Consider the following 144,179-nt stretch of genomic DNA (forward strand, 5'->3'; position numbering starts at 1 on the left):
GGTATTCATACTTTTCCTGTACACAGTACTATCTTTCACCCCTTCTATTGTTTCATGCACACCCCCTGCTAGTTATATTCTCACATCACTGTTTTTTTGGATTTTTAATTTTTTAGTCACATTTACACTTACGATTTCTCAGAATATTATTTTTTCACATAGGGGTGTGCTCAGACTATTTTCTTCCTTGTCCCACTAGTCATCTCTTCTCTTGAGTATTTTCTTTCAACACAATTATGTCATTAAAGTGTAATCGAGCCTGTTTGGATCAAATTTAGAATAAAGAGATATTAGAACAAAGGGTATTAGTCTAGTTATGTGTTTTTTCCAAGAATAGGTCTAAGAGCACAACATGGGTTAACTAGGGGTCATGCACAGCTAGGTATAAACAATGGAAAAGAGCTTGGCTACAAAAAAATGACTTCATCATGTCCACAAGTTTAAAACTAAGTTCAATATTTCACACACAACAAGCCAAGTTCCAGATTTTAACATGCAAGAAACAAGGTAAATACTCACCTCACATGGCACATAATTCACAACACTGGTAAACTTAAGCTCTGCCTATTCAATACAACTAAATTGAGTGACAAGAATAATTAAGTCTCCTTTCATTATTTTTCTAAGTCACATTTTAAAGATCATACAATTCCAGTAGGTTTGTTTCTGATTCATTCTTTATCTCAAATGAACATCTCATGAAGTCTAGCATATCATTTGGTGAAGTGATTTTTGTTCACTTTGAACTTAGTTTAATTCATACTCACACTCTACGATTAATTTTTCCTTAAGACGGTCACCATCCATCCATCATAGAGAAAAGTACTTAACTATGATGGTTAGCATACTTCAAAATAATCCTATGTTACTCGATTAAAAAGGACTATCCTCAAGAAAAGCACCAAAAAGAGCCAAGGAACCTAAAATAAAAACTGCACACATAACAATGCTCAAGCTAATAAGGAAACAAACTTAACTGGAGAACTAACCCACCAATTACTAACTATTACAAATCTATAAGTTCTATTGCTTGTTTGTTACAAATCGAATCTGAAACAAAACAACTAGATAAATGTCTTCAAACCAAAAACATCACAAATAGCAAACAAAACATAAGAAAAATTATCCCACGTCACACTTAAAATTTAGCTCTATCCCAGTGCTTACAAAAGCAAAAACAAGTGAAGAAGTAAGGTGTTCAAAAACTCTCTGGTCAAGTATCCATGCCATTATCCACATTAGGACGAAAGGCCTCATCACCCAAGTCTGGATCAGCCTCCTTATCACTATCAGACTTAATATTCGAGTTTTATTGAAATATATCCTCATCTACTTATTCCACAAAACCTAGCTTGGCATGGTTACACAATGTGTACTCTGCTTCATTTATCATTTTTCCACTTTAATAGCTAGTCTAGATCTAATAGATGGATGCCACATACTTCATCAAAACATATGGGCTATTGATCTTAGGTGTATTTATGCACCTAAATGTCATTATCTATATGTATTTAGCCTAGCTTTGTGGACTTCATGTATGCATACTGAGTTTTTAATGATATAATTGAAAATCTATGTTAAAGTACATGTTTATAGTTCTTAAGGTGTGTTTAAAACAAGTTAAGAATAAAAATGAAAACATTGAGTTTAGAAAAGAAAATTTGTGTTACTATTTTGAGCTATGTGTTGCTCTAGTGTATCTTGGTGAATTCTATTATGTCATGTCAACTAATTAATGGTATTTAATGATATAGGAGACCATATGAGATAATAAGAGCCATGATTAGGAGCATAAAAAGGTCAAATAAGGTTGGAAAAACATCTACAAAGTTCAGAACTTCAAGGTAAAATAAGGAGTTAAATATTGGAAAATCTAGAATTTTTTAGCACAAGGGCATGCCATACCCTCAAACCTCTAAGATAAGGGTGTGAAACACCCCAATACACAAAGTAACATGGATTAAATAGTGTGAATCAATGTTAAGGGAATGACATACCCTAAAATGTGCCAAAACATGGTCGTTCCACGCTCAAGGCATAAAATAGACAAGACTCTCTTATATTATAAATAGGACACTTGGCTCTTTTTATAAACACCTTGGACGGCTTTTGGGGATGGAAAACACAAAAGGCCAAAATTATGGTTCTTTATCTTTACTTTAGTTCTCTTTTTGTTTTTACGTATGAATTTCATTCTTGTGATTCATTGTAAAACCATGAATGGCGAAACATTGTCACTTTAGGGATGAGGCAAAGAACATGAATACTAATGGTTTCAATAGAGTTTGTATAACTTTATTATCATGTTTTGTTTTTCATATATCCTTGTTATTTCTATTGTACATATTCACAATCCTTAGGATAAACCTTTTTTTTATATTGTGAGTCTGAAATGAGGAATAATAGATTATATTGTGGGATATATTGCATGGGATCTTATACTTAGGGAAATCAAAGTTAGGATTTGTGTTTAGGATAGGAATATACCTAATTCACCCCAATTGATTCACATATAGGATGAAATATAATTGTATTTACCTTAGTTCTCACATCCCTCCTCTACGATAAAGTTGTATGTCTAAGTTATATAGATGATTAAGGGATTGTCATTCCCTAATCATGTTATCAACCCCATGAATCAAAAACCAAGATAATTAACTAAACTAACAAGATTTTATAGCTTAGTAAGATTGTTCAAAGTGCCTTAACCTTGGATTTTTCCCCATTATTGTCTCTAATACTTAATAATTTAGAATTTTTTATGATTACATTGAGTTCTCACATCTCTAACGTTATTGTTAGTCCCCATAAAACATCAATGAATTTATTTTTAACCCTCCCGCATGTGTAATATTGAACTTCTAAGTAATTGCCCCATAGATCCTATATCTATCTATATGTAGAAGAAATCATGTAACGAAGGGGATTCTTATTTGTACATATGGTACTTTGATCTTGGAAAAAGAATGAAGAGATTAACGATACTTTTTTATCTTATAAGTTGTTCTGTCAGGTCAATCATTTGAGATCTTTGGTCTTTATCTGAACCCAATGAAAAAAATGGGATCACTTCTTATGGACTTATTGAGAATGATTCTGATCTATTTTAGTTTGATAATGATTGAGTGGCATGGCTTCTTTAGCCCAAACCAAGGAGTCCCTTAGATATGATGCAAAAGAGCTCTTTTTTTGTCCTTAATCAGAGATTTCTCTATGAAAAATATCAATCGGAGATTGAAGAAGGGGATGGTGAGTTGAATTATGTTAAGGAGTGTTAAAAGGGTGTTTTGGGAATATTTCAAAATTTTCAAGAGGGTTTCAGAGTTAATTTGGGACCCCAAGGTAGTAAACGTCTGGGATCGTGGCATTCCATAAAGGATAACCTCCGCAATAAGAGTGTGGCATGGAGGCTACCCTCTGAGAAAGCGTCATGCCATACTGCTATGTTAATTTCATCCAGTCTTATTTTCCTTCACTTGGGATGAGGGTGTTTTGGTGTTTTTACTCCTTGTATGACCTATAAACACTTGGGTGACCCTTTTCCTTCAGTTTTCAAAGATCAAATTTGTTTATTTTACTCTTCAACTCAAAACCAAGAAAAATTAATGCTTTTGATATTCAATCTCTAAACTTTGAATTCTTTTCAAATTGTTTAATATTTCAGGCATGTTTCTCATCCCTAACATGTATTTTTACCATATGGAATATATTTAATCATTATTCATGTGATTTAAACTGTGGGTTTGACATTGTGTTGAAGGTTTTTTATTGGGTTTACTTGAATTACTTGTAACATGTTTGAAATAGATTATTTATGTTTTAATTAATAGTTTTGGGATAGAATTGGTGTATTATTTTAATGATTGAAATGAGGGAACATGGGTTTCCCTAAATTGATGGAATTTTGGCTTGATAATTGCATTAACCTCAACCCACTTTATAATCTTTGTTTTGAATATAGATAATTGCATGGTTTAACTTGTTTTTGAATACATCTTATCACATTAAAGGATAAATAAATTAATATTGTTTTGGATTGCCTTGGTGTTCTTGGTTTTGGATTTTAAATGGAACTTGGGAGTAAGTGTGATTATATGGATTGGTTTGGCATAATTATATAAGATTGTAAGTATATTGGTATTACGATACCATGTTGGTAAATGCCTTAATGAATTACTCCTAGGTAAATGGTTGGTTTATGTGTAACTATTTTAATTTGGGCTTAAAGGGAATTGTATATGTTATAGTAAAGGTGTAGGTCCCAGTGGGATCAACACTAAAAACCATGTTTTCTCAACATTAGGGGTCCATATGATCGCCTGTTTGGTGCACACATTATATATATTTTTTGGGATGGCTATAGCCGTGTGTCCTTAGCCTTTCCTTGGTTTGTACGAATAATATGCAATGGGGCCCTTCTAGTTGAGGGAGTTGTACCATATAGCTCATGGGTGCCTTTAGGACAGAGCGAGCTACATAGTTCAGGTTAATACTTTAAAATCTCATGTTCATAGTGTGGTGCATATTTTTTATGACTGGATTTTGATAATTGCACTATGTTCTCCCTGTAAGCCTGAGTTACATGCTAGTTCTCGCCCCACTGGCCGTCTGTAGATGCTGCATTGTTTAATGATGTAGGGTTTGAGGGCTTTTTTGTAGCTTCTATGCAACTTTAGGTGATTTGGTACTCATGTGGATTTGTTCTTAAAGGATGAGCCTCCTTCCTTCGAAAGGCCATGCCATTTCACTAGTTTCTTTATTATCCTAGTGCTTTGGATTTCTTTTGTCATAGTCGAGGGGATGTCCCAACTTAGTTGGTATTTCTTGGTTTAGAGGCTTTTGTGGACAATTGTTGGGTTGGATTGTTTGTTTTGACCCCTAAAAACATTCATTTGGGTTATATATTTTATTTATTACTCTTTGGGTTGGCTCCTGATGTATTCATTATTTATATGCTCTTGAGGTAAGGCTAAGGGGTGGTCTCAGGCCCATATTTATTGGTTAATTTGAACTTGTTTAATCCTAGTTGTAAAGCTAAAATTTGATTATTTTTAAACTAAGTCCCTGTGGGCTCAACACCCATCTCAAAGAGCTACTTTATTACTTTCTCGAGCACGTACACTTGCACATACACTGGGATCGCAAAAAGTTTTTGGCTCCATTGTGTTAGACTTGAAAATTGGCTTTGGAATTTAAAGGTATAGGCCTAAAATTTAAGTAAGCTATTAAAGGAAAGGGATTAGGTTGATCCTTATCCTGAACCCGAGCAATGCTTACAATAGTTAAGGAAAGAATCAGTATTTCACTATCATATACTGTAAGTTCCACAAAAAAAAAGCAATTATTGCAGCCATTGGTGAAGAACAACCATCCCATAGGATAGTATACAAAGTGGGAATCCCAATAGCAACCAATGTTACCTGCACTATCTGCAGACCGAATCTTATATGTAGATTTGAGCTCAAATAAGATATAGTCCAGTTGTTGCACAATAGTAGGCAATTCATAGGCCAATCACATAAGGATCCATAGGTCTATCTACAGAATATTTTAGAGATCAGTGACACCTTTATTCTCACTAGAGTGTCCAAAGACTACATGAGGCTTATTTCTCCCCCTTCTCACTATTGGGGAAATGATGAAATAGTTGAAGGTAGAACATTCAAGCTGTATCACTACATGGGATGACCTGGCAAAGAATTTCCTCATCTAATTCTTCTTGTCTAGCAAGACGACAAGGTTAACTAGTGAGATTTTGAGTTTTAAGAAAAAGATAGATAATAACTTATATCCTGTAGGAGAGAAGTTCAAATCTCTTCATAAGGACTACCCATACTATTACTAGATGAATAATGGAATAACTCATACTTTTGTTGAAGCTCTTGACCATACAACAAAAATTTGTTAGATTTGGCTATAGTTGGCTAAGAATTAGAGAAAGCTTATGATGAGCTATACACTTTGCGGAACTGAATTGCAAAAGGTAATCTTCAATAGTAGGGTGGCATGTGCAGAAGAGTAGTGAAGAAGCCTACTAGGATGTTTGAAGTGGATGGTGTCACAACTTTGGCCGCCCGATTGGCATCTCTTCAGAATAAAATGATGACATGGTTTAGTGAACCAACCTCAAGTTTAAGTAAATACAGTCCAATAGACCTCATCTTAGTGGGTGATTTGTGGTATTAATGGTCGCTCTGCAGACTCATATGAAGAAAATCTAGAGTCGATTAGCTTTGTCTAGAATGCACAAAAAGGTAACAACAATTATGGGAATGCCTACCACCGTCATTGGCAGAGTCAACCCAACTACTCATAAGAAAGTAATATGGCTCAGACTCAACAGTTTCGATAGCAGCTAAACAAGTAGGCCAATAATATTAAAGAGACCTTGAAAGAGATCCAGGAAAATCAAGAATAGATGGTTGTAGTGATTAAAAATAAACAACTTGCTCAAAAGAATGTAAAGACATAGTTGGGTCAGTTATCTTAGGCCCTATTCATAATACCTCAAGGAGGTTTGCCAAGTGACACAGAATATCCAATGCAAGTAATAATAATCACCTTGAGTAGTGGTAGAGATTTGTTTGATAGAACTCTAAGTAAAAATAAGAAGGTAAAGGCAAAGTTAGCCTCACAGTCAAAAGAGAAAAAGCAAGTGGCAGCCAAAGATGCTAAAAAATTAAGAAAGTCTGAGTAACTGAAAATAATGGCAGTTGAGTGTGTACAAGAGAGATCACCACCACCATTCTCCCAAAATTTCAAAAAGTATGAAGAGGATGCATGCTTTAAGAAGTCTTTTGACACGTTTAGACAACTTCATATTAACCTTTCTTTGTTAGATGTTTATTGAGATGATAGCACTAATAGAGGAATTTAGATCTGTGGTGATGAGTAAGATGCAAAAACAAGCTTAAGGACAATAGAGCTTCACCTTCTTATACAAAATTGGTGAAAAGTGATGTGGTCCATGCTTTAAGTGACTTGGGGCGACCATAAATTTCATGCCCCTATCTTTGTTCAACACTCTTGGTTTGGGGAAGTGGAGGCCAAATTTTATGGTGCTTCAAATAGTGGATAAAACCTGAGTAGTGCCTAAAAGAAATATTGAAGACATCCTCATTAAGGTTGGTAAGTTCATTATTCTTATTGACTTTATTTGCTTGATTTTGATGTAGAAGATAGGGTACTGATCATACTGGGGCATCCATTCTTGGTGATGGGAGGAACACTAATTGATTTTACAGAGGGCACTCTAACAATGAGACTGAATGATGAATAACTAGTTTTCAAGGTATACAAAATGCTCAACCTAACCTCACACTATAAGGATTTATGTATGATCATGGTCATGGAAGTGGATGAGTATGGGGTGAAGGAATTCAAACCTCTATTTACCTCTTTAGAGTATCTTATAGAGTTGCCCAAGTCACCTAGGATGCTCAAAGTTATGAAAATAAATAAAGAGTCTGAAAAGAAAAGCATGGAGAAAGATACAAACCTTGAGAGTAGATACTCAAGAGGTTCAAAAATATTAAGAAGATGGCCTCCGAGTAAGAGGAAAAGGTTGAAGGAATATGAATAAAGAATAGTGATGCGGGTCGTGCCGTGACACTAAATCTGGCACTACTTAGAAGACAACCCAAGTTAAGGTAGGTATTTTATTTTCTTGTTTTTGTTTATATCCAATTTGTTTTTTTTAGTCACAGGTTGATGAGACGTCAGAGTACCAAAAATCCAAGTTGCAAATCATATAAAGGACTAGGCGTGGTATCCATCGAACCTCATTAATGATTAAAGATGCTACTAGCTAGGCTTAGAGGCCTCGAAAAGTATTTCAATCATTGTTTTTATGTTGTACTTTGGGGACAAAGTGTTATTTCAAGTGTTGGATGGGGAATCTTTCAAAGGTTTAGGGTGAACTATTGCTATAGAAATTTTATTTTAGTTATGTTCTAGCTTTGACAAAATTTTAAAAATTACAAAAAGATTTTCTCTTTGTTTGCTTGGTATTTTTTTGTTTCAATTTATTAGGGGCATACTTCACATACCCATTGGTTTTTCTTTTTGGTTCTTTATCGAGGAAGAACCTTTTGAACCTAGTATCGCTTTTTCATTTATAGGAGTAAATTTTAATCTTTTGTATTAAGAATAAGTAAGATGTTCTTGCTAGTTGCTATGTGTGATTACATGATTCAAGTGGTTTTGAATGTAAAAGCATGTTGAATGAGTTGAATGACTATTTTTAGACAACTAGGCTTAGTTATGTCACTCTTGTGCGATGTTGACTTAATTGTGAATTCTTGCTATTACTTGATTTAGATTCCATAATGATCCTAGTTGATTTGAGCATGTTCCATGTGTGTTGTGAGCTTCCTTGTATATTCCTTAATGCATATTGATGTATAGAACTTGCGTGGTGTGTGTGCAATGCTAAATAAATAATGTGGCGTTTAGAAGATGATATAGGAATTTCTTTGATAGCCACATTTACACCTTCTTTGTCTAACCTTGTTGCATGATCTTAGTTAGCCCCCTTGAGCCTTTAGCCTATTCTTTGTAGCCTTATGTGTAGCCTATTCTTCTTCTTTGATAGACATAAATTTGATCCAAAGCTCCTAAGCACTTTCGTTGAAAATTTTATTTGGTTAAGGAGTGTAAAATTAAAGAGGGAAGAACTGAAAGTGAAGCCCCAAAATAGTAGCGATTGGTATATTAAAAGGTTTATGTAATATGGTTGGATGTTGTGTAATAAAAAGAGATAATCTGGAAAACATTGAATCTTGTGTTGGTTAAGAATACTCCCACCTTACTATATTTGAACTACTTTTAAGAGGTGAAAAGCAATAGAGATGTAGGGAGATAGAAGGGGTGAAAAGTTGTTTTTTCATAAAAGAGTTCAATGTATAATGTGATGTATAAAATCACTAAGGGAAGATAGTCACTATTACTAGCCTAAATAGTTCCTACCCATCCCTTAGCCTACATTACAGCCCCTTAAGTCCTATTTGATCTTTAACCTTGATATTCTAGTATTAATGGAGTACTACACTAAGGGCAAGCCTATGGTTCATCATATATGGAATGTAAATTCGTTGTGAGGGTGAGAGAAATTTAACTCCTTTACCCATTCTTATAATAATTTTGAAACCTACGAGGGAATATGGGTAAAACTCTTGTGGTGAGGGCACATGTTTGATAATAGTTAGGTTAATTGTATGATTCTTTAATTGAGTAATATGCATGAGTTTTCTATCTTGGTAGATAAAATTATTGAGGTTAGACTTTTTTGAAGTAGTGTTCATGAGATTTCAATGGTAATATAACATGCTTAGCGTGAAACTTACCTTTCATGTGGTTAGTGTAGTTATATATTAAGTCTCTTACTTGTAGTAGTAATATTGGAGTCTCCCATGTATGGTGCTGAATGTAAATAGTTGTTCGAGTACGAACAATTCTTTAAGTGTGGGGTGGTGATCTTAGGTGTATTTATACACCTAAATGTCATTATCTATATGTATTTAGCCTAGTTTTGAGGTCATCTTGTGCGCGTAATGAGTTGTTAATGATATAATTGAGCATCTAAGTATTAAAGTCCATGTTTATAGTGTTTAGGGTTTGTTTAAAACAAGTTAAGAATCAAAATGAATACATTGAGTTTAGACGAGAAAACTAGTGTTACTAGTTTTAGCTATGTGTTGTTCTAGCGTATCTTGGTGAATTCTATTGCGTTGTGTGTACTAATTCATGGTATTTGATGATATAGGAGATCATGTGAGATTTTAGGAATCATTCTTTGGGGAATAACAAAGTTAAATGAGGATGGAAAGACATCCACAAAATGCGGAACTTCAAGGCAAAAGGAAGGAGTTAACTATTGTAAAATCTGGAAATTTTGAGCACAAGGTTGTGCCACACCCTCAAACCTCCGAGATAAGGGCGTGCCACACCCCAATGAAAAAAGTAACATGGATAAAATAGTGTGCATCCGTATTAATTTCATGAAATTCCCTAAATGCGCCAAAACATGGGTATGCCACGCTTAAGGCACAAAATCTGCCAAACTCTCTCTTATTATAAATGGGACCCTTGGCTCTTGTTATAAACACCTTGGAAGACTTTTGGGGCTGGAAAACACACGATGAAGGCTTCAATTAGGGTTCTTTATCTTTACTTTAGTTTAATTTTTGTTTTAACATATGAACTTCATTCTTGTGATTCGTTGTATGACTATGCATGGCTAAACACCCTCGTTTCTAGTATTGAGGCCAAGAACATGAACAATTATACTTTCAATTGAGTTTGTTTATATTTATTATCATGTTTGGTTGTTCATATATCCTTTTTATTACTATTCTATAGATTCACAACCCTTAGGATAAACCTATATTTCTATTGTAAGTCGAGAAGGTTGAACAATAAATTAGATCATGGGATATATGGAGTGGGATCTTGTACTTAGAGAACTAAAAATTAGGATTTGCATTTTATCATGACCTGAATTAGGGCCTCACCATAATGGGTATCTCAAGTCCCACATGGACCATAGATCACCCCTACACCTGACCGAACCAAACACATCATACTCCAATGACGGATGAATTTCAAACATATAACAAGATAGCGTGCAATAGATTAAGAAAAATTTAATAATGCATACTATAATCGATAATCGAAAACCGGCCAAACAACTGACCGACACCTCCCAATAACCACAGTAGTCCAAACAAAGCCTTTGAAACAATGATGCAAAACTAAAAATTGATAAATTGTCGGGACATTCCCTTGACTATAGACAAAAATAAGTCCATGACATAAGAGAACAAAACATGAAATGTAGACTTTCGATGTATGGAAGCTCACCACTTCAATGTCAACTCACGAGTTGATCTCGAATCCTGATCACTGAGAAGGAGGAGTAAAAGTAAGGCTAATTCCTGCATTGCATGGGGATACAATATCGAAAGACAATTAGTGGGGTAAACACTGATATATAACTCGGGTATAAGGATAACACAATGGCATGATCAACAGTTTAACATCATTCAAACCAATGCACATAATCAAATGTATATACATATATATTTCACATACTGGGATAAGGAGCAAGGCTTAACATACTTTTCAAAACTTTATCTTGGATTGTTTAAATCAACCGTTATAACATGTACCCACGGGCTATATGGTCCCCAACTCCTTGGTTTGGCTCTAGTGCATGGAGCCACACGAATTAGAGAATAATCTCATATATATACATAGGGGACTTGAACCTCCCAAACACATACTAAGGTGACTTAAGCACCCAGTGATATAATGATTTATGGGGGACTGGAACCTCCCTAATCATGAAATAACAATAATAAGGGGACTCGAACTTCCTTGGTCACTTTGACCCTGTGTCAACAAATGCGATTTCGAGTATCGGTCACTTGGACCTCCACTTTCACGACTCAGCCACGCAAACCTTATTAAAGCCTAGTTAAAAAATTTATCACACAATCCCATTCATTGAACCATATTTCTCATTAAGACATACACTATTGGTATTGTCATACCAACTGCACCTGCAAGGTATAATAACATGCCCAAAATAGTTACACCACTTGGGGGGAAACAACTCCTTTTGTTCATTAATACATGGTGGGGGAACACAGACTCCCTTTATTCACTAAATTAGTCCATTGAGTTTCAAATACCTCCTTTTATCATGAGAGTGTTCAAGACTAGTTCAATTTTACAAGTTCCCACATTTCTCATAATTAAAAACAAATTTCTCAACATAGGGTTGGGGTTATAACCACTTCAAAAGTCATAAGTTTAGGAGAATTACCGTTACGTAGTTCATTAATCATACCCATGCACCCATAAGTTCAAAACCATAATTAAAGCATAGAAATCATTTGTAAATAATGAGAAAAATTATTCAATTCATAAACATTGAAAAACCCCAACCTTTTTTTCAAAACCAACATAACATCTCCTGAAAAAATACTTTAAAACATATGCTTTTTACAAAGAACAAAGAGCGAAGAGTAACATTCCATAAAGAAATTTCGAGAGAAATTGACCCTTGAGCCCTTAGATGACCTACTTGATAAAACCCTAGCTTGACTTGCTTGAGGGACTTTAGAGAGCCTTTGGAGTGTTTTAGAAGTTACTTAGATTAGCTTCTGAGTTCAAATGACACCCTAAAAAGGTTATAAGTTGTGGGTTTCAAATTTGATAAGAGGGGAACTGTCCAGAATGCCCTTAACTTAATAGCTAAAAAAGTGCCGCCTTTGACTATGGGCCAACCCTTGAGTCATCGCCACTCCTTACTACTTGTCAGCATGAGTTGTAACCAGGATAGTCTCTAGGACCCGAACATATCATGTACCCTATGACTCAACCACAGGAGTGTAATAGGACCTCACGACTCATAGGGTCCAGTCGTAGTCAACATTGAGCCCAAATTTGGACTTACACTTGACACCTACGATTACACATAACGACTCGTAAAATATCCTTATGGCTCTTAGTGAGACACTCATACTCAGAGAAGAATCAATCCACAAACTTACTCATTTGGTTATGACTCATCCCTACGACTCATCAGGACTTCATACAGCTCATAGGGTCTAGTCGTAGTTAAGGAAATGAACTCAAACCTCAAGAATTTTTCAAGGGCCAAAATTTAGGGTGTTTCAATTCTCCCCCACTTTGTTCATTTATCCTCAAATGATAATTCAAGGCAATTGCTAGCATGATTTGACTGCATATACCTAAACTCTTACCTTTAACAAATATAGAAAACAAAGATGCCAAGGAAATCACTCTTTTCTTTAATGAAGTCAGAAAACAAAGATGTTAACGAATACACATACCTTAAGCACGATTATCCGAAGTGGAAAACAAGAATGAATAGTTTGACTTTATGTCCTCTTCGACTTCCCACATAGCTTTTGCCACCTTTTTACTCCTCCAAAGAACCTTTAGCAAAGCCACATATTTTGTTCGCAGCCGATGAACTTGCCGATCCAATATTTTCACTAGGACTTCCTCATAAGATAAGGAATCTGAAGGATTACCCATGCACTTTCTCAATATCAAAACGTGAAACACCGGATGAATGGAGCTTAAGCTAGAGGGAAATTCTAATTTATATGCAACTTTACTAATCCTTTTCAACACTAAGTATGGATGGACATAACAGTGACTGAGTTTTCCCTTCTTAACAAACCAGATCACTCCCTTCATAGGAGACACCTTTAAGAATACAAAATCACCAACACTAACTCCAAATCCCTTTGTCTCACATTCGTGTAGGACTTTTGGAAACTTTGGGAAGCTTTAAGTTTATCCCAAATCATATTCACCATCACCATTGCTTGGTGAACTAAGTCTGGGCCAAACATCTCAGCCTTACCAACTTCAAACCACCCGATAGGAAACCTACACCTCCTACCATACAAGGCATTAAAAGGATCCATACTAATACTAGAGTGATAAATGTTGTTATAAGCAAACTCTATGCATGGAAATTGGTCGAACCAACTACCAGCATAGTCAATTAAACAAGCTCTAACCATGTCTTCGAATGTTTGGATAGTCCTTTCTGCTTGCCCATCTGACTGTGAGAGGAAAGCAGTACTAAGGCTTACCTTAGTTCCCAAACCTCTCTTGAAACGAATGCTAAAAGTGTGATGAGATCTCCCATAATCTTTATTAAGATAGGATGGGAAAGCAGTATCTGTTTCTTCTTTATTTAAGTACCAAGAGATGACTGCACCACCTTTCGCATAAACACACCCCCATTCTCAAAGTCTAAGAGACAAACTCCAAGGTGAGCCAAATGGTGAATATCTTTCACCAATTTCTGGTTATCCTCATCCATATGAGATAGACTTCATATGGATAACCTACTAAGAGCATCAACAACAACATTAGCTTTACCTGGGTAGTAGTGGAGACTTATGTTGTAGTCTTTGAGCAGCTCAATCCATCTCTTTTGTATGAGTTTAGCTCTTGCTAAGTGAACATGTACTGCAGGCTTGTATGATTAGAAAAGATTTCTGAATGAACTCCATACAAATAGTGACGCCACATCTTTAATGCAAATACCACAACCAATATTTCTAAGTCATGAGCCGAATAATTCTTTTCATGAACTTTCAACTACCTAGAAGCATAATCCACCACCCTACCATGTTGCATCAACACATAAATAAGTCCCACACGGGATGCATAACAATAAACTATGAATCCATTATTACCCTTGGGTGGGGTCAAAAGTCGATCTAAAGTCAACTTATCTTTAAGCTTCTCAAAACAACCCTCACTAGCATTAGACCGCAAGAATTTCACCTTTTTTTATGTCAACTTAGATAATGGGATAGCTATAGTCGAGAAACTATCCATAGATCTCCTATAGTAGCTAGCTAAACCCAAGAAGCTCTGAATATCAATAGGAGTCGTGTTCCTAGGACACTTTTTTACCACTTCGACTTTCTACAGATCCAACATGATGCCTTTAATAGAATTTACATGACCCAAAAAATTAATAGTTTTCAACCATAATTCGCACTTCAAAAACTTAGCATACAAATGCTGCTCTTTCAAGATCTGTAAAGTAATGCAGACATGGTCTACGTGATCCGCCTCACTCTTAGAGTACACTAGAATATCAGTTATAAACACGATCATGAACAAATCTAGAAACTAACAAAAAACCTTATTTATCAAGTCCATAAATATTGTCGGGGCATTAGTCAAGCCAAAAGACATGACTAAGAACTCATAATGACAATACTGGGTCCTAAGGTAGTCTTAGGGATATCCTCCTTAATGTTTAGCTGATGATAACTCGACCAAAGATCAATCTTAGAGAAACATATAGCACCCTGAAGATGGTCAAACAAATCATTAATCCTTAGGAGATGGTGCTTATTCCTTACTGTAACCTTATTCAACTGATGGTAATTGATGCACATTCAAAGGAAACCATCCTTCTTACATAAGAATAAAAAAGGAGCACCCCATGGAGACACACTAGGACAGATAAAACCCTTGTCAAGTAGATCCTTCAACTACTCTTTAAGCTCCCTTAACTCAGTCGGAGCCATTGTATAGGGAGGGATAGAGATAGGACGAGTGTCTGAAATAAGGTCAATCCCAAAGTCAATTTCCCTGCCCAGAGGGACACCATGAAGATTATCAGGGAAAACCTCCAAAAATTTATTTACAACGGGAACATAATACAAGGGAGGACTCTCTAAGCTAGAATCTTTAACTCAGACCAAATGGTAAAGACACCCCTAGGAAATCAACTTTTGGGCCCTCAGATATGATATGAACCTTTCCTTAGGCATTAGAGAACTCCTTTCCGACTCAATGACCCACTTATTTGGGAATTTAAACATGACCTTAAGAGTTTGACAATCTAAAGAGGCATAGCATGAAGGCAACCAATCCATCCCTAATTTGACATCAATATCAACCATGTATAATTCTATTAGATCCACTAGATTTTCTCTACCACCAATCGATAGTACACGACTGCTATAGACACTCATAGTAACCATAAAGTCACCCACCAGGGTATAAATAAAAAAGGGATTAGGGATACACTCAGGACTTAAACCAAAATGTACAACCACAAATAGGGTCACATAAGAAAGAGTAGACCCTAGGTTAAACAAGCAATACACATCACAAGATGAGAGTTGTAAAATACCAGTAACAATATCCGGAGATGCCACAGAGTCCTGGTTGGTAGCAAGAGAATACAGATAGTTTCGACCAATGCCAGAGCCAGAAGAAAAAGTTGCACCCTTTGGTGCAGTAGCGGATGAAGTAGAAATAGGAATCTTATTCACCTCAGAAGCAACCTTAGATGAACAATACCTGTAAAAATAACCAATATAACCATACTTGAAGTACTTGTTCCTCCCTTCTTCACAAAACACATGGTGCATCTAGCCACAAAATCTACAAGAAGGATATGATGGAAATGATGAAGACCCACTAGCCTGCGATTGGGCTCCTGGTGCTCTAAACCTACTATTATGCTAAGAATGATGATTACCCAACGACCTCAAATAAAGGGTACTATTCCTAGATTAAGAACCAAAACTCCCCCACATTTTCTTAGATCATTTTTCACCATTTATACTACCCTGCTGCTGACCTTCACCCTAATCAAAAAAGCAAAATTTCTTATTCTACCTTTTAATTATCTTCGCTTGCTTCTTCTTTTCTTTCTCGATTTGCTGCATATATACCATAAGTCTAGAGATGTCCAAATCCTTGTTCAACAAGGCATCCTTACTTTCCAAGATCAATTCACAGGACAACCTAAAAGAAAACTTCCTTATTCTAGACCTTATGCTAGACACCAATTCAGGTGCATAGTCCTATAGCTAATGAAACTTCAAGAAATACTCTTTTTTTACTGAAATCCTTCCTTACTTTAGATTTCACAAATTCCTCGACCTTTGCCTCCTTCAAATCCTTAGGAAAGAAGCGGTCAAGAAAAGCACTAGAAAAATGATCCCACAAAGTTGACTCAACTTCATCACCCCTTAACTGGTCCTATTCCTCATACCATTGAAATGCTACATCCTTCAACTAATAAATTGTGAACTCTAAACCCTCCACATTATTAGCATGCATCACACGAAAGATATTTTCCATATCATCAATAAAGTTTTAAGGATCTTACTCAAGCTTAGAAATAGTGAACATAGAAGGAATCAACCTCATGAATTGGCCAAATCTAGTGGCCTCATATGATTGAGCAACAAAAGTAGCACACATAATTAAGGAGGCCACCTACTAGGTAAGTAAATGAATCAAATGGCAAAACTCAACATTAGATATATTAGCTCGAGATGCCTGAGGATGGATAGCGAGGACTAGTGGATCTCCTTCAAGGATATTAGAAGCAGCAACCCTCGATCGGGTCTAAACTTCTAGAGTTGGACGAGCTCTATCCACTGTCCACAGATAAGATAGAAGAGTTGCCCATAGACATTAGATATTCTTGGAGGAATTATATGAAAATAAAACACACGAGAATTAGTGGAGATTCAAGACCCTAGAATCTATAGCTCTAAATAAGACAATAAGAAAGGGAAGCATTCTTAGATGCCTTGAAACCTCTCCCTTAAAGTGTGGCACGCTATACACCCATAAATGAGACTCTACATGGAACGGATTTGTTGGACAATCAATGGCACCGAATCTAGGCTCTGATACCATCTTTGTCATGACTCAAATAGGGTATGGCCGTGATGAGTATCTCAAGTCCCATGTGGACCGAAGATCATCCTCTACACCTAACAAAATGAAACACAAAACACTTTAATGATAGATGAATTTTGAATATATAACAAGATAGCATGCAATAGCTTAAGAAAATTTTAATGCATATCTATAACCGATAAATGACGATCGACCAAAAAACCAACGAACACCACCCAATAACCCTAGTAGTCCAAACAAATTCATCAAAATAATGATCCAAAACTAAATATCGATAAAGAGTTAAGACATTCCCCCGACCATAGCCAAAAATAAGTCCAAGATATAAGAGAACAAATCATAAAATATATACTTATGATGTATGAAATCTTACCACTTCAGTGTCAACTCATGAGCTGATCTTGAATACTAATAACTGAGTAGGAGGAGTAGAAGTATGGCAATTTCCTGCATTGCTTGGGGATACAATGTCTGAATAAGGTTAGTGAGGTGAACTCTAGTATGCAACTCTAGGATAAGGATAACATAATAACGTGATCAACAGTTTAAAATGATCTAATCAACAGTTTAACATTATGCAATACAATGAACATAATAAAATGTTTATACATGTATATATATATATCACATATCAGGATAGGGAACAAGGCTTAACATGTTTTTCAAAACTTTAAATTGTGTATCTCAACCGTTATAACATATACCTATGGGCCATATGGGCCTCATCTCTTACCCCCGATATGGCCCTAGTGTATGTAGCCACACGAACTAGCAAATAATATCATATATATGCATGGGGGACTCGAACCTCCCAACTATATACTAAGGTTACTTAAGCACCTAATCATATAATGATTTAAGGGGGACTCAAACCCCCTAATCATGAAATAATAATAATTAGGGGGACACAAACATACCTGGTCACTTTGGCCCCTACGTTGGCAAATTGATTTCTAGGATCGGTCACTTAGACCTTCATTTTCACAACTCAGTTACACAACCCATATTATATCCCAATTAAAACATTTATCATACAATCCCATTCATTCAACCATATTTTAAATTAAGGAATACATTATTATTATCATCATACCAACTACACTTACAAGGTAATAACAACATGCCCAAAACAACTACACCACTTGGGGGAAACAACTCCCTTTGTTCATTAATACACGATTGGGAAACACTGACTTTCTTTTTTCATTAAATTAGACCATTGTGTTTCAAATACCTCCTTATATCATGCAATAGTTCAAGACTAGTTCAATTTAACAAATTCCCATATTTCTCATAATTAAAAACCAAGTTCACAACATGGTGTTGGGGTCATAACCACTTTAAAAGTCATAAGTTTGGGAGTATCATCATTCCTTGGTACATTCACCATACCCATTCACCCACAAGTTCAAAACCATAATTAAAGAATAAAAATCATATGTAAACCATGAGAAACATTACTTAATTCATAAACATTCAAAAACCCCAACCTTTGTTTCAAAACCAACATAACATCTCATGAAATAATACTTTAAAATATATGACTTTTACAAATGAACAATGAGGGAAGAGTTACATACCTTAAACACCAAGAAATTTAGAGAGAAATTGACTCTTGAGCCCTTAAATGACCTACTTAATGAAACCCTAGTTTAACATGCTTGAGGGAATTTAGAGAGCCTTTGGAGTGTTTGAGAAGTTACTTAGATTAGCTTCTGAGCGCTAATGATACCCTAAATAGGTTATAAGTTGTGGGTTTTAATTTTGATAAGTGGGGAAATGTCCAGAATGCACTTAACATAAAAGCTGAAAAAGTATCGTCTTTGCCTACGGGTCAACCCTTGACTCATAGCCACTTCTTACAACTCATCACCATAAGTTGTAACTAGGAGAGCACACACTTTTGACCCTATGACTCAGCCACAGGAATCGCAATGGGACCCTACAGCTTGTAGGATCTAGTCATAGTCAACACATAACCTAAATTAGGACTTACACTAGACACCCTACCATTACACCTACTAACTCGTAACATATCCTTATGGTTGAGCCACTCAAAATCAGAGTAGAATCAAGCCACAAACTTACTAATTTGGTTATGGCTCATCCTTTTGACTCGTCAGGACACCGTACAACTTATAGGGCTTAGGCATAGTCGAGGCAATGAGCTCAAAGCTCAAGAATTTTTGAACGGTCAAAATCTGGATATTTCTTGTTTAGGATATGAATATACCTAATTCGACCCATTTATTTAATATATGAGATGAAATATAAATATGTTTAACTTAGTTCTCGTATCACCACTCATTAATATAGTTGTGGGTCTAAGTTATATAGATGATTAGAGGATAACCATTCCTTAGTTATGTTACCAACCCCATGAATCAACAACCAAGATAATTAACTAAGTTAACAAGTTTATATAGCTTAGTAGGATTGTTTAAAGTGCCTTGACCTTGGATTTCTCCCCATTATTAACTCCAACACTTTCTAATTTTGAATTATTTATGGTTACTTTTGAATTCTTAATTATCAAACATTAGTCACTACAACACTTTCTAATTTTGAATTATTTATGGTTACTTTTGAATTCTTAATTATCAAACATTAGTCACTACACTTGCACTTGTTTAATCTCAGTAGTAAAGCTAGAATTAAATTGTTGTTAAACCAAATCCCTATAGGTTTGAAATCCAGCTCAAAAGGGCTACTTTATTGCTTGCATGACCACATATACTTGTACGTGTGCTAGGATCATAACAATTGTGATCTCATCATCTCAAGTATATCGCACAGCTAGTGTTAGCATGGGTATGTGAGAAATATCAAGTGACTTGGTTCTTTTCATATTAATCGATCGCCTATCCACCTGTGGTTTGTAGTCCAATGCCTCCTCTTTAATACCAGTTCTTCTTAAAAACATTGTCAGCAAACCACTAAATCCATATCTATGACCATGATGATCCCTCTCATTTTTCATAGCTGACTTAATAATATTCCTAACATTTATCTCCACATTATCTTGCATAAAGGCATAGATTAAATAAACTCTATCCTAAGTAACATCAGTCATGTATGGACTTGGTATGAGCCAATGGCAAATAGTTTTCATCCATACATAAGCCTCCTTATTTATATAGTCATAAGGAAATATAAGACGGTAACCATGGTCCTTATGGAAACTCTACCTTACCATTAATATGTTACCACTCATCAGGTATCAAATTGTAACATATGGTTGAACAATGTTTAGCTGCCTTAGTGAAAAAGGTCCAGCCTCTTGAGTGCCTAAGATAGTGTTCAGATTGTGTGCTTCTATCTTAATAACTTGTCCCCTGATCTGAACTTCAAATTCAAGATGTTACGAATCCCAATTTTCTTAAAGCTCTCTAATTAGATACATCTTTCATTATGTTGGCTCATTAAAAACAAAAATCATGCCCAATTGCTCTATCCTTTGCACAATTTGAGGAAATACTTTCTCAAACTAGCCTTATTTATTATTTCATCTAGGAAGTATTTGGATTCAAGATACTTGCTATACTATTTCTTTCCTTCATCCATGACCCATCTAGTCCCAAACCTTTGTTTTTGCACTTTTGGAACTGTTGGGGCCATTGGAACATGAGCACCAACTAAACTTCTCTTCCTTCTCTCATTTGAGGAACCAAATACTTTGTCTTTTGGCTGTCAACCATACATGGTACGTGCCAAAACAATGCAAAATAGCTACGTCAAATTAGGGACAACAATGCTGGCCAATACTAAGTGTGATAGTATTTAGGGATCATCCCATACTTAGTTACTAGCATGGGTGCACTTTTCAAAGTGAGGGTACTCAAACTTCCCCTTTTTGTGAGTATCATCAACTAGTTCCTATTTACAAATAGGAAAACTCAACCTATTTTATCAATTCATAGCTTACCAGAGTGTACAACAACTTTGATTCATCACATTATTATTTACTAGTCAAGTGAAAACGTTAACCACTTATAAGAAAGTTTACATCTAAGAAAATGATGTTTTACTAGACTTCAAGAACAATCAAGCGATTTTACTTTACAACATCCTACAATTTAAAGTACAGAAAATATCGATGACTTTTTTAGGGACAACAAGCAACATGGTATCTCACCCTTTCATTTATCACTCATAGCACAAAGCACAATCCTATTTTGTCTCAACAAGATGTAAATTAAGCTCAAAGTCTCAATCTATATCAACAACACAGATGCATCAGACAGCTAAATCACAGTGTATTCATATTCTCACTGTCTAGTTCTCACATATGTATTAATATTAATATAAACTTGATAAACTATAATGCCAAAATTGCATCAATTATTATGGTAGGGCTTACTTCTATCAATGCACATCGACTTTCACAAGAACATATGGATTTTTACACCAATATACCTATATGTCTCATTCATATCACAAATAGTAGTGCATGAGAGAGAGAAGGTCAAGACAACATACTAGTGGTGTTCCTATAAGCAAGAAGAAGAAGAATGTTGAAATTGGAGCAGTATGGTACATTGATATTAGAGAAAAGTTAGAGAGAGTGGAACATTAGTATTATAAAAATAAAAGATAATTGGGGATTTTTGTTTTTAAAAAAAAGGGTTTTGGGTTTTACCCAACTTCTTTAAAGTTATTTTCCCCAAAAATTGGCTACTCCATGACACACTCCTAACCTAGGATTTAGAATCCATGACACAGAAATCATATAGAGGCTTATTATTTTTAGGTTTTGGGAATTTAATTCCGTCCGTGCCAGGACCATAAAATGGACCCCAGCCTCCATGGCATGTTAACTTTGCATAATCCTACTATTTAAGCTACAAATTAAAAAAATTGAGTATTCTCTTTCATGACATAACAATAAAATGGAACTACCTTATATGGCATGGTGATATAGCACACGCATATTATTTTAGTGCCTTAGAGAACTTTTTGTTCCCTTATCCATCGAGTGCTTATTTCTAACTTACATCGGCACCAACACAAGCACTTAACCTTCCAAAATCATTCTTACACCCTTGTTTCCTTCTTCCAACATCATGGATCATAATTAATCTTCTAAAATCACATCAAAATAATAAAATATGTTAAAAATATGGATTGCCTCCTACCAAACATCATAGTTTTAGTCTAGGCTTGACACATTTTTTTGTTCTTTGGTTTTTATCATTTTTTCCTTTTTATTGACCATAACTATTACAATGCATTCTCGAGTCACCTCTCGAGGATTTGCTAATTTAACATAGCGGTAAGATGCACTCCTGATCATTCTGATACAAATCTGATAGGTGTCTTATGGCTATTCTTGTGCTCATCCTAGTAGTGCTTAACTCTCTACCGATTTAAAAGACACATCGTGCTTTTATCCTCATTCCATAAATCAACTGCCCTGTGAGAGCTCTAAAAAATTTTGACTAATTTATTTTGAATCCTCCCACGTGCGTAATGATAATTTTTTACTTGAATCATGATAAGGGATGTTAAAGGGGTGTCTTGGGTAAGTTTTGAAAATTTTGAAAATCGTTTGAGGTCATTTTGGAATCCCGAACTAGTGAGGGTTCGCGATAACGGCGTGCTAGGCCACCTAAGATCCATCATAGGAGTATGGCACTCTGTCTAGTCACCATGATAGTAGCACTCCACCCTGCTGTTTGTAACTCGCTTAGTTTAATTTTTTAAGCTTGGGATGGGGGCTTTTTCATCCTTTTTCACTTTCAAACAAATTAAAACGTTCCCTAATCCTAGAAAACCCTTAATTCATTGAGTTTTCCATTTCTCTTCTCTTATCCAACTCCTAAGTCATGAAATACAAGAGGTTTCTCAAGGATTCCATTCATTAGGCTCTAAACTTCAATTTCTCTTCAAATTCCTCTAATTCCCAATCATGTTGTACACTTCCTAACTTGAATTTTATATTATTGGATCAATTTATATAATATTTATGTGTTTGGACTGATGGGTTTGAACTAGGGTTGAGGGTCTTTGGATTGTGATAATCTTGCATTAGTTTATCTTGTTTTAAATGGTTTACTCATGGTTTAAATGAAGAATTTGAATTGAATTGGTGCATGGTTATAATGGTTGAGACGGGTGAGTTGGGTTTCTCAAAGTTTGATGAATTTTGGTACGGTGCTGACATTAACCTCAAGCCACATTGACAATTTGAGCTTCAACAAAGATTATGCATTATTTACTTATCTTTTAAAAATATGGTAGTGGATTAAATGGTAAAAGGATAAAAAGGTTTTGAAATTCTTGTGGTGGCTATGGTTTTTAAATTTAAATTAGGAATTATAGTATAAATAGTTAAATGGATTATGGTTATGGTTTGAAATAAAGGAATAGCTTACCACCCTTTTGGTATGATGATACCAAGTTGCAAATGCCTAAATAAAAAACTCCTTGGGTAATAGTTGGTTTATGCGTAAATTATTTTAACTTGGGCTTAAAGGGAATTGTGTAGCTCACCGAGAAGGTGTAGTCCTAGGAGGGACCAACATTGGAAACTATGTTTGTCAACGTTGGGGGTCTATGACCAATGTGTCTGATGCACACATTATATTTGGATGGCTATCATCTTGGTGTCTTTAGCCATTCCTCGGTACATGCAGCTAGCATAGATTGGGGGCCTTCCCGCAAGAGGAACCAGACCCATATAGCCTGTGGGTGTAGGGATGGCAATCATGCGGTACGGTGTGGGTGCAGTGTGGGTTTTTTCTAAATCCACAAATTTTAAAATCGCACCGCACCGCACCGCATTACCTTTAAACCCGCATAAACCTGCCCATATTCATACCCGCGCATAACCAAACCGCACCACCCCATGCATGTTTTTATTTTTTTCTTTTTTTTGAAAAATTGTAACTCCATTGAAAATCATAATATTTTCTAATCTACAACTAGAAAATAATAACTAATTTCTATTGTATCACTTTTCACTAAAAAATTGTCAAAATGTATAACGTATACGAGTAATCATATTTTTATAAAAATAAATAGAGATGTTAAAAAAACTACTATAAAATTATTTATTTGTAGTGTTATACATGTCGTTTTAAATATTATAAAATTTTAAGTAAATAATACATATAATTTTGGGTATATTAAAGAGAACAATACTAAATTTTAGCTTTATTTTAATTTAAACCCACATATACCCATAACCCGCACTGCATCGCACCATTTAAAAAAAACCTTACTTTAACTCGTCCTGCACTCGCACCGCACCGCATAACAAAAACCCACTCTGTCCATAGCTCAAAACCCACACCACACCTAACTATTTCATCCCTACGTGGGTGCATGAAAGGTCAATATGAGCTACATAGTTAAGGACTAATGCTTAAAACGGTCATATTTCATGCCCCTTATCCCTATGATGGCATCCTCTCTCTCTATATATATGTATAGTTGTTGTACATGTGGTTTATGACTGAATTTTTGGTAAATTTATTATTTTATCTTTTCTCTTGGATTGTACTCCAGTACTCATTGTACTGGCCATCCCCGGAAGCTGTATAATTTCATGGTGTAGGTTTCGAAGGATTTTCTCATTCTATTAACTTTCCCTTATTTTCTAGTGCTTATGGATTTCTTTTGTCATAGTCATGGTGCATGTCCCAACATAATATTTTGGATTAAAGGCTTTTGTGGAACGTATTTAGATGTGATTAATGTTTGGCTATGACTCTTTGTCTTCTTTTTGGATTTATATACATCTTTTGTGGCCTTGGTTAGCTTTTACTGTTTACTTTTATTTTATTTTTTTAAGGTAAAGCTAAGGGGGTTATCTCTGGCCCATGGTGGGCTTGAGATACCCGTCACGGCCAGGCCCAGGTTTGGGTCATGATAAGCTCCATGTAATGGTCCTGACCACATCCACCTCAACTTCCTTGGGAAAAGTTTTAACCTGAAAACAATAAATTTTTGTGCAGGCTCAAAGACTCAAGGCATGATATGTTGTTCATGCTACCTTTTCATCGTCTCCTTGTAAAGTTTTGTGTTCTTATAAAAATGCAAGTGAAACTCATCAAGTTCATGTAACTAAAGCAACCATTTTTGCCATGCTATCTTATGGTTGAGATTCAACTTCTTCATCACTCAATAAGCTTAATTCTTAAACTCAATAGGCAAAAGACATGCTTTCTCATATCTCAGTTGATATGATGAGGTCCTAATGTCTATTTTGTAAGATGTCCTATATGTGCAAGCCTAATAGTTGCATTGATCATTTACTATATACTGTAGAATCTACTTGATTTAACAGTTTGGTACTTCAACTTAACCACTCTTCTAGGGATAGTATGTTGTAGCAGCTCTATATCTCATCCTAGACTTTTCTAACAAAGTTTTAAACTAACTATTCACAAAATAGGATCCTTCATCAATAATGATCACTCTTGAGGTTTAAAATATATTGAAAATGTTCTTCTCTAAAAATTTAACCATTACCTTTGCATTATTAGTAAGGAGAGTTGTTGGTTTTACCTACTTGGATGTATAGTCAACTGCGACCAAGATGTACTGATTACCAAGATGGTGGGAATGGACTATGAATCTATTGTTTAATGAAATTTAATGTTATCTGGATATAGTTACCATTTACTAACATTGGTTACACTCTTTAACAAAAGTGTAAGCATTTTTGAACAAAGTTCCCCAACTCGTTCTCCTCTATGATGACCTCCATAAGGTGATAAGTGACAAATACTAAGCATTTGTTTAGCCTGGTACTCAAGAATACTTCTTGTAATAACTCGATTAGCACCATGCTTACAAAAATAAGGCTCATCCCATAGATAAAAGCGAGAATCAAAGTACAACTTCTTCTGCTGGCTAGTTGCTTCATGTGGATACACTTCAATCACCAATAAGTTTTCTATGTCTTCATACCATGGTTGCTCAACAATGTTTAGTGCTAAGATTTATTTATTTGAAAAAACTCTCTAATACTCCCATATTCAACTATATATGAATGATCCTTTAGCATTGACAAATGGTTTATCACCCGATTCTCTGTTCCTTTTCTATCTCAAACCTCAAGATGAAATTCAGAAAGAAACAAAATCCATATAATTAGCATGAGCTTAGAATCTTTCTTATTAAATAAGTACATGATTATAGCATGGTCAGTGTGGGCTATCAATTTAATCCCCTCCAAATAAGATCTAAACTTTTCAAAAGAATAAAGTAGAGCCACATCTCTTTCTTAGTCACCGTGTAATTCTTTTAGCTAGCATTAAGAGTTTTTATTGAATAGTATATAGAGTGGAAAATCTTCTTCTTTCTTTAACCCAACACTATTCTCTCTAAAATATCACTACATCACACATTAACTCAAAAGGGAGCTTCCAATCAGGACCCATTAAGATAGGAGATTCTATCAACTTCTTCTTAAACTTCTCAAATACTTTGAAACAATCAACCCCAAATTCAAATTTCACTTCTTTTTCCAGAAATTTACTCATAGATCTTTATATCTTTAAGAAATATTTAATAAATCTCCTCGAGAATCAGGTATGCTTAAGAAAACCGCATACACCTTTGACTGACAAAGATGATGGTAATTTTTCAATAACCTTCACTTTCACTTGATCTACCTTTAGTCCTCTTTGCAAAACTTTATGGAAAATGATAATGCCTTTTTTGACTAGAAAGTGACATTTCTCCTAGTTTAATACCAAATTAGTCTCTTCACATATCGCTAGGACCTTATCAAGATTTTGTACACACACTGAACATGAGTTACCAAAAATAAAAAATCATCCAAAATACCTTGATAAAATCTTCCACCAAGTTGTAGAATATGGCCATCATGCAATGCTTGAAAGTAGTCAACATATTTCACAGCCTAAATGGCATATGCCTGAAGGCGTATGCCATATAAGAACAGGTGAACATGGTGTTTTCTTGACCTTTTGGTGCTATTTTTATCTGATTATAATTAGAATATCCATAAAAAAAGTGATAATACACTTGTTTAGTAAGTCTGTCCAACATCGGGTCATTGAAATAAATTCGGTAATAATAATCCTTATGAGTGGTATCATTGAGTTTTTGATAGTCCATGCAAGTCCCCTATCCTATCACTGTGTGAGTTAGTGAGCCTCTTATAGTCCATGCAAGTCCCTCATCATGTCATTGTGTGAGTTAGGATGAAATCATCCTTATCATTAGTCACCACTATCATGCCTCTCTTCTTAGGGAAATATTGGATAGGGCTCACCCACTTGCTATTTGAAATAGGTTACACAATGCCTATATCAAGCCACTTGATCACTTTATTTATTACCACTTCTTGCATAATTGGATTTAATCTTCTCCAGTGCTATACATTTTGCTAGTACCCTTTTTTCATGAAAATTTTATCGTGCAAAATCAAGGACCTATACCTAGAATATCTGACATCTTCCACCAAATAGATTTCTTCATCCTTTTAAGAACTTCTAATGCCTCCTTAACCTGTACATCAGATAATCCTACAGATATAATAATATGTATGGTATTATACTCCCCCAAGAAATCATCTTAAGGTGTGGAGGAAATTTCTTCATCTTTAGTTTTGGAGCTTCATCAATAGATGGCTTGGGAGGAGGTCAAGGGGTCTATTTAGAGGTTTGCATTCGCCCATGTGAATTAGGATGCTTAGAACATCTAAAATTTGAATCTTCTCATTAGCGTCTATATCTCCAAATATATTATTCCCCACCAAAGCTCTTTTCAAGGGATCCTTGGAAGTAATAAGTAGGAGCTCTGACTTAAGATCTACTACTTTGATAGCAGATAAATCCTCATAAATTGCTGGAAGTTTTATTGCTTTGTACGTATCAAACACCTTAACTTTATCAAGAGCTCATATAGTTAGCTACTCAGAAGCCATATCTATCAAATGATGTCCAGTTAACAAAAATGGATGCCCTAAAATAAGAATTCTGAATGCACATTAAAGTCTAAGTAGTTAAATTCACAAGGAAAATAAGCAAGCCTACTTACACTAACACATCTTAGAATATTCCATTAGTCCTGTAAGCGAACAATCATCCAAATGTAGAATCACTGTGGAAGGCATTGGACTCCCCAACCCAATCTTTTTGAACAATGAAGTGCACATCAACTAAATGCTATCCCCAAGGTCACACAATCACCGAGCATTTATAGACAGCCCAATGGTGAAACTTCTTATATCTTTGAGCTTAATTGGAAGTGTATTCTAAATTTGAGAAGTATGTTCTTCATTAAGTGCAATGGTAGCATATTCCATTAACCTATTCTTGGTTTCAACAATATCCTTTATGTACTTAACATACTTATTAATTCTCTACAAAACATCAACAAGAAGAAGATTAACGTACACGTGCTTTAATAAATCAATAACTTTGGAAAACATGCTTTCTTCTTTTTATTTTTCATCCTTTATGGGAATAGGGGAGGTGGATTCACACTTGTTAAATTATTCTCACTATTCATTTCTTTCTTAGCCTCTATTTTTTTCTTATCTCATACCACAACCCTATGAGTTGCTTTCTTGGGCTCTAACTCCTTTAATTGGCTACCACTTCTATTGGAAGTTGTATTAACCTTCTTGGGATTAGGTTCTATATCACTTTATAGACCTTTTTGAGATCTAGTGTTCTATTCCCCAGCAAGCAGTCCCATCTAACCCTCTAAGGTCTTTATGGCTAATTGCTAATTTTTTATGTCAGTTGCCATCTGTTCTTGTTAGACATAATCTACTTCAACATATCCTAAATATTGCTAGATTTAACATTAGAGTAACCACTCTGAGCCTGTTGTTGAAGATTTTAATTTCCCACTTGGTTCCTATACTTATTGAATTCTGCCTTTGATTTCCTCCCTATTCTGCCAACTTAGGTTATAAGTGTCCCTAAAATTTTGATTTCCTTGGCATTGAGAATTACCTACAAAGTTTACTGATTTTTTATTTTTGGCAAGCATTTGTTGAGTGATCACTAATACAACATATCTCACATGAATTTTAAGTTTGCTGCACAAATTCACAGAATGATGCTGATGTCCCAAATTCAAGTTGCTGAACTCAGTATTCATTTTACTCTGCAAGGAAAAAATTTCTGCTGCTATGACTATTAATTGATCCACTTCAAGTAACTTTGAAACCTTCTTCATGGTACTTCTCTAAACATCTATATTCCATCTCAAATTTCCTTGTGATATAAGATTCAAAAACATATAAACTCATTATATGTCCTTTCTAAGGATTGTCCACCAACTGCTAAATCCAAAAGAATCTTTATGTTAGGTTTATGACCCTTTATAAAAGTATGTACCAGAACCTCAATAGTCTGATGGTGGTGTGGGTGGTTACAAAGAGTAGACTTAAACCTCTCTAATATTGATACAAATTCTTGCCATCTTTTTATATGATGCCCAAGATCTCACTCCTCTATTTTGTGGTCTTTCTAGATGAAAAGAAATAAATCAAAAACTTTATTCCCAAATCATTCCAAAGTGGTAATAAAATTAGGTGGTTCGGCTTTCAACCACTTCTTAGATTTCGCTAACAGAGAAAAAGAGATGAGTGTGAGTCTGACATAATCAAACAAGACTTCTATAGTTATGTATGTATCACTAATCTCAAGAAAATTCTACAAGTGTTGTAGTGGTTCCTCGTGAGATATCTGAGTAAATTTTCCATTAGTGTACAATAGATGTACCAAATTCTGCTTAAGCTTGAATTGACCTCCTTCTTTTGGTCGACAAATGCTAGAGGTGACATTATTAGCGGGTGGAATTTCTACCTCATGAACCAGCCTCGATCTTGCCATATCTATAGGAACAATTTCTACCTGATCAGCTAACTAAATGTATTTAATAGAATATTTAAGCTCTCACCTTAGACAAAATGCTTATTTAGGATCAAAATACGGTTCAACCAATTCCCTTTCTCTTGCCAGCTTGATGAATAAATTATACCTGGAAACATTGCTGCAATGATCAAGTTGTCAACACGTGTAAAGGTTCAGTAAAAACTAAAATTAGAAAATCACTATTTTCTATGTCCCCGGCGATGATTCCAAAAGCTTATTGCTTTCAAATAAACATGAATGTGTACATGGCTGTACAATAATAAAGGATTAAGAGTTCATATCAAACCCACAGGGACTTCAAATCTAGTAATCTCCTTAACTCAATTTATACTGGTGTCTCAAACAAGGGTGAAAGTATTTGATTAAGATAAGGTTTGTTTGTGATTCTAAGAAAACTAACAATCAATATTTAAAATTGTTACACACTTAGAAAAGTTGTAAACAATATGACATGGAAATTCCATGTTCAAGTCTCTTTTTCCAATCTTGCATATCGTTACTTTCTTATTGATTACGTTGTATATTAGGTTGTTGGTTCACAGGGTTGATAATATAATGGCCTTCTAAATCTTTAATCATCTACTTAAAAGGGTATCACATCTAAATCATTGAGAGGGTATTCTGTAATCTAGTTTAGATGCATTAATATATCCTCTCATATTTGAACCAAATAAGTCATTCTAATTATATTCCTATCCTAAATACGATAAAATCTTTACTTTCTAAAAGATGAGAACTCATCTCTAAACTCCTTGTTCTATCTTAATGACTCTCCTTTCTGGTTCAAAAGAGTAATATGGATGTATCTTAATGTGCCAAGCATTAAAATTATAAGAATGCAATCATGAATTTGGTCGCAGCCCCAGAATAAAGGTTTTTAGCCACTAATGTTCAAAATAAACATCATAAAATTCAAATTGTTCATATGATAATTGAAATAGAAGAGAAGAGTGGAGGAAAAAACCCTAAGTTCAAGTCTTGCATGTGTTTTCTACTCTTAAGGACATATGTAATATTTACAAAACTAAAACAAGTGTCCCATTTATTTTCAAGTGAAAATTGCAAAGGATATCCTTTGTGCCACCCTAATATTGTGCTCCTTTATTGTTTTTTGCTACTTGAATTTATGACATCTCCATGCCATGCCACCACTATAGAATACAACTTTCATGGCATAGAGGGATGTTATGTCCTTATATTTTTCTACCAAGAGCACTCATTTAACTTGTCTTTGTGTCTCATGGTCCATAGTACCCTTCAAACCTCTATTTTCATCCCATCTTGCATCCTAATATCCAATGAAATACATTCATCATCAACAAGCTCTTCATCAACAACTACTCAAGCTTGATCTTGGCAAAATCTGAACCTGACACACTAATCACATCCATTAGTTCATAAGACAATTTAAGCTCAAGAAAATTAATATATATAAAATATAGCTCCCAAAATTAGTAAAAGTAAGGGAAATGAATAGCAATAAGATTTACAATTATGTACAAAATCTTCTCCCAACAAGGGTTACAAGTTGGGCTCCATATACCTCAAATAGAGTATGTACGTTAAGAAAATCTCCTAGAAAGATAGTTTTAACAAGACTTTTAAACTTGAACCACATTTTTAGTTAAATTTAGTTATTTCATAACTTATGTTTTCACCCAAGTGACGCCTTCAAGAAGGTATAAGGAGATTGTTAGTCAAATATAGTACCCAACTAGGTTGGGGTCGAATCCACGAGAAATTGGCCAAAAATCTATCAAGAGCTTGCTAGTGTATTTGGAAATTGCGTAAAGTAAAAGTGGGATTTTATAACAATAAGAGTAAAGATAGTGATGTTAGGAAATTAGGGTTTTGATCAATATGAGACAAGCACTAGAATTGTGTTTCTCCTGACTTCATAACTCCACAAATTGCTCATACTTGTCAATCTATCTTGATGACTTGTATGCAAAAGCTAACAAGTTATGTATCACCTAACCATCTCTTGACCTTGGTTTGGGTCAATTTCACTCATATCCTCTCAATCTTAGTGCATCGCATTACTAACCCTTATTTTATGATCTCATATTAACTATCTTCTCATTGTCTTAAGTTACTTAGATAAAGGTTGATAACTTTAAATTACTATTGTGGTCTTCTTTTCCTAATCTCTACCTATATCTTGAGAAAGTATCGAATATCGGTGAGTTTCTAATATTTGAAACCATTAAGAAATCAATCAAAACAAAGAAAATCCTAATATATGCATGAACACCTAATAACTTCACACTTAACTTGCTTCACTAATTCATCAGGGTTCCCACAACCCTAGTTATGGGATTTACCTATTCATGGTTGTAAGAATAAACATATATTTCATAGATGAAATCATGATGATGAACTTATGAAGACTAAGAATGAAAACCCAAAATATCAAATCAATTATAAACCCTAAAAACCAAGAAAAATATTTCCAATATCAATAATGTATCTTAGAACTCAAAATAATGTCAAAAGTATAAAGAGTGTGTAAACTGATAATAAAACATCCAAGGGGTATTTTTAGATACAAAATATAACCTATCCTAAATAGTATTGGAAACTAGGGACCACATCATCTAACGATTCATGGGATGAGTAGTAGGTATAACCCATGAATTGTCCCTTGGACTCATGCAAATCATAGACACTTTAACCTTTCGAAACTCCAACTCACGACTGGAATGAATAAGTCATAGGTTGTACCTACAAATTGTAGGTAGACTAGTGCAAATCTGATTTAGCTTACATCTTCAGAAATTTAACTCAAAAATTCTACTCACGAATTATAGGCACTACCCACAAGTCATGGGTTGACTCGTGGGCTACCTCTTCAACAACTCTTAGTCCTTTTTATAGTCTTTTCTCTGAACCATACTTTCTTGCAAAATCAATATAAACTCATATCATTTACAACAAGAATACCTAATTTCCTTCACAATTTCCTTCTTTTAAGCATCGAAAGTCCTACGAAATCATGGCATATCAACACCCCAACTTAGAATGTTTGCATTCATGCAACTGAAACATAATTAAAAAACATGATGCTTAACTAAAAGAAACCTAAGAAACCTACGACAGTTAATTTATTCACTTTAGCTTAACTTTCCACCCTCTCCTATTGCACAACTTTCAAAACCACTGTGTTTATTCATGTAACACAATATCATGACACTAAAGGAATAAATCTATGGAATCAGATTAGTAACAAACAACCAAACAAATATGTAACTGACACTATCAAAACAAATAAATAGTTAACAATACAGCTCATGTACCCTTACAGCAAGGAAGTCTACACTCTCACCTTATTATAATACATATTAATATAGGGACTATATCAAAACACTCACACTCATAATTAAGTTCAAACAATGTGCCAAAAGTACTATGGGCTTGCTCTTATTTTCTATACCTTAGTTTTTCAAACAGTTAGACTGGGATAACTATAGGACTTTTCTCGGCTTGTAATTTAGTCTTGGGGATGGTATGATGCATATATAAAATAATGAATCATCCTCCTTGAAACTATATTTATGTTGAGCCCAAGCACACATACAAGTGTAGGTGGTTCACCAAGTAGTACAATGGCCTTAAGAAAGACAAATATCGATCCCAAAAGGACTTTTATTAAGCAACTATTCAGCTCTAGTTCAACTATTAAGTTTTAGCAAGTGCTAAACTAAGTAAATTTGTTTGAGAGTTATCAACTGAAAGTAAAATAAATAATATGGTAAATTAAAGGACATTGAATAAGAACGGAGAGAAACCAGGGTTAAGGCACTATGAAATATCATACTTATCTATACAAGTTCATTGGTTAGGTTAATTATCTAGGTCTTTGGTCCATAGGGTTGATATTATGACTACAACCTTCCGAACCTCTCATCAACTATATAACTTATCCCCACAACTACACCATTGAGTGGGGATGCAAGAACTAAGTTAGATGCATTCATATTTCATACGTAATCAAACTAAATAGGGAACACAGGAATATTCCTATCCTAAATGTAAATCATAACTTCATTCAATTGAAATATTACAATTCTATGCCATTTATCCCACGTTCTATCCTATCGTTCCTTCTTCTGGGTTCATGAAAGAATTAAGCATCTATTCTAAAGGCTGTGAATCTATAAAATAGTGATAGAAGGGATAAATAAAAAACCAACAATGACAAATAACCAAATCCAATTCAATTCATAATAAAAGTAATCATGCTCTTGGCCTTAACCCCGAAAATGGGTGTTTAGACACTCATGGACATACACAAAGTCACAATGGATGAATCCATGTAATAATTCATAAACAAACTAAAGTAAAGAAATAAAAACTCAAAATGAATCCTTCTCAATTGTATTTAAAATTCCCAAGGTCTTCCAAGATGTTTACATAAAAGTTTAAATGTCCTATTTATAGTAGGACCAAAGTTTTCGATTTTTACTTAGTCAACATGCCACGCCCTTATCACGTGGCCTAGGGTCCATCGCATGTTGATATAATGGTGATATACTAGAAATAATATTTTTAAATGCCCTCCATGTAGATTCATAGCCCAAGAGCGATGCCTAAGGTCCGCAGTATGCAATGAGTCCCAAAATTCCAGATTTGGTCTCATTGTACCCCATGCGTTTGGTTCTTTGTTCCTTGCTTTGTGATGATCTTTTATCTTGATTTACATCTTTTATATCAACAATATATCAAATTTATAAACTTAACAATCATAATAAAAAATTTAAACACCCCAAATTAGAGCTCAAAACGCAATCGAATCCTACACGATGAACTAGGAAGGAACATACCTCAAACTAAGAGTACTAGTTTTCGTGTTTGCACTTTAACAAAATGTTTTTTTTCTCTTAGCTTGTTTAAATTGAACCTTAAGCACTATAAACAAGTTTTTACACACATAATTATACAGTTTTACCCTTAGTTACTTATTACACACACTAGAATCCACCGAGATCAACTAGAACAACACATAGCTCAAGCTAGTAACACTAGTTTTCTAGTCTAAACTTTAAGTGAAAAAATTTATTCTAAACTTATTTGAAAAATAAATTAAACATTATAAGAAGTTGTTTGATAATTACATGATAAATTATATAAATATTAATAAAATAATCACAATAGAAATCCTCAGAACCAAGCTAATTAAGGTCGGATAACTACACTTAGGTGCATAAATCCACCAAAGATTATCACCATCACTTAGAGCCTTGTTCGTCTTGGAAAAACTCTCTACTTTAAGAATTAAATCGAAAAAGACTCCATCACTACTACTACAAGCAAGACACTCAAGCTGGTACTACAATTACTTCACAGATATCAAGTTTCTACACTAAGCCTGTTATATACATTTGAAAGCTCAAGAATACCACTTTAAGACATCCCAAACTCAAGAAGTATATCACCAAGTTTGCAAACTCATGCTTATTACTCAATCACTAATATCATATAAATCACCCAACTATCATCAAATATATTTTCTCACAATAAGAGAGTACCCATAATCACTCATATAAATGCAGTTTGTCCCATAAATAGGTATAGTAATCAAATTATGCTCACTCTCCGAAAGAATTCACAAGTCACACAAGATGAACCATAGGCTTTCCCTTAGTATAGTACTCTACTAATATTACAGTGTTAAGGTTTAGGATCAAGTAGGACTTAAAGGGTTGTAATGTAGGCTAAGGTATGGGTAGGAACTATTCTTGATAGTAATTCTGACTATCTCCTTAAGCGCTTTGGTACAATTCATATAACATTAGGATCTTTTCTAAAACCACCTCTACCTCACACTTTCTTTTGTTTTTCCCCATTTATTTAAGCTAGTTCACATATAATGGTAAGAGAGGATTTTACATCAACACATGATTCAATGATTCTCTTTTATTAAATTACTCCCACCCAAATCACATAAACTTTTTAACAACGCTAGCTACTTTTTGGGGCTCACTTTTACCTGTTCTCCCTCTTAATTTCACACTCCTTAACCTTATCATTTTTTTAACTAAAGTGCTTAGGATCTTTGGATCAAATTAAGGTCAACAAAGAAAAGGATACCGGCTACATATGAGGCTACCAAAAACAATACACTAAGGCTCAATGGGGATAATAATGATTATGCATAAGGGTTGGTAAACAAGGGTGTAAACATGGATATCAAAGAAGTTCATGCATCATCTCCTAAACCCACATTCTTTGTTTTGCTTTGCACACATGCCAGAAAAGTTCTAGAAATCAAATGCAATCAGAAATATGCAAAAAACCTCATACACACATGTAACATGTTTAACTCAAGTCAGATCATTGTATTGTAATACCCCATACTTTTCCTAGCCTAAATTTATTCCTAGAATACTAAGGGATTGATTCTAAATTTAATAGTATTTATTTCATATGAAATTTTCCTATTTCAAACCCTCCTATGTATAGGAAATTGAATTAGCTTTCCAACAATATAAGATTCACCTAAATCTGATAACAGAGTAAGAAGTTATGGCAATTTTAAATTTTAGTCATAAAACACCGTGATTTGGGCCCGTAGTGCATCGTGGAGAAGTGTAAAATCACAATTGTCAAATTCTAGTGATACTCTGCAATTCCACCACATCATGGTTATGTCCAATCTTACAATTTTCACTTTTCAATAAAGCTCCGCAATCATGCCGCGTCACAGAAGAGTCCTATTTTAAATTTCGCAAATTTCCAGTGAGCCTCCGCAATAATGGCACATCACAGAGGTGGCCAAAATAGCATTCCAAAGGCTTACCATGATAGCTCCATGTCTCGGTGATTTTCAAGGTCCCAATTGGCAGTTTTCAGTAAGCCACCGTAATAGTTCCGCATCGTGGTGGCCACCCAAATTAGAAAAATGCTACATTTATAATTCCGTCTAGATGTTTAAAGAGGGCATTTTGGTCAATTTCCAAGGCCCCAGTTCATAAAAAACAACTAATTAAACTCATTCTAAGCACTTTATGCCCAATTTCATCCATTCTTTCTCAAAGCAAATTCCTAAAGCTCCAAAGCTTCTTCTCCAAGTAATCTAAATCCTCCATTGATTCTCCAAGAAAGCTTAAAATTGAGGATTTCCAAGGAAAGATAATCAAGAACTCATCCTCAAGAACTTAATTAGGAATCAATAACTCAAGTTTCGTTATCTAATCATCAATCAAGGTATGTGGGGTTATGAACAAGGATCTTCTTCCCTTCTTGTACCCAAAACAAAGTTTTTTATAACGAATTCATATGATTTTGAATGTTTATACATAATTTTAAAGTAGGGTCCATACCCCTTGTTCCCAATTGCAAAATTATGAGCTTTTGAATGATTTTAGAAGTTGAATTGCATATCTATGATGATATTTTCTTACATATTGCAGAAATTTCCAGATTTTAAGTTGATTTATGAATGTTTACATTACCAAGCATAAATATGATGATGTTTTAACATGAGATTAAAGCATGGATTACTATCCCAAGATTGATTATTATGATTTCAAGAAAGATGATGCTTTAAGTATATTATGAGCAGGTTATTTATAGTTTTTCAGTAAATCTTTGATCTTACGATCATTGGTTTAGCTTTGGAATCCACTTTATAGATTATTATAGTTTACAAAACTCAGAATAGCTTTATTTATAGATTTACTTAGATAACTGGTTTAAGCATACAGATTTAAGAGGGAGTAGTATTTAGCACTAAGCAGGAAGTGAGGGATTAGCGTGCCCTATCTTCCATAGAGCTATGAGCCAACGTAGGTACTGATTGAGATTGTTCCCATTTCTATATGGATGTTATATCTAGCTTGTGATCGATCACATGGAAAGTAGGTTATACTCCCTGGAAAGAGTATGACACCTCTCCCTAACATAAGTTTTCTTCCTCAGGAGGACAAGACATTGGAATCTATGTAGCTCACATGATTTATGTTGGTTAAGAAAAACTCCCTGCTATCTAAAATAAAATAAAAGAATAACAGAATAGCTTTTTAAAAACTAAGTGTAAAGGCTCATAAGTTTTACTCAGATTATGCTTTACAAAAAGGTATTGGCTTGAAATTCTAGTTTTTAAATTTGAGATTTATGAGTGAGTCTTTTCTATAATTTGACAACATGATTTAAAGAGAGAATAAAAGTATATTTTTTGAACTAAATGTTATGACTCACTAGACTTATATAGTATGATTTGCTCCTCGTGGCTGTTATTTTTAGTATTTCAAATATTCTAGCTTATGTGAGTGATTTAAATTTAGCATGCATTATTTTATAAATAATGATGATGAGATAATGTTTTATTTATGCACTTCACCCTTATATACTCAGTACATCCTCAAAGTACTGATTTATTTATACGTCTATGTGCTACGTTATCTCAAAATATAGGTTCAGGTTCCCAGTATCTTCAGCGTGAGTAGTTTGAGCATCTTCATCTACACTCAAAAATTGGTGAGTCCTCATAGTTCATGGACTTATTCATTCAGATTTTTCAGCTTATTAGTTTATTTAATTTCAGTTTTCTTTTCAGACAGTTTGAGTTAGCTAGGGGGTTTGTCCTAGTGACTCTCTAGTTATTAGTAGTAGAGGCTTGTCAGACTGCTAGTTTTGATTTAGATTATTTCGTATTGATGTTTTAGACATTATTCTCATATATTTTAGATAGTTTTTGCATTCTAGTATGACTTTTATGCCTATACTTCCATTATTATGAGATTTAGGCTTAGTAGTATGTAGACAGGGTTATATTAAGGCTACTTATAGTCTTGGGGATTGTGTGATGTTCTGAGACTTTGTTTTGAGGAATTACAAACTTGGTATCAGAGCCTAAGGTTTTATAAGATTCTTATGGAGTTAGACAAGCCGCATTATACAGAGTCTTGATCATGGGTGTAAAGCGCAACTTATTTATGGGCAAAAGGATATGGAACATTCTTTGGAAATTATCTCTTTCTTTTATGATCTATCATTCTTATAGTTTCTCTATCTACTTTAAACCCATGCTCTTATGTGACAGTTAAAAATGTCTGTTCGTCGAGCTAATGCCTGCAGAAATGGTTACCAGCCCGTAGACCCTTTGTATGAGAATTATCCCATCCTAAGTTTAGGGCTGCCTTTCAGGCATTGGCCTAAGCTGTGACTGCTAATGTTCATGGTAACCATCGAAATTAGGCTGCAGTCCTACTCCAGCAGAATGGTGATTTAGCAGTAGCTAGAATTAGAGACTGTATAAGAATGAACTCACCAGAATTCTTTGGGTATAAAGCAGGTAAGGACACATAACTTTATCTAGATAAGGTAAAGAAGATCGCCCATATTTTGTATATTTCTGAGAAAGAGAGTATAGAGTTAGCATTCTATAGATTAAAGGATATAACTGATGATTAGGTGGTTATATAAAAGAATGGTAGAGTTGAGAATGTAGCTCCTATGAGTTAGCAGGTGTTTTAGGATGTTTTTCTAGAAAGGTTCTTCCTGCATGAGATGAGCAAATCTATGATAGAGGAGTTTGTGAATTTGAGGTACGGTTTGATGACAGTGAAAAAGTACTGCTTTAAGTTCAATCAGTTGTCTAAGTATGCCCTAGATATGATGGCTAAGCCTAAGGTAAGTATGAGTAAGTTTGTTAATAGAGTGTTTGGTTTGGTAGTCAAGGAGTGTAGGACCTCTATGCCCATTGAAGACATGGATCTTTCTAGATTGATAAGACCTGCTCAGCAGATTGAAGCAGATAAGTTAAAGGAATGAGAGGGAGGAAATAAGAAGGCTAGAATAGAGAAGTTTGAGTATGGCTAGGCTAGATCTCAGGAAGGAAATTATTCACAATTTTAGAATTGTTTATCTATGCTAGCACTATCTTCAGCTAGTGCTCCCACTCTCAGAGGTAGCAGGAGCAGTGGGGTAAGTCTTCTATGTCCAGATCCCAGAATAGTATGGGTGGTAGGCCCAATTACTCTCTATGTACTAGGTGTGGTAAAATTCATCTTGGTGAGTATTTATCTGGCCAGAGGGGTTGTTTTGGATATGGTAAGTTGGTTCATGGTATTAGAGATTGTCGGCATACTAAGCAAGGAAAAAGAGATATTCATCCTCAGACTCAAGCTATGCGTGCACTAGCTCCTGTAGGTTGCCCAATCTCTCCTTAGGGCACATCATCGAGTACCGGTGATGGTCAGTACCAAAATCAGTTTTATGCCTTACCATCCTGTCAGGAGCAGGAGGATTCACCAAGTGTTGTTACTGGTATGTTTTGTGTCTTTCATCTTGATATTTATGTGTTGTTAGACTCTGGGTCGAGTTTCTCTTATGTGACCCCATTAGTCATAGTGAATTTTGAGATAAGTTCTAAAAATATCCCTGAGCCCTTCTTAGTTTCTACCCCAGTAGGTAAGTCAATTATTGCTAAATAAATTTATAGAAAATGTCGTATTACTGTCCTCCATAAAGTCATATTAGCAAACCTAATAGAGTTAGATATGGTTGACTTTGATATTATTTTTTGCATGGATTGGCTCCATTCTTGGTATGCATCCATAGATTATCGCACCCAAGTGGTGAAGTTTCAGTTTCCAGATGAGCCAGTCTTTGAGTAGTCAAGTAACTCAGTGTGTCCCTAAAGTCATTTCACATCTTATCTTAAATCCAGAAAGTTGATTTCCATCTAGGAGTTTAAAGAAGGCATTTTGGTTAATTCCCAAGGCCCCAATTCGTCCAAAAAAAAGAATTAAAGTCATTCAAAGCACTTTATGCCCAATTTCATCCATTCTCTCCCAAAGCAAAACCCTAAAGTTCCAAAGCTTTTTCTCCAAGAAATCAAAACCCTCCATTGATTCTCCAAGAAAGCTTAAAATTGAGGATTTCCAAGGAAAGATAATCAAGAACTCATCCCCAAGAACTCAATTAGGAATCAATAACTCAAGTTTTTTCATCTAATCATAAATCAAGGCATGTGGGGTTATGAACAAGGATCTTCTTACATCCTTGAACCCAAAACAAAGTTTTTAATTACGAATTCATATGACTTTGAACGTTTATACATGATTTTATATTAGGGTTCATGCCCTTTCTTTCCAATTCCAAAATTATGAGTTTTTGAATGATTTTAGAAGTTGAATTGCATGTCTATGTTCATATTATCTTGCATATTGCAGAATTTTTCAAATTTTAAGTTTATTTATGAATGTTTAAATTACCAAGCATTAATCTTATGATGTTTTAACATGAGATTGAAGTATGGATTATTATCTCAAGACTAATTATTATAATTTCAAGAGAGATGATTCTTTAAGCATCTTATGATCAGGTTATTTATAGTTTTTCAGTAAAGCATTGATGTTTCGATCATTGGATTTTCTTTGAAATCTACTTTACAGATTATTATAGCTTAAAAAACTTAGAACAACTTCATTTACAGATTTACTCAGATAAATGCATAACTGGTTTTTTTTCTTATGAACGCTTATGCTAGTTTTAAAAAGTTGATTTCCAATGGTTTGAGAATACAAATTTAAGAGGGATTAATATTTAGCATCGAGCGAGAAGTATGGTATTAGCGTGCCCTATCTTCCACAAAACTATGAGCGAAAATAGGTACTGATTCAGATTATTCCTATTTCTATAAAGATGACAGATTTAGCTTGTGATCGATAACATAGAAAGTAGGTTATACTCACTGGAAAGAGTATGAAACCTCTCCCCAATGTGAGGTTTCTTCCTCAAGAGGATAAGACGTTGAACTCCATGTAGCTCATATGGTTTGTGTCACTGAAGAGAACCTTCCTTCTTGCTAAAAGAAAAGAAAAGAATAACAAAATAGATTTTAGAAATTAAGTGTAAAGGCTCACAAGTTTTACTTAGATTATGCTTTACAGAAAGGTATTAGCATTAGATTTTAGTTTTCAAATTTCTAGTTTAAGAGTGAGTCCCTTCTACACTTAGACATCATGATTTATACAAGTACAACTTTTAGAAATAAATGTTACGACTCACTAGACTTATAAAGTATGATTTGCTCCTCGTAACTGTTATTTTCAGTATTTCAGATATTCCAGCTTATGTGAGTCATTTACATTTAGCATGCATTGTTTTATAAATGATGATGATGATATAATATTTTTACTCTTGCACTTCACCCCCATATACTCAGTACATCCTTAAAGTACTGATCAACATATACGTCTATGTGTTACATGGCCTCATAATGTAGGTTCAGGTACTCAGTATCATCAATGTGAGTAGTTCAAGCATCTCAATCTACATCCAACAGTTGGTGTCCTCATAATTTAGGGACTTATTTATTCAGATTTTCCTGCTTATTAGTTTATATGATTTTAGTATTCATTCTAGACAGTTCGAGTTAGCTGAGGATTTGTCCCAGTGACTCTCTAGTTATTAGTAGTAGAGGCTTGTCAGACTACTAGTTTTGATTCATATTATTCAGTATTGATGTTTCAGATATTATTCTTAGATATTTCAGATAGTTTCCGCATTCTAGCATGACTTTTATGTCTATAGATGTAGGCTTAGTAGTATGCAGATAGGGTTAGCTTAAGGCTACTCATAGTCTTGGTCACCGTGTGACGTTCTGAGACCAAGTTTTGAGGCATTACATATAAACTCTCAACCAAATAATAACATGAATTTAATATTAAGAAAACAACATACAAGAGTCATCAATATTAAGCAAACAACATACAAGAGTCATAAACATGAGGGTGAAACTCCCTATGTCCTTAAGTTTCTTGGGCATCTTTTTTTCACTATAGAGTTGCACTCCTCAATAAGTGCCAGTGTTTCAATCTCCTACCATTTAATCTTGTTAGTCACCACATCCGTTAAGTACTTAGCGTACTTAGACATAGACATTCCCTATAAAATATCTAACAAAGTCAAATTAATAAGAAGTTCTCTAAATATGTCAAAGAACTTATTAATAAAAGCATCCTCCTTGGACTTCTTAAGCCTCAGTGGGAATGGTAGTGGTATTTTTTCAATCACCTGCTCAATAGCCTTAGCATTTGGGTACTCAAACTTTTTTTAATTTCCAACATCTCTTCCTGCAATCTATTGTGGAACCAACTCTGCCTTTACCTTCGGATTTTCCTTTAGAGACCTATCGTTAAGATCCTTACTACTCCTCAAAGAGATTGTCATAAATTGCTTTAGAGGTTTATTATCACTTAGCAAACCACCTTGAGTCCTAGTATTTATTTTTTGTGATAGTTGCCGCAACTATTGCTCAAACTGCTTTTGAGCCACTTGTTGATTTTTGATTTCAGCAACCATTTCTTCTTGCTTAGCCAGGATCTTCTTTAAATTTTCCTCAATATTACTAGTGATGAGTGATGAATTTAATACTCAATTGCACTCAATAATTGTGCACACTACTATGAATTACAGATATAAGTGAGACAAATTGATAATTCTATACACTAATTTTCATATTTTACAGGCACATAGGTTAGGAGAATTAAAGATGTAGATTTGAGCTAAAATAGAAAAAATAAGGAAAGAAGTGCAGTTGGAGGACCTGGAGTAGAAAAAAGCCTCAGTTACTGTGATTACAGTCTGTGGGCAGCGATCGTGGTCAGTCAAGCAGGTTAAAATATTGCAATCATGGTATCCTTACCACGGCCGCGGTAACTGCAATCGTGAGAAACCTCCTATAATTATGGCTAAGCAAGAATTTTTCCCATGGTCGGTTTTGTCATTTCACCCAGTCGAACCCATTTCTTCTTATAGGCTTTAACCCTTTCTCTTTTGGGTATTGCACACTAGTGCATTTTTTAATTAGAAGTATAAACCCTAAATTGTGCAAGTTTTATTATTAAATTTGGAGACTTTAATTTTATTATTTGTGAAGAATAGATGCTTTGAAAAATATTTACTGTATATGTTTCTTACTTTTATTCATGATTAGTTAAATTATTTAGTCTTGGGATTATGTTGAACTAAGGTGTGATTGTATTTGGGTGCTGATGTTTTTGTATTATACTTAGTTGTTGATTGTGGATTCCACTATTGCTTGGTTTAAATAGTTGGGATTTGTTGGTGAAAACCCCAAATACCCAAAATGGTTTTGTTGAATAAAAACACCAAAGTCTTGAAATCTCTTATCATCCTTGAAAGAGAGATGTATGTGAACTCTTGGGAACCCATACTATCCTTGATAGAGGGTTATATGTGGCCATAGAAATAGTGGACAATTGTGAATATAACTTACTTTATTTTTCTATCGTAGAAATAAGGGTAGATGGAGAGTAGGTTGTGTCATAGGCATCTTCTTAGAAATAGGGATTCCCAATTGAGGTTTTGGGTGGCTTTTATTGACATATTCGTTAGGTACTCAAAAGATTCAAGGGATGACATCCTTGATGCCTTGTTAAAAAAACTAGCCTTAAGGACTTGTAAGCTAACCTACCATGTTATCAACATTTAGGACTTATACCAAATCATCAAGGTACCATACATAACTTGCCATTAGGTAGACATAATCCTAAGATCTCTCCAAAATTGAATTCTAAAACAAAGAGTGTTATCGTAGTGTGCTTCTTGACTTGATATAGATAAGATTCTATTCCAAGCTCCCCCACTTTACATAGGACTCAAAATCTAAATCTAGCTCCTTGTAGATTCAAACTCAACAAAAGTTAAGCTATTGACAATGATCATCCTTTACCAGTTTAGATGGTCTAGGTGAGCGTTATCAAAATGGCACAATTTTTGGGGAGTGAAATATAGATTTCACTTGTGTAGTGTTAATTTTTACTTAGGATACACCTGTAGTGGTTTTTATTTATATTGGTTGTTATTTTTGTTTTTGTGTAGTTAATCGTAGTGTAAATGGAATAATGAGTGACAATTCTAGTCATCCCATGTCATCCAATGGTTCTCTTGATGATAAACAGAAACTCATTGACGTTGGTCATTCAAGTTCCATCCGTATCCGACCTACTCATGGTAATGGTGTCTTTCATGTCACAAGTATCATGTTGCATATGTTACATAAGAAGGGACTTTTGAGGGGGGGAGGCAAGCTTATGAGGACCCCAACCTTTATTTGAAGAATTTTGTAAAGGTATGTGCAGTATTTGATAATGCACACATAACCCAAGAGTCTATCTGTCTATGCCTTTTCTCATTCTCTCTAATAGCTGAGGTGGTATTATTTCTTCATTCTCTTCTAGCCGCTTTAATTATTTCTTGGGATGAACTCACTAAGGCCTTTCTTGACCGGTTTTCCCACATCCCAAAATTCTCCAATTGATGGATGAGATCATTAACTTTAGGAAATTGAATGGAGAACCCTTGTATGAAATGTGGGAAATATTCAACAAAAGACAAATGCAATGTTCAAACCATGAGGTTCCAGAGTAGATACTTCTCAAAATCTTCTACCGAGCCCTTGATCCACTCAATAAAACAATGGTTTGTAATGCGGAGAGAGGCTCTATTGTAAAATTTCATTATCATATAGCAATGAATTTTCCTAAGGAGATTACCATGAAAAATAGGGGGTGGTATACCCGAGATGATGAGGTGCCTAGGAGTTCTCCCACTACATCCTTGGTTGACAAGGAACAAAGGAAACTATATAAAAAAAGAAGAGAAACACAAGGAGAAAATGATGAGGAGGAGGCTTATAGGGATGTCGTGGCATCGAAAGCTTATAAGGATAAGGAGGAGGCTAAAAAGCTCAATTAGGAGATTCGGTACTTGGCAAACTATTTGGGGGGTTCCCTCTCCGCTTATCAAAGAAAAGGTGAGAATGAAGGTTGAATAGATCATTATTGTTATAGGGATTAGAGAGATAGAGAGTGTGACTATGAACGTTATATGGCCCCCATTATTGGGAAATAAAGAAGACCCAAGCTCCGCCGACCCTGAAAAATTCAAAAGCAAAGATTTCTTAGCAAGAATTTTGATGAGATTATAATGTATGGACAAGATGGTTCCTGAGCTAAAAGGAGATTTTTCACAACTTAATCAAATCGTGGTGTCCCATTCTACCTCCATTAAATAATAGGATACATAAATCGAGCAAATTTAACCCAAATAAATGTTAGTCCAAAGGGTGGTCTTCCTAGTAACACTATTGTAAACCCGAAGAATGAGGGTCCAGTTTTATCAATAGTCACTCGGAGCAGGAAAACCCTTGGAGATCACTTGAAAGAAGATTTGGGTGAAAATTTTCCTACGGTTAAGTCAAAATATGAACTACCACAGTCTTAAAAAAAGGAACATGATGAAAAGGAACCAATGGAAATTGATGAAGAAGTGGTTGAAAATGAGAAACTACAAAATGATGTGATGCCTACAATTGAAATCCCTCTCCTATTTCCTCAAAGGCTTCAAAGAAAAGAGGAGGGTGATAAACTCAAGAAATTTATGGCCAAGCTTATCCCCCTCTCAATCAATATCCCATGCTTTAAGAGATCCAAGAAATATCAAGATATGCTAAGCTAATAAATAAGTTTATATCAAAGAAGAAGCTCATCGAAGGTGACACGATTAAAGTCACCCATGGTTGTAGTGCTATCATAAGTAGCAAAATTGTAGAAAAGAAAAAGGACCCCGGGACTTTACTATTCTATGCACCATTGGAACACATAGGTTTGAAGAAGCTCTATGTGACCTTGGTGTGAGTAGTAATCTCATTCCTTTTGCAATATACAAGAGTCTTAACTTGGGCATTCCTGCTCCAACATCAATGAAGCTTTTGATAGCAGAAAAGTCTATCAAGAAACCAATTGGTGTTGTGTTTGATGTGTTGGTAAAAGTGGATAGATTCATCTTCCTGGCAAATTTTATGGTGCTAGATTGTGAAATAGACCAAGAGTTTCTTATTATTCTTTGTCGACCATTCCTTCCTATCGGGAGAGACATTATAATTTGGAGCTTGGGGAAATGAGTTTTAGAGTTCATGATGGTAAAGTGTCCTTTGGGGTGTGCAATAAAAAGAAAAAAACTATGGAACTTCAAGTGATATCAGTGATTGATGTTGACATTGAAGAAATGAATGAGGGGACCTTGAGGATCATACATTAGAAAGAAAGAAGATGTTGTGCCATGATGTAAATTAAGGTGCTATGTGGGAGGCAACCCACAAATGCCACAAAGTGGCTTGTATCCTTTATTTTTATTTTTATAGTATAGATTTTAGTTTTTTCAATTTAGTAACCCATGCATTTATGACATTAAAGAGGGTGTTGGATGAGCTTAAGAAAGGGAAAGTTTGAAATTTTGCATACTAAAATGAACAGGGGAAAACCTATCAAAATGTGAAATACGCCGAACAGGGGAAAATAAGGGAGAAAAAATACCTCCAGTTACAGCGATCGAGGTCACCCATGGGTTCGTGATCTCAGTACTCTGACCGTGATTGCGGTCACATCAGTTATATGACATTCTGAATCTATATTTCCCCCCAAGACTCTATTCTCAACTTTTCTCTCTAATTGGACCCATTTTTGGCCAAATTGTGAGCAATCCAACGACATCCTTATATCCCTCTTGGATCATTTATCTGGTAGGTTCCTCGAATTCATCCCTTGATTATTAAAAATAAACCATAGAATGCATATTATATGGAAGGCCAAAAATTATGATTTTCATGCTTAAATGCTTCGTCAATTGGACTTATGTGGTGTTTAGTTACTAGAATATGGTGTTCACATGAGTGGGGAAGTCTTAAGTACCTCATTTTCTTGTGAAATTGAGAAAAATAAAGAGTGCACACCAAGTTCTTAATAAATTTCCCAAATGTGTATTCACCAATACTTTTTGCATTCTAAGAGCATAATTGAGTACTTAGTAGTCTTGTTAAACGATTTTAGTGTGATTCTTTGTTTAGAACATGCTTTGGGATTCATATTTGAATTTTTGGACATTGAATAATTGGTTGGAAATTGGTTTCAGATACTACGATTGAGGTAATCGAGACCACGTTTTTGACTCAATAGCCCGCAATTACGGTAATCAAGGCTGATTTTCTGCCTGGGTAAAAAATTCCGCACTTCAAATTTTTGTCCAAATGCAAATATGGGTGAGTTGGAAGAAATAAGGTATGAACTAGGAAGTTTGTTGCCATAAAGACTTTTTCTCAAAAAGAAAGTCTCTTGGGCAGCAACTAAGAGAAAATCTCCCTGAATGACTTCACTATCGAGGCTCGAATTCGGTTGAACATCATATGTAGCTGAGTTTCCCCTTGTGCCAATATGATAGCAGTCCCAGATTTATGGGCTCGGATGGTTTCTTGCATTTTAGATGGCGTTCCTTTGAGTGTGGGTCAGTTCGTGGTTCTTGACATAAAATTCTTCAAGAACCTGGGTGGTATATATTTCTACTTTCCCTCTTTGATTACTGAGATTTGCAAGAGAGATAACGTTGAGAAGTACCCTGGAGACACTTGGGTGTACCCTGGCACCTCCATCTATTCTCTGAAAATTTAAGGTGAGGACGCACCAAGCAAAAGTAAGAAGAAGAAGATCGACTTAGGAAAGTCGACGTGTGAGGAGTCTTAGTCTTGTAGTCCATCCACCACCGAGCCTCTTAAGGATATTAGGGCTGATATTGATGTTATAAAGGAGCTTGTATTAGGTTTTCCCTAGGGTCCTGGAGATCCCTCCACCACTTGCCACTCATATGTGTCCTAATCTGATTTTGAGAAGTATAAAAAGGACCAGAAGAAATAGGGAGCTACCATTACTAGGCTTGAGAGAGCCTACTTATCCTTGGTGGCATCACATCGTGATCTCCATGCCTCACATATGAAGATGATAAAAAAAAAGGGATAAGTTCTTTAGCTATATGTGGAAGGGGCTAAAGGGCCTCCGGAAGGTCTTAAAACCCCGCTATAGACTGCCATCATCTCAAGTAAAAAGTAATGATGAGGCCTGATCCAAATGTTTTTTTCTTGGGGATAATGATGATGCAAAGATCGAGAGTGATAGCAGCTCTTAATGCAGTTTTAGGGAGCACCCTTATCTCTCTTTGTACTTGATTCTTTATGCAGTAAAGACACTGGTACTTTTTAAGTTGAGGGTTCCTATCTCCATATTCATTTGATTTGTCATGTATTATTGATATTGCTAGATGTTTTTTTATTTGTTAGGATGATTTTTATTTTTATTTGGGATGTAATATTCGGGCATTCTTATGGTTCCCAACATTTGCATGGATTATTTATTTTTTTCTTAGATTTCTAATTTATCTTTATTTTACCTATGGAAATATTGGATGAGTTTTTCCCTTTGATAGATTAAGTAACTACATTCTTAAGGAAAAAGCATCGTGTTTGGGTTTTGAGCCATAGATGCAGGGGAAGTGTGAGTACCCACGGCATCGAGGTCATAAATTCAAGGAAAATATGAGTACCTGTGGCATTTTGAATTTGGGATCGCACTTATACCTATGGCATAGTCTTAGTAGCATATGGTATGCCTGTCTGCAGGCCAAAATGTTAGACAAAAGCTTGGGTTGGTACAGTAGTTAGCAAATTGTGTGTGATACAAATGCAAAGCAACCCCCCCCCCCCAAATTTTTTTATAAATCAAGGGCATGGACTTGAGCGACCTTGTAAAAAAATTCTCTTTTTGTGACTCAAAAAATTTTGGCTTGTGAAAATTGGTAGATACTCCATTTTTTGTCTCTAGCACGAGGGGAAATTAAGCCTTCTTGACAAATTTGCATGTCATGTGTGGTGAGCTTATTTGGCCAATTATCATGTATACTTGTACCATCTAGAATTTTCTCCATTAGTCTATCAAGGCTAATTTTGATTGTATTTGGTTGGTGAGATGATCCTAGTCCATCTTTGTGACACTGGAACTCCACTTTAGCCTAAAAATCCTATACTTGCATAGATGTTATCCCGAGTCACCCACTTTGTGCCTTTGGACCTTTCTTAGCCAAACACATTGAAAGTTGTGAGCCTTTTAATTCTTATCCCTCTTTTGAACATTATCCTCCTTGAACTAAAAAATACAAATTGAGGCTAAAATCCTAAGTTGGGGGTGGTAAAGATTGGAAGAAGTAACTTTGGGCCACGATGAAGTAAGTGGGTGCCTAAGAGCTTATGCATTGAAAACAAATGAGTAAGAAAATGAAAGGACCCAACAAATAAAAGAAATGCAAGAAATATTCAAGAAAAAGAAATGAAAAGAAAATGGGTAAACCAAGGAAATAAAAAGTAGGCACATTGGTAAATAAAAGAAGTGACCCATGGTCAAAAGTTGGATGGAATAGAATGATGTGAATGTTAAATAAGGGTATAGCCATGCTTTTCCTAAATTATATCCTACCCTACCCCAAACCTACGTTAAAAGCTCAAAAATTCCTTCGTGATTTCTAAACAAGTATATTCATTATAGTGGAGATTGAAAATAGGGTCAATCCTATGGCATGGTACTTGATAGCATCGAGAGTTCTTGAGAGAAAGTGTTCCACAGTTAAATTCCTTGTTGCACATTTGATAACTTGGTATGTGATAGTTTTTTTCTTGTGAGGAGGCATGTAAAAAAGTTGAGGTGGGTGATTTTTTAATCTTCCGAAAAATGAGGAAAAAAGAGTATAATGTAGTTGAGGTCAAAAGTTAGTCATTTCAAGAGTATTAGTGACTCTTGCATGGTTTCTCTTTGGAGTCTCTTGCATCCTTAAAAATTGTATTTTATGTTGAGAGGTGTCATTAAAATAGTTTTACCTATGTGTGAAAAGCTATTTGTCGCATTAATCAAGTTGAAGTCAGTGTGAGCATTATGTAATAAAATATAGGCTTATATGTGCATTGTCTTATGATAATAAGTAGTGTTGCTTGAAGACAAGCAAAATTTTAACTTGGCGTATTGATTTGTGGTGAATTGACCACTCAATTGCACTCAACAATCGTGCACACTACTATGATTTAAAGATATAAATGAGACAAATTGGTGATTAAATGCACTAATTTTCACATTTCACAAGCATACGGGTTAGGAGATTAAAAGGTGTGGATTTGAGCTAAAATAAACCAAAAAAGGAAATGAAGTGCAATAGAAGGACCTAGAGTAGGAACAAGCCTCAGTTACCGCAATCGTGGTCTGTGGGTCGTGATCGTGATAAGTCAAGAAGGTCAAAAGATTACGATCATAGTGTCCTTAAGTAGTTGTGGTAGCTACGATCATGGACAACCTTGTATGATCGTGGCTAAGCCAGAATTTTGCCCATAGGCAGTTTTCTCATTTCACCTAGTTGAACCCAATTCCTCTTATAGGCTTATACACTTTCTCTTTTGGGTATTTCGCACTAGTGAGACATTTTTAGATTGGAAGTACAAACCCTAAATTGGTCATGCTTTTTAATTGGATTTGGAGACTTTGATTTTATTATTTGTGAAAAATGGATGCCATGAACAATCCTTATGGTATATATTTCTTCATTTTGTTTATGTGTAGCAAAATCTTTTAGTCTTGGGATTATTTTGAACTAAGGTGCACTTGTGTTTGGGTGATGATGTGTTTGTATTATACTTAGTTGTTGATTATGGATTCCATTATTGCTTGGCTTAAATAGTTAGGATTTGTGGGTGAAAACCCCAATAACCCAAAATGGGTTTGGTGGGTGAAAACACCAAACTCTTGAAAGCTCTCACTATCCTTGAAAGAGGGATGTGGGTGAACTCTTGGGAATCCATAGTATCCTTGAAAAAGGGCTATAGAAGGCAAAAGCAATAGTGGAAAGTTGAGAATATAGCTTATTTTCTTTTGTCATCTTAGTAATAAGCGTAGATAGAGAGTAGGTTGTGTCATGGGCATCTTCCTAGAAATAGGGATGAGCAATTGAGGTTTTGGGTGGCTTTTATTGTCACACTCGTTAGTTACTCAAAAAATTCAGGGAGTGACATCCTTAGGGACTTGTTGACAAACTAGCCTCAAGGACTCGTAACCTAGCCTACCATTTCATTAACAATTAGGTCTTTTACCTAACCATCATGATCCCATGCACAACTTGCCCTTAAGTATACATAATCCTAAGATCTCTCAAAAATTGAATTATAAAAAAAAAGATTATTATCATAGTGTGTTGCTTGACTTGATATTGATAAGATTCTATTCCAAACCAACCCTTCCCCCCACTTTACATTGTGTGTTTTACCAAGTGTACACTTTGGGTATCTTTTTAGTAATTTTGACACCCAGAGGACTCAAAATCTAAATCTCACTCCTTATGGATTCGACCTCAATGAAAGCTAAGCTATTGACAACGACTTTCCTCTACGACTTTAGATGGTCTAGGTGAGTATTATCAACTTGCCTGTGTATTTTGATACTACTGCTGATTATTTCCCCAAGAGAAATTTGGTTGATTCTGCCACTTATAGTTGTAGGCATTATCATAATTTGTCTTTTGAGCATTACCTACAAAGTTCACAGATTCTTGATTTTTTGTATATAACTCTACTGAATGACACTATTGCCACAAATCTCACACCATGATGGAGCCTGTTTTATGACATTCACCTGAGCCTGAGACTAGTATAGACCCTACTTGCTGAATTAAGTCATTATTTGATTCTTCATAGCTAACCATTAGGTGGTTAAGATTGTGACACCATGCACTTCCAACACACCGACTAACTTTTTCATTATACCTCTAGATATGTCATTTTTCCAGTTAGGATTTCCTTATGTAATGTTGTTTGGTAAATTATACAACTCATTATATGTTTTCTCTTAAACTTGACCACCTACAGCTAAATCTAGAAAATTTTTTGTATTATGGTCAAGAGCTTCTACAAAGGTGTGAGTTAATACCTCATTAGACTACTGTTAATGTAGGAAGTCCCAAAGAAGTGATATAAACAAATCCTATGCATGAATTAGGTTTTCATATCACTTCTTCTTGAAGCTCAAAATCTCAATGCATAATGTCACAGTCTATTAAACCCTGAGGGTTGCACCATACAGTGAGGGAATCGGTCTCTCAAAGTTACAATACCCTGGTTTTTGGACCTTATAAAATTTCCTAGAATTTTGATCTCTGAACCCAATATGACTCATGGGTACGAACCGTATATTAGGGTACAAAAAGTATGGTCCAGTCGTATGCTGACCAGTGTTGGTTGGTGGGATGGATTTTGGTCATTAGAATGGGTACACTTTGTTTGGTACGAGTAGTATGGTCGGATATGAATTTTTTGGTTCCTTCACTTAACCTTAGACTTTGTAACTTAAGTTTGATCTGAGTATGAGTAGCTCACTAGGAGCCATAATCAAGTGTATGAGTCGTACCCAGGACTCATACGGTGGTCAATGTTCAAACCTTCTGTGAATCTATTTTGCCAGGGATACGGGTGAAGGGTATGGATCGTATGTTGCCAATAAAACTTGGGTAGGATGTGTCTTACACTGGAAAGTATTGTCTTAAAGGGTTAAGGTTTATTATACGAGTGGTGGGTACCACTCGTATCATAGCATACCACTCGTGAGGGTTAGTCGTACCCATGTGATGGGATTTTGTACAACTTAAGTGAGGGTACTTTGGATATTTCCCCACTTACACTAATAAGGTCCCATGACTTCTGACTCACTTGTGAGGCCATTTACCCTATTATTCTATTCATTAATACCTAGAAACTCTTACTAAACACTCTAAAATTCTCTCAAGAGCTTTTGGGCAAGAAATCTAGGGTTTTAACTAAAGGACTAAATTGGGATCTTTCTGGTGGTTTCAATCCATATACTTTGTCAATTAAGGCATGTTCTCTTCCCTCATTATTTGTTATAACTAAAGGCATTATTTTATATAATGTTCTTATGATTTGAATTTTGTATGGTTTTGGGTTTTCAAATATGATTTGGGGGTTTTGGCTATAAATGCTTGGTTATGGTTTTCCCATATTTTAATTATACTTTTATGTGTATTAATGGAGGTTTTGGATAGTGGGTTTTATGGGAATGGTTATTTGGTAATGGACTTTGGTTTTTGGAAATACTATGCCCCTAATGTGTTTGATAAAATGTCTTTAAGAATTTTTTCACTATAATATTGGTATTTCAATGGAACTTATGCATGGCTTAAACTTGGTAATAGAACCCTAAATGATATGAATGGTTTAAATAGTTTTAAATGGATTGAAAAGGCCTTGGTTGTCATGGTTCTAGTTAATTGGAAATCATGAAGGGTACATGGAATCCCTTAAACCTATATATGATTGGCTATGGCCAAAATTTGCAAGTATAGTCGGTATGACGATACTACTACTAATGGCCTTAGTTATTAAATGGTAAATGGATTGGTTGGTTGGTAATGATTTTAATTAGGCAATATGGAAGGGTGTGTAGTAAAACTGTGGAAGGTGGAGATCCTAGGGGGACCAAAACTGGAAACTAATATTTACCGATATGAGGTTTGGTCTTGGTGACCGTGTGTATGATGTCACACTTTATATTTGTGGGATGTACTAGTTATCCCAGGTTTTCTTTCCTAGTCATGCGTCTTCACGCATTGGGGCCCTTTCAGCAGGGGGAGCTAAACCTATATAGCCCGTTGGTGGTTTAGGATGGCAAAGCTACACAGCCCAGGTAAAGGTTTTAATGGCATGCTAAACCCAGTTCCCTTTCCCAGCATGGTTATATATATATATGTATATGTGTGTGTGTGTGTATGGATGAGTGAATATGGATGATTTTATTTGGTTTTATAAATGGAATTATTTTATCCTTATCCTACAATCATTCTAGCAATCATTCGCTAACTCATCTTTGGGCGAATTTATACCCACGTTATACAGGAACAGATTGTTCTACTCCTCCTACATAGTGATTGACTTGGAGACAACTGCTGCATTGAAGTATTGATCTTCCATCTTTTTGGAAGGCTCCATTTCAGGTTATGGATATTTTTAGACATTCTAATTTATTTATAGATGTTGGTTTTGGCTATGGTAGGGGGCCTATCCCAATTGGATATTCTTACTCTTTTAGTTAGAGGCTTTGTGGTACTGCTATGGGTTGGAATAAGCGGGATCGGTAATGGTGTTGGCCTTAATATTTGCATTGGAATTGGGGATGATATCATTTGACAGAATTTCTTACTGTTCCATTAAATTTCATTTTTAGATTAATCATATAATATTTTGGATCTCATTTGGTTTTGGCCAGGATTATGGCCCTTGGTTTGGTATTGGTTTGGCTTGGTGGTTTGGTTGGTGCGGTTTGGTTGATAGGATGACTTGGTAGGTTTATTCTAGCAATAGACCTATCCCAAAGTTAGTCCTTGTTCAGTTACGCTATCTTGCTATTTGTTCGGTATTCAGCCGACTCAAGGTATGCTGATGGTGGTTGGGTTGAGTAACCAGGGTGGTCCCTGGTCCTGGTTGGACTTGGGATGCCCATTACAACACGGCTTTGGTTGGGTCATGTCAAAAAATAATCACAAGCAAATTACGAAAAAATACCCAAGAATCAAAACACAGTGCAGGAAGAGTAAAGAACACAAGATTTTTAACGTGGAAACCCCCTTTTCTCAAGGAAGGGGAAAACCAAGAATTGCACTCACAAGCACCTCCAAATTCACAATAATAAAACTCTTGATAATAGTCTTCAATGAGCTTAATTCTATGTTTCTTTTGCTTGTAATAATTCTACTACAAGCTCATCTTGGCAACTCTGCCAAGGACCCTCTACACTGAATAACTCTAATCAGTATCAAACATAGGCAACTCTAACTAAGCACATCTCTCAACAATGAAAACACTAATCTTATAGCATGAGTAGTTCAGTTATAACTCAGTACACACTCAAGAAAAATTTCTATTTAAGTACATATAATCAGCTAAGAACTTGAGCAGTGTTCAAATAGGGTTTTTGTTGCCTCTCTTTACTCTTTGAAATTATCAAAAACCATTTGATGAAGAAGCATCTTTTTATTTGTATAGATGAGTGATGAATAGGGCTGAAATATCATTGGACCAATTATCCTAATCAGTACAAGCAGCACCTGCAAGTTTGTTACATAAGAGGACAAAATTGTGCAGTTACATATGCTAGTTGTACTGTACCATGAAAGTCTAGGGATCTGGTCCTTCCAGTTAGTTGCTCATTATCTAAACTACATATAGAAATTTCCCAACTTTTTGATGATGACAGACCAACCATACATCTTTGAGCATATCCATCACATTTAATTAGTGTGATTACCACTCCGAAGATGAATGTTCCCCCTATCATCATGCAATACAGTAACCTGGTCCCTTATTGTCATTTGTAGCAAAAACTCTGAGGACTGTTTGCTTCCCTCTATTTATTTGATTCCCTTGTCACTGTGCCTTATCATACTTTCCCCATATCAGCATCACCATACTTCCCCTATCAACATCATACACACTACTGGTCCTTACATATAAACTTAACATTCCCCCTTTTGACACTATTGAAAAGGATTAGTAATAAACAATAAGTAAAGAAAAGTATAGGCTAATTAACTCATGGTCACTGGAGCAACACTAACATGTAGAACAACTTTAAAATAAATAAAACAGATGAGATACACAAGTAGAATTAAATAATTTTTAAAACAAGGTCAGTACCAGCACAATCAGACCAAAGTAATACATAAAATAATTTGTCTTCAAGAGCCAACACAAGGAGAAAAATATGAGACTGACATTAGATTGATTTGAGTACATGGATAATAGGACTTATGTAGAGGGAGGTTTGGGGGAAAGGGACTTATGAAACATCTCCATTCTTAAATTTCCAGCATTGTGAGCATCCAACAACTGTTTGATGACATCCTTCACTTCAACATTCAATTCTTGAACTTTACCAATCAGTTCAGCCACTCTTGCCTGGAGTTTTACATTTTCAGTTGCAAGTTCATCAAAGACACCTATTCCATTAGAGGACAACCTTTGATTCAGGTGTACTGTTTCAACATATTTTGTGTAAAACTTGAGATAATGTAGCACATAGATAATTATGTGGATCAGTACTTCTGAAATATACTGAGTATGAAGGGGTGAATACATATGTAAAAGAGTAACTCAATATTCACATAAACTTTTAAATGATGCATGTCAAGTGTAAATGACTCACCTTGAGCTTGAATAACTGAAAGCTGAAAATCATAAATCATGAATACTAAAGCATTTTGTATATATTTGTGAGCCATAACATTTAATTCTAAAAGTTGTACTTTTACTCTTTCTTTTTGGAGGTTCTTCAAACTGACATAAACCATGTGAACTATCATGGAGTCCATATTACCCACGTTGGGGAGAGTTTTTCTACCCTTTCTATTGGAATAGAACCTAAAACCCATGCATATAAACTCATGTCAATTCAGAACAAAACTTTATGTTGAATAACAATCTAGAAATACTTCAATAATAACAAGTCAAGATAGTGAGATCTCATTATAATGTAAATCATGTAAATTAAAAGAATAAACATAAGAAATTCTTGATGTACCAAAACCTTTAAATCTCATGAAAATCTTATGCTTCAGGAAAATGCATACATGGGTATGAACCCTACTTCGAAACAAGTGAATTAAATCTTAAAATCATGTAATTTGGGCACAAGGGTGGAAGAATACCCTTGTTCGTAGCCCAATGAATACCCTTGTTCATAACCCAACATACCTTGTTAGGATTGATTTGATGTAAAAGATTGACTTTGAACTCTTAAAGATGTTCTTGAAGGATTATTCTTGAAGTTCTTCGATTAATGGCCTCAAATTCTTGATTATCTTAAAGAGGATGTAATGGGGTTTTGGAGTTTTTGTAGTTAAGTTAGGTTTCTTAGAGAGAAAATTTATAAAGAATGGGTGTATAATGCTCAAAATATCATTTAATCTTATGTTTTCACGACTTGGGCAATGGTAAATAACCTAATTGCCCCTCTGGAGAATAAAGTTCCAACTGGAATGTCATTTCGGGGCTTGACACGACGTGATGGAATGCTCATCTCTATACCCGGTGCAACGCGTTCAAATCACATTGAGTTGCTGGAATTAAAATCCAAACATGACCCAAACCTCATCCAAGAATTCTAAAACTTACTCGAGGCATGCTCCTTATACCCCTGAACATGAATCAACTCAAAAACCATCATCTCAGAGCCTGAAAGGTCAACTAAAAAATCCTCGAAGTTAAGAAGTCAAAATAAGGCTAAGTCGTCAACACTTAGATAAATTTTTAGGTTCTAAGTCTCTTATGCAAGAATTTGTAGCTGAACTAAACATAGCCTAATACGGGGTATTACAATAGCATAGGTGACATTAGTTATGAGTGGTATTACCACTTCGTGTATGGTCCTGTAGGCTGATTGATCTTTTGCCATGGTTACAGGAATAGCCTTTTCTTGATGAATTAATGGGATTCGGTAGAGAAGTACTGCTTCTCTACTTAGTTCGTATAAGTATTCCTAGGGTTCGGGATATGGTTCAACCAACTCCCTATCCCGTTCTAGCTTACTACCTTTTAAAACTTGTGCCTAAAAATTCCAAGGCTAACATCAATTAAATAGAACTTAAGAAATCTAAAACCAAAACTAAAAATAAGATGGTTTCCAAATTACAAGTCCCCGATAATAGCGCCAAAAACTTGTAGTGCACAAGTGAACATGCTAGTGTACGTGGTCCACCAAGTAGTAAAATGGCCTTAAGAAAGCCAAATATCGATCCCATGGGAACTTGTATTAAGAAAATATCCAATTCTGGTTCAACTATCAAGATTAATCAAGTTCTAAGGTAACTAAATGATTTTGGGAGTTATCAACTGAAACTAAAGTAAATAATACGGCAAATTAAAGGTTCTTGAATAACAATGGAGAGAAAGTAAGGTTTGAGGCACTACGAATAATTATACTCAGCTATATAACTTTTTTGGTTAGGTTAATCATCTTGGTTGTTGGTCCATCGGGTTGATATAATCACTATGGCATTTTAAACCTATAACCAACTATTTAACTTAGCCCCACAACTACATCGTTGAGTGGAGATGCGAAAACTAAGTTAGATGCATGCATATTTAATCATCTAATTGAACCAAATAGGTAAGTTGCATTCTTATCCTAAATGCAAATCATAACTTCATTCAATTGAAAGATTACGATCTTATTCCTTCTTACCCATGCTCTATCCTCTCGTTCCTCCTTCTAGGTTCATAATAGAATTAAGAATCTATTCTAAGGGTCGAAATACTTATAATAATCATAACAAGGATAAATAAATAATCAAAAATGATAAATAACCAAAACCAATTCAATTCATAACAATAGTAATCATGTTCTTGGCCTTAACACCGTAAAAGGATGTTTAGACACTCATGGACATACATGTAATCACAATGGATAAATCCATATTATAATACATATAAAAACTAAAGTAAAGAAATAAAAACCATAATTTAATCCTTATCCAGCATATTCCAAAGCCCCAAAGTCGTTCAAAGTGGTTACCTAAGAGTTTAAGTGTCCTATTTATAGTAGGACCAAAGTTGCCGATTATGACTTAGCCAACGTGCCATGCCCTTATAGCATGTCTTAGGGTCTATGGCATGTTGTTATTGTGGGTTGATACTTAAATAACATTTTTGGATGCCCCCAAGGGTGTTTCACTGACCTCTATTGGTGCCTAAGGTCCGTGGCACGCCAATGAGTCCCAAATTCCAGATTTGATCTCATTGTACCCCATGCATTTGGTTATTTGTTCCTTGCTTTGTGGTGACCTTTTCTCTTGATTTCCAGCTCTTATATCAACAACATATCATATTTATAAAATCACCAAGAACCCTACAACATTAAAATACCCCAAATTAAGGCTCAAAACACAATCGAATCTAACACAATGAACTAGGAAGGAACATAACTCAAGCTAAGAGTACAAATTTTGTGTTTTAACTTTAACTTTATGTTTTTCACTTAGCTTGTTTCAATTGAAACTTAAAAAGTAAAAAAAAAAAGGTATTACACACATAATTATACAATTATACCCATAGTGACTCTTTACACATGCTAGAATCCATTGAGATCAACTAAAACAACACATAGCTCAAGCTAGTAGCACTAGTTTTCTCGTCTATACTCTAAGTGACAAAATTTATTCTAAACATATTTGAAACACAACTTAAACATTATAGTCAAGTAGTTTAATATTTTTATTCTCAATTATACAAATATTAACTCAATAGGCACAAGATAAATCCTCAAAACTAAGGTAATTAAGGTTGAATAACTACACTTAGGTGCATATATCCATCTTAGATCAATTTATATTTTTGGCTGCACTGATGGCCCAACCCGGCCCTGGGCCTTGTCATAATCAGCATCCAAAGTCCAACCAGGATTGGGGACGACCCTCTATTACCCAACCGAACAACCTATATCTAGCCTTAGATGGGCTAAATTTCAAATATATAACAAGATAGCATTATTACTCTCATTAAGACTTTGGGATAGGGTCACAACCATGGCCGACGCAACCAAGTCCAACTGTACCTCACCAACAGCCTAACCGTACCAAACCAAACCATAGACCATAAACAAAAGGGAACACTAAGATATAATATGAAAAATTAATCCCAAAATGTAATAGGATGGAATAACCAACAATATCATCCAATGGTGTCATCCCACTGGCTTAATCTAATGCTAAGGTGAACACCAATACCGATCTCACTGATACCAACCCCCAGAAGTACCATAAATTCTCTATCCAAAAGTGTAAATAAACTAGGTTGGGACATGCCCCTAACCATGGAAAAAACTAATATCCAGAATAAAATAAAATCGTTTAAAGAAATCCATAATATGAAATGATGCCTTCCAAAAGAATGAAAGATCATCACTTTAGTCTGAATGTTGATACCAAATCCGTCTGCTAAACAAGAGAAGTAGAATGGTCGGTTCCTACAGTAGACTAGGTTAGCGAATGACCGTGAACTTGGGTGTATTTCTATTGTGATTTTCATTTTATTCATGAGTAGCTAAGTTTATTAGTGAGGGTTTTGGAAGCCTTGTATCATACAATCTATTACTTTGGGTTTTGAATTCATTATGCATTGATTTGTTTACATCATACTCTCTTTGTTTATCTTGAATTCTCATGGTTGCAAACATAGAGGATATGTCTTAAAACTCAACTTGTTCAAAAGAAAGGTTGTTGTTCAGAAATGAGAGTAGTGATAAGAAAATAGGATTACCAACCCCTATTTCATATGTTAATGCCTTAGAAGGATTAACTACTTGGAGATTTCGTATTGTTTTTGGTAAACGCTTTTGATTCGAGAGAACTAAAGTGAATTACTCCTTGATGGTTGAGAAAACTAGGATTATGTTATTAATTACAATACGTTTCTCTGTAAGCATGATGCATGTATGAATTCATAAAGCCCAGAGTTAGAAAGTATTGAAAACTACAAGGTGGACATAAGCCTAGCCTGCTCTTTCTCTAAATTTGAATACTACTACACTTATTTCATCTTGTTAAACTAAAACCATTAATTTGTGAATTGAATTAAATCCCCCTATTTATTTTACGGAAATGAAAGATTAAAAGTCAACTAATCTGCATACAACTTAATTAGCACCGTATTCCCTATGGGATTCGACCCCAACCTAGTTGGATATATATTTGAAAATGACCGCTTACTCTCTCATAAGAGAAGTGTAGTTCAGGTGTATCAAATTTTGGTACCGTTGTCGGGGAATACGGTTGTCGATTGAGTTTATGTATGTTAATTGATTGCTAGTCAAGTTTCTTAATTTTACGTTTGAGAGAGTTGGTTTGGAATTTTAGCCTGCTTGCTTGAATTCAAACTTGTAAATATTTGATTTTAGTTTTCTTTTATTTCTTGTGTTAGGTAGATTTTTATTTTAGTTTTCTTATTACTATGGAATCGTGGAATGAACATAAGCTTGGTGGTTGGAAATCTTATCTTGATGTTCTATGTCCATATTATGATGGAACTCACTTTTGGGAAGATTGTAGATATGCTCCCTGGAGAGAGATGAGTGCACCATCTCTATCCTACCAGGAGTATGATTGTTCTTTATGTGGTGTTTAAGATGGACATTGGAGTGATTACCCTAATGTACCCTCCCCTCATTGGCCTAACCCAAATTCTAGTTCTTCTTTTGAGTTTAACAGATCTTATGGTCAAGAAAAGGAAAAATGAAACACTGAAAGGAGTGGCATTGAAGCTTTGTTTCAACGAATGTTGTATCTCCAGGAAGAAACATACGATATCGTATGTGATATGGATCAAGGAGTGAGGCCAATCATTCATGAGGAGATAGATATAGAGGTCAATCATTCAAAACACTCTTCTACATTATACTTAGATGATATCTTGTCTCTGGAATCATTTAACATAATGGAAGAGTGTGAATATGAGGAGCTAGAACCCTATATTGATGTTAAGCAACCCTCAGTGACTTCCCAACCAACCAAACCAACCATGAGAGATGATGCTAAGATTGAGGACTTGGTGCTAGAGTCAAAAGAAGAAACCAAGAAAATCTCTAATAAAGACTTTAGCCCAATTCCAAGAGAAGATGTCGAGAAGGTGAGTAAAAGTGAGTGTGTAGTAGATAGTGTGAATTTTGAAGTAGAATTAGTTGGGCCTCACACGAAGCATTTTTCCACATTATGTTTAGATGATATCTTTTTCGTGGAATCATTGAAAATAGTGGAAGAGTGTGAAGATGAGGACCAAGAATCCTATATTCTTTATTTTACACTTGATAAGCAACATAACGACACACCTCACTTTAAGACCATGTTTTTTACCATGCATCATCCATTGCTCCGCTTCTTAATTTCTGCACCGCCCCCATATGAGCGAGGCAAAAAGATGGATGCGATGTTGGGGGTGAAATTCATATCCTCAAGGTGGAGGAAAAAGTTAATTGGGTCGTGCCGCGACACTAAATTAGGTGCTTGGTGGGAGGCAACCCATCCTTCTAATCCTTTTTGTTGTTTTTTATTAAGTGTAGATGCATGAAGTACTAAGGAGATGATTAGTACCAAAGTCGATTTTGAATTGAGCCACAGCAAAGGTGGTAAGTTTAAGAGTAATGGGAACATTATAGGTAAATTGGAATGGTCAATTGTTAAGGCTCGAGTCATGATTTGTCTTAGATTTGTGCCCGAATTATTTTAATTCGGCCCCAATTTTTTTGTAGTGCGACTTATTTTTGTGACTTTCAATGAGATCTATGGTGGTAGCGTAGGGATTGGGTCGATAGGCCTGATCCTAAGCCCACCACTGACCTCGATAGGGGTATGAGGGTGAATCCCCTATGGTATGGACCTTTTCGACCAAGAGTGCGCCGCACATCCCATCATATATGCTCACTGGACCAACTATGCGATGCACAATACGCCGCACATCTTAAGGTGTGCGATTAGATATGCCCGTATTGTAAATCGCCTATGCTCACTGCCTCACTTAGGCGATAGGTTAGGTGCCCCCTATTTCAACATAGGCGATAGCTTAGGCACCGCCTATGTCAACATAGGTGAGAGGTTAGGCACCGCTTATACCATAGCCTATGCTCACTGCCTCACTTAGGAGATAAGTTAGGCGCTGCCTATTTATACTTAGGCGATTCCATGGGCGCCGCCTATCAGTGTAAGTTTTTCCTAATAATCTATATTTTTTATTGGATCAACTCGACAAAAATCTCACCCTTTAATAGAATCCACACCATGAATGCCCAAAGTCATCTTATTTCACCCCTAACCTGCATAAGATTGCTCTCACCATTCTCTTTGTCTTTCAACATTAACTATCTCAAGAATTTTCCTTTTCTTTCACCAAACTTTCATCTTCAAGGTAAGTTTTACTTTCTTAATCATTAGTTATTGTGACTCTATGTTATAGCTAAGTGATTTATTAAGGATTATAAATTAAATTCTTGCCATGGTGATGTTCTGAAAGTGATGGAATTTTGTATATCTTGATATGGTTGAAAATATGGAGCATGATTCTGTTCAAAATATGCTTCATTGAAATAGAAGTGGTGGAATTGAAGTGAATGAATTGTATTATGACTAATGTTGATGCACAATGTCAAAGTGTATGTCGATGAAGTCTGAGTACTCGATAAAAACACTTAATTGGTTTATACTAACAAATTAAGTATGGGGTGGTGACTTCACCATCTCCATATTAATTGAAGTTAACTTGATTATGTGTGAATGACATGGATGATATGGGTGATGTGATAAGTACAGGAAAAATGGTTCCAATGATGATCTCTATGCAGGTGGCACGAATCCTAATATGGATGAGAAGTACTACTAGCCAGGTTCTTTATCTTGTTATTTGCACTGGAGATAATGCTGAGCTTAAGTGTGGGGTGGCTGGGTACTTTGTTACTTGTTTTGTAAGAAAATAGGACCTTCTCCTTAGTATACTTCTAGATAGGATTAGTTATTTTGTTCATTTTGTTAGTTATTTTGTCATAATTAGGTACTTTTCTCGATGATGGATGGATGACAACCGTCTTAAGAGAAAAGTAGTCTTTCAATTACATGTAACTGATCTTGTGGTTCACATGACATAATAACATAAGTATGTGATGGATTATTCTATTTGAAACACCTAGGCTCTAGTTGTGACTCTTGTTGTGATTGTTGATTTTAATTGAATTCTAGTAATTGTTCGATCGAGAATCTATAATGCTCCTAATTGAGTTGACCATGTGCCATGAGTGTGTAAGACTATTGTATATTCCTTATTGCAACTGATGCTAGAACTTTTCTGGTGTGTATGCGAAGCGAAACAAAGATTGTGAGTTTAGGAGATGATTTAGGCATTTCTTTGATAGCCATTATTCATACCTTCTTTTGACCTACCTTTGTACATTATCTTAGCTAGCCCTGTTGAGCCTTTATCTTGTTCTTTTGTTAGCCTTATATGTAGCCTAATCCATTCTTTAATAGACCGTAATTTGATCCAAAAGCTCCTAAGCACTTTAATATAAAATCAATGTGAGTTAGGAGTTTGACAATAAGAGGAAAAAGGTGAAATTGATGCCCCAAAGTCCAGTTATTGGAGTGAGCAATTGACGTGGTTGGGAGTAGCTAAAATTGTTAAGAAAAAAAAATTCAAAATTTTATCCCGGACATGTTACAATGAACCTATTTTGGCCTTGGTCCTTCTTAGACATTGTGCACCTCAACTAAGGCAAATTGCCTAAGTTGAGGGTGGCTGTTATAGCGGTGCATAACGTGAAAAGGGTGAAAAAAAAAGAAAAAAAAGAAAAATACTTGAAAGGGTTGCATACTCCCACCATAGTGTTATTAATTAAGCTTAACGAGTTGGGGTGAAAAGAAAATCTGTGAAGATAGAATAAGTAGAAATTGGTTGTTAAAGATTGATCTTAATTGCATAATGTAGTGTATTAAAGTGCTTAGGGAAGATAGCCACTATTTCTGGCCAAAATAGTTCCTACCTATCCTTTAGCCTGCATTACAACCCGTAAGAGACCTATTTGATCCTAATCTTAGCATTCTGATTTTAGTAGAGTATTACACTAAGGGTAAGCATATGGTCATCAGTTGTAATTTGAGAATTCTTTGTGAGAGTGAGCGCAACTTGATTCTTGCACCCATTTTGTTAGAAATTGCATAATTGTGAGTGATAATGGGAAATTTTCTTGTTGTGAGGGCACATGGTTGGTGAAGGTTGGGTAATTTATATGATTTATAAGCTTAAAATATATGCATGAAATCTCCAACTTAATGAGTCTATTCTTGAGGGTAGTTTGTCTCTAGTAATGATTCTTGAATCTATTTCTTGTTCATAATTGTTGTGTGAGCCTATTTGAGCATCTTGTCTTCCTTTGTGGGTGATAAGGCTTGTGTAGTATGTATAAATGGATATCTTGTTAGAGGATGAAAAAAGCTTTAAGTGTGGGGTGGTGATCTTGGGTGTATTTATACGCCTAAGAACCATAATTTATCCATATTTTAGCTATGTTTAGAGAACAAAGTTCCTAGTTTCTTATGTTTTTACTCTACTTCTATGTAATTGAGCTAACCGATGTGATTAGCATGATTTTAGGCATTAATAAGGTAAATGAAGAAATTATTGGACTATGGAATGCGTATGACATATGACACAAGAGAGAGTAGCAACCTGGACCAAATGTGGCACCTAGAAACTATGTCCAAGACCAGTTTGTCATTTATAATTAGTTTAGGGACCTAGAAGGCAAATATGAGAGAAAGGATTATTAAAAGGCTTAATGCTGAATTTTTATTGGTTATTCAATTACTCTGTATTTGTTTTGGAGAGAGCAGAGAAGGGCGACTTAGCTTGAGAGAGAAAAAAACATTTTTGGCTCTTGCTCTCAGTATTCGCACATCAAGATCGTCTTCTAGTTTTTGGTATGATAAATATTTCTATTTTTATTTTCATTTTATTCATGAGTAGCTAAGTTTATTAGTTAGGGTTATGGAAGCCTTATCGCATACAATCTGTTACTTTGGGTTTTGAATTCATTATGGATTGATTTGTTTACATCATACTCTCTTCGTTTATCTTGAATTGTTGTGGTTGCAAACATAAAGGATATGCCTTAAAACGCAACTTGTTCGAAAGAAAGGTTGTCATTCGGAAAGGAGAGTAGTGACAAGAAAATAGGATTACCAACCCCTATTTCATATATTAATGCCTTAGAAGGATTAACTACTTGGAGATTTTGTATTGTTTTTGGTAAACGCTTTTGATTCGAGAGAACTAAAGTGAATTAGTCCTTGATGGTTGAGAAACACTAGGGTTATGTTATTAAATACAATTCGTTTCTCTGTAAGCATGATGCATGTATGAATTCGTAAAGCCCAGAGTTAGAAAGTATTGAAAACTATAAGGTGGACATAACCCTTGCTTGCTCTTTCTCTGAATTTGAATACTACTACACTTATTTCATCTTGTTAAACTGAAACCATTAATTTGTGAACTGAATCAAATCCCCCCAATTTATTTTACGGAAAACAATGATTAAAAGTTAACTAATCTGCATACAACTTAATTAGCACCATATTCCCTGTGGGATTGGACCCCAACCTAGTTGGGTTATATATTTGACAATGACCGCTTACTCTCTCGTAAGAGAGGTGTAGTTTCGGCGTATCAGACAACTAGCATGAATCTTAGGATAAGGATAAAATAATGCCAGTCATAAAACTATGTAAAAACATTCATAATTAATTCAACCATACATATATAAGTGCTAGGAAAAAGGGATCGGGTTTCACATGCCATTAAAACCTTTACCTGGGTTGTGTAGCCTTGTTGTCCTAACCATATATGGGCCATATAGGTTCATCTCCCCCTTCTAAAAGGGCCCTAGTGTGTATTGCTGCACGGCCAGGGAATATCCCATGGAATGACAAGTACATTCCCCAATATAAAAGGTGATACACGCACATGGTCATCAAGACCCCTCATATCGGCAAATATGAGTTTTATGTTTTGGTTCCCCCGAGACCGCCACCTTCCACAGCTTAGCTACACACCCCACCATTAATATAAAAGAAAAGTGTCTAAAGAAATCCATAACATGAAATGATGCCTTACGAAAGAATGGAAGCTCACAACTTCAGTCCAAATGTTGATACCAAATATGTATGCTAAACAGGAGGAGTAGAATGGTTGGTTCCTGCATAGCATGGGTATACAACTGCTAGGAGACAAGGTTAGAGAATGATCTCTAGCATGAATCTCAGGATAAGAATAAAATAATTCAAGTCATAAAACAAAGTAAAACCATCCATAATGCATCCAACCATACATTTATTAGTACCGGGAAAAAGGGATCGAGTTTAGCATGCCATTAAAACCTTTACCTGGGCAATGTAGCCTTGTTGTCCTAACCACCCATGGCCAATATGGGTTCAGCTACCCCAGCTAAAAGGACCTTAGTGTGTATAGCCACACGGCCAAGGAATATCCCATGGAATAACTAGAACATCCCCCAATATAAAATGCGATACACACACATGGTCATCAAAACCCCTCATATTGAATACTATGAGTTTTTGGTTTTTGTCCCCCCCCCCCCCCCCAAGACCGCCACCTTCCACGGCTTAGCTACACACCCCGCCATTAATGCCCAATTAAAACCATGTCCAAATAATTTCATTTACCATTTAATAACCAAGGCCAATATTAGTGGTATCGTCATACCACCCCTTACTTGCAAGTAATATCCATAGCCAAACCATCTAGGTTAAGGGGACCTTAGGTGCCCTTCCAATTACCGTATTAAATCCACTTGGGAGACTTTCGTGTTCTCCACAATCATAACTATTTAGCCTTTAGCCTTTTCAAACAATTTAAACCATGAATAAATCCTTTGTCCAGTTTAAAACATGCAATAGTTCCATTAAAAGAAGTCAATGCAATGAACATATCTTTATAAGTATTTTATCAAACAGCTTGGGGGCATAATATAACCAAAACCAATTCCAAAGACCATTAATCCATTACCATGATATCCAATTGTCCAAAACCACCATTAATGCATTTAAAAGCATAATTAAAAACATAGGAAACCATAACCAAGCATTCAATATTAAACCCCCCAATAATAGTTAAAAACCATGCCTTAAACCGAAGAATTGATGGAAGAAAATCACAAAAGCAAGCCCCAACATAGTCCCTTAGTTGAAACCCTAGATCCCTTACCCCAAAAGCTCTTCAGAGAATTATTAGGTGTTTAGGAATAGTCTCTAAGTTTTAATGAATAGAATAATAGTGTAAATAACTTTCCAAGTGTATTAGAAGTCATGGGTTTTAACTAGGGTAAGTAGGGAAATGTCCAAAATACCCTTACTTAAATCCCTTAAAAACCTGTCACAGGGATACGACTGACCCATACAAGTCATACCCTTCTATACGATCGGTATCCACTACTCGTATCCAAGCCTCAACCCTTTGATCAAACAATGTTCAGTATATGACTCATCCAACAAAGTTATAATCACAACATACTGTTTGTACCCATTACCCTTATCTTTGGCAGAATGAAATACCAGGAGGATAAAAAACAGCCCACCATACGAGTCACTGATATGACTCATACCAAGCCCTACGACTTGTACTCCTAAGTCATAACCATTTTAGTGACCAAAACCATCCCACCAACTAATACTGGTCAGTAAAAAGACCATACCACTCGTACCCCAACATACGGCTCTTACCCATAGGTCAATTGGGCATGAAGAACGGATTTCCAAGAAATTTTCTAAGGGTCAAAACCCAGGATATTTCAATCTCCCCTACTAGGAACATTTGCATCCAAATGACGTACAAGGTAGGGTAACCACACACAGTGTCATTTGCATTATCAAACATCCCTTTAACAAAGTTAGAAAACAAAGAGGCAAAGATATTAATCTTTCCTTTAACAAACTCAGAAAATAAAGATGTGTTCAAGACACATACCATGCGCACAAAACCTAGGAGAAGAAGAAAGTTGTGGATACATGGACTTCATGTCCTCTTATGCTTCCCTAGTAACTTTTTCTACCTTATGGTTCCTCGATAGAACTTTAACGAAAGCCACATCCTTGGTCTGCAACCGAAAAACTTGCCTATCTAATATCTCAACTGGGACCTCTTCATAAGACAAAGAATCCAAAATACCTAATCTTTTCGATGGAACAACCAAAGAAGGATCACTAAGACACTTTCTGAACATAGAAATATGAAATATTGGATGAACCACACTTAAGCTAGATGGCAACTCCAACTCATGAGCAACATTAGCAACTCGTCATAAAATCACATAAGGACCAATGAATCGAGAACTGAGTTTCCCCATTTTGCCCAACCGCACCACTCCCTTCAAGGGAGACAACTTTAAGAATACCATATCCCCAACTTCAAACACCAAGTCTCTACACCTAACATCTGCATAGGACTTTTGGCGACTTTGGGCAGCTTTAAGCCTATCCCGAATCACCTTCACCTTTTCCATCAACTTATAAACCAAATTCAAACCAAACATGTCTATTTCTCCAAGATCAAACCACCCAATAGGATATCTACATCTCCTACCATACAATACCTCGAAAAGATCCATACTAATACTCGAATGGTAACTATTGTTGTAAGAAAATTCCACGAAAGGTAGATACTCAACCTAATTGCCATCATAGTCAATCACACAGTCCTGAAGCATATCTTCTAATGTCTGAATAGTTCTCTCTGCTTGCCCATCCGACTATGGATAAAAGCAGTAGTAAGACTAACCTTAGTCCTCAACCTTTTCTGGAAAGACTGTTAGAAATGAGACGTAAACTGTGTACCATGATCAGAGACAATTGAAATAGGTACCCCATTCAGCTTCACAATCTCCTTAAGATACAACCACGTATAATTCTCCATCGAAAAGGTAGTCCGCAGCAAAAAAAACTGCACAACTTGGTCATCCTAGACATGATGAACCAAATCAAATCATACTAATTCTGAGACCGAGAAAGATTGGTAATGAAGTCCATACTGATCACTTCCCACTTCTATTCGAGCAAATAAATTTCTTGATACAACCCTCCTGGCCTCATGTACTCAACCTTAACCTATTGATACACCAAGCACTTGTCCATGAAATCTGCCATATCTATCTTCAGGCCATTCCACCAATAGATCTCTTTGAGATCATGAAACATCTTACTTGAGCCAGGATGAACAACATAGAATGACTCATGTGCTTCAGCCAAAACCCTTTGCCATAGCCCATCGATATTAGGAACACACAACCTTTCTTGGTACCATAAAGTACCATCACCACTTCTTGCACCATCACATCACCATCCTTAGAGTCCAAAAGACAAACTCTACGATTAGCCAAGTGGAGAATATCCTTCACTGATTCCGGCTGGCCTTCCACCACATGAGTCAAAATCCCTATAGATAACCTCCTAAGAGCATCAACAACCTCATTAGTATTACCTGGTTGGTAGTAAAAACTCATATAATAATTTTTGAAAAGCTCAATCTACCTCTTCTGCCTGACATTAAGCTCTTTCTGAGTGAACACGTACTGAAGACTTATATGATTAAAAAAGATATCCACGTGAACACCATACAAAAATGCTGCCATATTTTCAAAGAGAAAACAACCACCAATAACTTCAAATCATGAGTAGGATAATTTCTCTCATGTACCTTAACTTCTTGGAAGCATAGGAAATCACCTTCCTATACTACATCAAAACAAAATCAAGCCCTACCTAAGTGCACATAATAAACCGCAAACCCATCATTTCCTTCCAGCTAGGTCAGGATTGGAGCCTAAGTCAACTTATCCTTCAACTTCTCAAAACTCCCCTCACAAGCATCCGACCATGAAAACTTAACCTTTTTCTTATTCAACTTAGTCAAAGGAGCAGCTATCGAAGAAAAACTTTTCGCAAACCACCTATAATACCAGGCCAAACCAAAGAAGCACCAGATATCGGATAGAGTTATAGGCCTAGGCCACCTTTTCACCATAACAACCTTCTGTAAATCTACCATGATCTCTTCTCTAGAAATATCATGACCCAAGAAAGTCACAGCATTCAACCAGCACTCACACTTAGAGAACTTTGCATACAATTGTTGTTTCTTTAAGTTCTTCATACCACGTAGAGGTGATTAGCAAGATCTACCTCTCTCCTCGAATAAACCAGAATGTCATCAATAAACACAATGACAAATAGATCTAAATACTACCTGAACACCCTGTTCATCAGCTTCATAAATGTTGTTGGAGCATTAGTCACCCCAAATGATATCACCAAGAACTTAAAATGCCCATACCGAGTATGAAAAGCTATCTTAGGGATATCCACCCCCTTGCTATTAAGCTGATGGTATCCAGACTAAAGATCTATCTTAGAGAAAAACTTGGTACCCTATAACTGGTCAAACAAGTCATCTATCCGAGAAAGAAAAAACCTGTTCTTAATCGTAACCTTTTTCAACTGTTTGTAGTCAATGCACATTCAAAGGAAACCATCCTTCTTGTGCATAATTAACACTAGTGCACCCCAAGGAGAAGCACTAGGATGAATAAACCCCTTATCCAGAAGATCCTTAAGTTGCTCCTTGTGTTTCATCAACTCAGCCAGAGCTATTCTATATGGTGGAATAGAAATTAGATGAGTGTCTGAAAGCAAATCTACACCAAACTCTATTTCCCTATCAAGAGGAACACCAGGAAGGTCATCTGGAAAGACCTCTGGAAATTTATTAGCCACAAGTCCGAAGACAAAGAAGGACCTTTCAAGATAGAATCTTTAACCTGGACCAAGTGATAAAGACAACCCTTAGATATTAACCTCTGATCTCTAATATAAGAAATAAACCTCCCCCTAGGATCTAAGGAACTATCTTCCCATTTTATAATTGGTTTAGCAAGGAACTTCAAGATAACCTTATGGGTCCGACAATCCATAAACGCATAACAAGAATTCAACTAATCCATACAAAAGATTACATCAAATCTACCATATCTAACTTAAATAGATCCACCAAGGTCTTCTTGCCACCAACAACTACCACACACAACCTATAGACTATCTTTGTAATAACCGAGTCACCTACCGGGGTAGAAATAGATAAAAGATCTGAGATAACCTCCAAATCAAAATCAAAAGACACATCCATATATGGAGTAACATAAGAATGAGTGGACCCCAGAACAAGCAAAAAATATACAGCGTGAGAGAAAATCTATAACATACTAGTAATGACATTGGGTGATGCCTCTGATTCTTGTCGAGATGCCAAATCATACAACCATTCTGACCAACACTAGAGCCAAGAGCAGTAATAGAAATAGATACCACCCTACCAGGTGTAGGAGCAGAAGATAAAGCCACAAGAATCTTATATGCCCCCATAGAAACCTCATTGACCGAACAATACCTGAGCTAATGGCATACCTAGCCACACTTGAAGAACTTGTCCCTTCCTTCCTCATAATAACCTCGGTAGGGATGACCATAGAATCGATAAGAAGGACATAAAAAAACTAACGGACCTCCGCTCGCCTGAGTTTAGGTAACCTGTGCTAGAGAATTGTCACCACCTTGATGAAGTTTGTCTTCCGACTGATAAGGAGCACTAGCAGAAAAGGGGCCAAAACTCCCCCACTTCTTTTCTTACCACTTGCCACCATCTCTACTTCCTTAAGACTGTGCACCTCCCTGGTCAAAAAACCTGCTCTACTTTTCCTGTCTACCCCCAAACTCTATATACTTTCTCTTCTCATTCTCAACCTATTGCATATGAATAGTCAACCTCAAGATATCTATATCTTTAATCAGCAAGGCAGTCTTGCTCTCCAGAATCAAATCTCTATTCAGCCTAAAAGTGAACTTTCTCATTTTTGACCTCATATCATCCACCAAATCAGGAGCATACCTTCATAGCTGATGAACTTCAAAGCATATTCATTGACTAACATCCTCCTCTACCTGAGGTTTAAAAACTCTTCTATATTTGTTTCCCTTAACTCTTAAGGAAAGAACCAATCTAATAAGGCATTATAGAAAGGCTCCCATAACCTTTTCTCTTCCATATCACCTTTATCCCTATCCCACTCCTCATATAATGGATAAGTAATATCCTTAAGATGATAAGCTGTAAAGTTAACCCCCTCTACGTTAGAAGCCTACATCATCTAAAAGATCTTTTCCATCTCATCCAAGAAGCCCTGTGGATCCTTCTCTACCTTCACCCAGTAAAAGTTAGAGGACCCATCTTCATAAAATGACCAACTCTTATAACCTCAGTAGACAAAGTGCCAGTTGCACCCCACTCAACCTAAGCAACAACCTATTGGACAATGACATAAATAGACTGATAAATTTTGCATTCATCATATTCCCCTTAGGGACCTAAGGAGAATTAGCCACAATATGAGAAACTCCAACACCATTAGAAATAGGACCATAAGATCAAAGATATACTCCAGACATAGGACGTACCCCTTCAGTATTATCTCTAGATGGGATGAAAGAATTTCTTTGTGTTCTAGATCTGGGAGGAATGATCTAAAAAACGAACAAACAAGGATTAGAGAAGATTCTAGGATAGAGAACTCAATCTTGAAAATAGAATACCAAGAAAGTGAAACATTCCTAACTGTCTTGTAGCCTCCCTGTTATGAGTGTGGCATGCTACACACCCTTAAAATAGACTCTACTCGCCACAACTTTGTGGACTTTCTAGTTGTCCATTAACCTAAGCTCTGATACCAACTTAACATAACATATCCCCAGGCCTTGTCATAATGGTCATCCCAAATCCAACTAGGACAAGGGATCGCCCTATATTAGCCAACCCAACACCTATATGTAGCCTTAGATGGGCTGAATTTTGAAAATATAATAAGATAGCATTATTGTTCTCATTAAAACTCTAGGAAAGGATCACAACTGTAACAAACCCAATAAAGTCTAATCGTACCTCATCAACTGCCCAATTGTACCAAACCAAACCATTGACCATAAACCAAAGGGAACACTAAAACATAATATGAAAAATTAATCCAAAAATGTAATGGGATGGAACTACCAATAATATCATCCAATGATGTCAGCCTACCAATTTATTCCAATGCCAAGGTCGAAACCAATACCAATCCCACCCATACCAATCTCCAGAGATACCAAAAAACCTCTATCCGAAAGAGTAAACAAATCTTGTTTGGACATGACCCTAACCATAGCAAAAAACAATATCCAAAATAAAAGAAATGTATCTAAATAAACACATACATGAAATGATGCCTTCCAAAAGGATGGAAGATCAGTCCTTCAATACAAATGTTGATACCAAATTCCCGTGCTAAGCAGGAGAAGTAGAATGGTCAATTTTTACATAGCTTGGGTATATAGCCACTAGTAGATAGGGTTAGCAAATGACCGCTAACATGAATCTCAGGATAAGAATAAAATAATGCAATCATAAAATCAAGTAAAACCATCCATAATGCATATAACCATACATATTTAAGTGTCGGGAAAAGGGGACCGAGTTTAGCATGCCATTAATACCTTTACCTAGGCTGTGTAGCGTCATTGTTCTAACCACCCACAGGCCATATGGGTTCAGCTCCCCCTACTGAAAGGGCACTAGTTTGTATAGATGCACTACCAGTGAATATTCCATGGGATTACTAGTACATCCCCCAATATAAAATGTGACACATGTACATAGTTATTAAGACCCCTCATATCGATAAATATAATTTCTGATTTTGGTCCATCGGGGACCACCCCTTTTACGGCTTAGCAATATACCCAACCATTAATGCCCAATTAAAACCATGTCCAAAAAATCCATTTACCATTTATTAACCAAGGCCAATACTAGTGATATTATCATACCACCCTTTAGTTGTAAGTAATATCCATAGCCAAACCGTTTAGGTTAAGGGGACCTTAGGTGCCCTTCCAAGTACCGTATTAAATCCACTTGGGAAACTTCCATATTCTCTACAAGAATAACTATTTCATCTTTAGCCTTTCCAAACCATTTAAACTATGCATAAATCCTTTGTCCAGTTTAAAAGATGCAAAAGTTCCATTAAAAGAAGTCAATGCAATGAGGATATCTTTATAAGCATTTTATCAAACACCTTGGGGTATAATATAACCAAAACCAATTCCAAAGACCATTAAACCATTACCATAAAATACAATTGTAAAACCACCATTAATTCATATAAAGGCATAATTAAAACCATAAGAAACCATAACCAAGCATTCAATATAAAAAATCCCCAATAATAGTTGAAAACAATAATCATGAAATAGTAAAACCATGAAATCAATCATATAAACCATGCCTTTAGTTGAAATTACAATGAGGGAAGAGAATCATGACTTACACTAAAGAATTGATGGAAGAGAATCACCAAAGTAAGCCTCAATGTAGTCCCTTAGTTGAAACCCTTGCTTCTTGCTGCATAAGCTCTTGAGTTAATTAATGGATGTTTAGGAATAGTTTTTAATTGTTAATGAATAGAATAATTGGGTAAATAACCTCCTAAGTGTACTAGAAGTCATGGGACCTAATTAGAGTAAGTAGAGAAATATCCAGAATACCCTTACTTAAATCCCTTAAGAACCCATCACAGGGAACGACTGACCCATACGAGTCGTACCCTCCTATACGATCGGTATCCACCACTCGTATCCAAGCCTCAACCCATGAATCAAACATTATCCAATATATGACTCATCCATCCAAGTCGTAACCATATCATATGATCCATAACAATTGCCTGTATCCCTAGCAGAATGAAATACCAGGAGGATCAAACACTGCTCACCATATGAGTCTCTGATATGACTCATACCAATCCCTACGACTTGTACCCCTTTATCACAACCATTCCAGTAACCATAACCAACCCATTAATAAATACTTGTTAGCATACGACAAGTCCATACCACTCGTATCCCAGCATATTTCTCATACCTATGAGTCGTATTGATCCCGAAGAATAGATTTCTAGAAAAATTTTCAAGTGTCAAAACCCAGGATGTTTCAACTACTTAATCATGCTTCTTTTATTCCCCTTTTTTCTCCTACATTACTATTCAAATTGGGCATGGTTTTCTTTATTCTTTGCATTTATTATTTTTTTTCTTTGATTTTTTTATTTTTCTCTCTCTTTTTTTCTTTTTCACACTTTCTACCATACCCATCCCTATATTTTCTTTCTTTTCAATATCTTCTTCATACCTATCTTTCATTACTCAACCCTATGATAGCCACCCTCAAGTTAGGTGAATTACTTGATTTAAGGTGTAGAATGTCCAAGGAGGGACTAGGGCCAAAAAATGGTTAATTGTAATTAAAATGGAAGGGTGAAAATATAAACAAGAAAATAGGTTACTTTAGGCTCAAATTAGGGATCAATGGATATTTATTCTCATTTGGTTGGTACTTTAGGCTAAGATTCTAGTTTTTCAAATATGGCCTATGAACATTTCCTAACCAACTATTGTATAACCTTGGCAAGATTAACTGGGCATATTCTAAACTACACATACAAAGCAAACTAAGGACCACCTCAGACACACATAGTTCAAGGTTATATTATAAAATACTACCTATTTAGTTCATGCAATGCTTAGCTATGATTATTTTGTCCCTAACACTAAAGCTATAACATTATTCAACAATGGTCACAACATATCTTTTCAAAAAATAGTACACCAAAATTTTAGGAGGGGTACTAATTATTCTCAGATACATAAAAACATAATAATTTGATAGCACTAAGGTTCCACATTTTTCTTCCAGTCAAAAAAAACACAACGCATATCACGAATACAATACATTAACCTAAATATGTTGTCTCTACTATGATAGCACACCCTGGGGAAAAAAGACATAGTAACAAAAACCCTGGGTGGTTGGTATACCCCACTCTAACTATAAGTTGATGCATTATCTATGGTGCATATGATCACGCACAACTATACCATTGTTTTGGTGTAGGACAATCATTGTCAAATACAACAACCCAACTTGAGTTGAGGTTGAATCTATAAGAAGTGTAACTAGTATTTGAATCCTTTGAGTGTTGTAAGTTTTGAACTGTATACCCGCAATGTAAATGTAATGTAAAACATAAATCAAAATTGTGGGATATGGTTTCAAAGATTGCTTAAATGAAAATAATTGAACTACCAAGCTAGAACAACAATTATAGAGAAGATTCAAATAGGAGAATGGTCTTGGGATTATGTTTTCCTATGGGCAAATAGTGCATGGGTACATGATAATCAAATGAAAAATCTAGTTAATGATTATATGGGTAGTCTAGGTTAGGGATTTTAGTGTATGCCCTTCAAGTAAAAACCAAATATATCGCCCAAATATTATTATGAATACCTCATGGATGTAGCAAATAAATCAACCCAAAACCTCAATTAGGCATCCCTATTTCTAGGAAGATGCCAAAGATGTAGCACATTCACCATCCATACTTATGTCTAAGATAATGAAAGGGAATAGGCTAACATCTAATTTATTGTCCACAAATACTAGCCACTAACATCCCTCTTTCAAGGATGATATACAATTTGGGGAAATTAGGGCTTTCACCCTGATGTTAGGTGTATTTATGCACTACAGTGTTACTATTCTAGCTTATTTAGCCTTATTTTGAGGAGAATTCATGTGTTTTATGTGTTAATACTATATAAATGAGAAAAAAAGTGTCCAAGTGCATGATTACAATGGTTCAAGTATTTCTAAAAAAGTTTGTTCTTAATTGATTCATTTAGAATTCAACCAAGAAAACTAGTTTTACTAGCTTGAGCTGGGTGTGTGTCTAGTTGGTTTCATTGGATTTCTATTGTGTTTAAAGGGTTCCAAATGGTTTTAATAGTGTAATTATATGTGGAAAAACTTTTTTGTGATGTGGAAAGTTCAGGTGAGACAAGTCTTAAGTCGGAACAATAAATAAAGATCATTGCGAATTAGACTAATCTTAGCTCTTGTTTTGATTCGTCATTAAGAATATTGTGTTCTTATGATCTCTAGTAAGTGATGTGTGATTATGTAGGAAGCTTTGTTAGCTGAATATGGTGAATTAAATATGGTATAAAGTCTGGAAACCCATGGAAAATACACCACGATACAAGGGTAGAAAGATGGGATGATAAAGACTTAACCAAAATTTTGGACGCAACTTCCAGTGTGTGCACATGATGAGCGTGCGACGCATGCTACAGATTAGCGCTCCACTGCCTTAGAAAATTAAAGATTCAATTGAAGTTGAAGAGCATGATGAGCATACATAGAATTTTCCATTTCTGTGCACTACTGCATGCGATGCATGCTATACTTCATCGCTTCAATTTTGGTTAACTTCCACATATACATGGTTTGGCATATACAACAAATAGAATATATTGTGATGCTGCACGTGATTGGGTATGTGGGAATCTTGGTGGGAATCATTTTTCATCACATACCTTAATCCTATAGGGATTAGGATTATTTTAATATGTATACCCACACATTACCCACTTTAAAGGGATATCTTGGAATCTTTTGGGACAATTCTTGAGTCGGTTTGGACGTCTTTGGAGCATTGTGGGAGCTACTGCATGTAATTTAGTAATTTTTATTCTTTATTTAGCTTTTAATTATTCATAACATGTATTCAATAATTTGGATCGTGATTATGAATATTATTGGCTAAAAATCCTCTTCCCGGGGTTAAAGCCAAGAACCTAAGTACTATTATTTTGGATTAAGTTCGTTTAATTTGCTTGTCATTATTGGTTGTTTGTTTATTTTTGTTTTAATTATTTTAAGGATTAGATACCCTTATAATATATTCATTGTCAACCTTGTGATCTCGGAAGAGGAAATAGGGAGATAGAACATGGGAATAAATAAAGTATGGTTTGTATTTTCTTTTATAACATAAGGAATTCAAATTAGAATTTAGGACAGGGATGTACTTAGATGCCTTACTTGATTCACACGAAGGATGATAGCTAAAGGAACTTAATTGGATTATTACATCCCCTCTCAACTATGTAGTTGTAATGTCTAAGTTAGGTAAATGGTTAGAGGTCGAGAGACCATGATCATGCAATTAACCCTACGAATCAAAAACCAAGATAAGTGAATTAACGAATGAAGTCCAATAACGTAGTATGATTGTTCGAAGTGCTTTAACCCTGGACTTTCTCCTATTTATTGTCTCAAGACCTTTAATTTTTACACACTGTTTACTTTATTTTTAGTTTACAATTATTCAACACTCTTCTTGGTTACTTTATCTTAATTGTTAAACTAGAATTGGATAGTTGTCAACACAAGTCTCTGTGGGATCGATATTTGGCTTTCTTGATGGCCACTATATTACTTGGTGGACCACATACACTTACGTGTACGCTTGGGAATTGTCACACCCAAAAATTCCAATTTAGCAATCAACTATTTGTGAAACCCAACAAAATCAACTAAGAATTTAAACTAACAATTAAAACCTACACACAATTGCATCCAATTCAAACATAACCCCAAGTTGAATTTTTATCTACTCTTGAAAATAGAAAAAAGGCAATTACCCAAATTGACATCCATTTCCTCGATTGAAAACAAAGCAAGATAATCTAAAAATTCCAAACTCCAGTTACAACTAAAAATATCTTTTGGAATATTTAACACAATTTTTCTTCTCACACAAATTGGAAATTTTTCTCTATCTATTCTTCAAAATTAGTTGGAAAATCCTCCAAAGTGGAAGGGTTTTGCCCTATTTAGAATTGGAACCAGCTGTGAGAAATTATGAATCTGCCCCTAGGCTATTTTTTGCTCCATCCTGATCGCCAATAGTTGATCACGATCATTGGTCCCACAATCGTAGTAAGCCCATTGCGATCTCCACTTTGACTATTTCTGACTTGTCATGGTGATGACCCTCAAACCGCAATCCTGGTAGTAATTGAGGGTCAGCTCCTGTCCTAGATTTTCCAGCTTTTGCACTAACTTTTCCCATTTTGTTCTCTTTTCAGTTCACTTCACTTATTTTCTTTCATTTTCCTATGAACCTGCATACCAAGGGAATTAGTGCATTCAAATGGAAAATTTACCTTATTTACACAATTTAATGATAGTAGTGTGCACAAATTTGGATGTAAATGAGTGGTAAATTTACCACTCATCAACATACTAATAAGATAAAAAATATACGGGTTTTGGGACAACCTGAGACACTATATGTGTCATAACCCAAACCAGGTCATGTCCATGAAGGGCATTCCAAGTCCACATTGGATTAAAGACAACCCTCTTTGCCTAGTGACACAAAACACAATACTCTAACAATGGTTGAATCCTGAACATAGAAAAGATAGATAAAGATAGGCTCAAGAAGTTTAATAAACATCAATAACCAATACCCAGTCCACAGTAATCCACAAAGCCTCTTTGAAAAAATTGAATGAAACCAATGTTAGGGCATGCCCTCGACGATAGAAAAAAATAAGTCTAAGAAAAGTCTATGATAAAAGATAAACCAAGAAGCAATGGCTTTTGGAAGAAGGAGGCTCACCACTTCAAACTAACTGCTGACAGTCCAGAAATCATATCACTGTGTAGGAAAAGTAAAAATGTCTCTAGTTCCTACTCTTATGGGGATACAGCATCCAAAGATGGTTAGCTGGTTGAGCGCTAGCATGTAACTCAGGGAAGGGATAAAATAATGCAATTATCAATAGTTTAAAATCATCCAAAGATAATGCACAGAATCATATGCATAAATATATAAATAAATATATGATGTCGGGGTAAAGAACAAGGCTTAGCATGAATTTAAAACATTAGCCTGAACAGGGTAGCTAAATCGTCACAAAAAGGCACCCATGGGCTATATGGGATCAGCTCTCCTCACTGAAAGGGCCCAGTGCGTGTAGCCGCACAAACCAAAGAAATAATCATATTTACATATATACCATGGGGGACTCAAACCTCTCATTAATAAATCAGGAATGACTTAAAAGTCCAGTTATTTAACATGGGAGACTCAAATCACCCAGTCATTTCAACTGCCTACACTGGTAAATGCGGTTTCTGGTATTTGTCCTTCGAGACCTCCATTTTCAGGGCTCAGTTACAAAACCTTATTTAGCCTAGTTAAAATATTTTCCACTCATTTCCATTAAATAAACCATAATATTACTTAAGACATACACTATAGGTATCGTTATACCAACTACACTTGCAAGGAAGCATCATCATTCCAGTACAATTATATTCACTTGAAGAAAAATAACTCCCTTTGTTCATTAATAAAAGGTGGGGGGAACCGACCCGCTTTGTTCATTAAATCAAACAATTATGTTTCCAAAACCTCTTTATATCATGCAATAGTTCCAAAATAGTTCAATGTAATTATACTCATATTCAAAGCCAATTTCACAAGATTGGGTTGGGGTTATACCAATTCAATTATTCACACTGACGAAATTGGGGGAAACCATGACCCTTTAGTTTATTCACCATGCCTATGCACCCTACATGTTCAAAACCACCAAGTCAAACCATACATGATTCATAAAAGCCAAAGGAGAAGCAATTAATTCAATAATGCTTAATAACCCTTAACCCATATTTAAACTCAGCAATTAAATCACATGGGTATAATTACAAACACATGCTTTTGATAAAATAAGACTAGGGGAATATTAACATGCCTGAACGTATCACAACTATACAGAGAAAGCACCCTTAAGATCCCTAATTGACCAACTCCTTGGAAACCCTAAGTGTTCTTAACCTTGGAGATTTGAGAGACTTTGAGAAGTTATTTTGATTTTCTTTGGAGTGATAATGAAGCCCTAAAGGGGTTTTAATTCATGGCTGATGATTAGGGAAGAAGAGTAACGTCCAAAGTGCCCCTAATAAAATGACTGAAAAACTACCGCCCAGTCGTTATAAGTGACCTTATGATTTGTAGGGTCACTCAATGAATCGTGATATTTAGTCGTAATCTAGACAGCATCCCTGGTCACCAACACTAGTCTGACTACAAGTCTTGCCCTTCGACTCATATTCAGACCTTATGACTTGTGAGGTCAAATCGTAGACAAGATAGAAATATTGTCTACATTTACTAGTTAGGTTAGGAGAGCCACTATACGACTTGTAATGAATCTTGATGACTCATTGGGTTCTAATCGTGACCAACACATCAACTTAGCCAAATACACTATTTGGGCTACGATTTAGTGTTCTATGACATATAATGACTCTGTACAACTCATAGGGAGAGTCATAGTCTAGGCACTGAGTGTAGAAACTCAAGGATTAAAGCTGCAAAAAATCTAGGGTGTTACATTTGCACGATTTAACACGGCACATACAAACACTTAACTTTAACAGAGACAGAAAAAAAGTTATAAAGGAAACACATACCTTAAGCTAGATTATCCCAAATAGAAAATAGGAATGCATACTTGGACTTTATGTCCTCTTCAAATTCCTAAGTGGCTTCTTCAACCATATAATTCCTCTATAAAACCTTCACCGAAGCCACATCCTTGGTCCGCAACCGGTGGACTTGCCAATCCAAAATCTCAATCGGGACATCTTCATAAGAAGAATCTGAAAAGCCAACACTCTTTAATGGGACAACTAAGGAAGGATTATCCACGCACTTCGTCAACATCGAAACATGAAAGTTTGAATGAATAGAACCCAAAATAGAAGGCAATTCCAACTCATACGAAATGTTTCCCACTCTCCAAAAAATCAAGTACGGTCTAATGTAATAGGGACTAAGCTTCCCCTTCTTCCAAAAATACATCACTCTCTTCATGGGAGACACTCTCTGGAATACCCAAACGCTAACATCAAAATCCAACTCTCTTTGCCTCATATCTACATAGGACTTTTGATACTTTGGGTTATCTTAAGCTTTTCCCTTATTACCTTCACCTTTTCCATAACCTAATAAACCAAATAAGGACCAAAAAATCCAGCATCACTGACTTTGAACCACCCAATAGGAGAATGATATCTACTACCATCCAAAGTTTCAAATGGAGCCATTTGAATCTTTAATAATAACTATTGTTATTTGCAAACTCTACAAGAGGCAAATGTGCAACCCAACTACCAAAATTGATCACACATGACCTTAGCATATCCTCAAAAGTCAAAATGGACCTTTCTGTTTTCCCATCTGTCTAAGAGTGAAAAGTGGTGTTAAGGTTTGCCTTAGTTCCCAAACCTCTCTAAAAGGAATGCCAAAAATACGACGAGAACTATGTACCTCGATCAGATATAATGAAAACTGGAGCACCTTGCAACTTGATGATCTCCTAAATGAATAACTTTTCATAATTCTCTATGAAAAAGTTAGTCCTCATAGGAATGAAGTGAATAGACTTAGTTATCCTATCCATGATAACCCAAATCAAATCAAACTGAATACAAGACCGTGGACGACTTACAACAAAATCCATATTAATCACTTCTCCTTTTCATACAGGTAGGTTAATCTCTTAAGATAATCCACCAGGCCTCTAATGCTTAACCTTCACTTACTAGCAAACCACAAACTTAGCCATGAAATATGCCACATCTATTTTCATGTTATTTCATTAATAAATCTCCTTCAAGTCATGGTACATCTTCATCAAACCAGGATACACCTTATACCATGACTCATAGGACTCAACCAAAATTTTCTCTTACAACTCATCAACATCGAGAGCACATATTCTGCCTTGGTACCTCAAGATACTATCACCACTAATCTCGAAAGCCATGACTTTATACTGGCCCACATCATCCTTAATATGCATCAAGGTAGGATCCAATACCTACTTATTCATTACCTCAGCATCAAGAGATAATTTCACACCTCTTGAAAAATCACACCTTCATCCTCAAGTCCAAAAGAAAAACCCCGAGATTATCTAATCAGAGAATATCCTTCACGAAACCTCACTTTTTCTCCTTAATACGAGATAAGCTCCCCATGGATAACCTACTAAGACCATCAACAACCATATTATCTTTACTTGGGTAATAGTGAAGACTCATGTCATAGTCCTTAAGCAAGCCAAGCCACCTCATTTGCTTGAGATTCAACTCCTTCTAGGTGACATATACTGCAAGCTCTTATGGTGTAAATATATGTTAACATGAACTCCATACAAGTAAAGGCGCCAAATCTTCAAAGAAAAAACCATGGCCAACAACTTCAAATCATGAGTCGAATAATTCTTCTCATGCACCTTAAGCTATATAGAAGCATACATCACCACCATGCCATGTTTCATCAAAACACAACCAAGTCCCATATGGGACACATCACAATAAACAATAAAGCCATTAGTACCCTCGAGTAAGGTCAATATTAGAGACAAAGTTGACTTATCCTTTAACCTCTCAAAACTACCCTTACAAGCATCGAACTATGAGAACTTCACCTTCTTCTAAGACAACTTAGTCAATGGGGCAGCAATCAAATAAAAACTCTCCACAAACCTTCTATAATACCTAGCTAAACCCAATAATCTACGAATATCGGTTGGAGTCATGGTTCTAGGACACTTCTTAACCACCACAACCTTTTGTGAATCCACTCTGATTCCCTCACTATAAATAACATAACATAGAAAAGTAATAGCATTCAACCAAAACTCACACTTTGAAAATTTAGCATACAAACAATGATCGTTAAGGGTATGCAACACTATACGGAGGCAATTGGCATGTTCCTCCTCACTCTTAGAATATACCAGAATATCATTAATGAACACAATGACAAACAAGTTAAGAAACTAACAAAATCATCAGTTTATAGGATCCATAAATGTCATTGGGGCATTAGTCAAACCAAAGGACATTACCAAAAACTCAAAATAAAGATATCGGGTTTTGAAAGTAGTCTTAGGGATATCCACCTCCCGAATCTTCAACTGATAATATCTTGACTAAAGGTAAATCTTAGAAAAGTACTTAGCACCCTGAAGTTGGTCAAACAGATCATCAATCCTAGGGAGAGGGTACTTATTTTACATTGTCACCTTATTTAACTGGTGGTAATCTATACACATCTAAAGGGAACCATCCTTCTTATGCATGAAAAGAGTAAGAGCACCCTACAGGGAAATACTAGATAAAATAAAACCTTTGTGATAAAGATCTTTCAACTGCTCCTTATGTTCTTTCATCTTAGCTGGAGCCATTCTATAAGGAGGAACAGAGATAGGATGGGTATCTAGAAGAAGGTCAATCCCAAAATTAATTTCCCTATTAGGAGAAAGATCAAGAAATGCCCCAGGTTATTCATTAACCACAGGAACAGATTGCAACGAAGGACCCTCTAAATTAGAATATATAACCTGGAGCAACTGATAAAAACACCTCTTATAAATTATCTTTCAGGCACTAAAATAAGAAAGGAAACATCCTTTAGGCACTAGGGAACTCCTTTCCAATTCTATAACTAGCTCATTAGAAATTTTGAAAAAAACCTTAAGGTTTTGACAATCTAGAGAGGCATAGCACGAATGGAGCCAATCTATCCCCAAGATTACATCAAAATACCCTATATCCAACTTTATCAAGTCTACCAAGGTGTCTCTATAAAAAATAGATACCACACAACCCCTATAAACTCTTCTAGAAACCACAGAATCACCCATCGGTAGACATAGAGAAGGGGTCTAAAATACACTCAGGATCAAAACCAAAATGATTAGCCACATTAGGGGTCACATAAGAAAGATTAGACCCTGAATCAAACAGCCAATACATATCTTGAGAGAAAAGCATTAACGTACTAATGACAACATCAGGAGAAGCCTCCTATTCCTGATGGGTGGCAAGAGTATAAAGACAATTTCAACCAGTGCTAGATCCAGAAATAACACCCTTTGGTGTAGGAGCTGAAGAAGTAGCAATAGGGACCTTATTAGCTCTAGAATAAACCCTTGAAGGATAATCCCATTACATGTGACCAACCTGGCCAAACTTAAAGCACTTTTTTCTTCTCTCATTATATACTCCTTATTGGCTCTGGCCACAAAAATAAGAAAGAGGATAAGATAGAGCCGACTAAGCTTTACTAGCCTGTGACTGGGCACCTTGTGCCTTATATCCATTCTCAATCTGGAAGAAATGATCATCGGATGGTATAAGATATGGAGATCAAACCATTAAATAAGAATCAAAATTTCTCACTTTTTCATAGAACCTTCCCTACTATCCCTACTACTATATTGATGACCTCCTCCCTATTCAGAATACCTAGATCTCTTACTTTACCTTCCCTTATCTCAGCTTGCATCGTCTTTTCCTCCTCAACCTATTGCATATACACCATGAGTCTAGAGATATCCATATCCTTATTCAATAAGGCGGCCTTGCACTCTATAACCAAATCACAGTACAAGCCCAAAGAAAGCTTTCTCATTCCCACCCTCATAGATAATACTAACTCTAGAGAATAATGAGATAACTGATGAAATTTTAAGGAATTCTTTTTCACAATCATTCTACCCTTTTTTAAATTCACAAACTCCTCAAGCTTTGCCTTCCTCAACAACTAAGGAAAGAAGCAATACAAAAAAGCACTAAAAAAGTCATCTTACATAGCTGGCTCAGCATCACCTCCCCTAATCTACTCTCACTCCTCATATCACTTATATATGCCACATCCTTCAGCTGGTATACAGACTCTGAAGATCTTTTCCATCTCATCAATAAAATTTTGAGAATCCTTCTCAAACTCTAAACCACTAAAAGTTGGAGGGCTCAATCTCATAAACTGGTCAACTCTAATGACCTTAGAAAATGGAGATATAGAAGTAACACGTACAGTCTGAGAGACCACCAACTGAGTAAGAAAATAGATTGACTGGAAAAACTCAACATTGGATATACCCCCTAAGGTGTCCAAGGAGCGCTAGAGGGAATCGGTGGAACTCCATAAAAGCAATTAGGAGCTGGACCTCTGGACTAGGTTTGTACCTTATAAGCAGGATGAGTACTATCCATATTGTCCTTAAGTGGGACAGAGGAGTTTCCACGACTATCAAATCTTCTGGGAGGCATGATCTGAAATGTAAATAAATGAAAATTAGAAGATATTCAACGCCTTAGACACTATATCCTAATATTGAATAATAAGAAAGAGAAACATTCCTAAATGTTTTATAGCATTTCCCTTATAAGTGTAGCATGCTACATACCCATATAATGAATTCTACTTAAAACAGCTTTATGGACACCCAATTGAACATGAACCTAGACTTTGATACTAAATTTGTCATGACTAGAACAAGGGCCCAGCCATGATGGTAATCCCAAGTCCACCGCAGAATGGAGACCACCCCTTTTGCCTAGTCATATAGAATAGATGAATCCCAAACATATAAAAACATAGATAAATATAGGCCTAAGAAGTCTAAGATATGTTAATAGCCAATACCTAGTTCACAGTAATCCACAAAGCCTCTATGATAAAACCAAATAAAACCAACGTCAGGACATGCCCCCAATGATAGCCAAAATAATCCAAGAAAAGTCTATGATAAAAGATAAAGCAAAAAGCAATGGCCTTTTAGAAGAAGGGGGCTCACTACTTCAAGATAACTGCTGACAATCTAAAATTCCCATCATTATGCAGGAAAAGTAAAAGTGTCTCTGGTTCTTGCATCGTATGGGGTTACAACGTCCAGAGCTGATTAACAAGTTGAGCCTGGTATGTAACTTAGGGGAGGGATAAAATAATGCTATAATTAATAGTTTAAAATCATCCAAATCCAATGCACAAAATCCTATGCATATACATATACATAAATATAAACTGTTGGGGTAAGAAACAAGTCTAAGCATGAACTTTAAAATATTATCCTAGACTATGTAGCTCAACCATCATAAAAAGGAACCAATAGTCTATATAGGCTCAACTTTCCCCACTGAAAGGGCCCCAATTTGTATAGCCACATAAACTAAAGAAATAATCATATGTACATACATACCAGGGGGACTTGCACCTCCCAGTCATGAATCAAGGATGACTTAAGCATAAAGTCATTTAACATAGGGTACTCAAACCACCCAATCATTTAATAAGGGAGACTGGAACTACCCGATCATTTTGACTTCCACGCTGGCAAACATGATTTCTAGTTTTGGTCCCTCGAGATCTTACCTTTCATTACCAACTACATAACCATCTTTAAGCCCAATTAAAACATTTTTAACACGTTCCCAATAGTTAAACCACAATATTCCTTAAGGCATACACTATTGGTATTATCATACCAACTATACTTGCAAGGTAACATCATTAAGCTAGTACAATTCCATTCACTTAGAGAAAAATAACTCCCTTTGTTCATTAATAAAGGTTGAGGGAACACCAAACCCCTTTGTTTATTAAATCAAACTATTATGTTTCAAAAATCTCTTTATATCATGAAATGGTTCCAAAAATATTTCAATGTATCTATACTCATATTCAAAGAAAATTTCACAAGATTGGATTAGGGTTATATCAATTTAATTATCCATATTTATGAAATTGGGGAAAACCATGACCCCTAGTTTATTCACCATGCCCATGCACCCGATATGTTCAAAATCATCATTTCAAACCATACGTGATTCATAAAAGCCATGGGAGAAGCAATTAATTCAATAATGTTCAATAACCCTCAATCTATATTTAAAATCATTAATTATATCATATGGGTACTATTATAAATATTATATTTTGATAAAATAAAACTTGGGGAAGAGTAACATGCCTGAAAGTATCACAACTATGTAGAAGTCACCCTTGAGAGCCATAATTGACCAACTTCTTGGAAACCCTAAGTGTTCTTGACATTAGGGATTTGAGAGAGTTTGAGAAGTTATATTGATTTATGGGTAACCTTATGATTCATAAAGACTATCACTCAGCCGTTATGGGTAACCTTATGACTCATAGGGTCACTCTATGACACATGATATTTAGTCATAAGTTGGGAAACATCCCTGGACACCAACATTGGTCAGACTATGAGTCATGCCAATGAATTGTATTCATACTTTATAACTTGTGACGTCAAATTGTAGACAAGAAAGAAATATTGGCCACCTTTACTAGTAAGACTATGAGAAAAATGATATGACTCATAATGAGTCTTGACAACTCACTGGGTTCCAATCGTGACCAACATAGCAACTTATCCAAGCACACTGGTCGGGCTATGATTTAGAATTCTACAAACCATAATGACTCCTTACAACTTATAAGGAGAGTCATAGTCTGGGTAGTGAGTGAAAAAACATAAGGATTCTAGTGGAAAAAAATATGGGGTATTACACTATGCGTCAAATGTTGGCTTGCCCCTAGTTGGGGTATCAAGAGGCATCTCAATCATATTGCCAATTGGTAGTGGTAGTGATCGTGTAAAGAAGACACCCAACTCGCACTAGGCATGCTCACTCTCGTCAATATGTAGTTAGATAAATTACTCCATGGTAACCCTCTTCCAGTCCCATGTAAACTTATTTCAGCTATCACTCTTCTCAAAATTCTCTCATCCTCTCTTTGCCCTAATTATATAGGCCTCATCCTCATCACCAAATAAATTAAATATGAGTGGTGATGGTGAAGGTAGCAACTATGTAATGAAATATATAATTGGTGTGAGTGTAGAAGTGTGGCTCTTAGGTAAATTATGAACCTATGATCTCAATATTTCTACCTTCTCGCATAAGCTCAATAAGTTAAGTATTTGAGCCTCATAGAGTTGCTCTCCTATTTGGATCTCAAAAATATTGATCCGTACATGCATCTATCTCGTAAATTACTTTATAACGGCCATTAATCTTGACTCCACTCGTTCCTCTTAGGCCTCTAAAGTAGTTTGCACCGAAGGCTGAATCTGACAAAATAATTTGGCCAACTGGGTGTTGGTGTGTGTATTATGCTCTACTAATGCCTGCTAACTATCCTCTAACTACTATAAAAACTCTTACAAAACCACCACCATGTCTAAAACCAATGGGCAAATGTTACTGTAGGAGTTAAAGCTGGAGTTGAAGTGCCCGTAGCCCCCTCACTACTTGCAGTAGCTAAAGTATTTACCCATTGGATGCCTATGTCAAAATCATGACCTACTATCCACCTATCAACCTGCTCAGCCGACTCTAAGAACCCCTCAAAGTGGGTCACTCGTAAAGAGGTAGAAGGTTGTGACTTCTTCAGTGCAACTCGATTAGAGTCATCATAAATAAACCCTATATCAACCATGCAGGTATCCTCAACCTGATGATCAATCTATAGTAATAGCGGTACTTCTACGGTATGACATAGTCTTTGGATCAAGTTAAGTAATACTAGTGTGCTCAAAAAAATATCTGTCGTTAATCTAATTACAGATCCATTAGGTAAAATCTATGTCGTATCCATCTATGATGGTGGCAATAAATACTGCCTGATCCCATATGATGGCATTATCCATATATGTGGGAATCAACCTATGACTCACTATGTACTACCAAAACTTAACTATGAAGCACAGAGAAAACCTCTTAATCTCTGTCATTCCCTCAACCCAAATGGCATTAACACCAAGCTCAGCAATTTTTTAAGCTACCCCTTTCCTCTACTCCCTCTGATCATGCTCTCACATTGTCTTCCTACTCTTCAATTTCTTTAACCTATAGTCAAAGTCAACTGTAGTTGTGGAACCCACAATTTCCATCCCAAATAGAAATCTACTAATACTCTCCTTAAAGAAGTCAAATCTAACATCCCAAACAAGTGTATGTTCTAGAAAAAGCTGGTCATAATCACTTGTCCCTACTGGTGTGATCAAGTCAATGGAAATGGAATAGCAAGTGTAAGAATCTCATACCACCTCGGGGATATAAGATCCTAAAGTCTTATCCATCTATCCAAGTCTATATATATCAAAGTAGTCTTCAAGTCTAGAATCTCTGCCAATACTTAAAGCCCAGTGTGGGGCTCCCCAACTATACTGTATTGAGGTTGAACCTACATAGTAATCTCTATATATTTATCATAAATATGATGCATATCCTCCACACACTATCTATGAATGGGATAAGTCACTAGTATAGTCGGGGTGTGCATGCACTCCAATATATCTACTATTGGAACTGATGCAAAGGCAACCTCAGTACCCTATAAAGTCTCTAGACCCTTATTATATGAGGGCACATTTGTCTCTCAGTCTCGTCTTCTCCCTAATCATACTAGGATGGACAAGAGAGTATGGTGGTGAACTCCATGCAACCTTGATCAGGGGTCTAGACCGGGGCACAAAAGTAGGTGGGACCTATGTCCTGGACTAGATGCCAGTGGTGGTGCAAGCTAAGAACCTAACTAGATAGCAGCCCTAACTACTGTATCTCTCTAAGTCTTGTGCCAGGTCTGGCATTAAACCAGTGACTTACTATCAATGGATCACTCCTCTACAAATCTACTCCACTTGGGAAAATTATCTCTCAATCCAGACTACACGCCCTTCTTTGGTGTTTCTCATGTTGCTATAGTACCTGTAAGGAGAATTATTAGTACTTAAATCACATTAAATGGTCACAACCCATGACTATAGGTCATAACTCATAGGTTGGACTAGTGAGTCGAGAAATCAACCCACTAGTTCAACCTATGGTTCATAGGTTCAAGTCACTAATTGTGACTTGCATTCATAGTATCAGATAAAGCCTCTGATGTTCAAGGTTTCAAGTTTGATTCCTACAAATACAACCAACGATGACTCACTAGTCATAGGTTAGGTTTGTAGGTTTGAACCTAGGCCTACTTAGATGCTTATTCTAATATTTCAATTCATGAATGCATAGTATAGCATTTATTCAAGTTATTTTTTATCTAATAAATTCAATTCCTCTATTAGTATGATCACAAGTTTCCACAATCAACATTAACTTATAAACAAATTTTAACCATGAGAGACCTTACCTTGAGAGAAAAATCTGAGAAGCAGAAAGAACAAGTTAGTTTCCATGATTTTAGGGACTTGGAATGCACAAGAATGTTAGTTTGAATTTGAGTAGGAGTTATGAATTTTGAAAAACAGATTGGGTTTAGGGTTTTAGTTCAAGGAAATGGTTGATTCGGGTAGGGTATATAGACCTAGTGATTTAAAATTAAAATTGGGCCCAGTGGTGACTTATGACTCAACTCACGATTAGTAGGTTGAACTCACTAATGGTGGGTTGTGGTTGTGAGTAGAGATCAACGACCAATCTTGCTTTTATATTTCTATGAGCCAACTCGTGATTACTGGGTTGTACTCAATAATCGTGGGTAGGAGTCATGAGTTGAGTTTAAAGACCCACTGGAACTTTTTGTTTCCTACGATTCAACCCACGAGTCGTAGGTTGGACTCACGATCCGTGGGTAGGATTCATGAATCCACTTACCTGGACATGTCTGAATTGTTTGCAATTTTATCATACTCTAGTTATTTCCCGATGCTCCTTATCCTACAAAACAATACAAAGTGAACACTAAAACCTTGGGTTTAATCCAAAGAAATCCTTGATTTAATGTCATGGAAAGACGTGGCTATGTTTGGTACTTAGACTTCACTAAAAATCCTATGGGAAGCCTCCTATGAAGCACCTAATTTAATATTAGGGCAGGACTTAACTCTTTTGTCCACTCCGGCTTTGCCAAGGATGACATTTTCACACTTTAATCTCCTCTGTTCTTCCCATATAACGCTAAACACTACGTTCGTTCACCTTGAATGGGATATCACTGTCTAGCTATAACTCAATTTCACTATGTGGAAAGGCTCCTACCATGATGAATGTTCTAGACCACCCAGACTTACACTTTTTAGGAAACAAGCAAAGTCTCTAATTATACAACAAAACCAAATCACCGAGTTTGAATTCCTTTCTCTCAATTCTCTTGTCATGGTATAACTTTATTTGCTCTTTATACAAGGATGAAATTTCATAAGCACGAAGACAAAACTCTGCATCTTATTTATTTTCTGTAATCTCAGGTGCACGACATCACTCCCCTCAAAATTCAACTTCTTTAATGTTTATAGTGCCTTATGTTCAAGTTAAGTTGGCAAGTGACATGCCTTTCCATACATAAGCTGATAAGGAGATACGTCAATGGAGATTTTATAAGTTATCCGGTAGGCCCAAAGTGCATCATCTAACTTTCTTGACTAGTAAGTCCTATTGGCATACACAGTCTGCTCCATAATGGACTTTATCTCCCAATTGGAGACCTCGACTTGCCTACTTGTCTAAGGATTGTATGGTGTTTCCAGCTTATGCTTCACACCATATTTCTAAAAAAGGGCTTTGAACGAACGACTGCAAAAATGAGACCCATCATCACTAATGATAGCTCGTGGAGTCCCAAATTGAGAAAAAATATTTTTCTTTAAAAATGCCATAACACTCTGACCTTTATTATTGGAAAGTGCAATTGCTTTTGTCCACTTGGACACATAGCCGACTACAACTAAGATGTACTTTATCTCATGTAAACTCATAAACGGGCCCATAAATTTAATACCCCACATATCAATTAGCTTCGGATTAAGGATAGGCATCATAGAGAGCTCATGCTTCCATAAGATATTGGCCTTCCTTTGGCATTGGTCACAGGCCCTTGCATAATAATGTGCATACTTATAGATCGTTTGCTAATAGTAATCATATTGCATAATTTTGTGGGCAGTGTAAGTGCCTCTATGGTGAACCCTAATTGTAGACAAATGACAGACTTTAAAATACTCAGCATCTCAACTTCAAGAATAGACCTTCAAATTACACCATCAGCAAACACCCAGAATAAGTATGAATCATCCCCAAAAACTTTCATACCATATGCATAAATCATTTTTGTTGCTAAAATAACATGTCTTTTGGGACGAGGTCATTTTTAAAATAATTAGCAAAGGTAGAAAACCAAGGGATTAAGTCTTCTAATATTGACAAGACGTGCTCATCTAGAAAAGTATCATCAATCTCAATTTCATCCCCTAGATTAAGCATTGCCTACTTTTTAGGTGAGATAGATGGTCAGCAACCTGATTTTTGGTGACCTTCTGATCTTTAACCTCAAAGTCAAATTCTTGAAGAAATAGTACCCATCGGATCAACCTTTGCTTAGAAACTTTCTTTTCCATGAGGCACCTAAGAGCAACATGATCGGTGTGCTCAATCACTTTACTAGCAATCAAGTTAGCTCAGAACTTTGCAAAAGAAAACACCACTACAAAAAATTTCCTATTTAGTAATTGTGTAATTTTTCTATGCGGGGTTGAGTGATTTGATGGCATAATAAAAAGAATTATAATATCCATTCTGGTCATGTTTAATAATTCTACTTATTTTTGTTGTAAGAACTTTTTCATAGCTATCCTAAGTCATTTATGACTTTCTGGAACTAACAGTTTGATTACTGGGCAGTTCATTTAGTTTTTAGAGTCAATTCCCAGTTTAGAAGTCTTTATTAGTTTCAAATAGCCACCGGGTAAAAGATTTAGTACAATGATCTCGGGTGCAAATTCTGACTATGCCAGTAGGTCTGAAATATCAATTTTAGGCTATGTAGACCTTTGTTTTGGGTACCAATGAACCCGATATCATTACGACCTATTGGTTAGAAAGTTGGAAATTAAAAACTTAGGTATGGGACCCATATTTGGTCGAAATAAGCTCGGATGGAAAATCTAACTTTGCCATTGCATCCAAAATGTCGATATAATAAAGTTACATAGTTTATTTGGAAATATCAGATTCTAAATGAACTAGGGAGTATGGTGATCGTCATACCTACTCCTGTAGTCAGGTAGTACAGTTGCACACATAGTTGTATGATTGGCATACTTGAATACCTAGCATGGGTATAAAATGACCCCTTAGGCTGAGCTTTTGCCATTCTTGAGAGACAAAAACCCTAAGAAAGTGTACTAATTTAAAATATGGTCTTGGAGGTGACTTTGGAGCTTGATTAACATATATTTTTGTGAATATCTTTGGATTTAAGGTAAGAATCCTTCAAAGTCATGGTTGAATTTCTTGAATTTTTTACAAAATCCCCAAATCCTTTAGGGGTTGATGTAGCCCCAAAAATAGCTTGTTTTTTACCTATTTTTTAGGGTTTTATTGCATATGCTTTATATCATGTTGGGTTGGCTCAAAAATATGATTTTTCGCGAGTGGGACCCATATGGAGTTTTGGCATAATTTTTGGACCCAAAGAACAATAGTGCAATATGGGTATCTATATTCTCATATTGAAGTGTAGAATGTATTTTTATAGTGCGGCATCTTGAAGAGGCTTTTGGAAGGAAAAAGTGAAGGTTTAGTGGTTTATTGAGCTTTCTTCAGCATTGTGATAGGCTAGGTTTATCCCTTGTTAGATTGAGCTATGTCATAGTATAATTGTGATATCTTGTTAGATTGTGATAGATTTTAAGCGCTGGTTTGATGATATACAAGGCTTGAGATTAGTCTAATCTTTAGCTTAATTAGACTTATAGGGTAAAATGCTTAGTTTGTTGACTTGAACCTTAATAGGTTACGTTTAATGTCTTATGTTTATTATAAAAATGCTTAGAATTACTCTATTTAGATGGGAAAGACCTTATCACTCATGCTTAGAGAAAGATTGGCCTTAGTTTCTTACTCTAATTAAGTTGCTTTTGTTCCAATGGACTTAGTGATAGAACTTGAGTAGAATCACTACCTTTGATTTAATTGTAGCTTGCTATATATCTAGAGTTGATTTAGATACCTTAGCCTAAATTTGGGGTAGAAATGAACTTTAAATGTACTTTGGGGATTTAGAAGTGGGCCTTTGACCCACCTTAAGCCAAGATTTGATTTAGTTCTCTTCAAATTCTTATACATTGCTAAACGCTTAAAGAATGCCCTTATGAGGTAATATTGAAGAATCCTTGGTACTTATTGGTTAAGATGAATGATGTTAGAAGTAATGTCTTATATATTGTTCCATGTGTGTGAGTTATTGGCTAAGCTCATGAGGAGCCATTGATTATGCATTGGTTAGCTATTGATGGGCTTCCAAATATATTATTGAATGAGCCCTTTCTAGGAGTCTAAACGTTAAATTATGATATTGATTATGGTATGAGTAAGCTATGAATTATACCATGGATTATCTATTGCTTAAGTTACTGATAGACTATCTTTTGCTAATGTTATGTCATTGAGTATACTACTAATAGGTCATTGCTCATGATATTATTTATGATATTGATTATGCCAAGAATGTATGATAGAAATCATGCTTGAACAATAGTGCCATGGATTGTGATTAGAATTCATGCTTATTAATTTATGGGAATTTATGATGCTAATTATACTTGAAATTCTGAAACTTCAGTATATGATTGCTTATGTTATGAATGTTTCCACCAATTATAATTATGCACATATATTTATATTCGGTAAGGCCAAAGGAAATTATGATGATATGTTGATACCTGGCAATGTTGGAAGATATTATGATGATGTTGATACCCAGTAAGGTTGAAAGATGTTATGATGATGTTGATACCCGGCAAAACCAGAGGATATTGCTATGATGTTGATACCTGTCAAGGTCGGAGGATATTAATTACGATGATGTATGCCCGAAAAAGACAGAGGATGAATATAATAATGCATTTATACCCGACAAGGCTAGAGGATGATTATATTAATGTGCTTAGGTATATATCTGTCGGTTTGAGTCTTGTTAGCCATATGTATGGCAATCACATGCTTATTTATATACTTATTGGTATATGTTGTTGATAATATGGATGCTGATTATAGCCCATTAATGATAAATGCTTATAAAGTGGTATAGTTGATGTTTAGCATTAAATGAGGATAAGTGATGGATATTGTTTAAGTGGCTAATAATGACTAATGTATAATCAAACACTAGCGAAGATGATAAATAGTGGTATTAATGACTAGTGATAATGATGGTAAATCTATAATGATGATTAGTGTTATCCATAATTAGTAACAATGATGATTAGTTGATAATGATGACTAAGTTGATGACAATAACTAGTTACTAAATGATGCTTAGTTTTCAAAATATGGGATAGTGATGAATATAGCCTAGTTTCTAAATATTGGTTAGTTAGTGAATAACAACTAGACGATAACCCATGAATAGAGTTTATATGGTGAATAGTTGTTAAATATTAACTAGATGTTGTATGATGAATAGTAAATAAAAAAAGAGCAGTTGATGCCCTAAAGTTCCCGCTATGCGTAGGTTCTAGGGAAGGGCCCCACTATAAGAGTGTATTTTACATAGCCTTACCTTGCATTTCTGCTAGAGGTTGTTTCCAAGGCTTAAACCCATGACCTCCTAGTCATATGACAACAACTTTACCAGTTACTCCAAGGCTCCCCTTCATGATGACTACTAAGTAAATGGGTTACTTAATAAGAGATGTCTAGCTAATGAAGGGTGATTTGTAAGTACCGATGTTGAGGTTGTTAAATGATAGTATTATAAGGTTGTGGGTATACTATAATGTAGAGGTAACTTATTAATGTTGGTAAATTACCTATCAATGGTAAGTTGTAGAATGATGGTCAAAAGACGATGAAGTTGGGGATAATGTTGATTTATTAATTTATTCTTATCTTGGGTGTACTCTCTAGCAGTATGGGATGTTTCAGTGAGTTCTTTACTTTATGCACCAGCTGACGTATAGGAGCAAACTTTGTACTTGTGCTTGGTTGTGTTGATGCGTTATTATTCCAAATTGTATATTTTTTATGCACGGCGATATTGGAATGTGTAGATGCCTTATGTTATACTGTTATTCCGGATTGATTATTTATTATGTATAGTGATGATGGAGATGATTCAGGCTCAATTTTGTACCTTGACTTAGTTATGATTATCTTGCATTATATCATCTTTATATCATGATTTAGTTCAGTCAGCCAATGATGCCTACTGCGTACCTATTGTTTTGGTACTTAAACTACACTTTTGTACCTTTTTGGTGCAGATTCGAGTACTAGCTATCGTCTGTGATTGTTGTTCATGTAGATTTAATCTTTTAGAAATAGGGTGAGCTCTTGGTGCTCTAATTCTCCCATTTCCTTCTAAATTATTGTTATTCAATCTTTTGTATCAAGACAAATGTATTGATTATATTCGAAGTCTCTTGGATTGTATTATTGACATTAGTTGTTCTTGTACTGGATCTACCAAGTCGTGGGATTCGTATTCTTGTTATGTCTGCTTATCTATTTTAGAACACTATGTTCATTTATAAATTTTGTTCATTGAATTTGGACTATGATAGGCATTCCTTATCGAATTAACCCATTGCATTAGCTCGGGGTTATGGTATTGGCTGACCTACTAATGGGATTTAGTAGATTCCATCATGAATTGTAAATCAAGTCATGAAAAGAATGAAGTATCTTCTCTCATAATTTACCTTGGACTGCTCCTAGGTCCACACCACAGGCGTCACAAATCACTTCAAATGGTAAGTTCCAATCAAGAGACACAATGATAGGAGTTGAGATCAACCTCTTATTTAGGAACTCAAAATCCTTGAGACAGTCATCATCAAACACAAACTTCACTCTAACAACTTGCACAATAGATTTGTAATTTTTGATAAGTCCTTGATCAATTGCCTATAAAAACTTGTATGACCTATGAAACATCGAATACCCTTTACAGAAATTAGTGGAGGAGGTCGCGGAATGGGTTTCAATACTGGTGCGACCTCCTTACCTTTTCCTTTGTCATTCTCAATTTATTCCTCTACGACTATTGGATTATTAGATGCCTTACCATTAGTCACCGGCCTTTCAATTTTAGTTTCATTCACATCTTCAACATCCACAGAATTATTCCTCACATCATCAACCACAGAGATAGGTGGATTAATAGTATCCTTACCACTCCGAGTAGTGATAGCTAAGTAGTGACAGTCATTCTTTGGATTCTAAATTGTATTACTAGGAAGAGTACCCGATTGACACTGATTTAAGGTGGTAGACATCTGTCTAAACTATTTCTCATGCAACTTAATCGCGGTTGCATGCGACTTTACTTTTTGGTTCAACCCTAAAATATGTACCCTAATTTCCTTAAGGAAATTCTCTTGACTCTCTAAACCTTTAATAAGTTTTTCAAGCATGACTTCCATTCTTGATCTTTTAGACTCAGAATCACAATTCCTCTATGGAACATAAAGGCTTCTCTTATCCTTGTAATAATCTTTCCTCCTCCAATACCCATCACGCTCTCTAATTCTATCCCTATACATATCTCCATTATAGTTACAACCTTGATTACCTTGCCTTGTGTTCCAAGTTTCTTGATTATACCCTTAGACCTTGGCTCAAAAACCCTCTATTTCTCTATCAAAATACTTTGCTTTCTTCTTAGAATCAGACTCTTCATGTCAAGAAGCCTTACCTAGTGAACCCATTGTATTTACCTTCTCTACTCTAATAGCTACAAATTGCTTATTAAGTAATTCAATCTCTATCATTAGTTATGCTACCTCTTGAACCAATGCCTAATCTAAGACCTTCTTCTCTTCGGAAGAACCAATTGCATACCTACCGAATAAAATATCTGCCTCTTGAGTATTCGAATCTCGATTTCTTTGGTGATTTGGTATAAGATTTTTGTCACTTGCTCTTAAAGAAGACTCATAAATGCTTCACCTATAATATTTCAGTTACAACCTTGGTATTTGCATTCAAGGTTCTATAGAATATCTCAAGCAAGTTCATGTTCTTGATTCTGGGATATAGAACGTTCATCTTCTTATTGAACCTTAACCATGTTTCATATAGTTCCTATAAATGTAACTATTTGAAATTATAGATCTCATATTTTAGTTGCAATATCTAAGAGGGCGGGAAAAATCAATCCATGAACTACGTCCTCAACTCGTTCCAGGTGACAATAGATCTACAAGATAGCTATCATAACTATAAAGTCGCCTCTCGTGTCAAAGATAATTGGAATAAGCTTAGTCATATAGCTTCTTGACTTACCCCAGGTAGATTGTAAAAAGTGATAATCCCCACAATGTTCATAAGGTGCATGTTTGCATCATCGGTAGGTAAACTAACAAACACTCCCTTCAAGTTCAGAAATTGGATCATGATGCTCATAATATTTTATTTCATATTATAGGGTAATTCTGGAGGAATGATTGTACATGCCTCAATTGGTTCAACATACCCTAAGTCTTCTTATGGATTAACATAAACTAGCAAGTACTGATAAATAGGTGGTTGACCTCTGTTTCTTCTAGTTCTATCTTTATCAAGTGTTGCTTGATAATCATCATTCTCCCTTCTAGTCCTTCCTCCATAGTTATACATCGGGCAACTGTTAGCCAAGCATTTTGTTCGGCAACCAATCGAGCAGTGACTTGATCAACATTTTCTTAAACACCATGCTGAGGTTGCCGATTCAATGTTGTTGGGTAATTATAAACCCCATCACATAAGGCTCGTTAATTATAAGCTTTTTTTCCCTCTATCTTATAATTTTAATGTAAGGTACATTAAAGATCAGATCTAATAGAATTGGGGATTTCCTTGACACTGAGTACTAGGCATACACCAGCATCTGCCCTAAAAACACTGGAAAACCAGAAATCAACAAACCAAACCAATAACGTCAACAATCTCAATAAAAAAATTTGTAATCATATACTTGATATCGCCCAAATCTACACCTTAAATTGAAGATAAAATGATCGACTCAAAATATAGTAACCTAAATCAGGTTGGGGTTGAACCCACAAGGAATATGTGGAACTATCTTTTAAACATTTTGAAATCAAGGGTTAGTACAAAAAGGTAAATGGGAGATTTGCTAGAATAGTAGAAAGTAACAAGAATGGGATGCTTTTGGTTGTAACCAATCTAAGACGAACACCAGTCTTGTGATCCCTCTGGCTTCTTAGTCGATTTATTGTGCACTGTCAAACTATTTGAATATCTTACATGTAGAATTTGACAAATTTTGTATCACCAATAGCCTCTCGATGCACTTTGGTGAATTTCACTCATCTTCTCTCAGTCTCAGAGTGTTGCATTACTAACCCTTGCCTTGGACCGCAGCTTCAACTATCTCCTCTTGGTCTTAAATTAATTAGATAAAGATAATTATCTTAAGTAGATAGTGATGATTAGCTTGTTTAAATAATTAACTTTAAATCATTGTTGCGATCTCTTTTTCCTAATCTCTACCTTTTTCTCAAGTTCATAATGAATAAAGACAAGATCTTAACATTTGACAATACTAATAAAGCAATTAAATCAAAGAAAACCATAAGACATTCAAGAATATTTATCTAGAATGACTTGACACTTTTTCTACTTCATCAATCCGGCAGGGTTCCCACAACCCTAGCTAAGAGAATTAGCTGCTCATAGTTGCGAGACAATTCATGAAATTCATAGACAAAATAATAGAGTCAATATCACTATAATAAAAGAAGAAAATCCAAAGATTCATCTTGATTATTCAGTCATAAACTAAGAACAAGAGAATTCCAATATAAAAAGTTAATCTTGGAGTCAAATAAACGTTTGTAAGTATTAAGAAGGTGTAAACTTAGCCCCAAAGGGAATTCTCTAGCATAAACTAACTAAACTAAAAAGGTATTTATAGATTATATGGAAAACCTAGAAATCAAATCCTAAATAAAAGAGGAAAACTTGAGTTGGTGGCTACCTATGGACCCATCTACGGGCAATAGGTGGCACCTACGAGCTATAGGTGGCCCACCGTAGGTATCATACCAATTCTTTTATCTTCTTATTATCTGAACTTGAGTCTTATAGCACCTACGGTCTATCACCTAAGTCTAGTAGGTGGTACCTACGGCCAGTAGGTGCAAAAGTAATACCAGAAATTTTAGCTTTCATTTTTTTCTTCCGGTTAGCTCCCAGAACTAGTTCCCTGCAAAATAAACTCAAAAACACATCATATCCCCCAAAAATACACCTAAAGAATTTCATATTTCTTGGTTTTAATTATCAAATGTATTGTGAATCTATAGCACATTAACACCCTCAACTTAGAATGTTTGCATATCCTCAAGCAACAAAACGACACAACGCTGCTTAACCAAGAGAAACCTAAGATACCTATGATAGTCAATCATCACATTTAGCTTAAAAATAAAACCCCCTCCTACTTTAACTTTTCAAAAACCAACTGTGTGTATCAGTGAAGCACAATAATGTGACATAGGGGAATCAAGATATTACATTACATTAGTAACAAATAATTATGCTTATGTAAAAATTGTACTATCCGAACAAATAAGAAGCTAGAAGCACAACTCAAGTACCCTCACAACAAAGAAGTCTCACTCGTTTAAATAGATCATGTATGTAAATATGGGGATGATCACAAGACACTCACACTCACAAACAAGTTCCAATCAATATGCATCAAATACCATAGGCTTGCCCTTATTTTCTTTTCATTAGCTATTAGACAATCAGGTTAGGATCACTATAGGACTTTACTCGGCTTTTAATATAGGCTTGGAGGATGGTATGGTACATATGGATACTTTTTGTGACTAATCCTCCTTGTCACTACACTTACTTTGGGGTTCCACTTATCAACTGGATTCTTTTATTCCACCCTTATTTCTCCCCTTTTATTCTTATGTTGCATCTTCAGGTTGGGTATGGTTTCTTTTATTCTTTCTTCTTCTCTTTATTTCTTTTTAAAATTTTTCTTTTCTTTTCTTTTTTATCTTTTTCTACCACACCTAGACCTACCTTCTTTTCTCTTATTTACCATTATTCATACCCACTTCACATTACACACCCCTATGATAGCCACCCTCAACTTAGGCAATTTATTTGAGTTGAGTTACACAATGTTCAAGGAGGACAAGGGAAAAAATAGGTTCATTGTAACACAAATGGAAAGGTGAAAGGTGAAACAAAAAAATAGTCTATGCAGGCTCAAAATAGGGATCAAGGGAAATTATTCATAATTGGAAGTTCATTTAGGCTAAAAGTGGACTAATATCAAAAACCGCCTATGATCCTTTCTAACCAACTATTCTACAACCTAGGCAAGACTAAAGAAGAAATTTTTGGATTTAACACGCAAAGGAAAAAAAGTAGTATCTCACACACACATAGCATAGGGTTGCATCACAAGCTACTACCTATCTAGTTAATGTAATTTGTTAACTATGATTATTATGTACCTAATTCTAATTCCACAATGAAATTCACAATGGTCACACATATATACATATCACCCAGTTCAAAAACTAATTTTTTGGAGGATTATCATTTTTCTCAAAAAAAAAAAATCAAAGTACATCAACTACCTTAGATACTCCAAAATCTCCTAGTTAAATATAAACAACACAATACAAAATAAAACACAATATGTCCTAAACATATCGGCTCTACTAGGAATAAGACAATGGGAAAAGAGGAACGGCAAAAAAAACCCAAGTGGACATTAAGACATACAAGCATCCGCATCCTCAACTTAAGATATGCATTGTCCCCAATGCATTAGACCACTACAAACAAGAGAGTTAGAAACATACCTATGGCACCATAGATTCAAAAATCTAATGTTAATCACACTAACACAAATAAATATACAAATAACAGAATACCTTGGGCCTCCAAAGAAGGGCTTGATTTAACTTTGCAGCAAAACATGGGTAGCTGGTTACTAAAACTTCACCAACAAGCCTATGGATACCTTGATTACTCAGACTTTATTAAGGTAGACCAAAAGTTGGCCTCCAGTTCTCTCTTTCCACTTTGAACTTATGAATTTCACCCCTAATTGTTTTTCTAATTTCCCATTATGCTCAAGGGGTGGTGCTATAAAAATAAAATAACCAAGAAATTGATATGGCATGCTATAATTATTGGCCCTTAAGTAGGGAATGTAATTCTTTGATTCTATCATGACAAATTTATGAATATAGACATCTTTATACTCCTCCTTGCACTCTTCTATGGGATTGGATGGCTCAATTAATATCATAAAATCCAAACATAATATGAAAAAGTGATTAGAGTGAAGTCCAATATGTCCAAACTCATGAATTGCATTCTTATTTATATCCTCACATAACTGGAGTGTGATCTTATGAATAGTAACAACATCCACATAAGTCTAATAAAGTGTTGACTCCTTAAATTTTAGCTTCTCAATTTAGCTTATAAGAAGTTTCTCAGTCTCACACAACTCATAACTAAATTGTTGGGCGTTACACATATAAATCTTTGCATTCAATTTTACTTGTAAGTTGTGAATATCAAAGCCAAACCTGTCAACCTTTTGACTTAACTTCTTTTTTTCTTTTGCTAGGAGAGTCAACGTGTCTAGCATTCTCTCAATATGCTCCAACAATATATCAACCACTCTCCTACAATAATACACTATATCAAAAGGATAAGGATCAATAAATAAGGAGTCATAATCACTCCATACTTTATCTTATTAATATATCAAATACAAAAGAGTTGCAGAACATGAGAAAATAAAACCCAAAAACTTTAACAAATTCAATCAACAATTCATAATTATATTCCCTGACAACGGCACCAAAGTTTTGATATGTCCCAAAGCTACACCACTAATAGAAGTAAAGTGGTTGAGGCAAAATATAGCAACCCAACTCAGGTTGGGTTCAAACCTGCAAGGAATTTGTGGAACTATAATTTAGACTTGTTGAAATCAATGGGCCGTACAAAAAGGTAAACAGGGGGATTTCCTAAAATAGTAAAAAGTAACAAGAATGGGATGTTTTTGGTTGTAATCAATCTAAGATAAGCACCAGGTTTGTGTATGACTAGAACTACAAGAAAAATCCTTATTTAAGACCAATATTTAGGGACGAGTTAATAAACTCATCTCTAAAAGTATATATATTGGGATGAGATATTTGTCTCATCCTCAAATAACGAAGGAACTAAATATGGTCTCTAAAAACATAATAACGGGTTACAAATAATCCCAAATTATAATTAAGCACCTAAACTTTCGCCAATCATTAAAATAATTTTTTTAACAAAAGCTTGGGCAGCAAAGTCGTGAAATTCTTTAAAAATAACAGCGTAAATTTTTTCTCCAAAACACATTCAACCCTGATTGATATTTAATTCATTGATATTGAGTTGTAGACTCAAATCATTGACATTCATCTCAGTCCTAATCGATATTCAATTCATCGACAATAACATTCAACCCTAATCTTTAATTTCAGCAATTAGTGTGGGTTAATTTCAAGCAAGTTCTCCAAACACACACTGGTTGTAAACCATCCAGTCCTAATCAATCTATTGATCAATGTGCTATTCATTAAAACTCTTTAATTTTAGATAAATTGGTATTTTTAGCTCTGCCCTTATCTTGAATTAGCATCTGCTAGACTCGATTTCAGGTATTCCTTGTCTTCCAATCAATTACATAGTTGTTCGTTTTTCTATTCCTATTCAGAATCTATTGTTTTTTTAATTTGTACAACTCAATAATTTTCTATGAAATTTATCAATTTGTGGATGGTTAATTATCGTCTGTATATCGTCTAGCTACTAGGAATAGCAATGGAGTGGAGCAGGTGCAGAGTGAGGTGAGTTTACTGCTATGCAAGGCTGGGTAGGGTAGTCTCTCAGTGGGGTGGGATGGGAAAAGTGATTGCATTGATTGATGTCAACTAGTGAAATTTTTTAATATGCCTCGTTTCTTAAATTTAAATTTACTATGCATACGTATAAGGAGGGAATGAGAAACTGAAGTCTTATTTGGAAATTTACATGCCAAACAATGTTAAAGAGTGTTGTAAAATATAGTGTTTTACATTATTTAGAATTTTCTTCTGTTCGACATTTGATTGAGAATCCATTCTGAATTTGAAACAAACAGAGTAGCATAGGTCAGTACGTAGTCATAGTGAATAAAGAGATGTGGTGGAGTCCTTTTTCTTAAATTGCACCTGTTACCACAAAAGATATTTGAAAAAACTTTTTCTCATGCTAGAAAAAGTTGACATAAAACTCAAGTAAAAAATTGATCTGATCTACTTGTTAAGATTAAACATGCTAAAGGAATGAAAGTAGGACAAGAAACTTAAAGGAGAATTACTATATGTCGATAAACCAAATAAAGAAAAAACTATCTGCTGCTTAAAAAAATGAAATCCCAAAAAATAGTCACGAGGACTTCAGTTATATATAGTAGGAAGCTTGTTCGATGAGCATCAAAAAATCCAACTAATTAAGATCATCACGGAATCTGGAAAACAATCCCATGAAGAGCTTCATTCTTTTGTTGTTGAATCTTCCTATGCATTGCTTGAAATACCACTAATTGGGTGCCAAGTTGTTGCGTCTTGGCTTTTTAAACATCATGGACATTCTTGTATTTTTTCATCATACCTCAGATGCTCTTCTTTATGATTCAATTCCTTGGTTTACCTCTTTAGAACTTTTTTTTTCTCTTTGGCCTTCTCTCTTTCTACTAGATTATGTGAAACCTCCTCCCAAACATCATTAGTAGTAACTACAACATTACTTTAATTTTTCTGCAATGCTGATAGTGGTGATGCATTTTTTTTCTCTCTGTATTATGCAAATTGCAGCGATGCTTAATATATTCTGTGATGTCTCGATAGAAAGAGTTATTTCAGCACCAGGCCTTTCAAATATCCAAAGATGGTATTGGCTTGATACATCATGTTGTCAGCATCATTTGAATAAGTAAACAACTTCTTCATCAATAAAGACTTAGCTTTATGAATTAATTCCTTCTTTTCTTCTTCAAGAATCTATGGTGAATAAATTATTTATGAGGGATACATCAGGATTGACAACTTTACATTTGACTTGATCTTCTCTTTATCGTAGGTAGTTTCAATAATTATAATGTCATCACAGGTAACATCATTGGAGGTATCTTTATCAGATGTATCTTCATATTCAGCAGTCAAATAAATAATATCTGTATGGTATGTGCATCCCCTATAAACATCAAATCCTCCCCTAACTTTTGAATGTTAGCACTATTCAAGACCCTTGCCTAAGCCTTGAATGGTCATTTAAAGCCCCTGTCCTCCTCTTTCTTTTAATCTCTCGATTCATTATCAAGATCATATGCTGGGTAGTAAGAGGCTCACTTAGGATAACCTAGTTCTGATACCATAGTTATCCAAAAAAAAGAAGCCTCTATCTCTCTTCCTAAGTTGTAGGGTATGGATTTAAGTCCTAGACGTCATACTACAAAAGGTGATCAAGTGATCTTCCTCTAGAAACTTGAGCTATCTATTCCCAAATCAAAATCTTATGCTTAGAAATATGTATGATGAAATTTACCCTAGTGTGATTTAAGTAGTAAGGAAGCAGAGTTTGAAGTGTGGCTTAACTTAAAACCCAGTATTCAAATTCATTCCATTTAGATCTTTGTATTTATTGGTTTTTAGAAGGTAACATTTTTGGTATACATATTTGCTAATAAAACTTGCAGTCATTTATACTTACAACGGAATATAGGAAGATAGATCTTTGTATTCATCAAAATGTTAGATTTGAATACTTTTGTAAGGTCTTCCTAGAACTTATTGAGTGAAGCCTAATATTTAAGTGAGAGTAAGGAAGAGGGGCAGTTCTGTACTCCACCATGTTTCAAATTGGTGAGCACAATTAGGGTTGGTCTAGCCAACTCAAAAAGGATTTTTGGGTTATTTTGGAAGACATTTCCTTGGTGTTTTTTATGTAAACTATCTTCCATGCCAGTTTATTCAGAAGTTTGTATTTTGTTTTTTGCAATATTATATAGTTATACTAAAAGTATTTCTTTCTCAAAAAATAAATAAATTATATTATTGTAAAAAGCAAGTGTTGGAGAGAAACAAAGTTGATGCTGCTCAATTTGCACCATTTTGGAATGAAATCATCAAGAATTTGAGGGAAGAAGATTACATGACTAATTTGTTAGTGATTGTTTTTGTTCACCAACTTAGTTTTAGTTTTCCACTAATTATACTGCTATCCTCAAAACTTTTAATTTTGATGTATTGATTTTCAACCTGCAGAAAGATGGAACAACTTTTGATGCCCAAGAATTTTGGGAATCTATCATTAGTTTAGTGGCCTCTTTTCCTACTAGCTAGAAAGGTTAAGCAATTTTTATAGTTCTAGCAGTTTCTATAGTTTCCTTTTTTCTGATACAAATGTGATCTATGCAGTTAACTGTCATGTTAAAGGCTCTTTAGTTTGTGCTGAATAAATAGATACTTCTTGCAAAAGATATAGATATAGAGAGTAAAGACCCACAAGATAAGTTATTGGATAGGATCTCAAGGGATGATTACATGAAATATGCAGTTGAAAAGTGCTATTATGCCATTAAGTTTGTTCTTACATCCATATTAGATGATGAAGAAAAAATTTGTAAGGTTTCAACTATGTTGCTCGGACTCTTCAAAAGAAGTCAAAATGTGTGTGTTGGATTCTCCAAAAGAAGTGTCTTTTTGGAGTATACATCATGGTTGCGGCATTAAAAGGGAGTCTGTACAACTTATAATTTCAAACCCTTCAAAGTTACTCTATTGTTAATAAACTTACACAAGTAACTATTATTCAGTTTATATCTTTTCTTCGTTGACCATGTTAGGGTTGAACGAATATATGAGGATATTCTTCTTAGGGACTCCCTTTGTGCATGTCCTGTGACCTTCCAAATCTCGATGGCTCTCATTAAGTCCTTAAGTGAGACATAAAAAGCAGTGAGTGCTTTAATGTCGTCGTCAAGGCTCTAAAGGATTCCTTTCGTTACCAATGATTGTCATCCTAAAGAGGTGGCCCTAAAAAATTTAAACTTCACTTTTATCGTGTCTTTGTTTGTATAATTGTCATTCATCCTTGTAATTATTACTATTGGACTAGCACATATATTTTTATTTTTTTTTCCTTTTGTTCCTTTCATCATTAAAGCCAACAATTTATCTGTGTTTTTTGCTTTTCGACTTTGGTAACATTTAAACCAACATTAACTGCTTTAACTAATACTAGTACTACAGTTCATCTTTTAATCAAGAATCCATCTTCTTGATGTTGTACTTAGTTGCTATGAGCTTATAAGTTTTAAACATTTACAGATTAAGGATATTGCTTTAAAGGTCTTTGGTTCATACAAATGCTAGTCATCAACGCCAGCTGGTACTTATAGGAAAGGTCATAGACCATATCATGATTTTGATATAATATCAGGGGGAGTTCTATATTTTTTTCACCAGCAAGTTCACGTTCTACTATAGCTTGATATTTTACAAGTGCCAGTATTGCAAGAACTCTGTGCCCTAATTCAAGATTTGATAAAGGATTTAGTGGTGGTGGTGGTGGTGGTAGTGGTGTATAATCTATTTCTCTGTTGGGTGATGTGGTGGTGGAAGATGATGGACAAAAAGAGTGGACTGCTCATGTTAAACCTGATGTTCTGATCACTTTTGTTTCTCTCCCTAATGGCAGAAATGATCTTAAGTGAATCCGATTTAGGTATATATAGATCTATTTTCATTTCCACATCGAAAAGTTATCATAGTATGAACTATTGGACTAATATGAGCTTAAGTGAAGTTACTTGTAACTTATCCTAACGTATTTTGAATTGAGTCGTAGTCTAGAATGTAACTATGGGAATTATTATTGACAACTTCTTTCCTATGTGTAATAAAAGCTTCTTTACATAAGCCTGTCCTAGGCCAATGTTTAGTCCTTTTCATTTATTCATGAATATTTATTGAGTTTCCCTTTTCTTTGTTCCCTTTATGTCTGCTAAAATATCTCTCTTGTTTAGTACTGTGCCTTTAAATATCTTACTGCATGTGCCATTTTTATCATTAAGTTGGTGTGTTTTGAATGCCATCTGAAATGATAACCTATTTAATTGAATGTATTTGTGTTGCTTAGCTTTATAATTGGCCCGATAAGCTATCACATTATCCATTTTCTATCTGTATTATTCTTGTTGAAAATATCAGTGTTATCTATACCTTGTTAAAACACCCGTTGATCGTCCTGACAATATATATCACCAGTTTCTTTTGAAATTTGGACATGTTCAACAAATGGCAAGCTCAAAGATAGAGGGTACAGAATTATGAACAAATTATGAAGGTTTCAGAGATTTAATAAGCAAGCTCTTAATATACCTGGACGATCTGAAGATGGAGTAAGTCAGATTTCAGCTTTGAATTACATTAACTCAGTTATATGGATGGGTTACTAATTTTACTGATATACTTGGTTATAGTAGAGATAAATCCATTTGACATCCAGTGTACAGTACAGTTTATCCTTAAATTACTGATAGGGCCAGGATTCCCCTCATGGGGCAGTTTTTTATGTGTATTAGCTGACAAGTTTCCACTTCATTAGCTAGTTATCTTGCTCAAAGTAACTATCCAGTTGTACTTATCACGTCAATAGGCAAGAAGTTCTGACTTTTTTAGCCTAAAATTTACTTGATTCAGAGCACCCTGAACTCTTCAAGCTCTATAACAGGTCAAATTTTTAATTGCTTTAAAAGATCGATATCTAGTAGCATCAATTTTGGAGCTGTTTTATATTTGATTAATCATTATATTCCTAAAGAAATCTTGAAGTAATAAACTAATACAAGTCTAAAAATGTAACAGAAGAGAAATATTTCTAGTACGTGTACTGGTTGATCATGAGTTGTACTTTTACATAAATCTCTAAAATAAATAGTCCTAATAGATTTGAAAAGGAAATTGATATACCTGAGATGTTTTTCTGCAGAGAGATTCCAATTATTTGAGGATTAGATCTACTATGGAGAGCCCAATGATGACTCGTACAAAAAATAAGGAGTGGACGCCGAGCAATTACCATAAACCATCTATATCAACTGGTTTCCCAAAGGGTGACATATCATATATGGACGCATCAAGGACAACCACAGACTCTAGGGATGAAGCTTCACTTTACATTAGCAATTCTAGTGAAATAGAGTAAGAACAGGTAGAACGAGATGAGCTTAGTATGTATATAACCATTAGAGAACTAGTTAGTGGCACTAGAAGAATGAATTATAAATTTTACTATGTATTCTAGTCAAGGTTTGTCGCAGTCTAGTTTCACAGATAGATTTTGCTCTTGCATTGTGTTCACCTTATATTATTTAGAAACTATTCTTTACAGCATGTTAGAAGTCAACTGTATACACCTCTGCTGATGCACCATCTAGAAATGCATTTTTCTACTTATTTTTGGCACCAAAGGGTCATCAAGATTAGATTTTATGGTTATATACTTCTTTTCCCCACTATTCAACTTGCTATAAGTAGCATTGTCTCGTGATCGCAGTGAACAATAGTTAATTACAGCTTAAGGGCAGTGAACAATAGTCTATTACTGCTTGTATTTTCTCCTTTTCGATAATCAAACAATGCAAATTGAAAGGAAGCAAGTACTTTTTTCATATTTGTCTCATAGTTGGATTTAGTTTTAAACTCTGTGTACTTGTTTTATTCATTGGCTAAGTCAGTTATCCATTGCTATACTGCGTTCCAATTCTTTGCTTCTTAAGTATATTAAATTATATACCAATAGTTATTGTCTTTCTAAAATTTTGTTCTTATAGATTTCTGACGATTGAAGTTACAAGTGAAGATGCATGTTTCGATAACGCACAAGCTTATTATTATTTTTCTACGAACATTATGTAAACCTAACATCAAATTCTAGCTCCGGATGTAAATTAGTTAAGTTTTTTTTGTTTAGCAAATATTGAAACTATTGAATTCATATAGCTCGGGATGTTAATTGATTTATTTTTTCTATTAAGCAAATATTCAAATTATATTTATCATCCTTCAATATTTTCAATAGCAATTTGATATTTAGCAATGAAATATGTAAATTTTATATTTCAGTAGCAATCTAAGATGAGTTAGTTGCTCGTCTTTAAAGGTTAATCAAGGATGATTTAGTTGCTCATCTCTAAAGGTTAAACTAGGATGAGGTAGTCGCTTCTCTCTAAAGATTAATCTAGGACAAGTTAGATGCTCCTCGTTATAGATTAAATTAGGAAAAGATAGTTACTCATCGCAAAAAACATACAGCGACTAGAAAATAACTATTTTTAAAAAAATGAAAATCATCTAGTAGGGATGAGATGTACAGTTTCGAAAAGTGTTTTTGAGACCAGATATGTTACTGTCTCTAATGACATTTAACAACCATCTAGAGTACCTCGTTGCAATAGACCGTTAGCAAAGAACGCTATAAGGACGAGCTGAGACAAATATTTTTCCATCTTGAAAGATTATTTACGACCAGAATTGGACTTTTAGGTACGAGAATTCCCTTCCCTAGAGGCTATTTTTCTCGTAATGTAGCTTCTAACTACGTAGATTTATCATGTAGTGTCAAACTATTTCAATACCTTGTATGTAGAATCTGACAAGTTATGTATCACCAATAGCCTCATGATACACTTTGTTTAATTTCATTCATCTTCTTTTGGTCTCAGAGTATCGTATTACTAACCCTTGCCTTGGACCCCAGCTTCAACTATCTCTTCTTGGTCTCAAATTGATTAGATGAAGATAATTATCTTAAGTAGATAGTGATGATTAGCTTGTTTAGACAATTAACTTCAAATCATTGTTGTGATCTCATTTTACCAACCTCTACCTCCCTCTTAGGTTCGTAATGAATAGAGGTGAGATCTTAATGTTGGCCACTGCTAATAAATCAATTAAATAAAAAAAATCACAATACATGCAAGGATATTTATCTAGAATGACTTGACACTTCCGCTACTTCGTTAATCTGTCAGGGTTCCCATAACCCTAGTTAAGAGAATTGGCTTCTCATAATTGTGAGACAAATCATGGAATTCATAGAAAAAATCATAGATTCAATATCACAATAATGAAAGAAGAAAATACAACGTTTCACCTTTAGTATTCAGCTAAAAACCAAGAGTGAGAGAACCCCAAGATCAAAAGTTAATCTTGGAATCAAAGAAATGTTTGTAAGTATTAAGAAGGAATAAAATTAGCCCCAAAGGGAATTCCCTAACCTAAACTAACTAAAATAACATCAAAAAAATATTTATAGCTTATATGGAAAACCTAGAAATCAAATTTAAAATAAAAGAGGAAAACTTGAGACGGTGGCTACCTACGGACCCATCTAAGAGCCATAGGTGGTACCTATAGGCCGTAAGTGGCCCACCGTAGGTAGCAAACAAATTATTTTATCTTCTGATTCTCTAAACTTGAGTCTTCTAGTACCTGCAGTCTTTTACCTAAGTCTAGTAGGTGGTACTTACAGCCAGTAGGTCCAAAAGTAGTAGCAGAAATTTCAACTTTCAACTTTTTCTTTTGGTTAGCTCCCAGAACCTAGTTTCCTGGAAAATCAACTCAAAAACACATCGTATCCTCAAAAATACACCTAAGTACCTGTATATTACTTGGTTTTAAACATCAAAAGTTCTGTAAATCCATATCACATCAATACCCTGACAAAGATGCCAAACTTTAATGTCATCAAAATTATACATCAAAGAACATATAAAGCGATTATTAATCAAATATAGAACCCAACTATATTGGGTCGAACGCAGGAGGAATAGCACAAAAATCTATCAAATGCTTTCTAACATAAACTGAAATTAAATAAAGTAAATGGGGGGTTTCATAAAAATAATATTAACAGTAATGATGTTGGGCGATTAGGGTTGTGATCAATATGAGACGAGCACTAGGATTATGTTCCTCCTAACTTCATAACTCTATAGATTTTTCATGCTTGTCAAACTACCTCCATGACTTGCATGCAAAATCAAACAAGTTATGTATTACCTAATCATCTCTTAAGCGTGGTTTGGGTGAATTTCACTCATCTCCTCTTGGTGTCAAAGCATCTCACTACTCACCCTTATTTTATGATCTCAGATTTACTATCTGCTCTAGATCTCAAGTTAATTAGATAAAGATTGATAGCTTCAAATTACTGTTGTAATCTTATTCTTCTAATCTCTGCCTATCTCTCAAGAAAGTATCAAATATGGGTGAGTTCCTAATGTTTGCAACAAGTAAAAAAGCAATCAAAATAAAGAAAATTCCAATATATTTAATAACACCATTCTAGAATGAGTTCTCACTTAACCTACTTTGTTAATTCATCAAGGTTCCCACAACCCTAGTTATGGGATTTAGTTATTCATGGTTGTAAGAATAAACATAGATTTCATAGATGAAATCATGATGATGAACTTATGAAGAATAAAAATTGAAACCCAAAATCTCAAATCAATTGTAAACCCTAAATACCAATTACAATATTTCTAAGATCAATAATGTATCTCAGAAATCAAAATAATGTCAAAAGTATAAATTGCATAAATTGATAATAAAATATCCAAGGCGTATTTATAGATATAAAATAAAACCTATCCTAAAAAATGTAGGAAACTAGGGTTTGCATCAACTCATGCTTCGTGGGTTGAGTAGTAGGTACAACCCATGAATCGTGCCTTGGACTCATGGAAATTTGAGCAACTTGAAACTTTTAGAACTCCAACGTATGATTACAACCTACGAGTCATAGGTAGACTAGAGAAAATTAGATTCAACTTACATCTTCAGAACTTTAACTCACTAATGCCACTCACAAATTATAAGTACAACCTACGAGTTGTAAGTTGACTCGTGGGTTACCTTTTTTGAAACTCTTAATCCATTTTTCTTAGTCTTTGCTCTGAACACCATTTTCTTGGAAAATCAACATAAACACACATCATATCCAACAAAAATACCTAAGTTCCTGCACAATTTCCTTGTTTTAAGCATCAAAAGTACCATGAAACTATGGCACATCAACTAATAGTTATAACTCATGTCCATAGGTTATGATTTACTTTTGGGTCCTGGTACTACAACCTTAAAATTTTCTGTGACATCGGTTTTAAATCACATGAAATACTTATGTTTTCCTCAGCTTTCCAGTTTTGAATTGTTTTATATCATGATTTAAGATATATCGTGATTTATGTCTTACTATTTTTAATAAAATTTTCATCCTCAAGTTTTAGGTGTATTTTTTCCATGATTTTTCTTATTGAATTCAAGAACATATTTAAAGAATGTTTTAAGTATTGTCCATAATTATTATATATCTCACATTATCCAATACATTCAAAGTACTGACTATTTTTTCTTCTCCGTATATTTTTTATCTGATGTAAAATCAGGTGTTCATTCTCATGCTCGTGGCTACTTCATATTAAAACCCTCATAGAACAAGTGATGAGTTCTCCTATTTTGGGAACTCTAGTCAAGTAATAGTCATATTAGTTTATTTCAGTTATACAGTAATTAGAGATATCTGGGGTCATGTCTCAACTAACTGTAGTTAGTTTTAGAAGAGGCTTCAGAGACGGTCAGTTGGAGTTGATGTATTTACTTCTAGTTTGTTTTCTTATTATTCAAATTTATAAACACTTTCAAATAGTGTTGTATTGAACAAGTTTAGTTATGATATTGCTTTTTCTTAGTATTTATAGTTTTATATATATATTTTTAGTTGCTCATGAATCATGTCAGTACTATGGGTTAGCTTGTAATAATATGTGGTTTTAATCATCACATTTTATCATGAGGGTAGTCTTAAGTTGTGATAAATTTTGTATCAGAGCACAGAGTCTAAGTGTCCTAGAGTGTCTATGGATCCATGTCGAGCAGTGTCTTATGAAATGTTCTGAAGATTCTATAATTTTCTTTGAGAGGCTATAGGATATTTAAAAAATGTTTCCTTTGTTTCATATTGCAGATTTTTCCATATATGTATTCTCTACCAACTATATTTAGATTCAACAATCGCTCCATCTCAACTAGCTTTGCCTCAATTTGATGTAATAGAAACAGTCATGCTTAAATTTCCATTGGTAAAGTTTTCCCAGATAGAGCCTACATATAGTTATGAGACTCTACAAGTTCTTGAGAGAAGCCCACTAGTGCTTTTAAGTTTAGTGATTCATAAGAATTTTCTCTTGTCTATGTAAATTATGCATCTGGGCTAAACTAGATATGTTCTTAGACCCATTCTCAATATCTTATGAAAGAATTACCCCAATGTGAGAAGTGTAAGTCTAGAAGTAAAGCATTTCTAGAGTGGTTAGAAAATTATCACTTTTACATAGTATCATATGATTAAATAGGTGTATAGTGTATTATGTGATGCTAAGAAAGATTAGTAAGTCCATAAAAGGAGATTGTGCACGTAGAGTAAATGAGATACAAGGTTTGGTTTGAGTTGATTGTACTTTGTTATGAATTTTAGTTTACTATTGCTTCCTTTATTCCTAAATAGTAGTTGAAGGTTGGTATAGTATATGATAATTTGAGTGTCTTTCCATGATGAATGTTAGATTCTAAGTTTGAATCATGGTTGCAAAATGAGAAAAAAGATAATAACTATGTGGGGATGATGGTTCTTGTTTTATGGAGTGGATCTAGTAGGCTAAACTAAAATATACATAAATCTAAGTTGATTATACTGATAGTGATTATGGTGGTGCAAGTTTGATGTTTATATGATCACTATATGGAGTAGTTAGTTATGTTGTAGTATCTTAGAAGAGATCCCTAACATAGGTTTTGTACTGTTTGATGCAGTCTTTTAGAGGGGGATTAATATCCATATGTATAGAGGCACACTGATGGTTAAAGTAGGATGACATGGTTCAGTTTAGATTGTGTTGAGAATATCTACAAACTTAATAAGGTGGCATTGATCTAAAGGGGAGATGATATAGGGTAGAACCACTCAAGTGTGAGATTTAAGTAATAAGGTTAGAACAACGTAGGTCTAAGATTTAAGTAATAAAGTTAGTGTGTAAAGTAGAGTTAAGGGAATGCATAAATATATTCCTATCTTAAAAACTTTAGTGTGCTCCTATCATTACAACACTCTACTTAAGTCTAGCATACTAGCGCCATGATCATACTTCATACTCATGCATCTCATGAAGATTCATGCATATTCTCAGTTCCATTATTCCTAGAATGAGAAGTAAAAGTCTCACTTTGCATTCCTATCCATACTCCATGAATCAATGAATTTTAGTCTCACATCATAAAACTCATGGCTCATGCATATATGATTTCTCAGTATGTTGATGTCATCCAAAAATACACCTCCAAGAAAATACAATGCAATTCTTGTCAAATATATAACCCAACAAAGGTTGGGATAGAACCCTCATGGAATAGGTTGAATATTTATCATGAAATTGTTGAAGTAGTCAAAAAATGTAGAAAAGTAAATAGGGGGATTTTGTGGAAACAGTAAAACTAGTAACAGATCTTGATCGTTTTAGGTTGAAATAAATATGCTATGAATACTAGGCCTGTGTTCCCCTTAACTTCCTAAATTTGTAGACTTATCGTGATTCATCATACTATCTCAATGCCTTACATGAGAATATGATAAGTTATGTATAACCAACTATTTTGTGAATGCCTTTGATAAATTTCACTCTTCACCTTTTGAGTCTCAAAGTGTCTCCTCACTAACCCTTGTCCTGTATCCCATATTAACTATTACCTTTTGAGTATCAAGTTAATTAGATGAAGGTTGATAGCTTCAAATTATGGTTGTGATATTCTTTTCCAAATCTCTACCTCTCTTTTAGAGTAAGTATCGAATACATGCAGGTTCTCAATGTCTGTAGTTGTTAACAAAGAAATCATACTGAAGAAGATCACAATAAATGCAAGAATATTGATCAAGGATGACTTTGCACTTCCTCTTCTTCATTATTCCATTAGGGTTCCCATAACCCTAGTTAGGTAGTTTCATTTCTCATATTTGCAAGAACATTCATTAAATGCATAAAAGAAAGCATATGAATAATCTTACACTAATTGAAGAATAAAAACTAAAATCTCAAATTAATATCCAACCATAAAAACCAAGAATAATAGATTACAAGATCAAAATTAGAATCTCAAAATAAATATAGAGTTGTGAATGTAAAGAGTGAGTAAACTAATACAAAAAACATCAAAGGGGAATTTATAGAATACATCAAAACCCGAAAAATCCTAACCAAAACAAAAAAAAATTGAGATGGCAATTTACGGATCCACTTATGGGTCATAAGTACTACTTATAGACCCCTAGGTGGATCATAAGTATCAGAAAAATCTCCATGCTACAGAACACCCACTTATGATGGTAGGTACTTAGGCCCCATAAGTAGCCTCTACAAGTCTCATACGAAACTTGGCATATTTAGAACTTTTAAAACTTTTCCCTCTAACATATACAATTTCACATATGGTGGATTCAAGCCCACTTACATCCCGTAAGTGGGACTATAAGTGGGGTTCTCTGCTACACTTCAATTCTTTTTTTTTCTTTTTAGCTCCAAAACCTAGTTTCCTACAAAACAAATATAAAAACACATCATATCTAACAAAATGACCTTAAGTCCTTGCATAATTTCAGGTTTTAAGCATCGAAAGTGCCATGAAACCATGGCTCATCATATGTTCAGTTTCATGAACTAATGATACACCCTTAATGACTAACGAAATCATATCATATTATTTATGTCCTCAGGCTGGATTGCTTTGACAAATCTGTGCCTATGATACTTTATTTCTCAAGCCCTAGTTTAGTGTCAAAGTTATCTATAGTATTCTTTCTTACTCTGGGTTCTCATGTTCTAGCCCTTCATTAACCCTTTCTATGTTGTGATAGTGGTGTTAATGGTAACTAATTAATGGGTGTGAATATGTATTTTGAGATACTTATAGATGAGGAATAGTAGGGATTAATGACTCTTTGTTTATAACTTAAGGTTGAGTATGGTTGGCAGCAAAGAGAAATGTATTCTTGAGAGTGATATCTCCTAGTGGGTACAAACTTCAGTTCCCCCTGGTTAAGACTAGTGTGTTTGTCGTATGGATAGCACTTTACACCTTTGAGTTAGGATTGAATAGAGTAATATCAAGTAGTTATACTTAGCCTTTTGTTGTCTTGATTAGTGTGGCCTTAAGATAATTTGAAGTCAAAGTCAGTGATGTATGGTGTTTCATAAGGAAGAGCATGCTTGACAAGTGTTGTCAAGCTTGATAGTTAATAATTGCATCACTTAATGCATAGTAATCTTATTCTTGCCTCTATCCTAGATATCGAAAGTCCATAATGTATAGTTTAAACTAAAGAATGTCTCATGTTTGACTCAGTACTGTCTCTATTCTATCAACCTATTATTGCGCCCAAGCACACACGCAAGTGTACGTGGTCTCACCACATAATAAAGTGGCCTTTTACAAAGCCGAATATCGATCCTTCAAAGACTTGTGTGAAACAAATATTCAATTCTAGTTCGACTATTAAGATTAAATGAGTGTATTGTAACCAAAAGAGTTTTGAAAATTTGTAATTAAAAGTAAACTAAAGTAATGCAGAAAAGTAAAGACTTTGGACAATCAGTGAATTAAAACCTAGGGTTAAGGCACCGTGAACAACTATACTACACTAATGAACTTCATTCATTAGATTACTTATCTTGGTTGTTGATTCATAGGGTTTATCGCATGATCATGGTCGCCTGACCTCTAATAATCTACGTAGCTTGGACAATACAACTACATCGTTTAGCAGGGATGTAATAATCCAATTAGATGGCATTAAGATATCCTCCTACATGTGAACCGAGCAAGTCTTATAGGTATATCCCTATCCTAGATGCTAATTCAAATTCCTTATTTCATAAAATAATAAGAACATTGCTCCATTTATCCCCACGTTCTATTTCCCTATTCCCCCTCCTTAGTTCATAAGATCGACAATATATGTATTCTAAGGGTCGAGAATCCTTAAAATAGTGAAAACAAGGATAAACAAATGACCAAATATAATAATCAATCCAAAAAAACTTAATTCAAAGCCAAAGTAATTATTTTCTTGGCCTTAACCCTAGAAAGGGGGCGTTTAGCCACTAATGGACATAGTCGTAATCACGATAATTTAATACAAGATAAAATCCATTAAAAATCTAAATGAAAAGAAGAAAACCCCTAATTGAAGTGTTTTCCTTCCCCTATCCCAGTTTTAAAATTATCCAAGGTGTACAACATCAAGTACAAGTGTTCAATTTATAGAAGGACAAAACTATCACGTTTTTGCACTTCAACGTGATGCGGGGCTAGTTTTTCGCGTCTAGATCCATGATGCATCCTTATAGTTATATCTAATGGATTTTTCCACTTTATATTTACCCCTCACCATGATGCAAGGCTAGTTTTCTGTGTCTATCTCCACGATGTGGTCTTGTCATCCCAGGCATCCTATTCTCTTCACGTTGTGTCTTGTGCTTCCGTTGCTCCATTCCAATCCTTTTTGTTTTTTTTTCACTTGATTTGAAGATTTTATTTCATTCATATATCATCATAATCAACTCACCAAGCATCATATAACCTTTAATGCAACAAATTATAGCTCAAAACATCACAATATTCAAGATGACGAACTAGAAACTTAAGCTAAGAATACTAGTTTTGCCCATTTTGATCTTTCACTTAGTTTGGACTCTTGGATTCATTTAAATACACCTTAAACATTATAATCAAGTACTTGAACATTTATATGCTCAATTATATCATCATTAACACATAAAGCACACAAGAAGTCCTCAAAACAAGGCTAAATAAGCTCAGATAACAACACTGGAGTGCATAAATCCACCTCACATCACCTATATTAGCAGATTAAGATAATTTGTATACATTTCTCAGATCATCATTAAAATAATTTTCCCCAAATTTTATTAGAAATTCTAATAAGGAGCAACTAAGGAAACATATTTACTTCTCAGAACCTCTTAGAAAATTCATCGTATTATCTTTTAATTTGCATGTCTACACATATGTTTATGCCAAGTAAGCTTCGGTTGAGTTCTAAACTCTCAAAGATAATAAGTTTCTTATATCCCCACAAGTTAATTTAAAGGTTAGATGGGCAAATCCAATAATTTCCCCTCTTTTCTCCATATCTTACCCTCTTGAGCTTCATGTCTATGCTTAGTTCCTGTGATTTCTTATGTTCAATCATGCTATGATTTAATTGAGATGAGCCCTTACTCCTAGTATAAACAAGTCCCGGTCATATCAAATATTCAATTCCGGTTAATCAATTTTATATTGGTAACTTTATTATTTCTAGCCTATGTTTAGTCCTCCGAGAAAAAGGGTAGCAGTATTCCTCCTGTAGTTATTCTAAGAATCATGTTCTTTCTAGTTATGTGCAATCTCTGATATACTCATATCCTTCATGTTTAGCAAAGTCAATAATCTTAACTCTTGTCAGCCACACAATAATATGTGTTTAGTTAATATAGTTTAGTCTAATCCTTCATGTATGTTAGTTTCATTAATAATCCCATGATAGTAATTGATGTGGAAAATATAGTTCATCTTTCATTCAAGGAATAATAATTCCAAGAGGGAGATATCAACACCCTAAATCTTGAATAATAATTCCAAGAGGGAGATATCAACACCCCAAATTTCTAAACTAGGATCTATTCAATTCTTTAAAAATATTTAAAGCTGAATTCGATATTTTTAAATTTTACATAGGTGTTAAGATGAATTCCATGGTGAGGGAAGATCTTTGTATATGACTTAATGTCATAGGGAACCTCTACCACAAAGTTAATCTGAAAGCTTCTTTATCAATTGAATTTTCATATAGGATTTTAATAGGGTCAACTTTAAAAGGGAATAACTCATAAAATATAAAGAGTTTAGTATTTCAAGATCCACCAAATGAAAGCTAGGAGTTTTTTTCTAACACCATTGACCATTAGTCAATTCAATAATAGAGTAAAAGTTATGATTATCTTATTAGAGGGTGTCCGTCTGCCAGTGACCGGCAAATGAAGTTGATAATAAAGGTGACGATTCATAAATCGGGTGATGATTCGTTAGGTGTACCAAAAATTCTAACCATTAAGCTTAAAATTTTTCTAAAACTTGATGGTTTTAATGATGATTTATCAAGGAATTTATGATTCATTACCTGAACCATCAGATGGAATTTTTCTACAGCTTTAAAGAGTTTTATAAGAAGTAGTTTAGTCCTTTCCTTACCCAAGTCCATGTCTACTCTTTTAAACACCCAATAAGGGTTATTTATAGATTTAAAAAGTATCAATATCCTTTTGAAATAGCTTTTCCCTTCTCCCGAAATTCAAGAAGCACGTAGAAGGGTTTCTCAAACCCCATGACTCCAAAGCACTCGAGTTCAAGAATTTCTTTGAGAATCCTCTTCTCTTAGGTATGTGGAGATTCAAAAGAACCTCCTTCCATCCCTCTTCACCTCAGTTTCTTAATATGGATTTCTCAAACTTAAATCTTAGGATTTATGCCCACTTTATAATTTTTTACTTTATATTACGTTTTTTATATTATCTATGATTATTATTACTTTCAAAATGTGTGAATTCCTAGTTTTTGAGTTTTAAGAAAGAAATTTATCTATTTTTGTATGAATTTACATAATTTTCCATGAATTAGCATGATCTACATGATTTCAGCATGACATAAACTATTTGACATGAAATGGTTTCAAACTTAGCATGAATATCAAGGATTATACATGTTGACTTGAGATATACCCAGAAGAAAAATTGGTTTTCAGGCATAAACTAATTTATTCTTACCTCGAGATAAATTAATATAGTATAAGAAATATGAAATTTTTTAGATTACTATTTAGCACCACGGGAATACGGAGTAAGATAAAACCCAAATTCCCAAACTACATACCGCCATAAGTTATCAAGGTAGGTCCTCGCCAGTTGAAATTGTCCCTCTTTTGCACAAAAATGGGTCCATCAATGAAACCATGCTTAACCATGGTTCTCTACTTATTGCAAGGTATTGAAGATCCTCCTAAAAAGGGTTACAAGTTGGGTCCATGTACCTTAAATGGGGTATATCGGTTAAGAGAATCTCCAACGAAGATGGTTTTAACAAAACTTCAGTACTTGAGACATATTTTCAGTTAAATTTATTTATTTCACAACTTATAGTTATACCTCATGTCTACAGTTAATGATTTACTTTTGGGATGGGGTACTACAACACTAACATTTTCCATGACATTATTTTTAATTCATATGCGATATTTATGTTTTCCTCAACTTTCTAGTTTTGAATTATTTTAGATCATCATTTATGTCTTACTTTTTCTATATTGTATTCATTGAATGTTTACATCCTCATATTTAATTAGTAGTTTTTCATAATTTTACTTATTTCATTTGTACACACTTTTAAAGCATGTTTTAAGTGTTTTTCATGAATATAGCATATCTTACACGCTCAGTATATTCAAACTATTAAACGCATACCTTTTCTGCTTATATTTTTCATATGATGTAGATTTAGGTGTTCATTCTCATACTTGTGGCTAGTTCAGATTGAAACCTCCAGTCAGTAGGTGATGAGTTCTCTTATTTTGGAAACTCCTGTTACTTAGTAGTCACATTAGTTAATATCAGTTATACATTGATTAAGGATAGCCAAGGTCATGTCTTGACTTAATGTAGTCAGTGTAAGTAGAGGCTTCATAGATAGTCAGTCGATTTTGATGTATCTAGTTCCAGATTTTATTTTTATTGAGTTCCAAATGTTTTAAAATAATTTTGTATTAAACAATTTTAGTTATGATATTGCTTTCGCTTAGTATTTCTAGTGTTGTATATTTTTGTTCTATTGCTCATGAATCATGCCAGTACTACAGGTTAGCTTGGGATGCTTGTGGTTTTAAGAACTATGTTTTGTTCGGGGGACATTCTCGAGTCATAACATAATCTCTTTGTACTAAGGGGCACACCTAAATGTATGAAAGGTAGTTTCCCTTTTTCTAAACCATTTGTGTCCAATATTTTCTCTTGGATCGCCAGATGTACTTTGACAAAATAAATTAATTTTTAGTACTATTAGCACTTATATTAGAGGCTTTAGTGAAATAATCAAAGCACTGAAACAAAAGTCTCACAAAATTGGCTTCACCCTTGCAAAATAATAACAAGCCATACATAAAGCCTAGTTGAACCTAATGGAACTGGGAGCATCTTGGATGATAATTGAACTTAGATTTTCCTTTCAATGTTTTCAATAACTTGTTGAGTTACTCCATTGCTATCATAAAGAGAAAATGAGATATAACAATTATCGTGTGGGCTTGCCATTGATCACTACAAAGTATGTAACAATTGTCACAAAAAGACATATAATCTACTTTACAAACTTATCAAGAAAGTTGAGATAGACAATGACTTGCTTGAAATGTGCCCATTCAACTGAGTCCTAATATTTTTGCAAGCCTATTTTCAATAAATAATAAGTTATGGATATTTTTCATACCTTAACCTTTAACCAAATCATAGGCAAGAATTATGGTGTTGTTGATAATTCTCCCAGGAACAAAATTTTTTGATCTTAGTCTCAATATACTCCTCAATGTGTACTATAGTTCTAACATCAGTTGTTAATCTCCTTATTTGATTTTAAGATTGTCTATTATTCATGTTGGCAAAAAAGCTATTTGTGTTGGTGACATGACCCGAGGCTACCCGCTAGTCTTAATATGGTTCTTAAAGTTAAAAGTGACCCAAAACTAACCCATGGACTAAATTACACTAAGAAAACTATATGAAATTTAGAATCACTGAGCAAAGCTAATATAAAATAAATCTAATACTAAAGTTGATATAGAAATTTTCTAATCATAGCCATAAATTGAAAACACTAGTCTATCTATCTGAAAGCCTCTACTAAGATAAGTTAATAGAACAGGCCCCAACTAACTCTAACTATTTGAAACTATAATAATAAAAAAAATAATGACACTAAAAAAATTATCCTCGGATGATTAGGACTGGCCAAAATCTGTTGTTGAGATGATACAGGATTAGGCTAACTGCGAGTTAGATACTGAGCATCTGAACCTATATTATAATGTAATATAGTGCAAAATAAAGTATGTTTCTAGTACTATAAACATATTGAGTATGTGAGATATGCACTATGCTATTTGGATTGAAAATGCTAAACATAAGCATAACCTGAACAGGGAACCGACAAAAATAATCTAATGCACTGACCAAGTAAATAACACTTAATTGATTAATACTTTATGGGATAAACTAAATATAAGGTTATGCAGTATTTGATTTTGAATTGTAGGAGCAACTATTAACTGAAATAACCCATCTGAGCTAAAAGGGGGCCAACCTGTAACTCCGGTTGGAAGGCTTTATACCTTACCAAGGGTAAAAACACTAGCTGCTGTGGATTCTAAATTAATGTACAAAAGGACTAAGGTATCAAGCTTTCTCTAATGGGTGACCATTTAGATCCTACAATGGCATCGTAGTTTTGGTACTTCCACTAAAAGTCTTAGCCTAACTAATGAGTGATCCTTCATCCCTACGCCCACTCAGTGTTACGTACTACTTCCAACTAAATTATACTAATAAACTGATAACTCATTAATATTAAAGTCTTTGATAGAGATAAAACACTTTATCTAAAAGCATCCTAAAATATGTGAAATTGATAACTAAACATTCAATTGTTAATGCATAAGAAACTAAGTCACCAGGTGTTCATGACCCACCATCTTTGAAGAATGCCACTATTTATGGAAGTTTTTATAATCTGAATAGGATATGATATTACATAACAAAAGTCCAAAATCATATATTAATCAATTTAATTAGGGTTCATAATTATAAGGATGTAAAGATACTGAAAATCATGAAGAGACATGTCTTCATGTCTTAATCATAATTAGGAACTGAAACATAAAGGAATTCAGACTTTTTATAAAAGTCCTAAGCTTAGAAGAAAAAATTAACTAAAGGATTTGGGTTCACTTAGAGAATCAATGAGTAAAAATGTATCCATTGAGGAAATTCAACATACCAAGATGTGAAATCCTTGGACTTAGAGCTTGAATATTGATGAACACTAGTTCTTGCTTTGGAGAAGAAGAAATTGCCTGTTCATTTTATTTTTTGGCCAAGTGTCAATATAATTCTGAGGGAATGAGGGATTTAGGATAGTTTAGGCTTAATATTCAGCCTTAGTATGGTAAAAATAATATATTTTAGGTGGTTAAACAATGGAAAAAAAATTGATGTGTCCCTAATAAAAACATAACTAAAACATTGAGTATTGTGATGAATTAACCCTCCAAAAATCATTGGATCAATCAACAATCATTTGTTGGTTCATTAGTAGGGGGATGATTTTAATGGATTTGATCCAAGATACTATTCGTTGGATCCTCCAACAATCATTCCTTGGTTGGTCATTGGATCCCCAAGCTGGGACAAACTTATGACCATGATTACTACCAACGATTCTTGGTTCTACCAACTTTCCTTGGTATATTTCATTGCCAAGGAGGTATTTTTATCATTCCTTAGATAATTGGGGTTATTTTATATAGACTAGCACCTTCAACAGTCATAGCTTTTATCAATAGTTGTTTGATTGGTCGATGGTCATATCTCCATGCTCTAGAATTAGATTAAAGTGCAATTGGATGCTTTGGAAATAATACTCAAAGATATTTCATTTAATTAGTATTGAGATTCAAAAATCCTCATAATATAAGAGTTACACTCATTTGAAGTTGACTAAATAAAGATTCTATACAAGGATCAATTGGTAAGGAAGCTTTCACTTTAACTACTAGCTAGGAGTTACTTATGGCCTTAATTCATATCTAAATAACTTCTCATTCTACCAAATCATTAAGTTTGGTTCTAAATTGTAATACCTCGAGAAATTTTTCGTTGAAATTTTGTGCGTAAACGTATTGGGTTCTATCTTCTAGAAAAAATTATAAATTTTTCCATGTAGAATGTCTTAGATTATGATCTACCATTGCGTAGAGTATCAAATAATCTTTCAAACGATATGTGGATCATCCAAAACAGACACCCGAGCAACGAGTTATGAACATTCCGATCGAACTATGAATAGTAATGAACAGTAAAACGTGCAGGAAAAAAAGTACTAAGGCCTGGCGTATTTTTTCTTCAACTTTAAAAGAACATAACTCCTAGTACATAATGATATGGGTGATCTACTATATATCAACGGAAAGATCTGTGAGTCCTCTTTCCAATGAAATTGGTTTTATCTAATTTGTCTATCAAAGCAAAAAGTTATGGTCGATCTACTTCAGCCTATCAAAAGTGAATTTTTGGGTCAACTTCAAACGATCATAACTCCTCATACACAATGATCTGGATGAGATACTATATATCAACGGAAATATATGAGAGTCCTCTTTCTAATGAAATTAGTTTCATCCAATTTGGATATTGGAGTAAAACGTTATGGTTAATCTACTTAAGACTATCAAAATAGTCCACCAAAGGACAGATTAGAGAATTATTTGATTTTTAGGAGCGTTTTAGTCATTCCGCCTCACCCAAAATCCTTCCAAACCCTATATTAAAACCTATTAAAAGCATTATATGTTATCTTTCATCAAATTCCCACAAAAAGAAAATCCTAAGAGCCTACATCCAACTTCAAGAACCTCCAAAGTTCACCATTAATTCTGTAAATTTATTCAAAATTCCAAGTTCCTGGTTCAAGAACTTCAAGAACCTCCAAAGTTCACCATTAATTCTACAAATTTATTCAAGATTCCAAGTTTCTAGTTCAAGAACTCCAAGAACCATCATTTAAAGGCACGATTAACATCTCAAAAATGAGTATCGATCTAAAGTTCATCATTCAAGGTATGTGGGGTTTTTCAAGAAGAACTCTCTTTCATTCTTGTGCCCAAAATTAATTTTATTTACAAAGGCATGATTTTTATTTGACTTTTATGAATTTGAAGTACGAACCCATATCTTATGATGATTATTATGAAATCTTGATGTTTATGATTTTGAAAGATGAATTTACATGTGTGGAGATATAAAGCATGAATCTTGAACGATATTTATCATGATTTTGATATTTGGATCATGAATTTCCATTGGAAATTATGTTTTTTTTTAGAAAGTGTGTGTTATAAGCACGTTGATGTTGAATAATTGAGATATTTTGAATGATTTAACATTTTAGTGTGAAAGAAATCCACAACGTGGTTGATTTTTATAGATGGGAAGCATGATGGCTTCCGATGTATATTCATATATTCCTGAAATTGTTTTGATGTGGATTATCTTCAAAATGATCTGAGCTAAGTTTGGGAGAAATCTTTAGCACCGAGTGGGAGGTATAAAGCGACCTTACTTCCCTAGAACTACGTTCCCCCATAAGAGTGAGCCTAAGGCTAATTTATATAGTGATCACTCGCTTATGTGGATTTGATATCGATAGTCCTACTCCAATGGCAAGGATAGGACAGCTCTCCACAACATGGGTTGTACGCTGGACTCCATGTAGCTCACATGGTTTATGTCAGTTATAGGATCTCCCAGTGTGTGTGTGTTTCCTTGTGTCTATGGTGAATGGTGAAGTGATTTAAAAGTGGAATTGTGAAAGTTATTCTTTTAAAAGATTTAAATGATATTTAAATTATGAGAATTGATATTCTTGATGAACTGAAAGTGATTGACAAATTATATGATGAATCACATGTGTTATTGTAATTATTTTATCCTCTCATGATTATGATGATTTTCTTCGGGCTATGTGAGTCATTTATATATCCTATATATTTCTTATAAATATTTATGATGATGATTTTTGTACAACTGCATACATCTCCATATACTCAGTTGCTTTCCATGGTACTGACCCACACCTTCGGATGTGGGCTGCATTTTCTCAAAATATAGGTTCAGGTGCTCAGATCTAGGTTCGACAGTGATTCTTCGAGCATGCTATTCTACATCCTCTATTGTGGTGAGTCCTCATGTTCTGAGGACGTGATGTCTGATATTGGTTTCACAGAATTGTTTACATTTAATAACTGAGTATGAGTCAGTTGGGGCATGTCTCAATGGCTTACTGGTTTTATTGATTTTCTTAGAGGCTTTTCAGATTAGTATAGATGTTGGGAGTTGACTAATAAGTTGTATTTTTTTATCTTTCTGAAATTCTTTTATTCTTGGATGATGATTACTCTGTTAATATTTGAGGGTTATTTATGGAAACCCTATTAATTTGTGTTGAACTAAATGAAAATGGCTCAAAGGGTTAGCTTGGTGCTACTTATAACCTCACGCACCGTGTGACACTTTGGGACCCAATTTTCGGGGCGTTACAAACTTGGTATCAGAGCCTAAGGTTTTAAGGTGTCCTACGGAGTCTGACAAGCTGCATTAAGTAGAGTCTTGATCATCGGTGTGTAGCGCGCCATATCTATAAGCAAGAGGCTACAAGACATTTTAGGAGAAAGTGTGATTCTTTCTTTCAGAAATCTATGTGATTCTTTCTTTTAGAAATCTATCGTGCTTAAGGTGTCTCTCTCTGCTACTGATTCATGCTCTCCTCTTTTAGAAATATTACTCCATATCGAGCGAGAAGAAATAATGATGGTCAGCAACCTCAACCCGCTGACCATTGAATATCTTTCTGGATGATCTCCCAGGGATACCTCCTAATAAAGAGATAGAGAGATAGAGTTCGGGATGGATCTTCTTCCCGATACTCAGCCCATTTCTATTTCTCCTTACCGTACGGCCCCTGCAGAACTTAAGGAGTTGAAAGAGCAACTCAAAGATCTACTAGATAAGGGTTTCATAAGGCCCAGTGTTTCTCCTTGGGGTGCTCCTGTGTTGTTTCTAAGAAAGAAAGATGGCTCTTTGCGTATATGCATTGATTACCGCCAACTAAATAAAGTCACCATAAAAAATAAGTACCCCCTTCCGAGACTAGATGATTTGTTTGACAAATTGCAAGGTGCAAGTTATTTCTCAAAGATAGACCTTCATTCCGGCTATCATCAACTCAAAGTTAGGGAGTGTGACATTCTAAAAACCTCTTTCTAAACTCGTTATGGCCATTTTGAGTTTCTTGTTATGTCTTTCGGGTTAACTAATGCCCCAACAGCTTTCAGACCATATCTGGATATGTTTGTCATATTGTTCATTGATGATATACTGGTGTACTCCCGTAGTAAGGATGAATATTCTGATCATCTCCGAACTATCTTGCAAACCCTTAGAGATCACAAGTTGTTTGCCAAGTTCAGTAAGTATGAGTTTTGGTTAAGGTCAATTGCTTTTCTAGGTCATATCATTTTTTTCGATGGTATTAGAGTTGATCCCCAAAAGACCGAAGCTATTAGAAATTGGCCTAAACCTATTTCTCTGACTGATATTCGAAGTTTATTGGGTTTATCTGTCTATTACCACTATTTTTTTAGGGTTTCTCCTCCATAACATCTCCTATGACTTGGTTGACCCAAAAGAAAGTGAAGTTCTTGTGGTCTGAATCTTGTGAGAAGAGTTTTTAGGAGTTGAAGACTCAAATCACTTCAGCTCCTGTGTAGACTTTGCCTGATGGTGTTGATAGTTTTGTGGTGTACTGTGATGCTTCGAGAGTTAGGTTGGGTTGCGTATTGATGCAAAAGGGTAAGGTGATAGCTTATGCTTCTAGATAGTTGAAACCCCATGAGAAAAATTACCCCACCTATGACCTTGAGATGGCTGCTGTTGTGTTTGCTTTGAAAATCTGGAGACACTATTTGTATGGTGTCCATGTTGATGTTTTCACTGATCATAAGAGTCTGCAGTATGTGTTTACCCAAAGAGAATTGAATCTTAGGTAGAGACGATGGTTAGAATTATTAAAGGACTATGATATGAGTGTGCTGTACCATCTGGGCAAGGCCAATATTGTGGCGGATGCCCTAAGTAGAGTGTCCATGGGTAGTGTTTCGCATGTGGTAGAAGGTAAGAAAGAGTTGGCTCCTGAAGTACATCGTTTGGCTAGATTAGGGGTTAGGTTGTTTGACTCTGCTGAAGGTAGTATAGGGGTTCAGAGTAGTTCCAAATCCTCCTTGGTTTCGGAAGTGAAGAAAAAGTAATACTTAGATGCAAGTTTGGTCAGATTGAAGGAGTCGGTCAAGGACCAAAAAGTAGAGGTTTTCTCCCAAGGGCGAGATGGTGTGTTGAGATTGCAGGGTAGATTGTGTTTCCCAAATATTGATGATCTGAGACAGAGGATTATGGTTGAAGCACATGGGGCGCGATATTCTATTCATCCTGGTGCCACCAAGATGTACCGAGACTTGCAGGAAATCTATTGGTGGAGTGGCATGAAGGAAGATATAGCAGCGTTTATAGCTAAGTGTGCAACATGCCAACAGGTTAAGGTTGAACACCAAAGACCTGGTGGTCTAATGCAAGAGTTTAGTATTCCCACCTAGAAGTGGAAAGAGATAAATATGGACTACGTGATTGGTTTACCTCCTTCCCGACTCCATCATGATTCCATTTAGGTTGTAGTTGATAGGCTGACTAAGTTTGCTCATTTCTTGCCTGTTCATACTTCATATACTGCTGAGGATTATGCTAGATTATATATCCGAGTGCTAGTCAGACTGCATGGAGTTCCCTTGTCTATCATTTCGGATAGGGGTACTCAGTTCACTTCGTAATTTTTGAAAGCTTTTCAGAAGGGTCTTGGTACCCGAGTGCTTTTGAGTTTTGCTTTTCATCCGTAGACTGATGGTCAGGCTGAGAAGACCATCCAGACCTTAGAGGATATATTGAGATCTTATGCACTTGACTTTAAGGAAAGTTGGGATGATCACTTACCGTTGATAGAGTTTGCTTACAATAACAGTTTCCACCCTAGTATTGGCATGGCTCCATTTGAAACCTTATATGAAAGGAAATGTAGATCACCCATAGGTTGGTTCGAGTTGGGTGAAACGGCTGTGAGTGGTCCTGATTCGGTATTTGAGGCTATGAAAAAAGTTAAGTTGATTGGGGAAAGGCTAAAAACTGCGCAGAGTCATCAGAAGTCATATGCGGATGTTCGAAGGAGAGACCTTGAGTTCGAAGTTGGTGACCTAGTGTATCTAAAAATTTCACCCATGTTGGTCCTTACAAAATTCTTAGTCGTGTTGGTAAGGTAGCTTACGAGGTCGAGCTGCCTTCCGAGTTGTCCTGTATTCATCCAATATTCCATATCTCCATGCTTAGAAATCATATTAGCAATGCTGTGGTAGTGGATTCCTCTCTGAGTGCTAACATTCAAGAAAATCTTTCTTTTGATAAGATTCCTATTGAGATTCTTGATTTCAGTGTCTGAAGACTAAGGAACGAAGAAGTTCCCTTGGTCAAGGTGTTGTGGCGAAACCAATCTGTTGAGGGTGCAACTTGGGAAGCTGAGGCGGATATGCTATCCAAGTACCCACACCTATTTTTCGTGAACTCTGATCAAGCCGAAGGTACCGTTCTTTCCTAAATCATGCACTTTTGATAAAAGTTGCAGCAGTTTAGCTGTAGTTTCTTGAATTTATGCATTCTATGTTGCATTCGGAGTGAGAAACGATGTGGTGATGAGTCTAACGAATGGTTTCAGCTTTATGATCTATTTCCTATCTAATCTTGGCATGTCTAGCATCATTCGAGGATGAATTTTTCCAAGGGGAGAATGATGTAATACCCAGGGAAATGTTTTGTTGAAATTTTGTGCGTAAACGTGTTGGATTCTATCTTCTAGAATGAATTATAAATTTTTTCATGAGGAATGTCTTAGATTATGACCCACCATTGCATAGAGTATCGAATAATCTTTCCAACGATATGTGGATCATCCAAAACAGACACCCGAGCGACGAGTTATGAACATTCCGATCAAATCGTGAATAGTAGTGAACAATAAAACGTGCAGGAAAAAGTACTGAGGTCTGGCGTATTTTTATTTCAACTTTAAATGATCATAACTCCTTGTACATAATGACATGGGTGATCTACTATATATCAATGGAAAGCTCAGCGAGTCCTCTTTCCAATGAAATTGGTTTCATCCAATTTGTCTATCGAAGCAAAAAAGTTATGGTCGATCTACTTCAGCCTATCAAAAGTGAATTTTTGGGTCAACTTCAAACGATCATAACTCCTCATACACAATGATCTGGATGAGATACTATATATCAACGGAAATATATGAGAGTCCTCTTTCTAATGAAATTATTTTCATCCAATTTGGATATCGGAGTAAAACTTTATGGTTAATCTACTTAAGACTATCAAAATAGTCCACCAAAGGACAGATTAGAGAATTATTTGATTTTTAGGAGCGTTTTAGTCATTCCGCCTCACCCAAAATCCTTCCAAACCCTATATTAAACCTATTAGAAGCATTCTATGTTATCTTTCATCAAATTCTCACAAAAAGAAAATCCTAAGATCCTACATCCAACTTCAAGAACCTCCAAAGTTCACCATTAATTCTGTAAATTTATTCAAAATTCCAAGTTCCTGGTTCAAGAACTTCAAGAACCTCCAAAGTTCACCATTAATTCTACAAATTGATTCAAGATTCCAAGTTTCTAGTTCAAGAACTCCAAGAACCATCATTTAAAGGCACGATTAACATCTCAAAAATGAGTATCGATCTAAAGTTCATCATTCAAGGTATGTGGGGTTTTTCAAGAAGAACTCTCTTTCATTCTTGTGCCCAAAAGTAATTTTATTTACAAAGGCATGATTTTTATTTGACTTTTATGAATTTGAAGTACGAACCCATATCTTATGATGATTATTATGAAATCTTGTTGTTTATGATTTTGAAAGATGAATTTACATGTGTGGAGATATAAAGCATGAATCTTGAACGATATTTATTATGATTTTGATATTTGGGTCGTGAATCTCCATTGGAAATTGTGTTTTTTTTATAAAGTGTGTGTTATAAGCACGTTGATGTTGAATATTTGAGATATTTTGAATGATTTGACCTTTTGGTCTTAATGAAGTTTAGAACTCGAGTGTGAAAGAAATCCCAAACGTGGTTAATTTTGATAGATGGGAAGCATGATGGCTCCCGATGTATATTTATGTATTACTGAAATTGCTTTGTTGTGGATTGTCTTTGAAATGATCTGAGATAAGTCTGGGAGAAATCTTTAGCACCGAGTGGGAGGTATAAAGCGACCTTACTTCCCTAAAACTATGTGCTCCCATAAGAGCGAGCTTGAGGCTGATTTATATAGTGATCACTAGTTTGTGTGGATTTGATATTGATAGTCCTACTCCGATGGCAAAGATAGGACGGCTCACCCCAATGTGGGTTGTATGTTGGACTCTATGTATCTCACATTGTTTATTTCGGTTATAGGATCTCCCAGTGTGTGTGTTTCCTTGTGTCTATGGTGAATGGTGAAGTGATTTGAAAGTGAAACTGTGAAATTTATTCTTTTAAAAGATTTAAATGATATTTACGTTATGAGAATTGATTGATGAACTGAAAGTGATTGACAAATTATATGATGACTCACATGTGTTATTGTACTTATTTCATCCTCTCATGACTATGATGATTTTCTTTGGGCTATGTGAGTCTTTCATACATCCTACATAATTCTTGTAAATATTTATGATGATGATGTTTATACAACTGCATACACCCCCATATACTCGATTCCTTTCCATGATAGTGACCCACATATTCGGATGTGGGCTGCATTTTCTCAGAATGTAGGTTCAGGTGCTCAGCTCCAGGTTCGACAGTGATTCTTCGAGCACTCTGTTCAACATCCTCTATTGTGATGAGTCCTCATGTTTCGAGGACGTGATGTCTGATGTTGGTTTCACGGAATTGTTTACATTTGATAACTGAGCATGAGTCAATTGGGGCATATCTCAATGGCTCGCTGGTTTTATTGATTTTCTTAGAGGCTTGTCAGACTAATATAGATGTTGGGAGTTGACTAATAAGTTGTATTTTGTTATCTTTCTGAAATTCTTTCATTCTTGGATGATGATTACTCTATTGATATTTGAGGGTTATTTATGGTAACCCCGTTGATTTGTGTTGAACTGAATGAAAATAGCTCAAAGGGTTAGCTTGGGGCTAGTTATAGCCTCAAGCACCGTCTGACGCTCCGGGACCCATTTTCCAGGGCGTTACATAAATATACTTGAAGCATGGTTCAATCTTAGCTTTGAATTTTTGAGGTGTTACAATATCTCTCCCTTGGCGTCATTCATCCCCGAATGAAAACTAAGTTGAATGATTAGGGAAAGAGATCCGATCCCAGCATTAAGTTTAAAGTAGTTGAATATTGACATGATAATTGAATCTTTAACTGAAATATAGACCAGAATAAATTCATAAAAGTATGTTATGACGTGGGAACAACTGAATGACATAAGACTGATGGAGTTAATAAAAAGTGAATTATTACCTCAAGTTGGAACTGAATTTAAAGAGAAAATATGAGGATAATTAGCCATCCTATCATCTCATGCATCCTAAAAATATCCCTCAACTATTTTATTCCTCCAAAGGACCTTCATTGAATCAACTTCCTTGATTCTCAACTTATGGACCAAATGATAAAGAATTTCAACTAGAACCTCTTTTCATAAGAGAGACTATCTTTCAAGCCCACACTCTCTAATGATATAACTGAAGCTAGATCACTAATGCATTTCCTTAACAAGGACACATGAAAAACTAGGTACACTAATTTTAAGTCTTCAGACTAGTCTAACTCACAGGATGTGTTGCTAATGGCCTTAATATCTTATAAGGACCAATATAGAAAGGACTGAGTTTTTCTTTTTTGACAAATTTATTCACCCCTTTCATCGGTAAACTTCCAAATAGACCAAATCAGTAGTTGAAAACTCAATCTCCCTTCTCATTGCATCTGCATAGGATTTGTAATGATTTTGAGTTGTTTGCAGACTTTCTCTAATTAGGTGAACTTTCTCCATAGCCTCATAGACTGAATCAAGCCCTATCATAGTAGCTTTACTCACCTTAAACCAACTAATAGGAGATATATGCCTCCTAACCTAAAGTGCTTCAAACGGTGCCATTTGAATACTAAAGTGATAGCTATTATTATAGGCATACTCAATCAAAGGCAAGTGATCATCCCAACTAAGTTTGATATCAAGAACTTAAGCTCTAAATGTATCATTAAAAATCTAAATAGTTCGTTCTTCCAGACTATCTATCTAAGGATGATAAGTTGTGCTAATATGAACTTGGGTACCAAAGATTCTTCTGAAAAGTTCTCAAAAGCTAAGAAGTAAATTGAGTATCCCTATCAGAGATAATAGCCAAAGGGATCCTTGCTTTTTTACAAACTCTTTTGGATAGAGTATAGCATAATCCTCAGCTGAATCTAAAGTTTGAACTAGTAGAAAATATACTGACATAGTCATTTCGTCCACGATAACCCAAATAGAATCATGTTTTCAACGAGTACGAGGTAACTCTATAATGAAATCCATGTTTAGCGCTTCTCACTTCCAAGTAGGAATATTAATATCCTGAGTCAGACCCCTAAGTCTCTAGTGTTTAATCTTAACCTACTGGTAATTTAGACACTTAGACATAAATTTTATGATAGCTTTATTCAATCAATTCCACCAATAGACTTCTCATAGATCGCGGTACATCTTAGTGGCTCCTAGAAGAATATAAGACCAAGGACTATGAGCTTCTCTTAGCATCTACTACCTTAAGTCGTCCACATCTAGAACACAATGTCTACCCTAACAACAAAGGACTCCATCTCCTTCTTGGGAAAAGACCTCTAATTTCAAACTTCGAAAAAACTCTACTTTCTAACTTTGAACAACTTCTTTCAACTTAAGGAAAATAGGATCACTATCTTGCTTTGCTTTCACCTCGACTACTAAAGAGGACTCTAAACCATTTTGAACCAGGGCACTAAATTCAGTTGAATCAACCAACTAAACTCATAATCTAGCAAGCTTGTAAACCTTACAAAATAATTCCTTCTTCTTATATTCTACATGAGCATCCACTTTCCATAGACAACTTTCTAAGATCATCAACCACAATATTTCCTTTACCTAAATGATATATGATACTAGTATCATTGTTCTTTAATAACTCTAGCTATCTTCACTGATATAGATTCAGACCATTCAAGATGAACAAATACTAAAGGCTCTTGTGGTCTATGATCACATCAACATGAACCCCAGAAAGATAATACCTCTAAATCTTTAAGGAAAAGCTAACCACTACAAACTCAAGATCATGAGTCATGTAATTTTTCTCATAAGACTTGACTTGTCTAAAGGTAAATGCTATAACCTTAGCATGATGCATCAACACACAAACAAGGTCGACTCATGAAGCATCCAATACACTACAAACCCATCAGAACTCTTTAATAGAGTCAAATTTAGAGCAGAGGTGAGTGAGTGTTCAATACCTAAAAGCTCTTATCATAAGTATCGGACCATTAAAATTTGACTTTCTTCTGAGTCAATCTATAAATAGGGGAGTCAATAGAGTAAAATCCTTCAACAAATTTTATGTAGTACCTGGATAAACCCAAGACACTCCTGATATCTGATGGAGATATGGTTCTAGATTAATTCCTAAGTACTTTGGCCTTTTGATGATCAACCTGAATACTCCTACCAAAATTGATATGATGAAGAAATTCTACTTATTTCATCCGAAATTCAAATTTGCTAAACTTAGAAAATAGCTTATGATCTTTGAGATCCCATAAGACAACCCTCAAATTATTTACATGTCCATTCTTACTTTGAGAATAAACGAGGATGTCATCTATAAAGACAATGATGAACCTATTTAATTGTTACTTTAACACCCTATAAATGAAGTCCATAAAAGGTGCAGGAGCATTTAGTAGTCCAAATACATTACAAAAAATTTTATGTAACCATACTGAGTTTTGAAGGTTTTCTTCAAAATTTCACATTCTCTGACTCTAAGCTGATGATAGTCAATTTGAGGTCTGTATAAGAAAAATAACAAGCACCCTAAAGCTGGTTGAATAAGTCATTAATTCTAGGAATTGGATTCTTATTCTTGATTGTGACCTTGTTCAGTTGATGGTAATCATGGCATATTCTGAGGGAACCATGACTTTTTTATCATAAAAACACTGGAGTACCCCATGGAGAGATGTTGGTCCTGATAAAACCTTTATGTAAGACCCCAAAAAATTCACTCGTAGTCTGAGTCTTAGAGCGTGTAAGTGAAGTGTAAATTCGGCCCTAAAAGATTAAGAAGTGACTTCCCAAGTGATAAACATTTTGAACTATGTTGAATTTTGCTAATATTAAATTTTTTCCATATAGAGCATTTAATAAGCTTTCCATCAATACCAATTTCATCCAAATCCAGCATCGGGCGAGGAAGTTATGGTTATTTTACAGAAAGTAGCCGAAACTGCCCAAGTGCGATAGCCAGGTTGACGGACCATTGAGCGTGTGACGGACCATCGCGTAGACCGTCGCAACTAAGATAGTAACTCCCTTTTCTATCCCAAGTGCAACGGTTAAGACGATGGACTGTCAAGGCTGCGACAGACCATCGCTGCTAAGAAAGAGTGGCCTCATCCTAGCCAACGTGCGACGGACGATCCGATAGATCATCGAGTGTGTGATGGACCGTCGCTTAGACTATCACATCAAGGAAGTGTATCATTTTTCTGACTGATGTGCGATGGATGATCCAACAAACCGTCAAACTAAGTAATGGACCATCGCTTCGATTATCGCAGCCCCCATTCAGTATTTTTAAGTCAATTTTAAAAAGGGTTTTTTTCCTTTTTCCACTCTTTTCAGCCCCTATTTATATCCGATCAAGTCTCACAACTTCATTCTTCATCTTCAACATCAAAATCTATGGTTTCTATAAAAATCAAAACCCTTATTCAAGAAAAATCAAGAAAATCAAGAAATCAAAAATCCCTCCATGAGCCTTTAAGAAAGAGTTTCCTAAGGTATGCAGATGTTGATTCTTAGGTCCCTTTCACCCAAGAAGCTCAAGAATTCTTTTCAAAATTCAAAACTTCTTATGTTTATGAGTTTTCATGATTCATGTGAATTGAAATTGAAGTTCATGCTATTATTGAGTTTTAATTCATGTTTGTTTACAAGGTTTTCAATATTTGACCCTAGTATGTGATATTCATGTGATGTTCATGATAAACCCTCTTCAATTTGCTTGTTAAGTGATGTGTTCATGTCAATTAAGTGTAGAAATTATTGAATAAGCAAAGCATGTCCCCATATGTTCAATGAAATGCTTATGTGAAGAAATTAGAGACATTATAGCATGATGACTAGAAATCCCCAATTGTGTGCAAGCACATTAATACCAAGAGTTTGTTGAAAAGCCTTAGTGAATGAATTCTGGCATGATAGCATGAAATCCCCCCACCCCTAATTATGTGTTCTTTAATGCATGCTAACTGTTTGATGCAAACCTTGTTGAATGTAGTATGATTTAATAGCATGTATCCCTACATTATCACATGTTTATGATTCCTAAATCCTTGAAGAGATGCTTTAGTGATTGTGATGGTGAATGAATGTCCATGGTCTTGATCATTCAAGAATGGTTATATTTTAATTTTATGTTATCGAGTCCTGGGGGTATTTATACCTAACAATTTAGGTGTAGTTTAGAGACAGTGTTGGTTTTCACGATAATCTTAGTCAAGCCACGATTCTTAGAACTCAGTGAGTTATAGAACTCTGTACTCTCAGACAGATATAGAACTTAAGAAATCTCAAAAATCTCAGTAATCTCAGTATCACAAGTATTCTAGCCTCAGTTCAGTACTCATCTCAGATCTAGTAGTATTCAAGTGTTCAGTTCAGAACTCAGTATCATGCAGTCAGATAACTAGATTCAGTAGTATTATGTCAGATATAGAACCAAGTGAATTCATCATAACTCAGTCAGATCATTCGAGAAATATGATCAGTAACAGATTCAGCTCAGTTTAAGTTCAGTTAAGAATCAGTTTAGAGTCTTTCATTTGGGAGTAGGAGCTAGCACCAAGCGAGTGCAGGGATGGCGGCTCCCTGTTAGCGAGGCAGAGTCATTAGAAGCAATCGCTAAACTCCAAAACTGCATAGCTAGTGTAGGAGCAAGAGTCACCCATTATAATAAGGCTTAATTATTATACTGCCTTAGGCTTGACTTCCTGTAAGGGTCACCCATTAGAGAGGCTTGACCAGAGTAAAGGTCTTTAAAAGTGGCATGGTATTGACACCCTTCCTGTTGGGGTTATAGGTTGGACCCCACCAATTTAGATTTGGGGCATATCAATTAAGTGAGAACTCCCACAGTTACAGTTTCAGTATCAGTCTTCAGAGTAGAACTCAAAAATCAGGACTGTCAAATACAGTCACCTATCTTAGTAAGGAACTCGGATAGTTCCGTAGATTTATGGACCACCCGTTAGATAGGCCTGGTCCCTCATAAAGTTATTCAGTATCAGTATTATCAGATTTAGAGATCACCTGTTAGATAGGCCTGATCTCATTCTCAAATTCAGTTGAGTAATCTCATTATCAGATTCAGAGATCACCCGTTAGATAGGCCTGATCTCATTCTCATATTCAGCTGAGTAATCTCATTATTAGATTTAGAGATCACCCATTAGATAGGCCTGATCTTGTTCTCAGATTCAGTTGAGTAATCTCAATATCAGATTCAGAGATCACCCATTAGATAGGCCTAATCTCGTTCTTAGATTCAGTTGAGTAATCTTATTATCAAATTCAGAGATCACCCATTAGATAGGCCTAATCTCATTCTCAGATTTAGTTGAGTAATCATATAATCAGAGTTAGAGATCACCCGTTAGATTGTCCGGCTCGCATTCTCAGATTCAGTTGAGTAATCTCATTATCACATTCAAAGATCACCAGTTAGATAGGCCTGATCTCATTCTCAGATTCAGTTGAGTAATCTCATTATAAAATTAAGAGATCACCCATTAGATAGGCCTGATCTTGTTCTCAAATTCAGTTGAGTATTCTCGTTATCATATTTAAAGATCTTACGCTAGATAGGATGGATCTCAGACATAATCATTTCTTATAATTGTTAGTAGATTCGGGAATCATCCGTTAGAGAGGCTTGATCTTAGCTTCAGGAATTCGAGAGTAGCAAGCTCAGAGTTAAGTCATTGATATGAGTATATTCAATTAATCAGCTTTAGTATCATTAGTTTCCTAGATCACTCACTGGATAGGACTGATCTCAACTTCAGTACTAAGTTATCAATATCAGAAGATTCAGTTATTTAGTATCTCAGTATTAGTAGTGAGTTCAGATGATAGTAAAGTAGTATTCAAGTTTCAGTATTTAGAGTCATGATGATTTCAGTTATGGTTGTGCATTCATGCATATGTCCTCATTTAGTACTCTCATGATTATTAAGTTAAGTAATTGTTCATGCATAAGCCCTTGCATTTAGCCTTACCTCATCTTCATACTCAGTACATTCCCACGTACAGATGCATTTTCACTATGGTGTTTTATTTTACACCATAGGTTCAGAGGCATGAGATCTAGAGTACCCTTAGCAGCTCAATCCCAATCAGCAACAGTAGACATAGCAATAAGTCCTCTTTATTCGAGGATGATCCTTATTTTATCATGGCATCAGATTTAGTTTATTTTCAGTAGATGGATTTAGTTGCGGGCATGTCCCATCAACTCCACAGTTCAGACAGTTTAGAGGCTTTTCGAATAGATGTATCAGTATTTAGTTCTTAGCTTTGAGTATTTTTAGATGTTTTGTACCTTATGGCTAGTTTTTGCATTTATTATCTATATTATGCAGTGCTCAGGTACAAATATCAGTAGAGGTTTAGCTTGTGGTCCTTCAGGATCATGAGCACTGTGTGACATTCCAGTTCCAGAAAAATTGGGTCGTTACACTTTATCTAATTGATATTTAAAATATTACTGTAACTCTTTAAGCTTAGTTGGATTTATTTTGTAGGGTGTAATTGAAATAAGTTAGGTATTTCTAAGGTTATCTACGCCAAAATCGATTTCCCCTCAAGAGGGACTCCAGGCAGATCTTCTAAAAATACTTTTGGAAATTCATTAACCACTAGAACATATGAAACGGTTAGGCTTTTAGACTTTAAATCTTTAACACAGAGAAGATTATAGATACACCCATTTGAGATTATTAGTTTGGACTTAAGGTAAGAGCCAAATAGACCCTTAGGCGTTGAGGTAGTACCCTTCCATTATAAGATGGGCTCATTTGGAAACTGAAACTGGATGACTCTATTTTTGCAATTAACCAAGGCATAAAAAGAATATAGCCAATACATGCCAATAAAGAGATCAAAATTAGTCAAACATAACTCTATAAGATCAACTAAGGCGACTATATAAAAATTTACTATGGGGAAATTTTTTTTCACTCATCTAGCTATGACTGAATCACCAATAAGAGTAGAGACTAAGAAGGTTCTAAGAGTATTAAGACTAATACTAAATTTTACTATTATATAGGAAGCCATGAAAAAAATTGTAGCTCCATGATCAAACAAGACATACATATCAATATGAAAGATCCATAACATACTCGTGAACAAATTAGGGAAACCCTTTTCATCCTATAGGGCTTAAAGTGTATAAATTTGTTCTAACTCTATCCTCCACCTGCACTTTATGAGGCACCTATTTAGTGAGGTGATCTGATGGAGCTATTGAAGATTTATACTGATTCTTCTGGATAGCATCCTTTCCCCTCTGTGAGTCCATTAGGAACTCTCTTAATCAGTGACATGTCTTGCCACACAAAAAATTATTTCCAGGTTCAGTCATATACTGACATTAGTGGTTCTTACCACACTTCTTTTAAAATTAATGAGAATTCCACAAATGACACTACCCTAGAACTTAGATCCTGGTGCCCTATCCTAATACTTTTGTATAAACTTAGGTATTGAGACACTAGAGGACTTTTTGATGGAACTAAGAACAATCACCACCACTTGACCTCGACTGAGAGAAGTGAAAACTGTTTATTCTAGCCCTCTTATTCTCTCTTTCATTATCCTTGGTCTTTTTCCCTATTTATTAGGCATTATTCATCAATCTAATGATGTCCATATCCTTAACTAGTATAGTATTTATACACTCCTTATCCATGATGTTTGAAACTTCTGACATGAAATTACTCATATAAGCCCCGGAATCATCCACCATTGTTAGAGCACATCGACAGAGCTAAGTAAACTTAAGAGAATATTCCTTCACAGTCATGTTTCCATATTTTTTATTAATAAACTCCTGAACATTGGTTTCCCTTAACTTAAATTAGAAGAAATGATCTAGAAATCCAGTTACTAACTCACCCAAATCTATTGTACATACATCCACACCCCTATCTTCCTTCCACTACTTACACCAAGCTTGTGCCGCTCC

The 144,179-nt window shown here is 35.1% G+C and overlaps 1 pseudogene; it reads left to right on the forward strand.

The window, feature by feature from the left end:
* Positions 1-39,156: 39,156 nt before the first annotated feature.
* LOC107846503 lies at positions 39,157-111,819 on the forward strand (annotated as a pseudogene).
* The last annotated feature ends 32,360 nt before the right edge of the window (positions 111,820-144,179 follow it).

Source organism: Capsicum annuum, chromosome 11 (genome assembly GCF_002878395.1).
Source record: "Capsicum annuum cultivar UCD-10X-F1 chromosome 11, UCD10Xv1.1, whole genome shotgun sequence".
NCBI lineage: Eukaryota > Viridiplantae > Streptophyta > Magnoliopsida > Solanales > Solanaceae > Capsicum > Capsicum annuum.